Source organism: Cynocephalus volans, chromosome 10 (assembly GCF_027409185.1).
Source record: "Cynocephalus volans isolate mCynVol1 chromosome 10, mCynVol1.pri, whole genome shotgun sequence".
Taxonomy (NCBI): Eukaryota; Metazoa; Chordata; class Mammalia; order Dermoptera; family Cynocephalidae; genus Cynocephalus; species Cynocephalus volans.
In genome coordinates, this window is record NC_084469.1 from 89,990,535 (window position 1) to 90,134,713 (window position 144,179).

The 144,179-nt window shown below is 38.3% G+C and overlaps 2 protein-coding genes across 2 annotated transcripts; both read right to left on the reverse strand.

The window, feature by feature from the left end:
• Positions 1–6,662: 6,662 nt before the first annotated feature.
• On the reverse strand, positions 6,663–61,762 carry LOC134389071 (organic anion transporter 7-like). The gene is made up of 10 exons (XM_063112506.1): positions 61,361–61,762; positions 60,579–60,682; positions 40,377–40,531; positions 40,107–40,275; positions 38,668–38,791; positions 16,507–16,622; positions 9,782–9,996; positions 8,251–8,359; positions 7,609–7,812; positions 6,663–6,723 (listed from the first exon to the last, which is right to left on the reverse strand). Exons 1-10 carry the CDS (start codon positions 61,760–61,762, stop codon positions 6,663–6,665), a joined length of 1,659 nt encoding a protein of 552 aa, XP_062968576.1.
• A 7,556-nt stretch (positions 61,763–69,318) lies between these two features.
• Positions 69,319–70,228, reverse strand: LOC134389371 (olfactory receptor 4C11-like). Its single transcript, XM_063112918.1, is given in 2 exon segments — positions 69,319–69,531; positions 69,533–70,228. Coding segments are annotated over 2 exon segments (909 nt in total).
• Positions 70,229–144,179: the final 73,951 nt, after the last annotated feature.

Consider the following 144,179-nt stretch of genomic DNA (forward strand, 5'->3'; position numbering starts at 1 on the left):
TTATTTGAGTCTTCTCTCTTCTTTTTTTTGTTAGCCATGCTAATGGTTTGTCAATTTTATTTATCTTTTCAAAAAACCAACTTTTTGATTCGTTGATCTTTTGAATTGTTTTTTGGGTTTCAATTTCATTCAGTTCTGCTCTGATCTTAATGATTTCTTTCCGTCTGCTCACTTTAGGATTGGATTGTTCTTGTTTTTCTAGTTCTTTAAGGTGAAGTGTTAGGTTGTTCACTTGCCATCTTTCCATTCTTCTGAAGTGAGCATTTAATGCAATAAATTTTCCCCTCAATACTGCTTTTGCAGTATCCCACAGGTTTTGGTATGATGTATCATTGTTTTCATTAGTTTCAATAAACTCTTTGATTTCCTGCTTGATTTCTTCTTGGACCCATATGTCATTAAGTAGAATGCTGTTTAATTTCCATGTGTTTGTATAGTTTCCAGAGTTTTGTTTGTTATTAATTTCTAGTTTTAATCCATTGTGGTCTGAGAAGATACATGGGATAATTCCAATTTTTTTGAATTTATTGAGACTTGATTTGTGACCTAATATGTGATCTATCCTGGAGAATGATCCATGTGCTGATGAGAAGAATGAATATTCTGAGGTTGTTGGGTGGAATGTTCTGTAGATATCTGCCAATTCCAATTGGTCTAGAGTCTTGTTTAGATCTTGTGTTTCTCTACTGATTCTTTGCCTAGATGATCTGTCTAATATTGACAGTGGAGTGTTCAGGTCCCCTGCTATTGTGGTATTAGTGTCTATTTCCTTCTTTAGGTCTAATAGAGTTTGTTTTATAAATCTGGCTGCTCCAACATTGGGTGCGTACATATTTATGATTGTTATGTCTTCTTGATGGATCAGTCCTTTTATCATTAAGTAGTGTCCCTCATTGTCTCTTTTTATGGTTTTTAGTTTAAAGTCTATTTTGTCAGATATAAGAATAGCCACTCCAGCTCGTTTTTCTTTTCTGTTTGCATGGTAAATCTTTTTCCATCCTTTCACTCTTAGTCTGTGTGAATCTTTATGGGTGAGGTGGGTCTCCTGTAGGCAGCATATAGTTGGGTCCTGCTTTTTGATCCAGTCAGCTAGTCTGTGTCTTTTAATTGCGGAATTTAAGCCTTTAACATTAAGAGTTGTTATTGTAAGGTGTTGATTTATTCCTAGCATTTTATTGGTTGGTTGGTTGTCTTAGGTGTCTTTTGTTCCTTGCTTTCTGATTTACTGTTTGGTTTCTTTGTTTGTTGGTTCCTTAGGTTGTAGATAGTGTTTTTCTTAGCTTGTTTTCTCTTCATGAATGCCATTTTTATTGTACTAGTGGGTTTAGATTTTTCTTAGGTTTTTATGGCAGTGGTAGTTATTTTTCAGGAACCAAACCCAGTACTCCCTTGAGGATTTCTTGTAAGGGTGGTCTTGTGGTAGTGAACTCCTGCAGTTTTTGTTTGTCTGAGAAATATACTATTTGCCCCTCATTTTGGAAGGATAGCCTTGCAGGGTAGAGTATTCTTGGCCTGCAATCTTTGTCTTTTAGTATTTTGAAAATATCATCCCATTCCTTTCTAGCTTTTAGGGTTTGTGATGAAAAGTCTGATGTTAACCTGATTGGGGCTCCCTTATAGGTGATTTGATGCTTCTCTCTTGCAGCTTTTAAGATTCTCTCTTTGTCTCTGAGTTTTGCCAATTTGACTATGACATGTCTTGGAGAAGGCCTTTTTGGGTTGAATACGTTTGGAGATCGTTGAGCTTCCTGGATCTGAAGATCTGTGATTTTTCCTATACCTGGGAAGTTTTCTGCCACTATTTTGTTGAATATGTTTTCAATGGAATCTCCATTTTCCTCCCCTTCTGGAATACCCATGACTCGGATATTTGAGCGCTTGAGGTTGTCTGATATCTCTCTCAGATTTTCTTCCATGTCCTTGATTCTTTTTTCTTTCTTTTTGTCTGCTTGTGTTATTTCAAACAGCCCATCTTCAAGTTCAGAGGTTCTCTCTTCAACTTCGACAAGCCTGCTGGTTAAACTCTCCGTTGTGTTTTTTATTTCGCTGAATAACTTCTTCAGTTCAGCAAGTTCTGCTACATTTTTTTTCAGGACATTGATTTCCTTGTATATTTCCTCTTTCAGATCCTGTATACTTTTCCTCATTTCATCATGATGTCTAGCTGAGTTTTCTTGTATCTCATTCAGTTTCCTTAGAATTATCACTCGAAATTCCTTGTCAGTTATTTCAAGGGCTTCTTGTTCTATAGGATCTAGAGTATGAGATTTATTAACTTTTGGTGGTGTACTTTCTTGATTTTTTGTATTTCTGGTGTCTTTTTTTTGGTGTTTATTCATTGTGGCAGGGGGTTTCACAGTCCACTGGTTTGAGACTAATGACTAACTAGGATGTTGCTGTGGTTGCCAATTTGGTATGGCTCCCGCCGTGACTGCTCAGTTGGCCTCTAGTGTCTTGTGTGTGTGGTTGCCTCGGGTCTTGGGCTTCTCCGGGGATCCACCTTTCTGGTCAGCTTGTACTCTGCTGGGCTGGTGGATCACGTACCACAGGGTGTGTGATCTCTGTTGAGCTTTCACTTTCTGTACAGGACTTCTCCCCGTTCCGTGTGCTCTGGCCCAGGCTGTTAGATCATGCAGTGGCGACCCCACCGGGTGTGTGGTTTCTGTCGAGTCTCCGCCTCCCTGGCCGCACGTCTCCCCCCTCTGTGCACACTGTGCTGGGCTGGGGTGTGTCTTCTGCACCCCTTGTCTATCAGCTGGGCTTTCAAGACCCTGCTCAGTACCGCCTCGCCCAGGAAGTCTACCAGGTTTCTGCTAGGCACAGACGACCGGTCTCTCTGGGTGCCTTTGTAGCACTGTGTAGATCTTTCTCGGGTCTTGTTCACCTTTGTATCCCCCCGGTATAAACCGAGTCTAGTGCCCTCCTGCAGCCTGCTCTCCGGCAGGTTCAAGCGGACCTGGGAACTCTCCTACCACACTATTCCCAACCAGAAATTGGTTAGGCTTTTTTCCAAACTGGTGGTCGCAGAGATGGTATCTGCCTCCCAGTAACAGGAAGTTTACCGGGGCCGGAGTCCAGGGTGTGGTGGAGTGACAGTCGGCCCGCCCACTTCCTAGCCCTCCCAACACTGGTTGGGACGCCCCACACCCCCAGCCCCGCCAGAGACCCGCGGAGGGAGTGGGAGAGGAGGCCGGCCCGCAGGGTCCAGAAAGCCCCACGCCAGGCCAAGCAAATGGGCTCAGTGATGGCCGAGCAGGGCGGAGCTGCCCGCACCTGGGAAAATGGAGGCAGCACCGGGGCAGTGAGTGGCCTGGTGGTGCAGGCGAGAGCCGCGTGGGCATCCACCCCCCGAACAGAGCTGTGCCAGGGATCACTCACAGTGCTGTGCCAGGTCGGGCGCTCGCTCTGTCTCTGGTTTGTTGCCTTCCGTGTTCTCGGCGCTTCCGCCTTGGGCTGTTCAGTCGCGGCGCCGCTCGGGCGCTCCCAGGAATCTTCTTTAATGCCGGCCTGAAACCTCGAATCCTGAATAGGGCAGCTGGCCGCCTTCAGTGCGGCCCCAGCCTCCGGGATCCTGGCTGCATCCACAGCAGCTCTGGCGCTGTGTTCCCTGTTTCAAGACTCGCTTTTGCAGCTAAGAATCAGTTCTTTTCCTGCTCCACACTTCAAAGCTGTTGCCTGTAAATGAGGCAGCCTCTCCTGCCGGGGGCAAAGTGGCGTTGAGCCCCCTCGGCCGGCCAGCAGCAGCAGTCCTCCCTTAAGAGATGGTCAGAGGAAGGACCACAAGCTTCCCGGCTGCCTGAGGCCCAGTGGCCACCTTTTCCACCTCAGCTACTCCGCGCCAGCCGCCGCAGCCGCCGCCATCTTATGTGGTTTTTAGTTTAAAGTCTATTTTGTCAGATATAAGAATAGCTACTCCAGCTCGTTTTTCTATTCTGTTTGCATGGTAAATCTTTTTCCATCCTTTCACTCTTAGTCTATGTGAATCTTTATGGGTGAGGTGGGTCTCTTGTAGGCAGCATATAGTTGGGTCCTCCTTTTTGATCCAGTCAGCCAGTCTGTTTCTCTTGATTGGGGAATTTAAGCCTTTTACATTAAGAGTTGTTATTGAAAGGTGTTGATTTATTCCTAGCATTTTATTGGTTGTCTTAGGTGTCTTTTGTTCCTTGCTTTCTGATTTACTGTTTGGTTTCTGTGTTTGTTGGTTTGTTTTCTCTTCATGAATGCCATTTTTATTATGCTAGTGGGTTTAGATTTTTCTTAGGTTTTTATGGCAGTGGTAGTTATTTTTCAGGAACCAAACCCAGTACTCCCTTGAGGATTTCTTGTAAGGGTGGTCGTGTGGTAGTGAACTCTCGCAGTTTTTGTTTGTCTGAGAAATATACTATTTGCCCTTCATTTTGGAAGGATAGCCTTGCAGGGTAGAGTATTCTTGGCCTGCAATCTTTGTCTTTTAGTATTTTGAATATATCATCCCATTCCTTTCTAGCTTTTAGGGTTTGTGATGAAAAGTCTGATGTTAGCCTGATTGGGGCTCCCTTATAGGTGATTTGACGCTTCTCTCTTGCAGCTTTTAAGATTCTCTCTTTGTCTCTGAGTTTTGCCAATTTGACTATAACATGTCTTGGAGAAGGCCTTTTTGGGTTGAATACGTTTGGAGATCGTTGAGCTTCCTGGATCTGAAGATCTGTGATTTTTCCTATACCTGGGGAGTTTTCTGTCACTATTTTGTTGAATATGTTTTCAATGCAATCTCCATTTTCCTCCCTTCTGGAATACCCATGACTCGGATATTTGAGCGCTTAATGTTGTCTGATATCTCTCTCAGATTTTCTTCAATGTCTTTGATTCTTTTTTCTTTCTTTTTGTCTGCTTGTGTTATTTCAAACAGCCCATCTTCAAGTTCAGAGGTTCTCTCTTCAACTTCCACAAGCCTGTTGGTTAAACTCTCCATTGTGTTTTTTATTTCGCTGAATAACTTCTTCAGTTCAGCAAGTTCTGCTACATTTTTTTTCAGGACACTGATTTCCTTGTACATTTCCTCTTTCAGGTCCTGTATACTTTTCCTCGTTTCATCATGATGTCTAGCTGAGTTTTCTTGTATCTCATTCAGTTTCCTTAGAATTATCACTCGAAATTCTTTGTCAGTCATTTCAAGGGCTTCTTGTTCTATAGGATCTAGAGTTTGAGATTTATTAACTTTTGGTGGTGTACTTTCTTGATTTTTGTATTTCTGGTATCTTTTTTTTGATGTTTATTCATTGTGGCAGGGAGTTTCACAGTCCACCGGTTTGAGACTATTGACTAACTAAGATGTTGCTGTGGTTGCCTATTTGGTATGGCTACCTCCGTGACTGCTCAGTTGGCCTCTAGTGCCTTGTGTGTATGGTTGCCTCACGTCTTGGGCCTCTCCGAGGAGCCACCTCTCTGGTCAGCTTGGACTCTGCTGGGCTGCTGGATCATGTACCACAGGGTGTGTGATCTCTGCTGAGCTTTCACTTCCCACGCAGGACTTCTCCCTGTTCCGTGCGCTCTGGCCCAGGCTGTTGGGTCATGCAGTGGCGACCCCACAGGGTGTGTGGTTTCTGTCGAGTCTCCGCCTCCCTGGCCAGACATCTCCCACTCTGTGCGCACTGGGCTGGGCTGGGACGTATCTTCTGCAACCCTCATCTATCAGCTGGACCTTCAAGCCCCTGCTCAGCACCACCTCACCCAGGAAGTCTACCAGGTTTCTGCTAGGCTGGGTGCCTTTGTAGCACTGTGTAGATCTTTCTCAGGACTTATCACCTTCCTCCTTGTATCGTGGTTATTTGTGTACTTGTCTTATCTCCCACACCAGAGCATGAGCTCCTCAGGGGAGGAGCCCACAGCACACGGTTCACCTTTGTATCCCCCCGGCACGGACCGAGTCTGGTGCCCGCCTGCAGTCAGCTCTCTGGCAGGTTCAAGCAGACTTGGGAACTCTCCGACCACACTATTCCTAACCAATAATTGGTTAGGTGTTTTTCCGAACTGGTGGCCGCAGAGATGGTATCTGCCTCCCAGTAACAGGACGTTTACCGGGGGCCGGAGTCCAGGGTGTGGCCTAGTGACAGTGGGCCCCACCCATACTTCCTTGCCCTCCCAACACTGGCTGGGGACGCCCCATGCCACCAGCCCTGCCAGAGAACCAGAGGGAGTGGGAGGGGAGGCCAGTCCGCAGGCCCCGGGAAGCCCCGCGCTGGGGCACACAAGTGGGAAGGCTCAGTGAGGAGCCGAGCCTGGTGAGGAGGACAGGCTTGGCTGAGTCAGGCCGGAGCTGCCAACACCTGAGAAAATGGAGGCAGCCCCAGGGCAGTGAGTGGCCCGGTGATGCAGGTGGAAGCCAGGTGAGCATCCGCCCCCCGAGCAGGGCTGGGTCGGGGGTCACTCACAGGTCTGTGCCAGGTCGGGTGCAGGAATCAATGTTTTTAAACCTATTTTATCTCCCCTTCCAAAACATAGTAGGTATCTACAATTATACAAATATTCTGTCATGATTCCTTTTAAAGTATTATGATTTTCTTCAAATTTCTTATTAAGATTAATCATAGGGGTTTTACATGCAGTGATTAAGTACCACAATTGTACATGGGATCCGTTTTTTCTAGATTGCTCTTTGATTAGCAATCAGCTCCTAGAATTCCTTAAAACTGTGTCACTTTGATGAAAGTGTCTTCCTGCTTTGCTTTTCTTGAGCTTTTCTTCCTGGGACAAAAACAATGAAAACCACAAACAAATAAACACAAACAAGAAAGGATATGGAGAAAGCAGATAACTCCCCCATTCTTTAGAGCAAGATGATTCTTTGCCCACCAGCTCTGGTAAAAACCATGACCCCTGCCCAAGGATTTGAGTAAATCTTCTGAAGTAAAGATCACCCCCCCAGGCAGGATCTGGGAAGGCCGTTTTGATAGTTTACAGTCACCCTTGGACACCATGGCATTGCACAAAGGGATCTTTGGAAAAGACAAGGGAAGTACACAAAAGTTTTTAAAAAACCTCCTCCAATTCTTCGTTTACCACTCTCTCTTCTCTTTTATCAACTCTTTCATTTCCAGTGAAAACCAGATGGTCTGAATCTCAACATAGCAAGACATCTTCCCCTGAGATATATTGTCAGTTGTTGGAGAGGCTCTAGTCCTGAACATATTCTTCCCCAGGTTGTTCAGTGACCAGAGAAGTCCTCGGACCTACTGGCAGTCACAGACAGCTTCACTCGCTGGGCTGTGGGATATCAAGGTCTGCGGGGTGAGAATCTGGTGTTTGCATGTTTGTGAACTACATTAAGGGATATGTAATTCACACTAAGGCAGGGAGGGCAGAAAAGACCTCATTTTGGCCACTTAATCACTATGTCTACTGGTACAGGCTGGGCAGAACTGGTCTATATGATCTAGAGAGCCTCAAGAGATGTCTGAGGTCACTGTGGGAAGGGATGAGGCTGTACCTAAACCAAAGGCACTGACCACATGGAAATAGCCTAGGTCTAAGCCTGCCAGGGTGACAGTGGCCCTGAATGGTGCTTTGTCTTCCTCACCGCAGTCCTATAACACACAATTCCCCTAAGGAACTGCTAGGGGATTTACTCACTCATTTTCCACATCCTGGAAAGTGTCAGGCAGAGGCTGATTCCTGGTCTCAGGAAGGAGGAGGACAACAAGGCCAGCCAGGATGGAGAAGGCGCCATAGATGATCCAGGGCAGGTGTGGAGAGTACACCGTGAGCATCATCAAGAGGGGAGCCAGGGCTGCCCCAGTATTACCAGCAATGCCAGTGATTCCTGAAGCTCGTGACCTCGGAGTACAAATAGCAACACAAAAATTATTTGGTAAAAATGAACACACATATTTTGTGATTTGCTGTTTTACTTTGATTATAGAGACACCACAAGAGAGTGTTTAGATACATGCAGATTGACAACATACTCAAGCATTGAAATAAGCTCTCTTATTTGAAAACAATATTTTTCAAGTGTACAAGTGCATTAAAATGCATTTTTATTATTTTACTGAAAATAATGTATCCACCCTTTAAGTGATTCATGAGTATATGACATGACATATTAAAGGCAAAAAGTCAGCTTTAAATAAGTTTAGTCTAATTTTTGTTATTGTTCATATTATCACGATTAATGTTTCTGATAACTAGCCAGTCTCGATTTTGTTCCCTCTATAAGTTTCAATTAGTGGAAAGGTCTCTTGACCCTAATAGAGCTTCCATGGCATTTTGTACCTGATTGCAGTGGGGATTAGTTCATTTTCATGGGTGATAGAACTGATGACTGCTGCACTAGAAACTCCTACTCCAAAAGTTGACAAAGCTACACGCAGGGTCTGCATTTCTGGAGAGAGAAAGACCAGTGAGAGATAAAGGAAATTGGAGCTGAAGGAATAACAATCCTCCAAATTACGAGTGGAAAAGATCCTACTGGAGATGTTTGAGGTGTAAAATAGTATTGTGGAGAAACTGTACAGAGGCAGAGACTATGCAGTAGCTGATAGCTGGGAAATATGACATATCTACACACATCGTGACTTAAATAGTGAATAAAAGAATCAGAGCTAGTGCTTTTATTGTCTGTACATATCAGAGATTTGCCAAAGATGGAGAGGGAAATGTGATTCCAGCAGGAGTTTTCTTTCATTTATTCTGCCAGTGACTCCTCTGTGATTCATGTAGAATGTAAGACTGTCATATGGGAAATTACTGAGAAGTAAGACTCATCTGTGCCCTGGAGGAGTCTAAAACCTGAGTGCAAACACAATAATTAGATGGGGCTAGTATTGTAGAAGATGTAATAAAAAGAGGGGGCTTTTATGTTAATGGATAAGCTTGAGAATAGCTTGACCGAGAATAATGTTGAAGAACCAAGAATACGGCCCTTTATTAGGGAAAAAAAGTTTAACTTTGTAAATCTCTGAAAGGAAATTTCAGAGTCAGTTTTCTAACCAATTAAAAGAAAACATCTCATCAGAGCTTTAGAACATTGGAGGGGCTCTGTTGCAAGGCAGAAAACTGACATCCCTGCTGACATTGAAGAGGAGTGGAGCTCACCAACCTGGGATCCTGTTCAATACATTACTACACTGGGAGTTAGGTGAAGCATGGTGACCACCTGGGTTTCCTTCTTCATTGCATATAATCATTTAATTTATTAAAATTGATTGTAAGAGAGAGTCTTAACTTCTTAATGCCTTGTTCCTACTGTATGCTCCTTCTCTCTTGAAGGCAAAATACTCTTATTTCCTTAATGTCAAGGTGACTCTTCTAAACCGTGGTTTCCATAATGGTGACCTAACATGAGGCACATGAGTAGATACTTAGAGATCAGAGAATTCACTGTCACTGAAGCTGTGGTAATAAGAAAGAACCCAGATCAAGGAAGTGACAATATTGTTTCCTCATATGTGATACAATGACATATAATGGACACAATAGTTCCATACAAAATTACAAGTTTGATTGGCTGAAGGGGCAGTGATCGACTGCTGTCCTTGATAATCTGTCAGGTATAAATAGCACAAGTTTCCAGATACTTCTTGGATATGATGAAAACAGCCATATGTTTGCACCAACTTTTACTAACTTTTGACTCTTCCAAGGAATTTAATGGCAAAATCTGTCCTAAACCTCTGTTTGCTTTGGGGGAATCATTAAAACTCCTTTTTCTCTTTTCTTCAGGCTTCAGGCAGGTATGACCAGTACAATAACTTAGGAAAGGGAAAAAGTCATTTTTTTCTTCCACCTGTGATTTTTGTCTCACCTTGAGGCACAAATGTGATGGTCAGAATGCAGATTCCCAACAGGAACATGAAAAGCATTTGGCTTACTCGACGGCCCACGTGATTCAGTGCCCAAAATGCAACGAAGTGGGTTAGGAGAGTAACTACTCCATAGAGACCCTGGAACAGGAAAATATTGGTCCCCAAGTGCTGGAGGTGGAGGTTAAGGCCAAAAAAGGGTATAAAGATTGCAAATCTGTGGTGAACAAAGAAGAAAGAAACGTGTCATGGGGTTTAAAGCTTATGTCCTACAAATGATGATAATATCTGTACAGGCAGCTAGTGATTGGTGTTAAAGTATAAAGGCACAGCTTGTTTGGTAGAATATTTTCTAGCATGGTGATGATTTGAAAATTATCATAAAATATTGTATGATGATGGAAGTCATAATTGTTATGACGTTTTTTGATTGGCAGGAAGTGTTGTGCAGAATACATGGTGGGGCCTTCTACAGTAGTAAAGCTCTTTGATATTTTGATTTGCATGCTGGTTACATATTTACATATTTACAAATCTTCATTGAACAGCATACATTTTTTATTGCATATATTTAAGGTGTATAAAATTGTGTTTCGATGTACTTAGACTATAGTTAATCATATTGTATTGTAGAGAGTAGATTTTAGATGATCTTAAAAGAATAACTAAGTCAGATGATGGATGTTTGTTTATTTTTTTGAGGCTAAACCACTTTTATATTATTTTTTAAATTTTTATTATTTATTATTAGCAATTCATTTCTACAAATCATGATTTTTCTTTATGCCATTTACCCAACCCATCACTCCCCAAACCCCTTCCCTCCCCACCATCTCTAGTATCCTTAGGTTTGTTCTCTCCTTCTGAAAGTTCAATGTATTGTGGTGGTCTTTTCTTTTTCTTTCTTTTCTTTTCTTTTCTCTTCCCTCCCTCCATACCTCCTTCCCTTCCTTCCTTCATTCCTTCCTTCCTTCCCTCCCTCCCCTCCCTCCCTCCATTCCTTCCTTCCTTCTTTTCTTCCTTCCTTCCTTCCTCAGCACCCAGTTATATGTGAGAACATGCAGTATTTCTCTTTCCTTCTGGTTTATTATACTTAACATAATTTTCTCTAGACTCATCCATGTTGCAGCAAATTTCATTCTTTTTTATAACTGAGTAGTATTCCTTTGTGTATATATACCACATTTTCCTTATCCAGTCATCCATCAACAGACACTTAAGTTGATTCCATATTTTGGCTATTGTAAATAGAGCTGTGATGAACATGGGAGTGCAGGTATCCCTTCAACGTGATGATTTCCATTCCTCTGGATATATACCCAGAAGTGGGATTGCTGGATCATATGGAAGATCTATCTGTAGTTGTTTGAGAAACCTCCATACTGTTTTCCATGATGGCTGTGCTAATTTACAGTCCCACTAACAGTGTAGAAGAGTTCCCCTTTCCCCACATCTTCACCCACATTTGGTTAATTTGGTCTTTTTAATAATGGCCAGTCTAAATGGGGTGAGATGATATCTCAATGTGGTTTTGATTTGCATTATTCTGATGACTAGTGATGCTGAGCATTTTTTCATGTTCCTGTTGGCCATTTGTATGTCTTCCTTTGAAAAGTGTCCATTCATCTCCTTTGCCCATTTTTTAGTTGGATTATTTGATTTTTTACTGTATAGTTGATAGAGTTCTTTATACATTCTGGATATTAATCCCAAGTCAGATGTATAATTTGCAAATATTTTCTCCCATTCTGTAGGTTGTCTTTCTGGTCTGTTGATTGTTTCCTTTGCTGTGCAGAAGCTTTTTAGTTTGATGTAATCCCATTTGTTTATTTTTCTTTTGTTGCTTGTGCTTTTGGGGTCTTTTTCATAAAGTCTTTGCCCAGTCCTACTTCCTGGAGTGTTTGCCCTATGTTTTCCTTTTGTAATTTTATGATTTCAGGTCTTATATTTAAGTCTTTAATCCATTTTGAGTTGATTTTGGTAATGGTGAGAGGTACTGGTTCAGTTTCATTCTTCTGCATATGGATGCCCAATTTTTCCAAGCACCATTTATTGAAGAGGCAGTCTTTTCTCCAATGTATATTCTTGTTTCCTTTGTCAAAGATCAGTTGGATGTACATATGTGGGTTGATTCCTGGGATTTCTATTCTGTTCCATTGATCCAAGTGTCTGTTTTTATGCCAGTACCATGCTGTTTTGGTCAGTAGAGCTTTGTAATATAATTTGAAGTTGGGTAGTGTTATGCTTCCAGTTTGATTTTTACTATTATTATTATTTTTTATTTTTATTTTTTGCTCAGTATTGCTTTGTCTATTCAGGGTCTTTTATTGTTCCTTATGAATGTTATGATTACTTTTTCTATTTCTGTGAAGAATGTCATTGGTATTTTGATGGGGATGGCATTGAATCTGTAGATTGCTTTGGGTGGAATGGACATTTTCAGAATGTTAATTCTTCCCATCCAAGAGATGGTATGTCTCTCCACCATTTTGTGTCCTCTTTAAATTCTTTTAGTAGGGTTTCGTAGTTCTCATTGTAGAGATCTTTCACGTCCTTCGTTATATTGATTCCTAGGTATTTTTTTTCTTTAGCAATTATTGTAAATTGGCTTCCTTTCTTGATTTCATTTTCTGCTAGTTCATTACTGGAGTATAAAAATGTTACTGATTTCTGGGTGTTGATTTTGTGTCCTACAACATTACTGAAATTGTTAATCATCTGTAAGAGTTTTTTGGCAAAATCTATATGTTTTCCTGTATATAAGATCATGTCATCTGCAAACAAGGATAGTTCAACTTCATCCTTTCCAATCTGGATGCCCTTTATTTCTTTCTCTTGCCTGATTGCTCTGGCTAGTACTTCTAATACTATGTTAAATATGAGTGATGAGAGTGGGCATCCTTGTCTTGTTCCTGTGCTTGTTCATTCAGGATGATATTGGTGATTGGTTTGTCATAAATTGCTTTTGATGTGTTAAGATAATTTCCTTCTATACTTAATCTGCTGAGAGTCTTCATCATGAAGGGATGTTGAATTTTGTGTAATGCTTTTTCTGCATCTATCAAGATAATCATACAGTTTTTGTTCTTAGTTTTGTTGATGTGGTATATCACATTTATAGACTTGCATATGTTGAATCAACCTTGCATCCCTGGGATTAATCCCACTTGATCATGGTGTATAATTTTTTTGATATGTTGTTGTAATATATTTGCTAATATTTTGTTGAGGATTTTTGCATCTATGTTCATCAAGGATATTGGCCTGTAATTTCCTTTTTCTGTTGTATCTTTATCTGCTTTTGGTATTAGGTTGAAGCTGGCCTCATAGAATGAGTTTGGGAGAATGGCTTCTGTTTCAATTTTTTTGAAGAGTTTGAAGAGAATTGATACTAATTCTTCTTTAAAGGTTTCATAGAATTCAGCTGTAATGCCACCTGGTCCTGGGCTTTTCTTTTTTGGAAGATTGCTGACTACTACTTCAATCTTGTTGCTTGTTTTTGGTCTGTTCAGGTTCTCTATTTCTTCTTGGTTCAGTCTTGGCAGTTTGTATGTGTCCAGAAATTTATCCATTTCCTCCAGGTTTTCATATATGTTGGTGTTCAGTTGTTCATAATAATTTCTAATGATTCTTCATATTTCTGTGGTATTGGTTGTAATGTCTTCCTTTTCACTTCTGATTTTTGTTATTAGGGTCTTCTCTCTTCTCCTTTTTTTTTCTGTTAACCTAGCTAATGGTTTTCTATTTTATTTATCTTCTCAAAAAACCAACTTTTTCTTTCATTGGTCTTTTGTGTCGTTTTGGGGCATCTCTATTTCATTTAGTTCTGCCCTGATCTTAATTATTTCTTTCCATCTACTACTTTTAGGATTGGATTGTTTTTGTTTTTCTAGTTCTTTCAGGCACAGTGTTAGGTTGTTTTGAAGTCTTTGCATTCTTTTGATGTAAACATTTATTGCAATAAATTTCCCTCTTTTACTGCTCTTGCAGTATCCCACAGGTTTGGGTATGATGTATCCTTATTTTCATTAGTTTCATGTAATTTTTTTGATTTTCTCCTTAATTTCTTCTTGGGCCAACAGGTCATTTGGGAGTCTGTTGTTTAGTTTCCATGCACTTGTGTAGTTTCCAGAATTTTGCTTGTTATTACTTTCCAGTTTTAATTCATTGAAGTCTGAAAAAATACTTGGAATAGTTTCAATTTTTTAAAATTTGCTGAGACTTCATTTGTGACCTAACATGTGGTCTATCCTGGAGAATGTTCCAGGTGCTGATGACAAAAATATGTATCCTATAGTTGTTGGATGAAATGTTCTCTAGATGTCTGCTAGGTCCAGTTGGCCTAAAGTATAGTTTAAAGCCTGTGCTTCTTTGCTGGTTTGTTGCCTAGAAGATCTGCCCAATGCTGAGAGACGGGTGTTCTGTTCACCCACTATTATCACACTAGGGTTTATCTCTTTTTTTAGGTCTAAGAGTGTTTGCTATACATATCTGGGTGCTCCAGTGTTGGTTGCATACATATTTATGGCTGTTATGTCTTCTAGCTGGACAGATCCCTTTATCCTTATATAATGGCCTTCTCTGTCTCTTTTTGTAGTTTTTAGTTAACGTCTATTTTATCTGATATAAGAATAGATACTCCTGCTCATTTTTGGTTTCCATTTGCATGGTATATCTTTATCCATCTCTTCATTTTTAGTTTGTGTGTGTCTTTATAGTTGAGATTGGTCTCTTGACAACAGCATATACTTGGGTGTAGCTTCTTAATCCAATCATTTAGTTTGTGTCTTTTGAATTGGGAGTTTAATCCATTTTCATTTAGGGTTGTTATTGATAAGTATTTCTTTACTCCTGTCATTATATTGCTTTTTATTCAGGTGTTTTAAATATCATTTGTTCCTTTCTTCTCCTATTATTTTTCATCTTCAATGTTAGTTGGATTTTTGAGGTGATGTGATTCAGCCTCTTTCTCTTTCTCATTAGCATTTTGGTTTTAATGGTGGGTTTTGCTCTTTCTTGTAAATCAGTGATAGTGATTATCATTTTTCAGATTCTGGATGTAGGAATCCTTTGAGAATTTCTTGCAGGGCTGGTCATGTGGTAGTGAACTCCTATAATTTTTATTTGTCTGGGAAATACACTATTTTGCCCTCATTTCTGAAGAAGAGCCTTGCTGGATATAGTATTCTTGGCTGGCGATTCTTTTCTTTTAGTATTTTGAATATATCATTTCACTTTCTTCTGACCTGTAGGGTTTTGGTTGAGAAGTCTGCTGTTAGTCTGATGGGGGCTCCCTTATAGGTGACTTGGCTTTTTTTTTTGGCTGCTTTTAGAATTCTTTCGTTGTCTTTGTGTTTTGCTAGTTTGACTATAATGTGTCTTGGAGAGGATCTTTTTGTATTGAATCTGTTTGGTGACCTTTGGGCTTCCTGGATCTGAAGGTCTGCATTTCTCCCTACACCTGGAAAGTTTTCTGTTATTACTTCCTTGAATAGGTTTCCAATGCCTTTTCCTTTCTCCTCCCCTTCTGAAATACCCATGATTGGGATGTTTGTGCACTTGAGGTTGTCTGCTAGCTCTCTTAAATTTTCTTCATTAAAAATTTCCCCCTTTTTGTTGTCTGCCTGGAGTATTTCAAAAAGACAATCTTCAAGGTCTGAAATTCTTCTGCTTGCTCTAGCCTGCTGCTCAAGGTTTCTTTTCTTTTTTTAATTTCATTGAGTGAATCCTTCATTTCTTGGAGTTCTGTTACTTCTTTTCTAAGGTATTAATCTCTTTGTAAATTTCCTCCTTCATTTCCTGGATTTTTTTCTTTGTTCCATTGTGTTCTTTAATTGATTTTTCTCTTATCTCTTTGAGTTTTCTTAAGATCAGTGCTCAGAATTCCTTTTCAGACATCTCAAGGGTTTCCTGTTCTATGCGGTCTGGTACTTGAGAATTTCTATATTCCTTTGGTGGTGTCATATCTTCTTGTTTATTTGCAGTTCTCATATTTTTTCTGTTGATGTTTGGTCATCTCGTAGGACACTTGTTTCTTCTATTATTCTGGAGTGAGCTATGAGAGGAAAGACTTCCTCTTCTATTTGTAGGCTCTGCTGATGACTTGTCTTGTATCAATGCAGTTGAGTGTGTGGTGGGCTGCCTTGGCTCCTCTTCAGTTGGTGGGTGGGCCTCTCTTGGGCTTGGGTGGACATGGGTGAGCATGTGGCTGCATCAGGGCACAGCCTGTGGGGCTGGTGCTTACCTTGGTACCCGCTCGGTCAGTGGGTGGGCCCCTCCAGGGCTTGGGTGGGTGTGGGCAGGCCTGTGGCTGTGTCAGGGTCTAGTGCACAGGGGCAGCACTCACCTGGGTGCCCCTGATGGATTTTAATTTGAGCAGCATAAATTTGTGCAGTTTACTCTTTTAAATTCCCTCTCCCCCCAAATATGGAAAAAGCAAATGAAGAAACCTAAATTAAAATCTGTACGTAATTAAAGTTCCCATGGTCAGTCTCCAGTGATGCTTCTGGTAGGCATAAAAAGTACAAAGCTCCTTATTGTATAATTAGATCCATGTCAGTCTTTTCATAACACTTTGCCTACCTCCAAACGGATCACTGATCTTTATGGATTTCTCATCTTTTATCTCTACATATTTCCCGAGCACGTCATACGCTTTGAAATAACAAATAGATTAATATCTTCACTATTTTATGTTTATGTTTTCCATGCACTATGCGAAGCCTACCTCACAAAGGACAGGATACAGATCATTTTACACAGGTTGGGTGTGCAGAACAAGTCACACAGAGAAGGTTTTTTCTGTGCTGCCTTCAGCTCCTCCTTCATGGTGGATCTCAAAACCTTCAACAACAACAGCAATAAACTGTTCAATTATCACAAAATGGTAGGGGTGGAGGAGAGCACTGGGCACCCACAGAGAACAAGATTGATGACTTCCTTTTCTGCAGAGTGGAAAACATAAACATTAAATATGCATTGACTGGTATAAAAATGGTATGAAAAGTTAATTGGGGAGCTAATGAAGCTTCAGGGTTATTATGCTGAAACAAGGACATTTTGAACATGAACCTTGACAGGGCTGCAGGGCATCAAAAAGAGTGTGCAGGTTAGATATTCAGATTAGTGTGGGAAGCAAATGGAGAGTTCCTTGGATTATGGTTCAAAGCTCCATTTATGGCAGATGGGCACAAAAGGCCTGGCCACTGAGCTTAGTTTTCAGCTGGCTACCCTTAGAAAAACTGTCTCAAGAAAAAGAAAATTTTCCTGACAGCCTTTATTTTGGTTCTTCTCTCAGCCTCTTTGAGGGAAATCCTGGCATGTTGTACCTGCATAAGTGAAATACCTAGAATTCTACCTGAGGATGAAGTCAAGGGAGATCTTGGTGTAGCATGATGTATACCCAGACTTGATTATAACCTGGAGTTCTATGATGGCTCTGCACTTGCTAGATATAGACCTTAAGGAAGGTAACTGAACATATCTAAGCCTCAATTTCCTTTTTATTAAAAATAAGAATTAGGAGAAATAGAAGAATCAAGAGTAGAAGAAAAAAATAACACTTCTCTCACAAGGATTTCATAGGCCATAAATGAGGTAACAGATGTGCATATCAAATTATATCTAGTGCACCTTGGGTGCTTACTCATTTATTAATTATTCAAATAATATTAACTTCATTATAATCCCACCTCTACAAATAAACAGTACGATTAAGCCCACTGGAAAAAATTCCATAATGAAGGGAATTCAGAGAAATGAAAGCCCACCATAACTGAGAAAAATTACATGATCAAGTATGTCCTTTCCGTGTGTAGCCCCAGCCTGAGCAGCAAAATATTGGGTTTGTGCTTTTGTTAGGCAGGAGTCATGGTGGTGTCCCCTGCATCCAACATGTAAATCCATGACCATGGGCCATCATTATAGGGGATATTGTGAGAATAGGCTCCAAGAATTCCTTAAACCTGAGCCAGATGAGAACTATATTGTCTGCAAGACCTGACTTCAATTCATCTGTCTTCAGAGTAAAAGTTCAAGATATGATGAGGTTATTTTGTACCAGTTGCTTATTTTTGGTGAACAAGTATAAATGTGAGTGAAGTTTCCATAATTATTTAGGCAGGGGATGCCAGATCACTTATAGGAACGTAGGAAGCTTCTACTTGGTGGAATCCTTACTCAGGGAGCTTGCTGGATCTTTATTTTTTAAATGTAGTTTCTCAGTGATTTTCACCTTCTTTGCTAGTAAAACAAAACAAACAAACAAACAAAAAACTATTTGTGGGTTATAACACTACTCGATGGTAAAAAGCATGAAAAAGCCTCCTGTTGAAGTCTTTCCCAGTGTTGTCCCAGAGTCAGTTTGTACAGGTTCACAAAAGTCCTTTGTTAAATTTCTAGATAATTTATGAGGCATTTGCCATCATGTTGGTAGCTTGAAATCGACTGTGGTGGAATTATTCACACCATGAAACTGACAATTGCCACAAATGTGGGATCTGTGGCTTTTTTCCTCCTGAAATGTTGGGTGTTAAACCTTCACCAGCATGCCACTGACCTTGCCTCCTCCAGTCACTTGGATTGCTCTCTACTGCAAATTTCATTATATCCCTGGCCTCTAAATCTGGTTAGTTCCACCTTAACCTCTAAAACCCATTTCAGATATAACTACCTCCAAGGTGCACTTGGTGCCTCTATTGCTGCAGCAAAGCTTAGGTCTCCCTCCTTGGTATTCATATCCAACCCTTGCCGCACTTCACAGAGTCTGAATCAAGTCCACTCACTTGTTGAGGGTGGTTGACCTTTATAAAGAGAGAAGCTGTTGACTTTTTTTGCCCTGCCTGTCACAGCATCTGTTATCAAGTAGTTATAAAACAAATTTGGAAGAGAGAGAGGAAGGAAGGGAATAAATAAAGAAGGAGAGTGAAAGGACCCGATGGAGGGTGGAATGCATTTAGCAACTGAAAGATCTGAAATTTCAGAACTAATACAGGAATAAAACATATCTATCCAGAGAGATTTGGGAAGATGTTTGTGAACGAGACCAGAGACAGAAGAACTTGATGTTTATTGTGTCTAAAATCACGATTATTTATGATATTCAGAAAAATGTGTTAATGTAGCATACTTAAGAAAACTCTGAAATTTGGTGGATGGAATGTAAACCTACAGAGGATTCAGTAGAGAAATGTGTGTTGATCTTGCACAGTTTCCTCATCACTCATGACCATACACATATGTGTGCCATTATTGACTTTCTAAGGATTGAGGGACAATGGAGCACTTTTGTTATGGTTTGACTGGGTGATGGAGTTTGGATGTATTGTCCTCCCAGAACTCGTGGAAATCTGATCCCCAGTGTGACAGTTTGTCACAGGGGAGGATCCCTCATGAATGGATTAGTGCTCTCCCTAGGTGGGCAGAGTAATGAATGAGTTCGTGCTCTATTAGTTCCCATGAGAGCTGGTTGTTTAAAAGACCCTGGCACCATCTCTCTCTTGCTTGCTTCCTCTTGCCATGTGATTCGCTTGTACCACTGCTGGCTGCTGGTTTCTGTCATGAGTAGAAGCAGCCTGAGGCCCACACAAGATGCAGCTGTCCCAGAATCGTAAGCCAAATAGACCTCTGTTCCTTATTACCCAGTCTCAGATATTCTGTTATAACAGCACAAAATGGACTAGCACACTGGGGAATGCACCTTTTGAGTAGGGTGCTACCAAGGAAATATGTGGAGAATGTAACTCATACTGGGCCACTGGAAATGAGTCTTTTGGGTTTTTACTGGGCTGAAACACTTAAGAGTATAGAGATGAAGATTGAAAAGGGTTTGACAAGTCACGATGAAATGGGAGAAAGAAATTTGGCAAAGCAGAGGTGAGGATAGAACAGGAGAAAATTTGAAATGTCCAGAGATTAGAGCAGAAGGAAGTTAGATAAGACCATTATTGAATCAAAAAGTAAGAGATATTAGAATGCAATGAGCAAGAAAGAAGGAGATTTATTATACAATAAAGAAGAGACTGGTTTAAGGCTGGGAAAAGGGATTGCCAGGGGATAACTGGAATAAATCATCAAGTATACAAATCGGACCTAGAAGTGCACCAAGAAGAAGTCATCCTAGAAATACTGGAGGTTGGGGAGGGGACACTGTTTTCCTAATCTTCATATTTCCATTAGGAAGGGTTTTGAAAAATGTGTGCTCCCACCCTTTCTACATGCCCTCAGCTGTCCATGAGGGATCAGGTATTTGACTGGTGTATTAGTCCATTTTGTGTTGCTATAACAGGATACCTGGAACTAGGTAACTTATAAAGAAAACAAAATTTATTGCCTACAGTTTTTGAGGCCAGGAAGTCCAAAGTCCATCTGGTGGTGGCAACAGTGACCCAGAGGGTCTCACATTGCAAGATGGTGGAAACAGAGAGAGCAGAGGGACAGACTCTGTTCTCTCTTCTTTTAAAGCCCTCAGAACCACACCCCTGACCACCATTTTTAATCCATTCATTACGGCATGGTCCTATAGTCCAATCACCTCTTCAAGGCTCCACCTTTCAATTACCATTTTAGGATTTACCACCCTCTTAATAATCATAGTGGGGGCTAAATTTCTAATGCATAAAACTTGGGGAACACAGTTCAAGTTCCAATGAGTTCTGGGGGGACATAATTCAATCCACTACAATTGCTGAATATGAGAGAATGCGATGGATATGCTCTAGTGCCCAGAATGTCTTAAAAAAAAATTTTTTTTTTTACTTTTTAAAAAAAATGACCAGTAAGGGGATCTTAACCCTTGACGTGTTGTCATCAGCACCACACTGTCCCGAGTGAGCCACAGGCCGGCCCTCAGAATGCCTTTAGACAGAGATCAAATTCAGGTGTGCTCTCTGGGCCACATCCTATAGGTTCAAGCCAGGATCTGCACCTGTGGGAAAAACTGACTAGTGAGTAAGTTTAATGGTGGAAGAAAGTGTTAGAAAACCCATTGCTGCTAGGTATTTGAAGTTATGTCCTCTATTCCAGTTTTTATGGTAGTTAAAAATATAAAAACTTTGAACTCCATTTTTCTGAGCACTTGAGCTGTCCTTCAGTTGTTGTGTGTGATTTGTGCAGAGGGGGTGTGTGTTATGTACTGGGCTTTCAGATTCTCATGTCTGGAGGGATCAATGGATTGATTGTGATCCAGCCTAAAGTTAGAAGCATTGCCTAGAGCAGGTGTGTTGGGCAATTCGTTAGATGGAGGTTAAAACAGAACTAAGACCACACATTTCTGAATAATGTTTATGAAATACAATGATGAAATTAAGGCAACACTGGGTACTCATTCATGCCTAGAATCCATTTCCTAAACCATGTTTCAATTGCTTCTTTTGTTCAATGCTCCCTTCCTTCCCCTAGATACTAAGGGGACTGTCAGCTGCCATTCCCCTTGACAATAAATTGTTCTTTCTTTGCTTCCAGCTTGTAAAGCTTCATTTTGTGATCTGCCTCTCCCTGGCTGCTGTAAGATTTAAGCTCTCAATCTCTGGTTTGTGCCAAACTAGAAGGCAAAATGCTGGGAGTGGACTTGGAATTATAGATAGTTCCTGAGAAGTTAATTGGTCCAAAATTATTTCAGATAAGTAGGCATATGTCGCTGCAGCCTGGGAGTGCCATAGAGCACCACCTCAATTTCAAGGATTTTTCTTAAAGAATAAAATAAAATAAAAGCCCACACCAGCGGTACCCCATCATCCCAAGGTACCTTAGTGCCATTGTCTCTGTGCGATGGCTTCATCTCTAAGGAAATTTTTATTTCTTCCTGCCATCCCCAATGGAATCTAAACTCTCAGGAACACTTTGTTTCTTCTTATTGGGAGTCTTTTAAAGAGTCTGTGCTTTCTTTTGGGACTATAAGAACTTTCATCACATGTGCCATTGAGCATGCCTCTAAAAAATTTATTTTATAGATTTTATTATATATATATATATTTTACTGCAACGTAGTTGATTGTACATATCTGTGGGGAACAGTGTTGACTATCAATACTTGTGTGCAATATGTCATCCTCAAATCAGGACAACTAGTATATTCAACATTATGGATGTAATTGATTTTCGTGGTCCTTTACCAATTCCTCATTTACCCCCACTCCCCCTCACCCTTTCCCACCTCTGGAAACCTTAGTTCTGTTCTCTTCTTTTGAAAGTTCAGTGTATTATTGTGAGTGTTGTATCTTTCCTTCTTTCTTTTTAAAATTTTTTGTTTATTTTTTAGCTCCCACTTATGAGTGAGAACATGTGGTATTTCTTTTTCTTTGCCTAGATTATTTCATTTATAATTTTCTCTAAGTTCACCCATGTTGCTGAGAATGGCAGGATTTCATTCTCTTTTATGGTACAGTAGTATTCCATTGTATAAATATATTATGTTTTCCTTATCCGGTTGTCTTATGATGGACTTATAGGTTGGTTCCAACTGTTTGCTATTGTAAATAGAGCTGCAATAAACATGGGAGTGTACATATCCCTTCTAGATGATGATTTCCATTCCTTTGGGTATATACTCAGCAGTGGGATTGCTGGATCATATGGCAGTTCTATCTGTAATTGTTTGAGGACCCTCCATACCATTTTCCATAATGCCTGCACCAATTTACAGTCCCATCGATGGTGTAGAGGGGGTTCCCCTCTCTCCACATCCTCACCAGCATTTGTTATTCTGTCTTTTTGATAATAGCCAGTCTAAGTAGGGAGAGATGATATCTCAGTGTGGTTTTGATTTGGATTTTCCGAATGCTGAGTGATGTTGAGCATTTTTTTCATTGTCTAATGGCCCTTTGTATGTCTTCCTTTGAGAAATGCCTATTCATCTCCATTGCCCATATTTTAATCAAGTTATTTAATTTTTTTACTGTTAAGTTGTTTGAGTTCCTTGTATGTTTTGGATAGTAGTCCCTTGTCAGATGCATAGTTGCAAATATTTTTTCCCACTCTGTAGGCTGACTTTTCTCTTTGTTTTTTTCTTTTTCTGTGCAGAAGCTTTTAAATTTGATATAATCACATTTGTTTATTTTTTCTTTTGTTGCCCGTTATTTTGGGGTCATATTCACAAAGACTTTGCCCAATCCTACTTCCTGAAGTGTTTCCTATGTTTTCCTTTAGTTGTTTTATACTTTCAGGACTTATATGTAAGTCTTTAATACATTTTGAGTTGATTTTGTATGTGGCAATAGGTACAGATCTACTTTCATTCTTCTGCATGTGAATGTCTGGTTTTCCCAGCACCGTTTATTGAAGATAAACGTCTTTTCTCCAATGTCTGTTCTTGGTTCCTTTGTCAGAGATCACTTGGCTGAAAGTATGTGGGCTGACTTCTAGGTTCTCTTTTCTGTTCCCTTAGTTTGAGTGTCTGTTTTTATGCCAGTACCATGCTGTTTTGGTTAGTATAGCATTATAGTATAATTTGAAGTCTGGTAGTGTTATACCTCTGGTTTTTGTTGTTGTTGTTGCAGTTCAGGATTGCTTTGGCTATTTGTGGTCTTTCGTTATTCCATACCAATGATAGGATTACTTTTTCTATTTCTATGAATAAAGCCATTGGCATATTGATGGAGATTGCATTGAATCTGTAGATCACTTTGGGTAGTATGGACATTTTCACAATGTTAATTTTTCCAATCCAGGAGCATGTAATATCTTTCCATTTTTTGTGTGTCTTCTTTAATTTCTCTCAGCAGTGATTTAGTTCTCTTTGTAGAGATCTTTCACCTCCTTGGTTAAATTGATTCCTAGATATTTTAGTTTTTTGGTGACTATTGTAAATGGGAAGATGGCGGCGGCTGCAGCGGCTGCGGCGGCTGGCGCGGAGTAGCTGAGGTGGAAAAGGTGGCCACTGGGCCTCAGGCAGCCGGGAAACTTGTGGACCTTCCTCTGGCCATCTCTTAAGGGAGGACTGCTGCTGCTGGCCGGTCGTGGGGGCTCAACGCCACTTTGCCCCCGGCAGGAGAGGCTGCCTCATTTACCGGCAACAGCTTTGAAGTGTGGAGCAGGAAAAGAACTGATTCTTAGCTGCAAAAGCGAGTCTTGAAACAGGGAACACGGCGCCAGGGCTGCTGTGGATGCAGCCAGGATCCCGGAGGCTGGGGCCGCGCTGAAGGCGGCCAGCTGCCCTATTCAGGATTCGAGGGTTCAGGCCGGCATTAAAGAAGATTCCTGGGAGCGCCCGAGCGGCGCCGCGACTGAACAGCCCCGAGGCGGCAGCGCCGAGAACACGGAAGGCAACAAACCAGAGACAGAGCGAGCGCCCGACCTGGCACAGCACTGTGAGTGATCCCTGGCACAGCTCTGTTCGGGGGGTGGATGCCCACGCGGCTCCCGCCTGCACCACCAGGCCACTCACTGCCCCGGTGCTGCCTCCATTTTCCCAGGTGCGGGCAGCTCCGCCCTGCTCGGCCATCACTGAGCCCATTTGCTTGGCCTGGCGCGGGGCTTTCCGGACCCTGCGGGCCGGCCTCCTCTCCCACTCCCTCCCCGGTTCTCTGGCGGGGCTGGGGGTGTGGGGCGTCCCGACCAGTGTTGGGAGGGCTAGGAAGTACGGGCGGGCCAACTGTCACTCCACCACACCCTGGACTCCGCCCCGGTAAACTTCCTGTTAATGGGAGGCAGATACCATCTCTGCGACCACCAGTTTGGAAAAAAGCCTAACGAATTTCTGGTTGGGAATAGTGTGGTAGGAGAGTTCCCAGGTCCGCTTGAACCTGCCGGAGAGCAGGCTGCAGGCGGGCACTAGACTCGGTTTATACCGGGGGGATACAAAGGTGAACAAGACCCAAGAAAGATCTACACAGTGCTACAAAGGCACCCAGAGAGACCGGTCGTCTGTGCCTAGCAGAAACCTGGTAGACTTCCTGGGCGAGGCGGTGCTGAGCAGGGTCTTGAAGGCCCAGCTGATAGACGAGGGGTGCAGAAGACACACCCCAGCCCAGCACAGTGTGCACAGAGGGGGGAGACGTGCGGCCAGGGAGGCGGAGACTCGACAGAAACCACACACCCGGTGGGGTCGCCACTGCACGATCTAACAGCCTGGGCCAGAGCACACGGAACGGGGAGAAGTCCTGTACAGAAAGTGAAAGCTCAACAGAGATCACACACCCTGTGGTACGTGATCCACCAGCCCAGCAGAGTACAAGCTGACCAGAAAGGTGGATCCCTGGAGAAGCCCAAGACCCGAGGCAACCACACACACAAGACACTAGAGGCCAACTGAGCAGTCATGGCAGGAGCCATACCAAATTGGCAACCACAGCAACATCCTAGTTAGTCATTAGTCTCAAACCGGTGGACTGTGAAACCCCCTGCCACAATGAATAAACACCAAAAAAAAGACACCAGAAATACAAAAAATCAAGAAAGTACACCACCAAAAGTTAATAAATCTCATACTCTAGATCCTATAGAACAAGAAGCCCTTGAAATAACTGACAAGGAATTTCAAGTGATAATTCTAAGGAAACTGAATGAGATACAAGAAAACTCAGCTAGACATCATGATGAAATGAGGAAAAGTATACAGGATCTGAAAGAGGAAATGTACAAGGAAATCAATGTCCTGAAAAAAATGTAGCAGAACTTGCTAAACTGAAGAAGTTATTCAGCGAAATAAAAAACACAACGGAGAGTTTAACCAGCAGGCTTGTCGAAGTTGAAGAGAGAACCTCTGAACTTGAAGATGGGCTGTTTGAAATAACACAAGCAGACAAAAAGAAAGAAAAAAGAATCAAGGACATGGAAGAAAATCTGAGAGAGATATCAGACAACCTCAAGCGCTCAAATATCCGAGTCATGGGTATTCCAGAAGGGGAGGAAAATGGAGATTCCGTTGAAAACATATTCAACAAAATAGTGGCAGAAAACTTCCCAGGTATAGGAAAAATCACAGATCTTCAGATCCAGGAAGCTCAGCGATCTCCAAACGTATTCAACCCAAAAAGGCCTTCTCCAAGACATGTCACAGTCAAATTGGCAAAACTCAGAGACAAAGAGAGAATCTTAAAAGCTGCAAGAGAGAAGCATCAAATCACCTATAAGGGAGCCCCAATCAGGTTAACATCAGACTTTTCATCACAAACCCTAAAAGCTAGAAAGGAATGGGATGATATTTTCAAAATACTAAAAGACAAAGATTGCCAGCCAAGAATACTCTACCCTGCAAGGCTATCCTTCCGAAATGAGGGGCAAATAGTATATTTCTCAGACAAACAAAAACTGCGGGAGTTCACTACCACACGACCACCCTTACAAGAAATCCTCAAGGGAGTACTGGGTTTGGTTCCTGAAAAATAACTACCACTGCCATAAAAACCTAAGAAAAATCTAAACCCGCTAGTACAATAAAAATGGCATTCATGAAGAGAAAACAAGCTAACAAAAACACTATCTACAACCTAAGGAACCAACAAACAAAGAAACCAAACAGTAAATCAGAAAGCAAGGAACAAAAGACACCTAAGACAACCAAACAACCAATAAAATGCTAGGAATAAATCAACACCTTTCAATAACAACTCTTAATGTTAAAGGCTTAAATTCCCCAATTAAAAGACACAGACTGGCTGACTGGATCAAAAAGCAGGACCCAACTATATGCTGCCTACAAGAGACCCACCTCACCCATAAAGATTCACACAGACTAAGAGTGAAAGGATGGAAAAAGATTTACCATGCAAACAGAAAAGAAAAACGAGCTGAAGTGGCTATCCTTATATCTGACAAAATAGACTTTAAACTAAAAACCATAAAAAGAGACAATGAGGGACACTACTTAATGATAAAAGGACTGATCCATCAAGAAGACATAACAATCATAAATATGTACGCACCCAATGTTGGAGCAGCCAGATTTATAAAACAAACTCTATTAGACCTAAAGAAGGAAATAGACACTAATACCATAATAGCAGGGGACCTGAACACTCCACTGTCAATATTAGACAGATCATCTAGGCAAAGAATCAGTAGAGAAACACAAGATCTAAACAAGACTCTATACCAATTGGAATTGGCAGATATCTACAGAACATTCCACCCAACAACCTCAGAATATTCATTCTTCTCATCAGCACATGGATCATTCTCCAGGATAGATCACATATTAGGTCACTAATCAAGTCTCAATAAATTCAAAAAAATTGGAATTATCCCATGTATCTTCTCAGACCACAATGGATTAAAACTAGAAATTAATAATAAACAAAACTCTGGAAACTATACAAACACATGGAAATTAAACAGCATTCTACTTAATGACATATGGGTCCAAGAAGAAATCAAGCAGGAAATCAAAAAGTTTATTGAAACTAATGAAAACAATGATACATCATACCAAAACCTGTGGGATACTGAAAAAGCAGTATTGAGGGGAAAATTTATTGCATTAAATGCTCACTTCAGAAGAATGGAAAGATGGCAAGTGAACAACCTAACACTTCACCTTAAAGAACTAGAAAAACAAGAACAATCCAATCCTAAAGTTAGCAGACGGAAAGAAATCATTAAGATCAGAGCAGAACTGAATGAAATTGAAAACCAAAAAACAATTCAAAAGATCAACGAATCAAAAAGTTGGTTTTTTGAAAAGATAAATAAAATTGACAAACCATTAGCATGGCTAACAAAAAAAAGAAGAGAGAAGACTCAAATAACAAAAATTAGAAATGAGAAAGGCGATATTACAACTGATTCATCTGAAATACAAGGAATCATTCGAGACTACTATAAACAACTATACGCCAACAAATTTGAAAATCTGGAGGAAATGGATAAATTTCTGGACACACACAAGCTCCCAAAACTGAACCGTGAAGACGTAGAAAATTTGAACAGACCAATAACAATAAAGGAGATTGAAGCTGTTATCAGAAGGCTCCCAACAAAGAAAAGCCCAGGACCAGATGGATTCACAGCAGAATTTTACCAAACATTCAAAGAGGAATTGACACCGATTCTTTACAAACTATTCCAAAAGATTGAAACGGACGCAAATCTCCCAAACTCATTCTATGAAGCAAACATCATCCTGATACCAAAACCAGGTAAAGATATAACCAAAAAAGAAAACTACAGGCCGATATCCTTGATGAATATAGATGCCAAAATCCTCACTAAAATACTAGGAAACAGAATACAGCAACACATACGAAAAATTATTCATCACGATCAAGTGGGATTCATCCCAGGGACGCAAGGTTGGTTCAACATACGCAAATCAATAAATGTGATACACCATATTAATAAACTCAAACACAAGGACCATATGATCATCTCTATAGATGCTGAAAAAGCATTTGATAAAGTTCAGCACTCATTCATGACAAAGACCCTCTATAAGTTAGGTATAGAGGGAAAGTATCTCAACATAATTAAAGCCATATATGCCAAACCCACTGCCAATATCATCCTGAATGGGGAAAAGCTGAAAGCTTTTCCTTTAAGAACAGGCACTAGACAAGGATGCCCACTCTCACCACTCCTATTCAACATAGTGTTGGAAGTACTAGCCAGAGCAATCAGAGAAGAGAAGGAAATAAAGGGCATCCAGATTGGAAAAGATGAAGTCAAACTGTCCCTGTTTGCAGATGACATGATCCTATATATCGAACAGCCTAAAACCTTTACAAAAAAACTGTTGGAATTGATAAATGATTTCAGCACAGTAGCAGGATACAAAATCAACACACAAAAATCAGTAGCATTTCTTTTCTCCAATAGTGAACATGCAGAAGGAGAAATCAAGAAAGCCTGCCCATTTACAATAGCCACCAAAAAAATAAAATACTTAGGAATTGAGTTAACCAAGGAGGTGAAAAATCTCTATAATGAGAACTACAAACCACTGCTGAGAGAAATTAGAGAGGATACAAGAAGATGGAAAGATATTCCATGCTCTTGGATTGGAAGAATCAACATAGTGAAAATGTCCATACTACCCAAAGTGATATACAAATTCAATGCAATCCCCATCAAAATTCCAAAGACATTTTTCTCAGAAATGGAAAAAACTATTCAGACATTTATATGGAACAATAAAAGACCACGAATAGCCAAAGCAATGCTCAGCAAAAAAAATAAAGCTGGAGGCATAACACTACCTGACTTTAAGCTATACTACAAAGCTATAATAACCAAAACAGTATGGTACTGGCATAAAAACAGACACACTGACCAATGGAATAGAATAGAGAATCCAGAAATCAACCCACACACTTACTGCCATCTGATCTTTGACAAAGGCACCAAGCCTATTCACTGGGGAAGGGACTGCCTCTTCAGCAAGTGGTGCTGGGATAACTGGATATCGATATGCAGGAGAATGAAACTAGATCCATACCTCTCACCGTATACTAAAATCAACTCAAAATGGATTAAGGATTTAAATATACACCCTGAGACAATAAAACTTCTTAAAGAAAACATAGGGGAAACACTTCAGGAAATAGGCCTGGGCACAGACTTCATGAATACGACCCCAAAAGCACGGGCAACCAAAGGAAAAATAAACAAATGGGATTATATCAAACTAAAAAGCTTCTGCACAGCAAAAGAAACAATTAAAAGAGTTAAAAGACAACCAACAGAGTGGGAGAAAATATTTGCAAAATATACATCTGACAAAGGATTAATATCCAGAATATATAAGGAACTCAAACAACTTTACAAGAAGAAAACAAGCAACCCAATTAAAAAATGGGCAAAAGAGCTAAGTAGGCATTTCTCTAAGGAAGATATACAAATGGCCAACCGACATATGAAAAAATGCTCAACATCACTCAGCATCCGGGAAATGCAAATCAAAACCACATTGAGATACCATCTAACCCCAGTTAGGATGGCTAAAATCCAAAAGACTATGAACGATAAATGCTGGCGAGGCTGCGGAGAAAAAGGAACTCTCATACATTGTTGGTGGGACTGCAAAATGGTGCAGCCTCTATGGAAAATGGTATGGAGGTTCCTTAAACAATTGCAAATAGATCTACCATACGACCCAGCCATCCCACTGTTGGGAATATACCCAGAGGAATGGAAATCATCAAGTCGAAGGTATACCTGTTCCCCAATGTTCATCGCAGCACTCTTTACAATAGCCAAGAGTTGGAACCAGCCCAAATGCCCATCATCAGATGAGTGGATACGGAAAATGTGGTACATCTACACAATGGAATACTACTCAGCTATAAAAATGAATGAAATACTGCCATTTGCAACAACATGGATGGACCTTGAGAGAATTATATTAAGTGAAACAAGTCAGGCACAGAAAGAGAAATACCACATGTTCTCACTTATTGGAGGGAGCTAAAAATTAATATATAAATTCACACACACACATACACACACACACACACAAACGGGGGGGGGAAGAAGATATAACAACCACAATTATTTGAAGTTGATACAACAAGCAAACAGAAAGGACATTGTTGGGGGGGAGGGGGGAGGGAGAAGGGAGGGAGGTTTTGGTGATGGGGAGCAATAATCAGCTACAATGTATATCGACATAATAAAATTAAAAAAAAAAATTAAAAAAAAAAAATAAAAATAAATATACACCCTGAGACAATAAAACTTCTTAAAGAAAACATAGGAGAAACACTTCAGGAAATAGGACTGGGCACAGACTTCATGAATACGACCCCAAAAGCATGGGCAACCAAAGGAAAAATAAACAAATGGGATTATATCAAACTAAAAAGCTTCTGCACAGCAAAAGAAACAATTAACAGAGTTAAAAGACAACCAACAGAGTGGGAGAAAATATTTGCAAAATATACATCTGACAAAGGATTAATATCCAGAATATATAAGGAACTCAAACAACTTTACAAGAAGAAAACAAGCAACCCAATTAAAAAATGGGCAAAAGAGCTAAGTAGGCATTTCTCTAAGGAAGATATCCAAATGGCCAACAGACATATGAAAAAATGCTCAACATCACTCGGCATCCGGGAAATGCAAATCAAAACCACATTGAGATACCATCTAACCCCAGTTAGGATGGCTAAAATCCAAAAGACTATGAACGATAAATGCTGGCGAGGCTGCGGAGAAAAAGGAACTCTCATACATTGTTGGTGGGACTGCAAAATGGTGCAGCCTCTATGGAAAATGGTATGGAGGTTCCTTAAACAATTGCAAATAGATCTACCATACGACCCAGCCATCCCACTGTTGGGAATATACCCAGAGGAATGGAAATCATCAAGTTGAAGGTATACCTGTTCCCCAATGTTCATCGCAGCACTCTTTACAATAGCCAAGAGTTGGAACCAGCCCAAATGCCGCCCATCATCAGATGAGTGGATACAGAAAATGTGGTACATCTACACAATGGAATACTACTCAGCTATAAAAACGAATGAAATACTGCCATTTGCAACAACATGGATGGACCTTGAGAGAATTATATTAAGTGAAACAAGTCAGGCACAGAAAGAGAAATACCACATGTTCTCACTTATTGGAGGGAGCTAAAAATTAATATATAAATTCACACACACACATACACACACACACACACAAACCGGGGGGGGGGGAAGAAGATATAACAACCACAATTATTTGAAGTTGATACAACAAGCAAACAGAAAGGACATTGTGGGGGGGAGGGGGGGAGGGAGAAGGGAGGGAGGTTTTGGTGATGGGGAGCAATAATCAGCTACAATGTATATCGACAAAATAAAATTGATAAAAAAAAAAAAAGTAAATGGGCTAGCTTTCTTGATTTCTTTTTCTGCTAGTCCATTGTTGGAGTTTTAAAAACACTACTAGTTTTTGTGTGTTGATTTTGTGTCCTGAAACTTTACTGAAATCTTTTATCAACTCTAAGTGTTTTTTTGTAGAGAGTCTTTAGGATTTTCTATATATATAGGATTATGTCTTCTGCAAACAGGGACAGTTTGACTTTGTCTTTTCCAATCTGGATGCACTTTATTTCTTTCGCTTGCTTGATTGCTCTGGCTAGCACTTCCAACACTATGTTAAATAGGAGTGGTGAGAGTGGGCATCCTTGTCTAGTTCCTGTTTTAAAGGAAAATCTTTCAGCTTTTCCCCATTCAGGATCATATTGGCAGTGGATTTGTCATATATGGCTCTTTCTGTGTTGAGATAATTTCCTTCAATACCTAATTTGCTGAGAGTCTTTACCATGAAGGGATGTTGAATTTTGTTGAATGCTTTTTCTGTGTCTGTTGAGATAATAACACAGTTCTTGTCCTTCATTGTGTTGAAGTGGTGTGTCACATCTATTCATTTGCATATGTTGAGCCATCCTTGAGTCACTGGGATGAATCCCACTAAATCGTGGTATAATTTTTTTGATATGTTGCTGTATTCTATTTGCTAATATTTTATTAAGGATTTTGCATCCATATTCATCAAAGACATTGACCTACGATTTTCTTTTCTTTCTTTTTTTTTTTTAATCTTTATCTCGTTTTATTATCAGGATGATGGTGGCCTCATAGAATGAGTTTGGGAGAATGGCCTCTGTTTCAATTTTTTGGAATAGTTTGAAGAGAATTAGTATTAATTCCTCTTTAAAAGTCTAGTAGAATTCAGCACTGAAGTCATTCAGTTCTGGGCTTTTGTTGTTGTTGTTGGCAGACTAATGATTAATGCTTCAATCTCATTGTTTGTTATTGGTCTGTTCAGGTTTTCTGTTTCTTTTTGGTTCAGTCTTGGTAGTTGGTATGTGACCAGAAATTTATCCATTTCCCTCAGGTTTTCAAATTTGTTGGCATATAGTTTTTTACAATAGTCTCTAATGATTCCTTATATTTATGTGGTATCAGTTGTAATGTTTCCTTTTTCAGTGCTGATTTTTGTTATTTTGGTCTTCTCTCTTCTTTTTTAAGTTAGCCTAGCTAATGGCTTTTCTATTTTGTTTTTCTTCTCAAAAAATCAACTTTTTATTTCATCGATCTTCTGTATTTGGGGGGATCTCTATTTCTTTTAGTTCTCCTCTGATCTTAACTATTTCTGTCCATCTACTAATTTTGATATGGGATTTTTCTTATTTTTCTAGTTCTTTGAGCTGTAGCATTAGCTTGTTTATTTGAAATCTTTCTATTCCTCTGATGTAAGCATTTATTGCAATAAACTTTCCTCTTATTACTGCTTTTGCAGCATCCCACTGGTTTTGGTATGATGTGTCTTTATTTTCATTAATTTTGAGAAATATTTTTAGTTCCTATTTTTCTTCTTGGATCACTAGGTTGTTCAGGAGCATGTTTTTAAATTTCTATGTATGTTTATAGTTTCCAGAGTTTTGCTTGTTATTGATTTCTCTCTTAATCTGTTGTAGTCTGAAACGATACTTGAAATTATTTCAATTTTTAAAAATTTTTTGAGACTTGATTTGTGACCTCACACATGGCCTATCCTGGCAAATGTTCCATGTACTGATGAGAAGAATGTAAATTCTGTGGTTGTTGGATGAAGTGTTCTGTAGACATAATATGCAAAGTCCAATTGGTTTAAAGCGTGATTTAAATCCTGTGTTTCTCTATTGACTAGTTGTCTAGATGATCTGTCCAATATTGACAGAAGGGTGCTCAGGTCCCCAACTATTATCATATTTTGGTCTATATCTTCTTTCCTTAGATCTAATAGTGTCTGCTTTGTATATCTGAGTGCTCTGATGTTGGATGCATATATATTTATGATTTTTATGTCTTCTCATTGAATAGATCCTTTATGATTATATAGTGGCCCTCTTTGTCTCTTTCTATAGCTTTTGGTTTAAAGTTTATTTTATTTGACATAATAATAGCTACTCCTGCTCATTTTTGGTTCCCATTTGCATGGTATATCTTTTCTCATCCCTTCAGTCTTAGTCTGTATGTGACTTTATAAATGAGATGAGTCTCTTCTATAGTTGCATCTAGCTTTTTAACCCAGTCAGCCAGTCTGTGTCTTCTGAGTGGGGAATTTAATCCATTTGCATTTAGTGTTGTTATTGAAAGATTTTGTCTTACTTCTGGCATTTAAATGATTCTCATTTAGATGTTTTAAGTATTTTGTTCTTGTTTATTTTTGATTATACATATTTATGGGGTACAGAGTTGACTATCAGTATTTGTGTATAGTATGTGGTGATAAAATCAATATTATTAGCATGGTCATCATTACAAATCATAATTATTCTCTGTGTCCCTTACTCAATTACTCCATAACCTGCCTCCCCTCCCCATTTCCCAGCTTTAATAACTATAGATCTATTCTCTCCTGAAAGTTCAACATTTTATTGTGGTCTTCCCTTTTTTCTTTCCTCCTTTCTTAGCTCTCACTTATGAAGACACACAGTACTTCTTTCTTTTTTTTTTGTCTTTTTCATGACCAGCACTCAGCCAGTGAGTGCACCGGCCATACCTATAGAGGATCCGAACCCGCGGCGGGAGCGTCGCCGTGCTCCCAGCACTGCACTCTCCCGAGTGCGCCACGGGCTTGGCCCAGTATTTCTTTTTTTTTAAAGTATCTTTTATTTCTTTCTTTCCCTTTTATTGTTTGTCTTCTGTGTTTATTGGTTTCTCAAGGTGGTAAGATACAGTTTCTTTCTCCTTCTCATTTGCATTTTTGTCCTACCAGTGTGTTTTGTTCTTTATTGTGTATTCATGGCAGTGATTATCATTTTTTGGATGCCAGATGCAGGTCTCCCTTGAGGATCTATTGTATGACTGGTTGCTGTGGGGAAACTAGGATAATTTAGTCAGGCTCCCTCAGCTCAGGTCTGGTTCAGGGTCAAGCAGCACAATTCTTGTAAACAAGTTGTGTGTGGGTAGAGTTAGTGCACATGTGCACCAATGCATCTTTTTAGTTTTATTGCTATTATGTATTCTTGAGTTTGTGAAGCAGAGCTGGCCGGCAGAGTTCACATCTAAAAATAGAGCATGTTTACTCTGCTGGCAGCTGCTCAGTTTTTCTTTGGACTTTGCTAGTAGCAGTTGAGTTTCTCTTTGTACTGACTAGCTCCTAGGCATGTGTGTGCCGAATAAAGACTATTTCTACTTCAGCCAAGGCTCCAAGGACCTTTTTGCCAGTTACCTAGCTCATAGACCTGCATGGGAAGGGTTTGTGAATGGGCTCGAGGGGTCTGTGAGCTCTAGACCTAGCCCTAGCTCTACAGTTGCATAGTGGTGAACAATTGTAGTTTTTGTTTGTCTGGGAAACATACTATTTCTTTTTCATTTCTGAAGGATAGCCTTGCTGGATATAGTATTCTTGGCTGGCAGGTTTTTTTCTTTTCATATTTTGAATATATCATCCCATTCTCTTCTTGCCTGTAGAGTTTCTGTTGAGAAGTCTGCTGCTGGTCTGATGGAGACTCCCTTATAGGTGACTTGATGCTTTTCTCTTGCTGTTTTTAGGATTCTCTCTTTGTCTTTGAGTTTTTCCTGTTTGACTATAATGTGTCTTGGAGAGCACTTTTTGGATTTAATCTGTTCGGGGATCTCTGAACCTCCTGAATCTGAAGGTTTGTGTCTCTCCCTATACCTGGGAAGATTTTCACTACTATTTCATTGAATATGTTCTCAATGTCTTTTCCTTTCTCTTCCCCTTCGGAAACACCCATGATTAGGATGTTTATGTGCTTAAGATTGTCTGCTATCTCTCTTAGATTTTCTTCATTTTTAAAAAATTCTTTTTTCTTTTTCTCTTTTGGTCTGCCTCAGTTATTTTGAAGAGGCTGTCTTCAAGATCATAAATCCTTTCTTTTGCTTGCTCTAGCCTGCTGTTTAATCTCCCAGGTGTGTTAGCTCGTTGAATGACTCCTTCAGTTCCGTAAGTTCTGCCACATTGCTTTTTAAAGTATTAATCTCTTTGTAAATTTCCTCTTTCATATCCTGGATAGTTGTGCTCAGTTTATCATGTCATCTAACTGCATCTTCTTGTATCTCATTGAGTTTCCTTAAGATTTTTTACCCAGAATTCCTTTTCATTTTCAGTCATTTCAAGCGTTTCCTTCTGTATGGGGTCTGGTAGTTAAGAGTCATTGTATTCCTTTGGCAGATTCATATTTTCTTGTTTTAGTTTTTTTGTTTGTTTTTTGTTGTTTTTTTGTTTTTATGTTTCTTGTATCTCTACATTAATGTCTGGTCACCTGGTAGTGCAGTTGCTTCTTCCATTGCACCTCTTCCCTGGCCTCAATGCAGTCAAGTGGTCAGTAGTATTTCTGCTCAGTGGCAGTGACTGCTGTGGCTGCTGCTGTGGTGGAAGGCCATCCTTGCAGTGGTAGCGGTTGCCCCAGTGGTGGCAGGCTGCTTGCACAACAATGGTGGCTGCCTGGCAGCACAAGTGATGGCAACAACTGCAGCAGTTGTGGATGCAGCAGCCACCTGCTTGGCTGTGGTGTCCACAGCAGCAGCCCATGCAGCTACAGTGTCCTCAGCAGCAGGGGGGTTACCTCATGGTCATCAGCCATGTTGGTGGCTGCAACTGACTCCCTGGAATCTGTAGTGTCCTTGGTGGCAGCAGGGTTACCTCATGGGGGTGGCAATAGTGCTGGTGGCTGCAACTGCCTCCCTCATGTCTGTGGTGTCCCCAATGGCAGTGGGGTTGCTTCATGAGGGCAGCAGTTATGCTGGCAGGTGCAATTGCCTCCCACGTCTGTGGTATCCACAAGGGCAGCAGAGTTACCTGTGGGGGTGGCAGCAGTGCTGGCAGCTGCAACTGCCTCCTTTGCATCTGCAATATCCTTGACAGCATCAGGGTCGCCTCTTGGCAGTGGCAGCAGTGCCAATGGATGCAACTGCCTCCATCACATCTGTGGTGTCCTTGGAGACAGAAGGGTTACCTCATGTTGGTATCAATGTCACCATCAGCTGCCACTGCTTCCCTCACATCTGCAGTGTCTTTGGCAGCAGTGGGGTTACCCCATGGGAGCAGCAGCAGCAGCACCAGTGGCTACAGCTGTCTTTCATGTCTGCAGTGTCCTTGGCAGCAGCAGGGTTAACTTGCATTGGCAGCAATGGCAGCAGTGGTTGCAGCCACCTCTCTCACATCTGTAGAGTCTGCTGCTGCTGCAATTGAGCACCCACAGGACTGCTGCTTTGCAGGGAGTTGCTTTGCAATGGGTTATGGTTCTGGGACTGGACAATGGCCCCAATGACTGCAGCAGCAGTGGGGGTGGACCCGTTTTAATCTTCTTCTGTGAGAGGAATGTGCCCTGGGCACCTCTAGTGCACCATCTTCCCAGAAGGCCCACAATTTTTTTCTTTGCAAGATGTTAGAGAAATTTCTGGAATGTTTCAAGCTATGCTTGGTTTCAGGAAGCATATAAGAGCAGGCCATCTCTGGAACCAGGCTGACCCAATGAGAGCTTTAAAAATATTTTATTCCTTCTCTTTTACTGGCTATATTCTAATCCTCTCTTTTTCCAGTTAAAAAAGGGTAAATGTTTTTCCTTGTCTCCATTAGCATTCTCTATATTCCCTTATCATTACAAACAAAAAAGTAAAAATAGAACTACCATATGGTCCAGCAATCCCACTTCTGGATATATATCCAAAATAATGGAAAACAGGATCTAGAAGAGATATTTGCACACCCACATTTATTGCAGTATTATTCACAATAGCCAAGAGTTGGGGGGGACGCTAAGTGTCCATTAACAGATGAATGAATAAGGAAAATGTGGTATATACATACAATGGAATATTATTCAGCCATAAAAAGAAGAAAATCCTCCCATATGTTGCAACAAGGGTGAAGCTTGAGGACATTACGCTAAGTGAAAGAAGCCAGGCACAAGGGATAAATACTACATGATTTTATTTATTGAAGTATCTAAAATAGCCAAACTCAGAAAATCACAGAGTAGAATGGTTATTGCTAGGTGCTAGTCGAAAAAAAAATGGGAAATTGTAGTTCAATCAATGTAGTTTCAGTGATACAGGCTGAAAAAAAATTCTGGAAATCCACTATACAACAACACGCTTATAGTCAACAATATGGTGTCATATACTTAAAAATTCGTTAGGAGAGTAGACATCATTTTCACTGATTTTGGCCACATCTATTACTTTTTCTATTTTAAAACATCTATTAGTTTTTTCTCTTATTAATATGAAAGCTTTTTGAAGCCTGGGACCCTGACTTATACTGGCATTCATGATCAAGCACCATGCCTAGCACATCATAATTTTTAAATACATAGTTTATATATGTGCATGCTATAATAAATGGTTTACTTTCTGACCCACAGTAATATCTGCTTTCCATGTCTAGTATGGGGGGAAAAAAAGAGAGAAAGAATTCTCTGTGGCATTTCTGTTTAGTCATGCTCTTGGAACTTGCAATAAGTAGAATATAAGCTCCACAAAGCAGGAATTTGAACTGTTGAGGTCACTGTCATATTTCCAGGGATAGAACAGAGCTTCTCACATGTAGGCACTCAGAGAATATACCAATAATGAAGGGTGTGTTACTGAATGAACAAATAAGTGAACTTTCTTATGTTCTATTCTGTGGTCACTAACCTTTCCTTCTACTGGCCTTACACCCTGAAAAAAAAGACCCAAACAATATTAACCAGGAAGGAATGGATCAGGTTTTGTTACTTTTCCTGACAGAATGAGACCAACATACAATGTTTACAATTGCTAATACCGAGTGCTTTCTGCCTCTGTTGAGTAAAGTATCTGTGTCCTGTCCTTTCAGCATCAACATATTTTCTTTAAATGTCAATCCAAACAATGTCAACACCCACCGAGAACCAGGACAATGAAGTCCAGGAAGAAGACCCATAATCAGACCTGTGTTCCCACCCTTTATTTACCTCATGGACATCAACTGGTGTATATGTCAGATTATGTTTTTCTACATCCCATCAACAGCTCACTTTCCTGCTCACCTCCATGGTTAGCGTGTCTTCAGAATTCTTTACTCCATTCCTGTGTGCAGCTTTTCTAAGTTCCTTTAAGCCCTTGTTGGGTTCGTTGTTGATAATCAGCCACCGAGCAGACTCTGCCAGCCACCTGATCAAGGAAGGGGAGAAATGTGCAGTTGACTCCCATCTGCTTATTTTTCATGTGACATTTATACTGAGATGCTTTTTCTCTCCCATCTAACATCCACCACTTGTTTGGTTATACCAGGAAATATAAACTTACGCTGTCAAACCATTACTAAGTCATTATGAGAATGAGTCTCCCATGCTGTATACCTTCTCTGCAGGCAATGCAGACTAAAGTTCATACTACATCCTCTTATTTAGGGAAGGTTTGTTGCTTTGCCTCCCACGGATTTGTCACCCCTATTTCCCCGGATGATGGAGCCGCCAAAGATTACTCAAAGCCCATCTCTTCTGAGCAGTGAGAAGCCCCAGAAAGGGGTCAATCTCCCAGAACTTCCTCAAGCACGAGGCATTTCTTCCATTTGGGAAATGAACCACGAATTGGGGTTCTCTTCCTGCATTTATTCTCCAGACCAAGAAGTTACAGGAAGAGACATAGGTGGGGTTTTGCTAAGTATAGTTTAACAATAGAAGCTGGTATGGTTCAGTAAAAACAAGTCAGATGACATTCTGTTAGGCAATTAAGTGATCCACTAACAAAGGCTTGATTTAGCAAACATTCCTTTCCCTCTAGCAGCTTTTTAGTAACTTTACATTTCAATTAGTAACTTGTCTGTCTTTGAACCAGCAGCCTTGCTGTGTTACAATTCTTATCTTGCAACAGAGACTCAATAGCCTGGGGAAAATTTCCTGTCCTTTGCAAGGTCAGTATTTGAAACTGCAAGGCTTTGGAAAACCAGGCCCTGTGAAGTACATTTGCTTTATGAATCCTCTACAAAGGCTGGTGGTTTTAGCAAGTAAAAATGTAGTGTGCCTAATTAAATTTGAATTCAAATAAATGGTGAGTAATTCTTTAGTAAACTATTCCCCATGCAATATTTTGAACATATTTATACTAAAAATTGTTTGTTATATATTTAAAATTTGAATTTAATTGGACATATTGTTTATTATCCAATTAGTGAATAAAAATACAGAACTTTCAGATAAATAGAAATTTTCCATACATAATAAATAATCATTGATGTAACTACAGCCCATGCAATATTTGGAATATTGTGTAAAAGATATTTGTTGTTTATCTGAAATTCGAATTTGACATTGTGTGCTTGATATCTTACAACCCTATCTGCTATGCTTCTCAAATTGCACAGAGGTCACAGATTAGTAGAACACATGTTTAAGTGCTGACCAAGGGCCCAACAGAATTAACATATTTTAATTCTATGTACCTTGCATCTCAGGATGCTCTAAGACAAAGGAAAATAGCAAGATACCTTGAGAGCAGAAAGATGGCAAATAATGGTACAGAAACTGCCAGCTGGAGAGTGTGCCAGTCACGAATGGCAAAAGCCAATCCTCCCAGGATTATCTGCGCAATAGAAGACATACCAGTTGTAAGTGTTGCTACCATGGCTTGAAATCGGGGTACTGTCCATTCCATGGCTGAAAGAAAACACAAACAGAATTTTTACTTCTACACAGATGGAATTTCAAGGCCAAAGTCAAGGCTCATTAAATGTCCAAGATCCAAAGTGCTGACTTACTGAGAGTAATACTATTTGCCATGATGGTCCGAACAGAAATCCCAGCCAAGAAGCGTAGTGAGCAATAGATGAGAAAGGTAGGAGCAAAGGCTGCACAGGTGTCAGCAGTGGCGAGCTGAAGGTAACACCATCTGAGCATCAACCTCCTCCCAAACCTGAGAAATAGGAACAGATTTGGTAATGGGAACAATAACAACTTGTAAAATTTAGCAAAAAGAAAGCATGCATTGAAATTTAGGGGATGTTTTATTTGTTTGTTTGTTTGTTTATTGCAGGTTTCAATAATAGGTTTTTAAAATTAATTTTATTTATTTATTACAAATATTCATGAGATACAAAGCTGATTTCCCCCCCTCCTGCCCATGATGTGGGGGCCAGATTCATACTGGGGGCATATCCATTACCAGAAATTACTTTTGTACCTTTTGTCCCCTCCCAGTTATCCCCCAACATCTCTCCCCTTCTCCCCTCCTCTCCAATTCATAGCCCTAGGAATGTTCCCTCCCTCTGTTGGATCATGGCACTACTGTGGTCTTTCTTTCCTTCCTTCCTTTCTCTCTTAGCTCCCACATATGAGTGAGCACATGTGGTATTTTTCCCTCTGTGCTTTACTTATTTCACTCAGCATGAGTTTCTCTAGGTTCATCCATGTTGTTGCAAATGGGAGTATTTCATTCTTTTTTATGGTAGAGCAGTATTCCATGGTGTATATATACCACAGTTTCCTTATCCAATCATCTACTGATGGACATTTAGGTTGGTTCCATATCTTGGCTATTGTAAACAGAGCTGTGATGAACATGTGAGTGCAGGTTTCCCTTCAACATGATGATTTCCATTCTTCTGGTTATATACCCAGAAGTGGGATTGCTGAATCACATGGAAGATCTATCTGTAGTTGTCTGAGAAACCTCCATATTGTTTTTCAAAGTGTTTGTACTAATTTACAGTCCCACCAACAGTGTAGGAGTGTTCCCTTCTCTCCACGCCCTAGCCAGCATTTGTTATTCACTGTCTTTTTGATTATAGCCAGTCTAACTGGAGTGAGGTGGTATCTCAGTGTGGTATATCAAACTAACAGCAGACTTCTCAACTGAAACCATGAGGGGATGTTTTAAAAAATGAAACTTTGGACTCAAAACATTCAAGCATCAATAGCAGATCTCAGAAGAAAACTTTCCTTTTAGTAAACATAATGGGTTTATCAAGATTCCTCTCCTGTTACAAGTAGATCTTTGTCACCAATTGAAACCCTATAAGACAGGCTGCAATACTGGAAAATTTAACACATCATAAATGCCCCTTGTACTAACACATGCATTTAGCATGGAGAAGGGTCTGTATAGTGACTAGAACACAAGGGTTCTGCTATGGACTGAATTGTGTCCTCTCCCCAAAATTTATATGTTGAACTTTAACCCACGATGAGATGGTGTTTGGAGATGGTAATTAGGTTTACATGAGGTCATGAGGGTAGGGCCATCATGATGGGATTACTGCCCATATAGAAAGAGACTCCAGAGAACTTGCTTTCTCTCTTTCTCTTGCCTCTGCAGGGAGAAAGTGCTTGACTGTAAGCCAGGAAGAGAGTCTTCACAATTAATGGAATTGGCCGGTCCCTTGATCTTGGACTTCCCTGCCTCCACAACTGTGAGAAAGTAAGTTTCTCTTGTTGAAGCTACCAGGATGGCATTTTGTTATGGCAGCCTAAGTTAATTAACACAGAATATAGATCTGTACTTCAGACTGTAGGACCACACAAGCCATGGCTAAACTGATGTGAAAGCAAGGATCACCCACGGAGTGGTACATCAGCGGTTGCTGATGGGTTTCATAAGAGCCCCCCTCTGCTGAGTCTTGGTTCATGGGCCTTGCATAATGTATTTCTCTTGAGGGAGGGTGAGTAGGTGGGCAAAACTCACGCTGTGTTTCCTGTCCTCTCACAGAACAGTCATCAACACAAAAGACCGACTTCTGACTTCTATGACCAAATGTGTGGGGATTTCTCCAGTGGACACCAGCTGGAGGTACTCTAATTCAATTCAGTTCTGACACTATATTCCTAGAGGTAGCACCAGATTCCACAGTTTGAGGGTTCGGTCCCCAAGACGGTCCCCTTATCCTTCAGATGCCAGTCACAAGTCCAGGCCTCTGGAAATTCTGATCAAACAAGTATAAATCAGAGTTCCCCAAACCCCCTTCTTGGGTTCAATTAGTTTCCTTCAGTGGCTCACAGAACTCAGGGAAACATGTACTTGCATTTAGTAGTTTACTATAAAGGATATTACAAAGGATACAAATGAAGAGATGCATAGGGCCAGGTATGGGGGAAGGGACACAGGGTTTCCATGCACCCTCCTGCTATGCCACCCTCCAGGAACCTCCATGTATTCAGCTATCCAGAAGCTCCCTAAGCCCTGTGCTCTCAGGTCTTTTATGGAGACTTCCTTGGATATGCATACTGAAGCATGGACAATCATGTACAAATGTGATTGGACAAAAAGGGTGTGATATAATACTAACAGGCTGGGTGGGGAAACCCAGCACCACCTGTTTATTAAGGTACTTGTTGACCTCTCTGTGCAGCATTACTTAATCTGGGCATGGGGGAGGACCTCAGGTGGAATGGGAGTCCCATGACCTACAATCAGACAAGGTGGGTCAGAGAATTACTTTATGGCCAGTTCCGACGAAGAAAGATGGGTGCTTTATGGCTGGCTTCAGGGCTGGTTTCTATGACCTGTCTTGGAAAAGCAGATTCTAGTTTCTGTGTCTTACCACAGGGAGACAAATGAGTAGGTGAAAGAAGGGCAGGAGAAGGTCAGAGAGTAGCATGAGCCAGGAACCATGGTTGAAAATCAATATATAAAGATAATGTCACACTTCTAAACAGGATTGTCAACCCGAGTAACAAATAGAAAGAGGCTGTCCAAAAGAAAATGGCATGTAGTTTTCTTTTTTTGTTGTGTCTTTGTCTGATTTTGGTATCTGGGTGATGCTGGCCTCATAGAATGAGTTTGGGAGAATGGCCTCTGTTTCAATTTTTTGGAATAGTTTGAAGAGAATTGGTATTAAATCCTTTTTACAGGTTTGGGAGAATTCAACAGTAAAGCAATATAGTCCTGGGCTTTTCTTTGTTGGGAGACTTCTGATTACTGCTTCAATTTCATTGCTTTTTTTGGTGTGCTCCAGTTTTCTATGTCTTCTTTGTTCAGTCTTGGTAATTTGTATGTGTCCAGAAATTTATCCATTTCCTCCAGGTTTTCAAATTTGTTGGCATATAGTTGTTTATAATAGTCTTGAGTGATTCTTTGTATTTCTGTAGAATCATTTGTAATGTCTCCTTTTACATTTCCATTTTTTATTTGGGTCTCTCTCTCTCTCTCTCTTTCTCTCTCTCTCTCCCTCTCCCTGTTAGCCTAGCTAATTGTCTATTTTGCTTATCTTCTTAAAAAACCAACTTTTTTTTCAGTGGTCTTTTGTATTTTTTTTGGGGGGGTCTCTATTTTATTTAGTTTGCTTTAATTCTTTTAGTCCACTAATTTAGGGATTGGATTGTTCTCTTATTTCTAGTTCTTTGAGGTGTAGCATTACATTATTTCAAAACTACAGGCCAATATCTCTGATGAACACAGATGCAAAAATCCCTAACAAAATATTAGCAATCAGAATATATCAACACATCAAAAATGTACACACCATGATCAAGTGGGATTCATCCCAGGGATGCAAGGATAATTTGACTTACATAAGTCAATAAATGTGATACACCACATGATGGAGTTTGGATGTGTTGTCCCCTCCAAAACTCACATCTAAGTTTGATCCCCAATGTGGCAGTATTGGAAACTGATTGAATCATGGGGGTGGATCCCTATAAATAGATTAATGCTCTCTCCCTGGGAGGAGGAGAGGATAAATGAGTGAGCTCTCGCTCTATTAGTTCCCACGAGATCTGGTTGTTTAAAAAGATCCTGTCACCTCCTCTCTCTCTCGCTTCCTCTTGCCGTGTGATCTGCTTATACCCACCAGCTGCCTGCCACTTTCTGCCAAGAGTAAAAGCAGCCTGAGGTCCATGCCAGATGCAGCTGTCCCAGAATCGTAAGCCAGATAAACCTCTGTTCTTTATAAATTACCCAGATTCAGGTATTTCCGTTACAGCAACACAAATGCACTAATACACCACATCAACAAAATTAAGGACAAAAAAACCATATGATTATCTCAATAGACAAAAAACGCATTCAGCAGAATTCAACATCCCTTCATGATAAAGACTCTCAGTAAATTAAGTATAGAAGAAAAGTTTCTCAAAACAATAAAAGCCTTATATTACAAAATCACTGACAATATCATCCTGAAGAACAGGAACAAGACAAAGATGCTCACCACTCCTATTTAACAGAGTGTTGGAAGTACTAGCCAGAGCAATCAGGCAAGAGAAAGAAATAAAGGGTATCCACATTACAAAAGATGAAATCAAACTGTCCCCATTTGCAGATGACATGATCCTATATATAGGGAAAAAAAAGTTCTACCAAAAACTCTTAGAGTTGATAAACAATTTCAGCAAAGTTGCAAGATACAAAATCAACATGCAAAACTTGGGAGTGTTTTTATACTCCAATAATGAACTGGCAGAAGAAAATCAAGAAAGCAAGGCCATTTACAATAGTCACCAAAAAAAAAAAAAAAAAAAAAACCCAAAAAAACAAAAAAACATAAACAACTTAGGAATGAATTTAACCAAGGAGGTGAGAGATATCTACAAAGAGAACTACAAATCATTGCTGAAAGAAATTAAAGAAAATGCAAAAAGATAGAAAGACATTCCATGCTCTTGGATTGGAAAAATTAACATTGTGAAAATGTCTATACTACCCAATGTGATCTACAGATTCAATGCAATCCCCATCAGAATACCTAGGACATTCTTCACAGAAATAGGAAAACAATCTTAACATTTACATTGAACAATCAAAGACCCCAAATAGCCAAAGCAATCCTCAGGAAAAAAAAAAAAAAAAAGGCCAGAGGCATAATACTACCTGACTTCAAATCAAACTACAAAGCTATACTAACCAAAACAACATTGTACCGGGAGAAAAAGAGACACTTGGACCAATGGAACAGAATAGGAAACCCGGGAATCAACCTTCATGCTGTAGCCAACTGATCTTTGACAAAGGCAACAAGAATATGCATTGTGGGGAGACTGCTTCCTCAGTAAATGGTGCTGGGAGAACTGGACATCCATGTGTTGAAGAATGAAACTAGCTCTGTACCTCTTGCCATATACCAAATGCAAAATGTATTAAAGACTTAAATATAAGATCTCAAACTATAAAACTCCTAAAAGAAAACATAGAGAAACCCTTCAGGAAATAGAACTGGGCAAAGTGTTTATGAATAAGACCCCAAAAGCATTGGCAACAAAAGAAACATAAACAAATAAGATTATATCAAACTAAAAAGCTTCTGCACAGTGATAGAAACAGTTAGCAGAATGAAAAGACAATTTAAAAATGGAAGAAAATATTTGCAAATTATGCATCTGATGAGGGATTAATGTACAGAATACACCAGGAATTTGAAAAATTTAACAGTAAAAAAAAAAAAGTAACCCAGTAGGTGTTTCTCAAAGGAAGTTACACAAATGGCCAACAGACAATGAAAAAAAATGTTCATCATCACTAAGCATCAGGAAAATGCAAATCAGTACCCCACAAATATATATAATCAATATGTTTCAGTGAAAAAACTGCCAAAAAAAAAAAAAAAAACTTACACCAGGAAAAATAAATAAATAAATAAATAAATAAAAATAAAACCAGAGGCATAAAAAAAACCCCCAAACACATTGAGATATCATCTCTCACCAGTTAGACTGGAGATTATCAAATTACGGAAAATAACAAATGCTGTCAAGGATGTGGAGAAAGGGGATCCCTCCTTCATTGTTGGTGGGACTGTAAATTGGTGCAGGCATTATGGAAAACGGGATGGAGATTTTTCAAACTACAGATTGAACTGCCATAGGATCCAGCAATCCTCTTGCTTGGGAATATACCCAAAAGAATGGAAATCATCATGTCAAAGGGATATCTGCACTCCCATGTTTATCACAGCTCTATTTACAATAGTTAACAGTTGGAACCAACCTAAATGTCCATCGATGGATGAATGGGTAAGGAAAATGTGGTATATATACACAGTAGAATACGACTCAGCCATCAAAAAAAATGAAATTCTGCCATTCACAGCAACATGGATGAGCTTGGAGAAAATTATGCAAAGTGAAATAAGCCAGGCATAGAAAGATAAATACTGCATGTCTTGACTTGTAAGTGGGGGCTAAAAAAAAAAAAAAAGCCAGATAAAAAAAGAACGTAACAAAGATACAACAATCACAATAACTCCTTGAACTTTCAAATGGAGAGACCAGAACTGAGACCACGTGAGCAGCGAAAGGGGGAGGAGGGATAGTGAGAAATTGGTAAAGGGCCACAAAAAATAAGTACATTGTGTAATGTTGACTCTACTAATTATCCTGATTTGAGCATCACATATTGCACACAGGTATGGATATTCAACACTTAACCCCAAAGATATGTGCAACCAATTATGTCTCAATAAAATAAATTAATTAATTCATTTAGTGTACAATAAATATTATTTTATTTTTGAAAATAAATAAAATAAAATGGCATTTCCTTGGGAATAGGCCATTGCAACAGTAATACATGTGCCATAGTAAACTATGTGCATATTCAGGGAGGTAAAGGAAAATAAGGGGTTTTAAAGGACAGAATGCCTACATAATTGTTTAGGGATAGTTATCCTTGGCTACAAGTGTCAATAAGAAGGGTGACACCAGTCTGATGTTGGACAGGCAGTTGCTGAGCAGATCTCCTTGCAGAAGTAGTTTTTATTAAAGATGCAATGGCCTCTGTGCAAGGTTGTGGCTTTGCAGAGTTTTTTGTGGTAGTTCTTGGAATCAAGAATACATGCATGAATTTCCGATCAACATGGTGGAATAGACGGACCCCAGTGTCACCCTCTCCCACAATCAACCAATTTACATCTATTAGAAAGGAACAACTGTCATGCTGAGGCCGCAAGAGCTCAGGGGAAGAGGAGAGGAGACCTACAGAGGTCATGAAGGCAGGAAAAGACATGATGAGAAAGAGAAAGGATTGCTTTGACCATTTCAAGCCCCAACCACTTCAAGACTGGCCCTGGCGAGCACACAGAGCAAGAGTTGGCTGTGCCCTTTATATGAAGTTGCTTAGAGGGTACAGGGGAAAAGAGGGTCTTGGTGACTCCCAAGCCAGCAAGACCACTAACAGGGTACCCATGGACCCAAATAGGAGCAAGGGGCCACAAACAACTGAAAAAAGGAGCTACTCAGAGGCCAGTGAGTCATTGCAAGGGACCAGTGCATGACCTGCCCAATGGGAAGTGTTTGGAGTGTGTGATGTGGGGGAGACAGGCCCACTGGGGGAACATTGGGGCACAGCATGGACAGCTGATCTGCCCTCCAATCAGCACAGGACCACTCAGTGGAGACTGGTCAGGAATATAGAACTGCAGGGGGTGTAGTTTGCTGAAAAGACTCAAGCCCAGAGTTTCCACACAACCTAGGTGTACCAGACCTCATAAGACCCAGAAGTGCTTGCAAGATCAAAAATTAAAACCTGAGCTGCATGAAAAGTCTTCCTCAGAGAATCAACAGCAAAGCAGCAACTTAGCTCAACCACAGGGCTCAAGTGCTGGTTCCCACAGGAAGTTGCCTCATATTAGAAGTAAGCAAAGGACAACAAATTAGTTCCAGTGCAGAGTTTAAGTGGTGGGAAGAGCAAATAATCCAACACAGAACTGAAAGAAAACACAGAAAACCCATAGATCAGGGACAAAGTTCTGATATTAACCAGTAAAGATCTAACACTACCAAAGAACACCTACAAAACCTGAAACAGCTGGAAGCCCCCTGGGCTCCACAGCCAGGGAAGCAGGGAGATGAGGGCCTCAGCCACACCCCCTGACATCAGCATCCAGTCCAGTGACAACTACTAAGCCACCACCAGAAGCAACCTAGGCTCCCAAGCTGGGGCAGTGGGGTTCCATGTCATGTCCTCGTGAAGTCTGCATCCAGCCAAGTCATGACCAAGCCACCACCAGAAAGAAGCCCCTTGGGCTCCCTGGCCAGAATGAGGGGTGTGCCATGGGTCTTGACCACATATCCCCTTTCCTCCTCCCACCCTATCCACCCCCCCAACTGCTCCACAACCCCACCTTAGAAAGTAAAAATATAATAATAGTAAAAAAATTTTTTTAAAAGAACACATGCATGAGAACTCTCCCCTTTATGGTTTTTCTGCAGCTCTATTTGTCAGGGTTTTGTTGGTTTTTTTTTTTAACACAAGCAACTCCATTTTGATTCTAAAAACTTTCACAGAATGCAAGAGAGCCACAGCCGAGACAAAGGAACTTATAGATAGTCTGAAGAAGAATTAGATAAGATGAGTATGGAGAAACAGAGAAGGGGAAGGTTAAAAAAAAAAAAGGAAAAGGAATTCTCTGTTTTATAGATTTCTAGGAAAGGGGTCCTTTCTGTAGACAACTTGGACAAAATGGCCTGTGCCATTTTTGTGTGACCAATAGTACATACCACTGGACAAACATTGGGACTGGGGAAATCATCTGCAATCTTTGCTACTCTCCCAGCATATTTACATTATAATACAACTGTTAAATGTTTTATATTCTAATGTTTATACAACATAAACCTAATTTCTAAATTTGTATTTCAATTCAGAATAGTTTTTATTTTTTATTTTTTATTTATTTTTTTTTTTAAGATGACCGGTAAGGGGATCTTAACCCTTGACTTGGTGTTGTCAGCACCACACTCAGCAAGTGAGCGAACCGGCCATCCGTATATGGGATCCGAACCTGGGGCCTTGGTGTTATCAGCACCACACTCTCCCGAGTGAGCCACGGGCCGGCCCCAGAATAGTTTTTAAATGGATACATTTTATGTCTAGATTATGACTCAATAAAGTTGACTTAAAATATGAAAAAAAAAATCTATATTTTTTCAAAAGTGCTATGATTAATGAAACAATGAAGTGGCATTATCGAAAAGCCAAGTCAGTCAAAACAAATGAACAAAAAAAGCATATATATATATATATATATATATATATACATATATATATATACATATATATATGTAATAAAGATCATATACACTCTCACAGAAGAAGGTCACATATAAAGTTGTTAAATGCAGTGATGTTTGGAGTGGCAAGCCATTGATGGCAATCTGGTCGTCCATCCTTATAAAAGTTATTAGGAATATTGTAATGGACCTCCACTGTGGAGCAATTAGAAAAATAAAGTAGAAGTACACATAGGAATGTGTATGTATCTCAAAAACATAGTGGATGGGTGTATAAAAGAATGAGATAACATATTTATAAGAAATGTAAATTAAAATATATGTAAAACAAGCAATGTCACCTATTTTGTAAAAACACATGAATTTAAAGAAGTGTAGTTAGTATATTATAATGATCCCTATAACTGGACATAGGAAATGGGATCAGCACATAAAGAAAAAGGGAAACAGATATATACTTGCATATATGAAGGGGATTCACGGCTAAATTAATGAGGACACTGTCTCACAAAATGAAAAGTATGATAATTGAGTTGTCCATGCTTGATATACAAAAGAAGAGTAATTTTGTGTCATGCAAAATGTTTATTGTTTAATAAATTATTAATTACTGTATTTGGCTAGACACTTGCCATTGCTTGTCTTTTTTTCTGGATGTAGAGGAAAACTATATTTCCCAGTGTTATATTTAAGTTAGGTTCATGTACCTGTATTCTGAACATGGACTGCAGAGAGACATGCCATAGACCACTTCCAGACGTGTTCATATAAGATCTATTTTGATCCTACCCATTCTCTCTGACAACACGGCTAGAAACAAATTTGCAAATTTAAAGTCATACAATGGATGGAGTTGTTTCTCTGGGCCACTGTCTAGAAGGGTGACCAGATGGCCACCACTCCCGCACAAAGTATGACATCAGTGAGAATTACTGTTTTATTATGATTCTGGGATTCTTACTTCATTCAACCCTATACCTTGACAAACACAGTAATGCCATTATTTTAATGATGTTTGATGAAGATAACTAAAGAAGCTTTACGTGTATTTGGGTTTTTTTGTTTGTTTTTTGCTTGTATGTTTCCCAGATTTATTTGAAAAATATTTATTTCAAAAGAAAATGTGATATAGGAGACTTCCAGTCAAAATGGCGGAATAGACAATTCCCAGCGTCACTCTCTCCCACAAATCAACCAATCTACGACTATAAAAAAGCAACAATAGCCAAGCTGGGGTTGCTGGAGCTCAGGGGAAGAGGAGGAGAGACCTACAGAGTTCATGAAGGTGGGAGAAGCCACGATGAGAGAAAGGAAAAACCACTCTGACCGTTTCAAATCCCAGCCGCTTCCGGGCTAGAGCTGTTGAGTGCACGGAACAGGAGCTGGCAGAAGCTGCAGCTGTGCCCTTCGGATGAAGCTGTTTGGAGGTGGCAGGGGAGAAGGCCTTGGTGGCCCCTAGGCCAGCAAGACCACTAATAGGGTTCCTGTGGACCCACTCAGGAGTGAGGATCCAGAACAACTGAAAAAAGGAGCCACTCAGAGACCGGTGAGTCATCGCAAGGGACCATGGCCCATCCCATGGGAAGTGTTTGGAGCACAGGTGGTGGGAGAGACGGGCCCACTGGGGGAACTCTGAAGCACAGCAAGGACAGCTGATCTGCCCCCTAATCAGTGCAGGACCACTCAGAGGAGACTGGTCAGGAATATAGAATTGCATGGGGTGCAGTTTGATGAAAAGACTCAGGCCCAGATCAGAGTTTCTACACAAGGTATACCAGATCTCATGAGAGCCAGAAGTTCCTATAAAGTCAACCATTAAAACCCGAGCTGCACAAAAATCCTTCCCTAGGGAATCAGCAGCAAAGCAGCAATTTAGCTCAACCATAGAGTTCAATTGCTGGTCCTCACAGGAATTTCCCCCATTTTGGAAGTAAGCAAAGGACAAAAAATTAGTTCTGGCCCAGCCTGGGGTCCTGAGGTATGGATCTAGGGACCAGACACCCCTCCCACAAACAGGAACACCACCAGCACCAAGGAGCATGCCAAAAACATCACCTCCATGTGGATAGCCCACCACAGCCACCACAATAACCATGGCTGCCATGAAAGTGGCTAGATGCCACAACCACCATGCAGATGGTCTGCCAGCCACTGGAGTGCACTGACACAAGGAGAGTCACCAGCAGAGACCAAAGAAAAGAAGAGGATGTCTCTCTCCACAATGCCCATTCCAGAGTGACAGAAGAAGCATCTGCTCTATAATATTGGGGGACCTTAACACACCTCCCAGCATTGGACAGATCATCTAGGTTACAAATCAACAGAGTAACCAGGACTCTTTCAGAAGGAGAGAAAATATCTAGGGTAATTAGAGGGGGAAGAGGGAGGGAGTGGGAGGGGGGAAAGATTGGGCAAGGGGCATAAAAAACAAGTATGATTTGTAACTATATATATGCTAGTAGTATTGATTTGATCAACATATGTCAATGTTGAACCCCCGAAATATATATAATCAATTATGATTCAATAAAAAAAATTTTTTTTAAAGATTTTAACTGAAAAAAAATCAATGGCAAATTTTACTAGACGGCTGAGTAGAGTTGTCTGGTGCCCATCTCCACCCCCCAACAAAAAGAGACCAAAACAATAAACAAACAACTATTTTGGCCACAATGATTGAAGTATGCTGCAGCGTACCAGGGAAGTGAAGAAATACTTGAGGAGTGCAGAATGGGAAAAGCACCACCAAGAGCAGAACAAGACATACAGCCTCTGCCTCACCACAGGGACTAGCTTAGAGTAAGGTGGAGAGTAGGTGAGCTGGAAAAATCCCAGCTGTTTCCAATGCCACCAAAAATGCCAGCTATCCCTGCCACAGGAGAGTCCCCCAGTCCACACAGATCACAAACCTACTTAGAGGCAGCTAGGAGTGTGAAGCTACATGACCTAATAGTAGAAGCCCAGGTAGAGAAATCCTCTTGCCCGACCTAAGCAGCTTACTGTGCAAAGCCATCTTGAAACCAGTCTCACAGCTAAAGTGTGTCCTATTGGGGACCCAGTGAAAGCTAACTCTCTCCACCCTTAGTACCTACCTGAATTCTACCACATTCACATGGCCACTGGTAGGACCAAAATCCCGGTTGCCTGGGCCTAGGCCAAACAGAAAGACCAAGACCTCAGCATCTGAACCAATATGGCATCCCTTTCCCCTCAGGCAAGCAGGTATACCTGCTCAGTGGGGAAGCCACCAATATGCGGAGTCCACCACATTTGTGTGTAACCACCCTACACAACCCATGGGCCCACTGAGCGCACAGGTGCCCATGCCAGAGAATATCAAGCCTGGCAGTAGTTCTATCCCCCCCTGTAGCCCTCCACAAAGCCACCAAGGTCTGATGCACCAGCATATACCTGCTCCATGACAGACTACAGATTGGCCAAGGGCTCCACAGAGTCCACCAAGCTTCTACAGAGCTACCAGGCCCTGCTGGTATACACTTGCTCCCTGACCAACTGTGGACCAGGCAGGGATTAGCTTTGCTATGGCAGGCCTCTACAGAGCTGCAAGACCTGGCTGCACCTTTGCAGGTTTGCTTCAGACCCAACAGCTGATCCAACAGCCCTCTATAGAACTTCCAGACCCTGCTGCACCAGTGTTCACCTGCTCCCTGACTGGCAGCACATTGGGCAGCAGCTTTTTCTCCCCACAGCAGGCCTTGATGGATCCACTGGGCCCAGCTGCATCTTTGCAAGCTTGCTCAAGGCTCAACAGCTGAATGGGATGATATATTCAAAGTGCTGAACGAAAAAACTGCCAACCAAGAATACTTTGTCCAGCTAGGTTATCCTTTAGAAACAAGGGAGAAATATAGACTTACCCAGACAAGCAGAAGCTGAGCAGATTTAACACTACTAGACCAGAATTACAAGAAATGTTTAAGGGAATGCAATGACTGGAAATGAAAAGATTATTATTATTATTATTATGAAGATGTTAATAAATACAAAACTCACCAGATATGATAAATTCATAACTTAAACTCAGAGGTAAATTCATAATTCAAACTCAGAATATTCCTGTGAAGTAATGGTGCTATGTAAATCCTTGCATCTGCTAGTATAAAGTTTAAAGTCAAATTGCTCAAAAAATAACAACAGCTACAACTAATGCATAAGGAATATTCAATCATCACACACGTAAATTAAAGCCATAAAAATATAAATTGGGGGATGGAGAGTCTAGAGTATTTTTATGTGATCAAAGTTAACTTGCTGTCAGTTCATGACAGCTTATTATAACTAAAAGACTCTTTACATTAGGCCCAAGGTAACTACAAAAAAAGAAATTACAGTAGACATACAAATAAGAAAGAAAAAGAAAATAAAGCTTAGTATCACAGAAAATACTAATGCACAGAGGTAAATAACAAGAGAAAAAGAAAAAAGTAAGGATCTACAAAAAACCAGAAAACAATTAACAAAATAGCAGGAGTAAGTTCTCACATATCAGTAGTAACCTTGAAGGTAAATGGATTAAACTCTCCAGTTAAAAGACAAAGAGTGGCTGAATAGATAAAAAACAAAACCCAACAATATGCTACCTTCAGGAGACTCACCTACTAAAAATAAGAATAGGCTGAAAGAGAAGAGCTAGAAAAAGATATTCCATGCAGATGGAAACAAAAAGTGAGAGGAAGTAGCCATAATTATGTCAGACAAAACAAATTTTAAATAAAAAATCTGTAAAGAAAGACAAAGAAGGGTGCCACCCAACTCCATCCCTGGCCCGGACAAGTGCACGTCAATCAGAAAGGCACCCAGCCAGAGAGGCCCAAGATCCATGGAGAGTACACGCCCTGTGGTGCCAGCACAGAACCCAGCATGTAGGCCTAACCGCCACCACCCAACTCCATCCTCAGCCTGGCCTACTGCACACTGACCAGAGAGCTGCCTCCCCGAAGAGGCCCAAGACCTGAGGTGACCATGCACTGAGGCACTAGTGAGCAACCAAGCAGACACTGAGGCAGCCATACCAAATTGGCAGCCCCAGCAGCATCCTAGCCAGACAATAGTGTCAAACCAGTGGACCAAGAAATCCCCTGCCACAATGATTAAACATCAAAGGAAAGATACCAGAAATATGAAAAATCAAGAAAGTACACCACCAAAGGGTAATAACTCTCAAGCTCTAGATCCTAGAACAAGAAGCCCTTGAAATGTCTGACAAGGAATTTCAAGTGATAATTCTAAGGAAACTAAATGAGATACAAGAAAACTCAGCTAGACAACACGATGAAATGAGGAAAAGTATACAGGACCTGAAAGAAGAAATGTACAAGGAAATCAATGCCATGGAAAAGAATGTAGCAGAGCTTGCCCAGCTGAAGAATTCATTCAACAAAATAAAAAACACAACAGAGAGTTTAACCAGCAGGCTTGCAGAAGCAGAAGAGAGAACTTCTGACCTTGAAGATGGGCTGTTTGAAACAACACAGGCAGACAAAAAAAAAAAAAGAAAAGAAAAGAAAAAGAAAAAAGAATTTAAAACATTGAAGAAAATCTGAGAGAGATATCAGACAACCTTAAGTGCTCAAATATCCAAGTCATGGGTATTCCAGAAGGGGAGGAAAAAGGAGATTGCATTGAAAACATATTCAACAAAATAGTAGCAGAAAACTTCCCAGGTATCGGAAAAATCACAGATCTTCAGATCCAGAAAGCTCAACGATCCCCAAACGTGTTCAACCCAAAAAGGTCTTTTCCAAGACATGTTATAGTCAAATTGGCAAAACTCAAAGACAAAGAGAGAATCTTAAAAGCTGCAAGAGAGAAGCGTCAAATCACCTATAAGGGAGCCCCAATCAGACTAACATCAGACTTTTCATCACAAACCCTAAAAGCTAGAAAGGAATGGGATGATATTTTCAAAATACTAAAAGACAAAGATTGCCAGCCAAGAATATTCTACCCTGCAAAACTATCCTTCTGAAATGAAGGGCAAATAGTATATTTCTCTGACAAACAAAAACTGCAGGAGTTCACTACCACATGACCACCCTTACAAGAAATTCCCAAGGGAGTACAGGGTTTGATACCTGAAAAATAACTACCACTGCCATAAAAACTCAAGAAAAATCAAAACCCACTAGTAAAATAAAAATGCCAACAATGAAGAGGAAAAAAAAAAGTTTATCTACAACCCAAGGAACCAACAAATACAAAAAACAAACAGTAAATCAGAAAGAAAGGAACAAAAGACACTTAAGACATCCAAACAAAAATCAATAAAATGCTAGGAGTAAATCAACACTTTTCAATAACAATTCTTAATGTAAAAGGATTAAATTCCCCAATCAAAAGACACAGACTGGCTGACTGGGTTAAAACGAGGGACCTAACTATATGCTGCCTTCAAGAGACCCACCTCACCTATAAAGACTCACATAGACTAACAGTGAAAGGACAGAAAAAGATTTACCATGCAAACAGAAATGAAAAACGAGCTGGAGTAACTATTCTTATATCTGATAAAATAGACTTTAAACTAAAAACCATAAAAAGAGATAATGAGGGCCACTACATAATGATAAAAGGATTCATCCATCAAGAAGACATAACAATCATAAATATATATGCACCCAATGTCAGAGCAGCCAGATTTACAAAGCAAACTCTATTAGACCTAAAGAAGGAAATAGACACTAATACCATAATAGCAGGGGACCTAAACACCCCACTATCAATATTGGACAGATCATCAAGGCAAAGAATCAGCAGAGAAACACAAGATCTAAACAACATTCTAGACCAATTGGACTTGGCAGATATCTACAGAACATTCCATCCAACAACCTCAGAATATTCATTCTTCTCATCAGTACATGGATCATTCTCCAGGATAGATCACATGTTAGGTTACAAATCAAGTCTCAACAAATTCAAAAAAATTGGAATTATCCCATGTATTTTTTCAGACCACAATGGATTAAAATTAGAAATCAATAACAAATGAAATTCTGGGAACTATACAAACACATGGAAATTAAACAGCATTCTACTTAATGACATATGGGTCCAAGAAGAAATCAAACAGGAAATCAAAAAATCTATGGAAACTAATGAAAACTGATACATCATACCAAATCCTGTGGGATACTGCAAAAGCAGTCCTAAGGGGGAAATTTATTGTATTAAATGTTACTTCAGAAGAATGGAAAGATGGCAAGTGAGAACCTAACACTTCACCTTAAAGAACTGCAAAAACAAGAACAATCCAAACCCAAAGTTAGCAGATGGAAAGAAATCATTAAGATCAGAGCAGAACTTAATGAAATTGAAACCCCCCAAAATGATACAAATGATCAATGAATCAAAAAGTTGGTTTTCTGAAAAGATAAATAAAATTGACAAACCATTAGCATGGCTAACTAGAAAAAAAAGAGAGAAGATCCAAATAACAAAAATTAGAAATGAAAAAGGTGATATTACAACTGATACATCTGAAATACAAGGAATCATTTGAGACTACTATACCCAACTATATGTCAACAAATTTGAAAATCTGGAGGAAATGGATAAATTTTTAGACACACACATACTACCAAAACTGAGCCAAGAAGATGTAGAAAATCTGAAAAGACCAATAACAATAAGAGATTGAAACTATTATCAGAAGGCTCCCAACAAAGGAAAGCCCAGGACCAGATGGATTCACAGCAGAATTCTACCAAATATTCAAAGAGGAATTGACACCAATTCTCTACAAACTATTCCAAAAGATTGAAACAGAGGCAATTCTCCCAAACTCATTCTACGAAGCAAACATCACCCTGATACCAAAACCAGGTAAAGATACAACTAAAAAAGAAAACTACAGGCCAATATCCTTGATGAATATAGATGCAAAAATCCTCAATAAAATACTAGCTAATAGAATACAGCAACACATACACAAAATTATACACCATGATCAAGTAGGATTTATCCCAGGGATGCAAGGTTGGTTCAACATACGCAAATCAATAAATGTGATGCACCATATTAATAAACTCAAACACAAGGACCATATGATCATCTCTAAAGATGCTGAAAAAGCATTTGACAAAATTCAACACTCATTCATGATAAAGACCCTCTATAAGTTAGGTATAGATGGAAATTATCTCAACATAATTAAAGCCATATATGATAAACCCACTGCCGATATCATCCTGAATGGGGAAAAGCTGAAAGCTTTTCCTTTAAGAACAGGAACTAGACAAGGATGCCCACTCTCACCACTCCTATTCAACATAGTGTTGGAAGTACTAGCCAGAGCAGTCAGAGAAGAGAAGGAAATAAAGGGCCTCCAGATTGGAAAAGATGAAGTCAAACTGTCCCTGTTTGCAGATGACATGATCCTATATATCGAACAGCCTAAAGCCTCTACAAAAAAACTCTTGGAGTTGATTAATCATTTCAGCAAAGTAGCAGGATACAAAATCAACACACAAAAGTCAGTAGCATTTCTATTCTCCGATAGTGTACATGCAGAAAGAGAAATCAAGAAAGCTTGCCCATTTAGAATATCCACCAAAAAAATAAAATACTTAGGAATAGAGTTAACCAAGGATGTGAAAAAATCTCTATTATGAGAATGACAAAGCACTGCTGAGAGAAATTAAAGAGGACCCAAGAAGATGGAAAGCTATCCCATGCTCTTGGATTGGAAGAATCAACATTGTGAAAATGTCCATACTACCCAAAGTGATACACAAATTCAATGCAATCCCCATCAAAATTCCAAAGACATTTTTCTCAGAAATGGAAAAAACTATGCAGACATTTATATGGAATAACATGAGACCATGCATAGCCAAAGCTATTCTGAGCAAAAAAATAAATAAAGCTGGAGGCATAACACTACCTGACTTCAAACTATACTGCAAAGCTATATTAACCAAAACAGCATGGTAATGGCACAAAAAATAGACACTCCAACCATGGAACAGAATAGAGAACCCAGAAATCACTCCACATCCTTACAGCAAACTGATCTTTGACAAAAGCAGCAAGAACATACATTGGGAAAAGAACTGCTTCTTCAGTAAATGGTGCTGGGAAATCTGGACATCCATATGTAGAAGAATGAAACTAGATCTGTACCTCTCGCCATACACCAAAATCACTTCAAAATGAATTCATGGCTTAAGTACAAAACATGAAACTATAAAAGTCCTAAAAGAAAGCATAGGTGAAACACTTTAGGAAGTAGGACTGGGAAAAGATTTTATCAATAAGACCCCAAAAGCATAGGCAACAAAAGAAAAAATAAATAAATGGGTTATATCAAATTAAAAGCTTCTGCCCAGCAAAGGAAACATTTAACAGAGCATAAAGACAACCTACAAAATGGGCGAAAATATTTGGAAAGCATGCATCGGACAAAAGTTTAATATCCAGAATATACAAAGAACTCAAACAACTCAACAATAAGAAAACAAGTAACGCAATTAAAAATTGGGCAAAGGAGCTGAATAGGCATTTCTCAAAGGAAGATATACAAGTGGCCAATATACATGAGAAAAAAATGCTCAATATCACTAATCATCAGGGAAATGTATATCAAAACCACACTGAGATATCATCTTACCCCAGTTAGACTGGCTATTATCAAAAATATAGAGAATAACAAATGCTGGTGAGGATGTGGAGAAAGAGGAACCCTCCTGCGCTGTTGGTGGGACTGTAAATTGGTTCAGCCATTATGAAAAGTAGTATGGAGGTTCCTCAGACAACTACAGGTATAACTGCCATATGATCCAGCAATCCAACTGCTGGGTATGTACCCAGAGGAATGGAATTCATCAAGTCAAAGGGATACCTGTACTCCCATGTTTATTGCATCTCTATTTACAGTAGCCAAGAGTTTGAAACAACCCAAATGTCCATTGACAGATGACTGGATAAGGAAAATATGGTATATATACTCAATGAAATACTACTATTCCATATAAAAGAATGAAATTCTACTATTTGCAGCAACATGGATGAACTTACAGAAAATTATGTTAAGTGAAATAAGCCAGGCAGAGAAAGAGAAATACCATATGTCCTCACTTATAAGTGGGAGCCAAAAGAAAGAAAGAGAGAGAGGGAGGGAGGGAGGAAGGAAGGAAGAATGAATCGCAATAATACAGTGAACTTTCAAAAAAAGAAGAGAGCTGTAGTTATTAGAAGTGGAAAGGGCGAGTGGAGGGAGGTTAGTAAGAAATTAGTTAATGGTCACAAAGACTGATTAGGTTTTGTAAACCTGAGTATTCTAATTATCTTGATATGATCAACATGTTTTGTACACACTATTGATATTCAGATCTGTACCCTACAAATACATATGTTTCAATAAATAAATAATTTTAAATATTCTTTTTTCTATGGGGTCTGGTATTTGAGAATTACTGTATTCTTTTGGTGGTGTCATATTTTCTTGGATTTTCATATTTCTGGTATCTCCATGTTAATGTCTGGTCATCTGGTAGAGCAGGTGCTTCTTCTATTACTTTGGGATGGGCTTTGAGGAGAGAGACTTCCTCTTCTTTTTCCAGTCTCCCCTGGTGACTCTCCTTGTGTCAATGTGGTCAAATGGCTGGCAGGCCACCTGCATGGTGCCTGTCACTGCTACTGTGGTGGCAATATGCTTTTGTGGTAGCCCTGGCTGTGGCAGTGGCTGTGGTGGGCCACTAATGTGGAAGTTGTGTTTCTGGTGTGCTCCTGCCTTCTGCCAGGTGGGGGGCACTGCCTGTGGCTCCTGCCTAGGACCTCCTGCATGCTCCTGCCTTCTCTGGAAATGTCATTTGTTTTGTACACAGCACTCAGTGCTGGAAAAAAATAGCCTTCACCATACAGACTATAATTCTCCATTTGTGTTTCTAGATTCCTGGGGACTAAAGCATCCCCAGGACAGTGTAATTTGCATAAATGACTCATAAGCTGATATAAATACCCACTAGCAGAGAGAGCTGTGTACCAGAGACACTAACCTGTCTGTTAAGTAGCCATATAGGATGCATCCCAGCACCATTCCAGCCATGAATAGGAATTTAGATACTGAATTCAGTGACTGAGATTCACATACTAGGTCCCACTAGAAAAAAAACAAAAAACTTCACAGCAGCTTATAATCGCTCAGTGTAACCAGATCAAAGCTCCTTCACATGACCTGCAAGGTTCATCATGTCAGGCTCCTATCTTCATCTCCACCTTCCCTTTTCTTCATCACCTAACCCGTATAACTTAGGTCTCAGCATAAACATAATTTTCTTTGGGAAGCCTCCCCTAAGTCTGTAGATTATAGTAATGTCCAATTTTACAAGTGGTTCTCAAACTTGGCCACACAGTACAATAATTTGAAGACCTTTAGAAATTTACTGAATCTTGAATATCACTGCAGACCTTCTCACATGACTGCCCTGGGGGTACAGTTTAGGCATTGAGATTTTAATCAGTCTCTCCAATGTTCCTAATTTGCAACCTCAGGCTGAGCATTACTGACTTAGCATAACATTTATAACAAAATACACGAATTACTTAAACTTTAGTCTTCTCAAGAATGAAAGCACTACGTTAGCAGGATCATCTTTTTTAATTCGTTAGACTCACTAAATATGTAGTTATCTGGCATTTAATCAGGAAGCAATTAATATTTGCCGAAAGAATAAAGAAAAAGCACCTACATTGTGTCTAAAGGCTTGAAACATGTTTATTTGTGTTATGTCCAGATATCCTGGTCTGGTACTCATAAGAGGAAAATCGGGTCTCTTACCTCAGTTGTGATGGTGGAAAGGAAGGAGCTTTGGCTGTACACCCAGCCATCCACACAGGGCTCTGTGTCCAGCTCACTCACATTGAAGAAGGTCCCATTCAGGTGAAGGAGCTGCCACTGGGGATGAATGAAGCGGCGACACTTCTCTGGGCTCAAATTTGAGTCCAACGGGATGGAGATTCTCAGGAGGGCATCTTGACTAAGGATCCCAGTGTCATTACCAGAGACAGTGTCATTGTCGAGGATGTGGACCCAGCAGCGATGACCAGGGACAGCTGCAGTGAAGTTCTCCAATACAATATGAGGGTACGCTAGGGCGAGGGCAATTACAATTAAAACCATCTGAAGGATCTGGAATCTTCCCAGGCCTCCTACTTGATCCAGGAGTTCCTGAAAGGCCATTGAGCCTGAACAGATTATTCCCAATAGGAGGCACAATGACTGTCCCTAGATAAGTTCAAAGGGAAAAATGGTTTCCTTTCGCTGTCTGTGTTGATCCTGACCCCACTTTCTACTCAATGGGCCCCACCTCAGCAGTGCAGCAGGGTCATGGAACATGATTGCACAAGTTATTTGGGGATCAGGTAGTTAGCTGTTTCCATGAAAGTGAAAAAGAAATATTTGCTGAGACAGCTCCGATAGTCTGCAACAAAATCTGTTTAAAGTTCCTTTTTGTGAGAAGTCATGTTGTGAGAGCATTGGACTTTGATTTGCACGTTCTCTGTAAATGAAATAAAATAGATCTGCTATATGATTTGCAGTCCTCTCTAGAATATGTAGTCTCTGAGAGTCAAAAGTGAGGTTTTAAAAAAAGGTTTTCTGTGGAAAGTACTGAAAGTAAGTGCTTTGCTTGTTTAGTATTGAATTTTCATTTAAGGAGTTATTGAAAACAACCTTGAGTTAAATTAAAGCAAGAGAAGTATGGTACAATCCTTCCCTTTTGTTAATTGACTTTCTGCTTCAGCTCAAATCATACCAGAAACTCATTTTGAAAATAAGTTACTTGAAATGAAGAAATGAGGGTAGTCACGGAGAGCAGAGGCGTAAGCCAGAGGTCAGCTCCTACAGAGGTTTATTTTTCTAGGCTGTGGATTCATTCAGACAGCATTTGTGAGGAACTCTTTCATGCTACTTCCAGGAATAAAGCAAGTGAAAGACACGGTCTTCAGGGGTCTTATAGTGTACTGAGTAAGGAATGGGAACATAAATAATTACACTCAGATATTAGTATACATATACATGCTATAGAAGACTTGAAGAGAAAATATGGGACAAAACTTCGCTATTTTATGGCTGAATAGAAAATAATGTCACTTTTGATTAATACTACATATTACATTAAATTTTCTTTTGAAGTCTTAATTGAGGTATAATTCACCAACCACAAATTCATCAATTTAAACTAAAATTCAGTGGCATTTAGTCCTTTGCAGAGTTGTGCATCCATCACCATGGAACATTTTCATCACCACAAAAGCAGCCCGTACCCATCACCCGTCGCTCCCACCTTCCGCTCCACCACTAGCCCTGGGCACCTACTAGTCTACTTTCTGTCTCTCTGGATTTGCATATTGTGGACATTTTATATAAATCAAATCATAAAATACACGTCCCTAGTATCTGGCTTCTTTCATTTAAAATAATGTTTTCAAGGTTTATCCATGTCGTAGCACATATCAGTCTTTTATTCCTTTTTATGGCTAAGTAATATTTCACTGTATGGATACAATACATACTTTTTTTAGCCACTCATCAGTTGATAGACATTTGGATTGCTTCCACTTTGAGCTATTATGAATAATGTTACTGTTAATTTTTATATACACACTTATGGTAGCATAAGTTTTCAGTTCTCTTGGATGCATACGTAAGAGAGAAATTGCTCAGACATATGCTAGGCCCTCGTATAACATTCTGTGGAACTGCCATGATGTTTTCCATAGAAGCTCCGTATTTTTCTTTGCTATCAGCAATACACAAAAGTTTCCATTTCTCCACAATCCCACCACTTATTATCTCTGTGTTTTATTATAGCCATTCTAGTGTTTGTACCGGTATCTTACTGTGTTTTGATGTGCATTTACTCAGAATTAATGATGTTGAGCATCATTTAATGTCCTTTTTTGTCATTTGTATATTATGCTTATATAAAAGCATATAAGCATATTAAAATCATTTGCTCGTTTCAAAAAATTGGGTTATTTATTATTGAGATGTAAGGTAGATCATGTATTCTTACTACATGCTCCTTGGCAGAGATATGATTTGCAAACATGTTTACCCATTCTGTGGATTGTCGTTTCATTTTCCTTTTTTTAAAAAAATTTTTTTTATTTATTATTTTTATTTTTTTATTATTTTTATTTATTTTTTATTTTTAAATTTTATTTTGTCGATATACATTGTGGCTGATTATTGCTCCCCATCACCAAAACCTCCCTCCCTTCTCCCTCCCTCCTCCCCCCCAACAATGTCCTTTCTGTTTGCTTGTCGTATCAACTTCAAGTAATTGTGGTTGTTATATCTTCTTCCCCCCCCCTGGGTTTTTTTTTTTTTTTTTTTTTTTTTTTTTTTTTGTGTGTGTGTGTGTGTGTGTGTGTGTGTGTGAATTTATATATTAATTTGTCGTTTCATTTTCCTAATGGTGTCCTTTGAAACATAATTTCTTTGGCTCAAACAATAAAAATTCATTTTCTCACAGTTCTGGTGGCTGAAAGTCTAAAATCGAGTTGTCAGTAGAGTTCTCTGACAACTTCTTTTTTGTTTTCCAGCTTTATTGATGTATAATTGACTAACAAAATTGTACAAATTTAAAGTGTGATGATTTACAACATGATGATTTGATATTCATATGAGTATATATTGTGAAATGATTACCACAGTCTACTTAGTTAACACATATATTACCTCACCCAGTTAGTATTTTGTTGTTGTTGTGAGGACATTTAAGGCCTACTCACTTAGCAAATTTCAAGTATGCAATAACGCATTAACTATAGCCACCATGCTATACATTAGATCACCAGAACTTACTTATAACCAAAAGTTCCTATCATTTTATCAACATCCCCATTTTCCCCACCCCAAACCCCCTGATAACCACCCTTCTACTCTCTGTTTCTATGAGTTTGATTTTTTTAGTTTCTACCTAGAAATATGATCATGCAGTACTTTTCTTTCTGTGTCTGGCTTATTTCACTTAGCATAATGTCCTTCAGGTTCATCCATATTGTCACAAATGGCAAGATTTCCTTCTTTTTAAGACTGAATAGTATTCCATTATATGTGTACGTGTGTGTATGTGTAAATTTTTTTCTTTATTCATTTATTTGATAATGGATACTTTGTTTCTATATCTTGGCTATTGTGAATAACACTACAATAAACACGGAAATGCAGGTATCTCTTTGAGAGAGTGATTTTATTTTCTTATGACATATGCCCAGAAGTGGGATTGCTAGATCATACGGTCGTTCTATTTTTAATTTTTTGAGGAGCTTTTATTTTGTTTTTCAGATAGCTGTATCAATTTACATTTCCACCAACAATATATAAGGGTTCCCTTTTCTCTACATCCTCACAAACTTGTTATCTTTGTTTGTGTGTTGGTTTGTTTTTAACCATCCTAACAGGTGTGAAGTGATATATCATTGTGGTTTTGATTTGCATTTCCCTGATGATTAGTGGTGCTGAACACCTTATTATAAACCTGTTGATCATTTGTATGTTTTCATTGGGAAAATGTTTATTCAGTGCATTTGCCAATTTTTAATTGGTTTGGGGTGTGTGCACGTGCGTGTGTGTGTGTGTGTGTGTATGTGTGTGCTATCCAGTTGTATGTGTTCCTTATATTTTTTGGACATTAACCCCTTATTAGATATATGGTGTGCAATTTTTTTCCATTTCTTGGATTACATTTTATTTTGTTGATTATTTCCTTTGTTGTGTAGAACTTTTAGTTTTATACAGTTCTACTGCTTATTGTTGCCTGTGTTTTTGGTGTCCTATCAAAAAAATCATTGCCCAGACCGATGTTATGGAGCTTTCCCCCTTATATTTTCTTCCAGGAGATTTTATGGCTTCAGATGTTATGTTTAAGTCTTTAATCCATTTTGAGTTGATTTTTATGTCAGGTGTCCTATAAGGGTGCAATTTTGGTTTTTGCATGTGGATTTCCAGATTTCCCAACACCACTTATTGAATAGACTGTCCTTTCTGCATTTTGTATTCTAGGCACCCTTGGCAAAGATTAGTTGACTGGATATGTGTGGTTTTATTTCTGGGTTTTCTATTCTGTTCCATTGTTCTTCATGTTTGTTTTTTTTTTTGCCAGAACTATACTGTTTTTATTACTATGGCTTTATAACATATTATGAAATCTGGAAGTGTGGTGCCTTCAGTCTGTTTTTTATTCTCAAGATTTCTTTGGCTATTAGAGGACTTTTGTATAATCTCATTTTTTATTTTTTCTTTGTTGCCTGTGCTTTAGAAGTCTTATTCATGAAATCTTTGCCCAGCCCTATGTCCTGAAGTCCTTCCCCTGTGTTTTCTTCTAGAAATTTTATAGTTTCAGATCTCACATTTAAGTCTTTAATCCATTTTGAGTTGATTTTGGTAAATGGTGAGACATAGGAGGTCTGGTTTCATTCTTCTGCATGTGGGTCTCTAATTTTCTCAGCACTGTTTATTGAAAAGACTGTTCTTCCCCCCAATGTATGTTCTTGGCTCCTTTGTCGAAAATCAGTTGGCTGTTGGTACATGGATTGCTTTCTGGGTTCTCTATTCTGTTCCATTGGCCTATGTGCCTGATTTGTGCTAGTAGCATGCTGTTTTGATTACTATTGCTTTGCAGTATATTTTGAAGTTGGGGAGTGTGATGCCCCCAGCTTTATTCTTTTTGCTCAGGATTTCTGTAACTATTCAGGGTCTTTTGTTGTTCCATATAAATTTTTGAATTGTTTTTTCTATTTCTGTGAAGTATGGCATGGTAATTTGATGGGGATTGCATTGAATGTATAGATTGCTTTGGGCAGTATAGTCATTTTGACAATATTGATTGTTCCAATCCACGAGCATGAAATGTCTTTCTACTTTTCTGTGTATTCTTTAATTTCTTTAATCATTGTTTTATACTTTTCCTTGTAGAGATTTTTCACCTCCTTGGTTAAGTGTATTCTAGGCATTTTGTTGGTGGTGTTATTGCTATTGTAAATGGGAATTCTCTCTTTGATTTCTTTTTCTGCTAGCTCATTTTTGGTGTATATAAATGCTAGTGATTTTTCTATGTTGATTTTGTGTCCTGCAACTTTACTAAATTTGTTTATCAGGCCTAGGTATTTTTTGATAAGTCTTTAGCTTTCTCTATAAAATCATGTTACTTGCAAAAAGGGACAATTTGACTTCCTCCTTTCCAATTTGTATGCCCTGTATTTATTAATCTTGCCTAATTGCTCTGGCTAGGATTTTCAATATTATGCTGAACAAAAGTGATGAAAGTGGGCATCCTTATCTTGTCCCAGGTCTCAGGGGGAAAGCTGAAAGCATATCCATTCAGGATGATCTTAGCTTTGGATTTGTCATAAACAGCCTTTATTGCATTAAGATACATTCCTTCTATACTTAATTTGTTGAAAGTTTTTATCATGAAGAGATGTTGAATTTTATGAAATGTGTTTTCTGCTTCTATTAAGATGATAATAAGTTTTTTCTTTCATTTTGTCTATATGATGTATTATACTTATTAATTAGTGTGTGTTAAACCATTCTTCCATCTCTGGGATAAATCCCACTTGATCATGATGTATAATTTTTGTGCTGTTGGATTCTGTTTGCTAGTATTATTGTGGATTTTTGCCTATGTGTTCATCAGGGGTATTGATCTGTAGTTTTTTGTTATTGTTGTGTCCTTGTCTAGTTTTGGTATCAGGGTAGTGCTGGCTTTGCAATATGAGTTTAGAAAAAATCTGTTCACTTCAACTTTTTAAAATACTTTAAGAAGTATTGGTATTAGCTCTTTAAATGTTTAGTAGAATTCAGCAGTAAAGCCCTGGTCATGGGCTTTTCTTTGCTAGGAAACTTTTAAAAACTGAGCAATCCCATTACCTGTTTTTGGTCTGTTTAGGCTTTATTTCTTCTTGGTTCAGTCTCATTAGGTAATATGCATTAAGGAATTTGTCCATCTCCTCTAGGTTTTCAAGTTTATTGGCATATAGTTGATCATAACATTCTCTAATGCCCCGTTGTATTTTGGTGGTATCACTTGTGATGTCTCCTTTTGATTTTCTGATTTTACTTATTTGGGTCTTTTCTCTTTATTTCATGGTTAGTCTAACTAATGGTTTGTCAACTTTGTTTTCCTTCTCAAAAAAAACCCCCACTTTTCCTTTGATTGATCTTTCATATTGTATTTTTAGTCTTTATTTCATTTATTTCTGCTCTGAATTTTATTATCACTTTTCTTCTACTTATTTTGGCTTTAGTTTTTTCTTGTTTTTCTAGTTTTTGAGGTGTGTTTTTAGGTTTTCTTTTTATTTGAAATCTTTCTCTTTTTTGATGTAGGCATTTTTTGCCATAAACTTTCCTCTTAATACTACATTTTCTGTATCCCACAGCTTTTGGTATGTTGGGTTTCTGTTTTCATTTGTTTCAAGAAATATTTTGATATCTTTCTTAATCCCTTCTTTGACCCATTGATTATTCAGGAGCATGTTGCTTAATTTCCATGTATTTGTGCAGTTTTGCAAGTTTCTCTTGTTGATTGATTTCTTTTAAAAAATCAACAAAATTATTGATTTCTAGTTTTATTCCATTATGGTCATAAAAAATATTTGACATGACTTTGATTTTTTTGACCTTGTTGATACTAGTGTTGTGGTCCAGTATGTGATGAATCCTGGAGAATGTTTTATGTGCTGATGAAAACAATGTGCATTCTGCAGCTGTTGGATGAAATGTTCTATAAATGTCCATTAAGTCCATATGGTCTATGAAGCTGTTTATAGCTGATATTTCAGGGCTAAGATGACAGACTAGAGAAGCCCAGCATGCAGTCCCCCAACAGAAGGGGTCTAGAACAAGGAATGGACAGTTAGGATCAGTGCAGGAAGAATTCTCCCTTGTGGTGAGAAGAATATGCTCAGCCATGAGCACTTCTCCATGATAACCCTATTGGTCCTACCCCAGCCCACTCTCACCACAGCCATGGTCGCACACACCACTGTCTAGCCCCAGGGCTGAGGTCCATCTCCCCATACAGGAGTTCATCCTTCTCTCCACAGTGGCCACCAGTACACCCTGCTGCATGGCTTTATGACACCTATTGCCACACACACAGCTGCTAGAGCTGCACACTGGGTGGACCTGGCCTTGACCACTGTATGGCACCTGGCAATAGGTACCAGAGTTGTACACTGCCCAGCTGAAGCCTCCAGAACCCTGCCCTGCATGGCTTCCACTGCAGGAACATTTAGCCACCCAGCAACATCCTCTGGAGTATCACCCCACGTGGTTTCTGCCACAGGAGCCCCCTGCTGCCCAGCCACAGTCTCTAGAAATCCCACCTTATGTGGCTTATACCATGGGAGCCTAGAGCCACCTGGCCACAGCATCTGGAGTCCCACACCATATGGCCAAAGACACTTTCAGCTGCAGTGACACCCATCAATGCCCCCCAGACTACTGAGTCTACCCAGAACACTGAGTCTACCTGGATCCACTGAGTCTACTTGGAACTATTGAGACTATAGAGTCTACCCAAAATCAAAACCACAAACATTGCACCCAATACGAAATATAATACACATCTACAGGAGGAATTTTCTTTCCTCAAAAGCCACTCCAGAGTGGCTTTTGAGGAAAGAACCCTCATATATCTATATGAGGGTATATCTAATATATGAGGGTATATGAGATATAACCCTCATGTATTAGAACCCTCATATATCATTTATCAACTAAAGTCATCCTTTGTTACACCATAATTTTTTCACAGCATTTTTCACTTCTGCATTCCTCAGTGTATAGAGCAGAGGGTTGAGTAAAGGTGTCCCAATTGTATAAAACACAGCCACCATCTTGTCTATTGGAAAGGTGGTTGGTGGGCATGTGTATATAAATATACATGGACCAAAAAATATGACAACCACAATAATGTGGGAGGTGCATGTAGAAATGGGCTTTTCACCTTCCTTCTGTGCTGTGGTTTCTCAGAGAGTATAAAATGACAATATAGGAGATAAGCAGGATTATGAAACTCACCATGCATATGGCCCCGCTATTAGACACAACTAGCAAATTTATCACATAAGTGTCCATGCAAGCAAGTTTCAACAAGGGCTGCAAATCACAGAAATAGTGATCAATCTCATTTGGGCCACAGAATGGCAATCTCAAAGCCAGGAGAATCTGTGCTGAAGAATGGATACAAGACCCCACCCAGGTCAGAATCACCAGCACACCACAGACACGCCGGCTCATGATGGCTGTGTATCGCAGGGGCTTACAAATGGCTACATAGCGATCAAAGGCCATAAGGATGAGCACAAACATCTCCATGCACCCAAAAAAGTGGGTTGCAAAGACCTGAGTCATGCACTCATTGTAGGAAATGGTCTTCTTCTGAGAAAGGGCATCCACAATCAATCTAGGTACTGTGGTTGTAGAGAAGCAAGCATCAGCAAAGGACAAGTAGAACAGGAAAAAGTACATGGGACTCCCAAGGGTCTGGCTTGTTTTAATAGTCACCACAATGAGAAAGTTCCCCAACAAAGTTGCAAGGTAAAGAATCAAGAAAATCACAAATATTGCTTTCTGCTTTCCATCATCGTGGGTCAATCCAAGTAGAATGAATTCAGTTCCTCTGTTATTCATCACTGTGTTAGAGGCTGTAGATAGGATGCAGGTGATATATGTTTAATCTGCAGAGAGAACAAGAAATGCCATCTTGGGAAGATTAGTGGGCTGACCTCTGAACTCCTTGTTCTGTTGCATGCTCTGTTACAATCTTTGCAAATCTGCAGATGCCTGGGCCTCTCCAAGATTTATCTGTTGATTCAGAAACTCACCAGATCAGGCCAAAGCTTTCATATTTGGGGAATTAAAAATAAATGCCCTTCAAAAATTTTGATTTCTATCAAGATTCAGAACTGCAGAACTTGTTCTTTCCTTGGAAAAGTGACTTAACCACTTTGAAATTTAGACTTTATTTATGAGAAATAAAAGGCAAATACTTACCCTACCTTATTCTGAATTTTCGAAAGAATTAGAAAAGATTATATACACACGTATGTACACACACTTTCACACATGCATTTTATGTATTACGCATCCTATCTCTATGCTTTGCAACCTGTAAAACACTATTCCAATATAACTAATCATTGAAATTCTTGGAGAATTCTTCCTGAGAAAATCTTCTCAGTTCAGTTTCTTCATTTTTGTATCCATTATCTCTGGCCCCTTAGTAACTTGGGTGAACTATGCTTTACAAAAAATCTATTTTAACAATCTTTTGCCTATGCCTTTGTGTCAAGAGGCCAGCTTACTGATCGGCATGATGTAAACAATGTCTGGATAATACCATGGGTTTGGCATAATTGAAGGAAACTACCCTTTACCCTCTTTACCGCACTCTTAAATGTATCCCATAAGAATATTGAGCTTCTCTACCTATGAATATGATCTGTTATAAGATTCCTAATATTCCTGTTTGTGGAGGATACCAACATTAATAAAGCAAATGTATTTTGCAGGGCCTAACTTTTTAGAATTGCACATAGAAATGTTAAGCTTGGGAAAAGCAGAAAACTTTCCCAGGACTAAAGTCTCTGTTGTAGATAAAAAAAAATTGTAACACAGCAAAAATGCCTGCTCTAAGGGCAGACGTCCTTGGTGCAGCTAAACCTAGTGATGGGAAAGTCTTCAGTTATTTCCTCAAGTTTCTTAGGGAACTGAGTGTTGCCATAATGATTATCTCATTGTTCTTTTTGTAACCACCTGTGTTCCTTTTCTGTAATTTTCTTGCCTGGGCAATAAAAACTCAGAGAAAATCTCATTCTGGGTTATTTCCCAGGAATTCATTCTCTCTTAAAGAAGTCGTCTCCTGGAATTTACCCCTTCTGGGCCTCTCACTGCTCTAGAGAAATGGGCTTTGAGTAATCCTCTGCATCTCTGTCACCCTGGGAGAGGTGACACCGATTATCTAAGTAGTGTTTTTTTCATCATATATGCTCCTCTTTACATTTTTGTCCTTAATTCCTCTGGATACTTTTTCTAATAACATTATTTGAAAAAAAAAATTCATAATTCCAATGTACAACTTTATGATTTTTCTATCTTAAATCCTTGTTGTAGCATATGTAGTTTGCATAATTAAATCATCATATAAAAATACCATTTTATAATCTGATTTTGACTTAGGATTGTTGTAACTACTATTTTCATGTTGTCATATTTTCTTTAGTTTAATTATCAATTAAATGCCGTGGTAATGTATAAATTTTTATAAGATATTTATTTGACCATTTTTCCATTGATTCATTTATGTTGCTTCCAATTTTCACTCTTATAACAATGCTACAAACAACTTTAAATAATTTCCCAAGTGTAATATCATTACCCAAATGCTAGATATTATCATTGTTATTGATAAGTATGAACATTTATTTTTCATATGGCAGTTTTACCTGTAGTTGTTTGAGGAACCTTCATACCATTTTCCATAATGGCTGCACCATTTTACAGTCCCCCCAACAACAGTGTAGGTGGGTTCCCCTTTCTCCACATTCTCACCAGCATTTGTTATTCTCTGTCTTTCTGATAATAGCCAGCCTAAATGGAGTGAGATGATATCTCAGTGTGGTTTTGATTTGCATTTCCTGGATGTTCAGTGATGTTGAGCATTTTTTCATGTGTCTGTTGGCCATTCGTATATCTTCCTTTGAGAAATGCCTGTTCAGCTCCTTTGCCCATTTTTAAATCTAGTTACTTGGTTTTTTGCTGTTAAGTTGTTTGAGTTCCTTGTATATTCTGGATATTAATCCTTTGTCAAATGCATATTTTGCAAATATTTTCTCCCACTCTGTTGGTTGTCTTTTCACTCTCTTGTTTCTTTTGTTGTGCAGAAGCTTTTTAGTTTGATATAATCCCATTTGTTTATTTTTCCTTTGGTTGCCTGTGTTTTGGGGGTCATATTTGTAAAGTCTATGCCCAGTCCTACTTCCTGAAGTGTTTCCCCTATGTTTTCTTTCAGGAGTTTTATAGCTTTGGGATGTATATTTAATTCTTTAATCCATTTTGAGTTGATTTGGGTATATGGAAAAGAGGTACAGGTCTAGTTTCATTCTTCTACATATGGATGTCCAATTTTCCCAGCATCATTTATTGAAGAGGCAGTCTTTTCCCGGTGCATGTTCTTGGTGCCTTTCCCAAAGATCAGATGACTGTAGGTACATGGGCTGATTGCTGGGTCCTTTATTCTGCTCCATTGTTTTGTGTGTCTGTTTTTATGCTAGTACTGCACTGTTTTGGTTACTATAGATTTGTAGTATAATTTGAATTCAGGTAATGTTATGCCTCCAGCTTTCTGTGTGTTGTTCAAGGTTGCTTTGGCTATTTGGTGTCTTTTTTTGTTCCATATGAATATTAGGATTGCCATATGACCCAGCTGTCCAACTGCTGGGTATATACCCAAAGGAAATCATCATATCAAAGAGACACATGTACTCCCATGTTTATTGCAGCTCTATTTACAATAGCCAAGAGTTGGAACGAGCTTACATGCCTATCATCATACAAGTGGATAAGGAAAATGTGGTATATTTACACTATGGAGTACTACTCAGCTATAAAAAAAATGGCATTTGCAGCAACATGGGTGAACACAGAGAAAATTATGTTAAGTGAAATAAGCCAGGCACAGAAGTACCACATGTTCTCACTTACATGTGGGAGCTAATAAAAATAAATACATAAACAAACAAACAAATTTTAAAAGATACAACAATCACAATAATTCCTTGAACTTGTTAAGAGAAGAGAACACAAGTGAGGTTGCCAGGGTGGGAAACGAGGAGAGGGAGGGAGGAAGGGAGGAACTGGTAAAGGGCCATGAAAATTGACTACATTGTATAATGGTAAATTTAAAAAACAATAAAAAAACATTTTCAATATTTTGTTCTCCTTTATTAAATATATATTTGTTATAGAATAATTAATAATTATAATCAAATATTCAAAATAAACAAAAGAATAGAAGAAAAATTAAAGTCTCTGTCTAAATTATATGAATCTATATCCTACTCTCCAGATATATGTACTTTTAATTTCTTGTATTTACTTACAGAGATATTAATAAGTATATTTGCAATGTGTTTATTTCTATATATATTTTTTACATTCAAGTATAGCCAATGTTTCAATGTTGATAATTTTTCAGAAAAGTGGAGGAACATGGGTAAAAAAAGTTATCTTGTGATTTTGTCTTATCGTCTTACTAAGTTAATAGGAATGAAACTACATTTTATTATATTCATATAAACTTTATCAGCCAAATTTTATATTTTTCATACTGTTTTTTCGAAAATATCACCCTTTTGATTATCTTTAATCTTCTGTCAGCTCGTCTTTTGGAATCTTGACATTTTAGTAGAATGGATATTAGTCTAGCAAAATAATAATTATATCTCTTAGTTAAGAATTATGATTTTTCTTTTTCTCTGCATGTTATTTCTTTTTCTGTGACTTTTTTCAATTGTACGTAGTCCAGTCTGTCAATTTTCCCATTTTAATTTTGTCTATTATTTTAAAATATTAACAAATTATAATATTTCTTCTCTACTCTTCCATGATTTCATAATTATCTTTCTCTTCAAATATTGAATCAAAATGTGGAATTATTTTGAGAAATTGAAAAAATGCTCCCCATTCTTAACAATTTATTCTTTTTTTATGAATGCTTTATTTTAAAGTTCGATATTATACAATGCAATCATTTCTCATGTCCGTTTACCAATTCCTTCCCATCTCTGGAAACCTCAGTTCTGTTCTCTTCTTTTGAAGGTTCAACATATTATTGTGATTGTTGTATCTTTCTGGTTTTAAAGTAAATGTGATAAGATCATTAAATATGTAAGGCAATGTGTGATATTAGAAGAGTAGACACCATCTATAAAAAGAAGAGTACAAATCCCTAAAAAGTAGATTGGTCAGTGAGAAGTTCAAAATTATGAAAAGAGATGAACTATAATTGAAGAAAGTCAGGTTTCCAAACAGGTTCTTTGAGATGCAAACAGAACCAGAGGCGAGAGGTGTGATAGCACAGAGGTCAGCATGCTACTTCAGCTCAGACCCCACCCCACTGCCCGTTAGTGGTCTGACATTTAACAAGTCCCTTGATATTCACATATTAAACATAAATAATAAAATAGTCTACTTTTAGGGTTGCATGAAGGTTGGATAATTCAGTACGTGCAAAGCACAAACACAATGTGGCTATGCACTACGTGTATTCCACTGGTTACTTTCATTATGGGTATTCGTACTGGCTTTCCAAGAGGTATTTTCTATTTTTCAAAAATAGTAATCCAAATAGTTCATTTACCCATACTACAGCTACACAACTCTTTTAAAACATCAAGTTATTTTGCTGAGTAGCTGAAATTATATCTGTACTGCGTATCATCCTAGTTATCTCATGGTGATAAGAAGCCAGAAATGACAGTTCCAGATATCTTTAATAAATGTAAAAAATAAAATTAATAAAAAGTGGACAACATCTTGAATATAAGGGGCCTATGGTGAGAGAAAAATACAAGTAAAATAGGGTTTGGGTTGTGAAAAGGTTGGAATCCAGAGATACAAAAATCAGAAAAGTGAGGACATTTGGGATGAGGGAAATGAAGTCAAGTTTTAGTGGAAATGAGAAGAAAAATGCTATATCTGGCAAATAGATCAACATGAAACCTCAAGTTAGCCAAACTTCAAATCATAGCAGAAAAACTCGGAAAAGTAAATAGTCCTCTTAGCTGAAGACCATGAAAACCAGTTTTTAAAGTTTGGATATGTTTTCATTGCCAAAGTATAAAATTTGGAAGCATAAAACACGAATGCAGCTTTCATTACGATTTATTTGTCACCTAACAATAAATCACTCAGAGTCATTTAATGGAATTTAGCCATCTCTGTTTTGTTTTGTTTTTACTAAATTCAGTATAATGGGGCTTTGAACTTATCTGTAATAAAGCGCCTACCTCATTTAAGATGCCAGAGTCCCACTGAAGACGTCTGTCTCTCTGTTCCCTGCAGCAGAAACTTAGCGGAGAGCATACAAGTGGATTCACTGTGGCCCCAACAAAATAAAGACCGGCCCTGCAGGCATCTCAAACAGGATTCATCAGTGGCTTCAGACTTGCTAATTCTTTTCTTCAAGAAGGATCAGAAGGTCTCATTCTCCATTTCTCCCTGTGGGAGACAGAAAAAGGTGTGGAATAAAAAATTTAAACATCTTTCCTCAGCTCTAACAGGAGCATGTTTATATTCCCAAAACAGAAAACATGATTACTTTTGCACAGTATTTAGTACTCATTAAATTCTACATGAAATGTCTCACAATTTAGTAGAACAAAAAAAAAATCTCACTTTGGGTGAGATACCTATGTGAGTTTTCATCGTGAGAATTACTAGCTCATGCAGGCCAGAAATTCAGGCTGAGATTTCATAAATGTCACTATTACAAAGGGCCAATCCTAGGTTACTTTAAGCAAATCCTCACAGGCCTTTGTTGAGATGCCTACTCTATATCTATAAACAAAAAGGAAGGGCTGAAAAGCAGGTATCACTTCTTTTCCTCACTTTTTCCGTTTTGTCCCTCTTCCATCTTTATTTTGTCACTTCCTATCATTTGAAAAGGAAAGGTAGGCACTTTATAAACATGACTCATAAATATAATAAAATGATTAATATGATTTCCAAATGCAGTGATCGAGACACTCATCATGGCCTTCAAAGCTCCCTGCCTCAGTGCCATTACTTGCTTTCCACTTGTCCTCTCAGGGCTTCTGCTCATTCATTCTCCACCATGCCTAACCCTTTCTGTCTCTCATGAATACACCTAGACAGTCTCATTGCCTGAATTTTCCAGATGTCACAGTGGCTGAATAACTCTTCTGCTCTAACCTCCACTCTCCATTTCTACCTGTGCACACCCAGTTCAAATATCATCTCCTCAACAGAGCCTTCCCAGATTTCCCCAGTCAAATAACTTTCTTGCTAATTGATTGCCACTGTTAAAGTGTGTGTATGTTTATTGAATCACGTAATCCCTAACTAGATCTTTCTCTCATTTTTGCTCGAACATGTTTTGTTCATTTGATTTTACAATACCTTGTAAGGCAAACTTGCATGGTTCTGCTTTGTACACTTCAGGCTAAGCTTGGAGATAGTTTAGCAGAGAGCGGTCAGAGAGGATCTAGCACCGGAACCCAAGCCCTCATGCTCCACAGCAATCTCTCTCTAACCCTCCACCCCACATGTCCACACAAAGCATCAGTCTCCAAACATCCAGGCGGAGCCAACATAAAGCCAAGAAACCATAACAGGTGAGGAAGGAAACCACTGACATACTCAGGACGTTTCTGACTATCAAATGGATGCAATCTTCAGGATGGGTCAAAGACATCAGCATTTAAAAAGTATATTTGAAAAATAACAGGGAGGAGGAGATGCAAAGGTTAGGATGATGTCAGAGCCAAAAGGGGAAAAAAATAAGTTTCACTGTGAACAAAAGTTAGAGAAGAAAGAAGAATCAGGAGATGAGACATAGAAAAACTCAAAGTATGGGGCCGCCCCATCGCGCACTCGGGAGAGTGCAGCTCTTGGGAGCGCAGCGGCGCTCCCGCCACGGGTTCGATCCTATGTAGGGATGGCCGGTGTGCTCACTGGCTGAGCGCGGTGCGGGCGACACCACGCCAAGGGTTGCGATCCCCTTACCGGGCTGGAAAAAAACCACGATAGGGACAAAGAGTAGCTTCTCCTAGGATTTCACTAAAGAGTTTTGTTTCTGTCTCTTCTACTCCCCGTATTACCTCTAACCCCAACCTCACAAAGAAGACGCAATAAGCAAGGTGGTATCAAGTCAAAGACAGCCGACATTCCTATCATCAGTATCAATGCATACCGATTGCATATCATCAGTATGCACCCCTATCCTCTTCCAGCCTTAAGCTTTGCAAATAAGAAGTCTGCAGGTATTGAATACTATGTCTCCACCCCCTTCAGTGTGTCTTCTTTTTTGATCAGAATTGGGCCTGAGACATTGCTGCATAAAGAGAAGCCAGCGTAAACTGGGGAACCCCGCAACACTGGAATCTTTTCATCACTGATGGAAATACATTCCTCAAACTTCAGGTTTCTCAGGAGACAGAATAAGATGATGATGACAGCAATTGCACTAAAACCTGGTCCCACATGGGAGGCAAGTGAAGGGTAATAGTTCAGTTGGGCTCAAAAACTTACCTTTTTTCTTCTAAAAAAAAAAAAAGAAAAGAAAAGAAAGAAAAGGAGAGATGACATCCAATAGGGTACTCACAATTTTCTCTTTTTCAACTCTGATTTACGTGGAAGCTGACTCATGTGAAGTGTGTCTGCAACATGCAAATTGTACTTTAAATTTACCCACTCTTGCTTTCTGTTACAGAAGCTATGGGGAAAGGAGATGCTCCACCAACAGCCAACCCTTCCCAGAAGGCCTGATTTAGACTCTACCAAAGGGTCTGAAATATCAGCAGGATGTTTCTTACTTCTGCTTCTAGAACTTTCTTGAACAAAAAGAAAATATCCCCACTAGTCTGTGTAGAAATATCTCTAAAGTCAGTTCTATTACCCCAAAATATTCCCTGGCAGTATACGTGAACTAAACATTTATTTTCCTCCACCCGATATTTATAGAGATTTCCTAAAATTTCACAAATGCCCAGCCTCCGGAGGGACAAAGACTTTCCACAAACCCTGAAGAACTTGTTGAATGAACTACTTAACACAGTGAATCCAGGACCATGGCAAACCATGGGGCCAATTAATCCCAGACAAGGTTGACAACAGGCAGATTCTGTCTTCAGAGCTCACCTCTCCTAAGGGACACCTCACATTTTGGTTACCAAGTGTTCCAACTAAGCTCAGATTCAAAGTCACATTGAGCTGTAGATTGCTAAAAGTTACCAAAGGTTTTCTCCATTAAGCCAAGTCTTTTTTGACTGGCAGGCAAAGCTCTGAGCCCAGGTAAAGGTTCAGATCAATATTATATAATTGAATTTCAGCTCCACCATTTGTGGTTCTGGGACTTTAAGCAATTTTCTTAACTTCTCCTAGTTTTCTATTCCTGAAAATGTTATTTTCTGAACAAGGTGATTTTCTAGGCAGACATTGCCTATATGGTATTATATCACCAGGGCACCAAGGAAATCTTAAATATAGATATGTTTTTCTCACTTACTTGTGTCTGATATATAAAATTTCTCCTAAACATTTTTATCAATTATGTAAGAATAGCATTCTGAATGAAAACTTCACAAAAATGTAATCTCTAAATCAGAAAGGATTTATTTCAGTTTATTATATTCTTTACTCTCAAGAAAGGCCAGACAAATTTCACTCTTTAAGAGATGTTGTCGTGTCGATGAAAGAATTTAAAGTGTTTAGGACAGGAATTAGAAAAAGTATGATTCTAAATCTACTCGTCATGCATGAGGTATGTGACTTCTCTGGATCTCCACTGCTATGGATCATAGCCTGCAATCTTTTTACTGTATAATTTTTCTGAGCCTTATTGTGAATTACTTGAGTGCTCAGTGTTGTTTTTTTTTCCTCTGAAGGGTAAGGGGATTGCAACCCTCAGCAGGGTATGGTCCTCACGGCGCAACCCTCAGCACGGTATGGTCCTTATGGCGCTCAGCCAGTGAGTGCACGGGCCATTCGTATACAGGATTCGAACCCATGGCCTCAGTGTTACTAGCGCCACACTCTCCCAAATGAGCCACAGGGCTGGCCATAGTGCTCAGTTTCTGTTTTTGTTTTTGTTTGTTTTTTCTGACCGGTAAGGGGATCGCAACCCTCACCACGGTATGGTCCTCACTGTGCTCAGCTCACCGAACCCCCAGCCTCAGTGTTACTAGTGCCGTACTCTCTCTTGAATGAGCCATGGGGCTGGCCCGAGTGCTCATTTTTTTTTCCTTCTTTTTCGTGACCGGTAAGGGGATTGCAACCCTTGGCTTGGTGTCATCTGCACTGCGCTCAGCCAGCAAGCACACTGGCCATCCCTATGTAGGATCCGAACCTGCGGCGGGAGCGCGGCACTCTCCCGAGGGAGCCACGGGGTCGGTCCCGTGCTCAGTTTTTAAACACATGTTACTTCCTCTAGAAAACCAGCTTGAGGGCCAGCCGTGGCTCAGTCGAGAGAGTGCGGCACTGGGAGAGCAGCAGCACTGGGAGCGCCGAGGTCGGGGGTTCAGATCCTATATAGTGATGGGTGATGGCGGTGCGCTCACTGGCTGAGTGCGGTGCAGATGACACCAAGCTGAGGATTGTGATCCCCCTACCGGTCACAACTCCCCCCAAAACAAACAAAGAAACAAAACAAAACAAAAAAACAAAAAAAAAAAAGAAAAGAAAACCAGGTTGAGGGAGATTTTCAGGAAGATGGCAGAGTAGAGGTGCCCATGAAGCATTCCTCCCACAGAAAAAGATTAAAAGGGGGCACTCTGCCACCACTGCCACAATCACCAGAGCCATTGTCTACTACACAGATACCACATCTATGAAGGATGCCCTTAGAGCCACCAACAGGTTACCCCACTGCACTGCAGACACTATAGCTGCTCAGGCCACTGCTGTGGATACCACAGCCAATTGGGCAACTGCCGCAACCACCATTTCTACAGTTGCTAGCACCAATACTACAAGGCAGGCACCACCATCATGTGAGCAGCCTGCCACCACTGGAGCCACTGCTGCCACTTAGGCAGCCCACAAAAGTCATGCCCACAACCACTGCCATCACAAGGGAAGTCTACTATTACAGCAGCAGCCACAGCAGCCACTAGTGCTGTGCAGGTGGACTGCCAAGAACTCAACGGCATTGACCCTACGAGGGTCACAAGTAAAGTCCAGGGAAGGAGAGTAATAAAGCAGTAGAAGAAGCAAGATGACCAGACAACAACATAGAAATACTACAAATACCAAAAAAAAAAAAAAAAAAAAAAAAATGATAGAAAGTATGAGTCCACTAAGGAATACAATAACTCTGAAGTATCAGATCCCTTAGAGTAGGAAATCTGTAATAAGACCAAGAAGGAATTCCATGTAAAAATCCTAAGCAAACTCAGTATAAGAAGATTTGAGAAGGTACAGTTAGACCACACAGTGAACTGAGTTCCCGGCCAGGCCTCATCATTTCCAGGCAGAACCCGGCCCTTGGGGGGAGCCCCCCCCCCCCCGCAGCCTCCCCCCGCGAAGCCGGCGTTGCCAGGGAAGCCAGCGTTGCCAGGGAACGCTGTGTCCTGCCATGGAATTCCGAGCGTTTGGATGGGGACTAGTCCCGTGAAGACCTACATCGGAGGACATTTGGCTGGGTTGTCCGACGGCGCTGGACACTTCCTTCGGAGCTGACAGGGTCGTTCTCTAAACCCGCAGCGATGTCGTCCTGGCTTGGGGGCCTCGGCGCTGGCTTGGGCCAGTCTCTGGGTCGAGTGTGGGGTGGCCTGGCTTCCGTCACTGGCCAGATTTCAAATCTGACAAAGAACATGCTGAGGGAGGCCACGGAGGAAGTGGAAGGTAAGAGCTGGATCCAGGGGAGGGAGGGCTTTCCTGGGACCCTGGGAACATCTGTCAGCAGACGGGGACAGGTCGCAGACGAGTCCCACCCCGTCCCTTTTTATTACCACTCCTCCTTTAGACTCTTCCCGGTTGATTTTCTGTGATGAATGACCACGGGGGTCTGCGGGAGGAGTCTGATTCTTGTCCTTTGGACTACTCTGGAGATCTCAGAGTCAAACTGCTCCAAGGCGGAGTAGACTTTAGTTTTTTTTGGTTCATTCACACCCACCACTTATTCTGCCCTCATTTTGGGGGTGGATCTGAATTTTGACCATCTTCATTTTGTCACAGTTATAAGAATTGTATATGATAAGTCGTCACTTTTTTTTGTTTTCTTCTATTTTTGTAACAATAGAAATAACTGATAATTAAAACATTTGGTAACTCTTGCCCTTTCTGTCTTGCGTGTATTATTTGTTAGTGAGACATAGCTGTTTTTCCATTCAGTTATATTTTTACTTACTGTGATAACACATTGTACAGTTCCAGCTGCTTTTAAAAATTACCATTCTAAACAGATTAGGTTATACTTTGTCTTCTTCAGGGTAGCAATTAGACAGCCAGAGTTTCAAACAAAAGGTGTAAACAACCAGAGAAGCAACCCTACCTGTGATTTTCAAAACAAGGGTGTTTTGTCAGTATAATTTATTGCGTGCTGCTTGTATTTTCTTTTGACTTATACTATAGTTCAGAGAAGTTATTTTTATAATATTAGAGTGCTGTGAGTAATGAAAAAACACTAATACCTAGAAAAAAATAACTCTGTAGATAATAATTTTCTGACAGCATCAATGGTGCTATTTTGGCACTACTGGGCTCTGACACTACTTTTAAATGCAAATGTATAAAACCAGACCGAGCTCATTATTATTTTTAGTAAGTTATATCTATGTTGCTTTAAATAGGCGTTCTTTTAGTGTATTTTCATTTTTTGTTTACAGGTCATTAATTATTTGATATTAGAAGCAGAAGTTAGAAATAAGGCCTTAACTCCCAGTTGAATAAGTTTCATCTAAAATTACAGGGTAAGTCAACAGAGAAAGAGTGTCAGTTTTCAAAACTTAATGAGCACTTCAAGGGAGGAAAGGTAGACATCCTAAGGTATAGGACAGAGGCAAAATAATGACTTGTATGATAATGAACAACATTAACGGCAATGGAAAGTTGTGATGAAAATCAAGTGGTATACGTCTGAATTTGCTCTCATATCTGCCTACTATTCTGTTTAAACCCAGTGAAATATATTTTCCTTAAAATGCTTGTTTATGCTTCATGTGTTGATCAGATATTCAGTATATGCTATTTCTTTTGTAACAGAATTACCTTTTTTTATGAGAACGGAAATGGAAGCCATTCATGCAGTCTTAATATCAGAGGCAAGTATAATTAAAGACTGATTAAACTTAGATTTTTCCTTCCTTTTTTTCTTTTCTTTTCTTTCATTCTTTCTTTTTTTGTGTGGTTGGCCAATAAGGGGATCCAAACCCTTGACCTTGGTGTTATCAACACCTTGCTCTAAACAACTGAGCTAACTGGGCAGCCCAGATTTTCCTTTTTGGAAGCTGTGAGAGTTATTCAAACTTTATTTCAGTCCTGTCATTTTTAATGCACTCCCTTCCACTTTTTATCTCTTCTTCTTTATCTCTGTTTTTGTGAGCTTTTATCAGCCGCCTTGAGATGAAGAATATATTTACATGTTACTGCAGTTTGCTGTTCTTTAATATTCCCATCTCTATTTCTATTTGCTGGAAGTAGGAAAACTGCCAAATGTAGAAGTGACTGTTACAAAAATCTATCATTATCAAGGATTTACTGTGTTCTAAGAGTGTGTTTAATTGCAGTAGTACATTTATTTAAGTATAATATGAAGACTGTAATTCTGTTTAATTTACAGCTTTTTAATTCCCAAACATTAAAATAACAATAATATTTGGATACAAAGTAGTTAAGAATATAGGTATAGCAAATTAATTTTACCATTTTATTCATTATTGGTCAAGTGTCTAGTCGTGACTGGTTCACATTGTACTTAATAGGGATGAGAAAAGCTTGGAAAAGAGTTCAAAGGAAAGCCATACAGAAAATGAAAGGCTTTAAAAGTAGTTTCCAGGGCCAGCCCCCTGGCTCACCCGGGTGAGTGCGGCACTGGGAGCACCAAGGCTGCGGGTTGAGATCCTATATAGGGATGGCTGGTGCACTCACTGGCTGAGCGTGGTGCAGACAACATCGTGCAGAGGGTTGTGATCCCCTTGCGATCCTCTTACTGGTAAAAAAAAAAAAAAAGAAGTAGGTTCTATTGTAAAGGACTAAAGAAACTCAACTATTAACCTTGAGATAAGAACAGTGAGGGAACACTTCATAATTGTGTTTCAGCAAAAGATATTCTTAGAGGACTGTGGTAAGCATGTTTTCCTCTTAACTAAGCCCATAAAAAGAGAACATAGAATTTAGATATAAGAAAATATTTACTGACTAGCATTGTTGAACTCTGGTCTAGATTTTCCAGGTGGGATTGTGGAATTTGAAAGTAGAGGGACCTCTCAGGAAGAACTACAGTGGTATTCTGCTTCAGTACAAGATGGCAGTTTGGTGGCACTTAGAGAGCTTAGCCAATGCCTTAGTAATTACCTCACGAGTAAAGTAGGTGTGTTCCAGTGACAAACAGTTTCTTTGTACAGCCAAGATAGGAAATCATTCCCACAGTTCCTAAAGAAATCCTGAGAAAGCACTCATTGGCACAGATCCACCCAGAAAAATTAAAGGGCAGAGGTGTGTGTAGTAGCATTAGCTTTGGTTAATTCACCAGTGTCCATTTTGATCAAAAAATAAATAAGGTTAACCTGCTCAGTGAATGTCTGCTCCGTATTGAGCTTGAGAAGGGACATAGAAGTCTTCTGTCCTTCTGTTGATCTCAGTTCTTTTAATGCCTCTCATAGTGTTATCATTGGACTATTCTAGTGTTTAGAAATATTTGTTTTTGATAAAACACCTCCAAATGCAAGCTAAATTTCTCATTTGGTGTTTATTTGAAGTACCATAAGCTACTCAAATACTAGAGGAAAAGAGACAATTGGACTTCCCAAGGGCTTATTTTCTAAGATAATTTTGATTATACATAATTCTCACCTTATGTGCTCACTTCATACCCTAACCCCATATGTGACTGTACAGTATATCTGTTCAAGACTTACTGCTGTAAGAGGATAAGGTGTAGATATGGCTGAATATTTTATTTAGGAAGTTTTCATATAGACAGAGGGCAGCGTTTTTTCAGAGGTTTTCCAAAGGAAATTAGATTTGCTTATAGATGTTAATATGTGTAGCTGACTGAATTAGTTAGGATTCTTTAGTTCCAAGTAACAGTAACCAGTGTCAGCTAACTTAACCTTCTGTATACAAAGAAAGACAGTCATCACATTTACTGTCTTGGTCCAGTAGACTATTTTAATCTTTTTATATTAAGTCATTTTACAAACAACTTACAGAAGTATGAATAAGGTAATGGTGAAAAACTTTATTAGAAATTTTAATAATAATTTAAATATAGCAAATCCAAACTTTTATTTCATATTTTTCTGGTTTTAAAACATATACACACAAAATAGGCAGTGTTCTTTGAATTCAGTTAACTGCTTATTAACTCTTTTTTTGTGTTTTTTAAAATTAAATTTTTTATCGAAACATATTGATGGCACATGTTAACTCTTAAGCATACATGAGAATGTTTCTATCTATCTTGTAAATACTTGTTCCAGATTTTAATTACTCCCCTAGTAGACTTTAGGTTATCATTACTTCTAATTCTTTTTTTTTGACCAGTAAGGGAATCACAACCCTTGGTATGGTGTGGTCTGCACCACCCTCAGCCAGTGAGTGCACTGGCCATCCCTATATTGGATCCAAACCCGTGGCCTCAGCGCTACCAACACCGCACTCTCCTGAGTGAACCATGGGGCTGCCCCCCTTTTTAAAATTTTTTGTTTTGTTTTGATCATTCTAATTCTTGACTTGGGTCATTAAAACTGAAAGTTTTGAAAACTTTAATGGCTCATGTTTTTAAAAAAAATTTAATCATAATTGATTATACATATTTTGGGGATTCTGTGTTGATCAAATCAATATTACTAGTATGTGTATTGTTACAAATTGTACTTAATCTTTAGGTCTCTTGTCCAGTCTCTCCCTATCCCCCCTCCCTCCTCCCTCCCACCACTGATAACCCTAGATTTCTTCTCTCCCTCTGAAAGGATAATGGTTACTCAGTTGATTTGCTGCTTAGATGATCTACCTAATGCTGACAGGTGTGTTCAGGTCCCCTACTATTATCATAGAGCAGATGCTTCTTCTGTCATTCTGGAATGGGCTTTGTGGAGAGAGGCATCCTCTTCTTTTTTTTTTGGTCTCTGCTGGTGACTCTCCTTCTGTCAATGCATTCCAGTGGCTGGTGGACCGTGTGTGGTGGTTATGGCATCTAGCCACTTTCGTGGCAACCTTGGTAGCTGTGGTGGGCCACCCACATGGAGGTGATGTTTTTGGCGTGTTCCTTGGCACTGGCGGTGTGCCTGGTAGTGGACAGGGGTCTGGTCTCTGGCTCCATACCCCAGGCCCCCTGATGGCCCCAAGGCACTGGTGGTGTTCCTGGGCCAGAACTAATATTTTGTCCTTTGCTTACTTCTAAAATGGGTGAACTTCCTGTGGGAACCAGTACTTGAGCTGTGTTGTTGCACTAAATTGCTACTTTGCTGCTGTTTCCCTAGGGAAGGCTTTTTTTGCAGCTCAGGTTTTAATGGTTGACCTTATAGGTACTTCTGGCTCTCCAGAGACCCAGTGCACCTGGATTGTGTAGAAACTCTGATCTGGGCCTGAATCTTGTCATCAAACTGAACCGCATGCAATTCTGCATTCCTGACCAGTCTCCTCTGAGTGGTCCTGTGCTGACTGGGGGTCTGCTTGGCTGTCCTTGCTGTATCCCAGTTTTCTCCTGGTGGGCTTATCCCCCCCACCCACACTTCATGTGTGATGGGTCCTGCACAGGTCCCATGCAATGACTTACTGGCCTCTTAAGGGCTCCCCTTTTTCAGCTGTTCTGGCTCCTTGCTCCTGTGTGGGTTTACGGGAACCCTATTAGCAGTCTTGCTGTCCTGGGGGCCACCAATGCCCTCTTCTCCTCTGCCACCTCCAAGCAACTCCATCTGAAGGGCACAGCTGTGGCTTCTACTGGCTCCTGCGCCATGTGCTCAGCAGTTCCAGCCTTTAAGGCTGCCATGGCCCAAAATCCTCCAAGCAGTTTTTTCTTTCTCTCTTTGTGGTTTCTCCCCCTTCATGAACTCCATAGGTCTCTCCTCCTCTTCCCCTGAGCTCCAGTGGCCCCAGCTTGGCTGTTGTTGCATTTTTATAGTTGTAGATTGGTTGATTTGTGGGAGAGAGAACTCATGATTTTGTTGATCAGACAATGGCTGTCAACTTTGCTCCATAATTACAAAGTATTTTTATTCTTATATTTATAAATACCAATTAGAATGAATTATTTTCATTTCTGTGTCATCTGTTTCCTCCTAGTCATCTTTGTATACACACTGGCCTTCAGCATTTGTCCATGAATGAACTGAATCAAGTAAATGTTGGAGTACAAATGTTATATTTAATGAAAGAATACTGTTTCATATTCATTTAGCAAAATGGGATGGTTCAGGTCCTTGTCATAAAGTATTGCAGAATAAAATACTTTCTTTTTGAATGGCTAATGTGAAAATCATATTTTCTTTTTGTTCTTAGAGATATATTGTTCATTCATCAGTTCTTGAGTTTGAGAAAATTTCATTTTGATATTGCCATCTAAAGACTTGTTTGAGATTTTGCCTCTATAGTCAGTTTCACCATTAGATTCTGGAGTGATGCTTTCTGTCTCTTTGTATTCATCTTCAGAGTTGTCTAGTGATTGTGAAATGTTTTCCTCTGTCATTTTATTTTTCTTTGTCAAAAAACGAAAAATTCTGAATGTTCAATGAAAGCCAAAAAAAAAAACAAAAACAAAAAAAAACCTCCAAAGATATCTCCAAACTGCTGTTTACTTTCATAAAGATGATGTCATACTTAGGGCAATGCAAACAGAAAACTGGTTATTTCACTATTACATGATTCTTCTAGGTGATTCCCTAAGTTTTCCATTTTCTTATTATTTTAGTCTTTTTCAGCATAGTTGGGAATAGTTGATAAATAATGATAAAATAAATCGTAGGATAATAAAATAGCAAAATATTTCAGGTTCCAGAAAAAACAAGATCATTACAATCCCATGGATTATTCTTAGATTTATGAAAGGATCCAATGTACCATTATGGTAATTGCACGGTGGAATGAATTTTATTCTGTTTTAAAAAGTAGACAAATTTTTTGTTTGTTGGAAGACCTTTAAGAAAGAGTAATAGTCATTAATATCAATTCTTACAAATAGGACTTCTTTAAAAAGAAATTACGGTTGGTACTAGTGGACCATGATAGTTTACCAAGCATTAAGCAGGATGAAATATTTTAAGAATATTAGTGTGTCTGGACTCCAAGAGCAGAAACGTAGGCACACTTTAGAAAGGGGCTGCAACTAGAAATGGAGGCCATCAGGAGTCTTTTTTTTCTCATTTATATTCTTCTCTGCTCTTCGTCGTGTGTATTTATTCTTTTTTCCTTTCACCCCAGCCTCCTCTGCTACGTATTCCATGTGATAGAAAATATGACCCCAGACAACTCTTAATATATTACAGGTTCAGCCAGATAAGGAGAATCTCTCCTTTATGTGTTTTCTCAACCTTTCTGACTCTCATATGGCTGGGGAGATGAGGGCAGACAACCAAGTCGGTATTGATCAAATTCAAAGTTCTAGTTATTTGCCACAGTTAAATAACTTCAGGGGTTTTTTTTGTGTTAAAAAGCCTCAAGTGGACTTTTATAACCAGGTTTTGACTTCAGTGTATTGTGTTATTCATTTCTGTATGTTTTTCATGTTAACAGCTCTCAGAAAATCATGCAAAAGCAGCCAGTAGAATAGAAGGTAATTAGTTGTGTGACCATTGGTCCTGTTTCTAGCTACTACTTCTTCAAGATAAATGAGGTCTGTGTTAGATTTCTGGGGCTAGAGTCCCAAACTAAGATTTGTGGATGTTGTAATTATTCCTTTGATTTACTCCATTCGTTTTCTCTGGGAATTCATGAAATATTCCTAGACCGTAGTTTTCATGGCTGCTGACATCAGAAGTTCCTAGAATCTAAGAAAAAAACAGAAGACATCTCAAAAGTGAAAAATTCATCATCTTCTGGCAGCTTTCTTGCCCACCGTCAGTCTCCTTTTTCTCAGTCATGATTGTTAAACTGTGTAGATATATTAGTAGAATGCTTAGTAAATTATCTGTAATAACTTTTAAATTCTTTTTTGCAGAGAGTTTTAATGTCTATTTCTCTTGTCCCATTATATTCTTATTATGTTCATATTATGTTCATGACAAGGAGCAGTAATGGGTTAAGATAATAGTTATGTAATTTTTTTCATGTTTTCCAACATCTTAAAACAAAAGACTATGTATAATGTCTAGAGACACTGAATTATATTTAGACTATTTTGTATACTTTTAACAGTAGTTTTTCAAACAATCCCAGTAGTGATTTTCAAATTGGATTGTTCAGAGGTGCCTCAGGGCGTCTGGGGAACAAGGCAGGTAGGTGATGTGAGGCTTTAGCCTCCTACCTGTAATTCAGCCAGAAATCTTTTAAAAAAAATATGTCTTAAAAAAGTTCTGCTGCTTGGGGAGAAAACAGAAGCTCAAACAGATAATCTGTCCATTCATTTACTAGACATGTATTATATGCTAGACATTGGGTATATAAAGATGAGAGAAACATCAATCAGTGGCTTTTCTTAGAAGAAAATCAAACTGAGCAAAATGTTAATTTTCCCCCTTTGGTTTAGAATTAGGCATATTCTGTATAAACATGCTTATGCACTTGTGTAATTTGAAAGAATATTTTAAAGGCCATAATTCTGTCTGAGACCTTTTATATTTTTACATCATTTTTATATGAAGCAATATTTTTTTCATAATTCCATGCACATAACTTACCATCCTTTTGTTGAAAATCCTTTTTTCTTTGCTTTCTAGAATGAAAGACTGAAAAAACTTTGTACTGATCAGCAAGAGAAGCATGAAGCCTTAGAGCTTCAAATAAAGCAGCAATCTACAAATTACCAACATCAACTACAACAGAAAGAGGCAAAGATTTTTACAGTTACCTCGTATTCACTTTACTGTAATGTATTTAGGAAGGTTTTTAAGAGTTATAATATAAATCAAGCTATCTTGATCCATAAAAATATTGAAAGGATGTTGAATTTAATAATTCCCTACTCATTTTGATAACACCATTTTAACAAGAACTTTCTAAGCTTTTCTACTAAGTTTATATTATGTAAACTGACCTCTGTGGACTTTAATTTCTACTTTCCAAAAGAAGGAAAGTTTTTATGTAAAATGTCTTCAGGCATCTGTTGCTTGTAATTTCTGATTTTATGAAACTTTAATTTATCATATTTTCTTAAGTTGTTTTAAATCAGTGTGGTTATTCCTAATGACTTTTTAAAATGCTTTTGATTGCAAGTGTTATTATTTGTAGTACTGGCATGTACTTGATTTTTCATGGAAAAAGAATATGAAATATAATTATACTGTTTTATAAATATTTTTGTTTTTTTTTTAGTTTGATTGAAATGTGTGTTTTGAAATTGGCTTATCTTTTCTTTGCACTGCTGGTAATAGATATTGCCTGATATAGCCACTGTTATCCCGAATCCTTAAAATGTAGACTGCGTCCCCATGTGTCATGCTGTTATTGAATTCTCTTTAGTGTTTAGTACATAAGTGGAGTCCAATAAATACTTATACTTGTATTGAATTTAACCATTTTATTATCCAGATCATTTGGGTGTTTTTCAGTTTGTTGATTTAAATGTTCATGTCTACCATAACTTCATATTTAGGTGTTTTAAATTTAGATATATTGATTTCTAGTACTTTCAGTGACATGCTAAGGTTAAAACTAAAAGTATCCCACATTAAAGATAAATATAAAATTTAAAATAGAGCTTAATTTTTTAATCTAGTGGGAATTTTATAATTTCATAATACAATAAAGATAAATTATTTCAAAAATAAAATGAATACAGAAAAGCAAAGTTACAAGTTCAAATTAAAATTAGAAGCCCACTTACTGCCAAATTGCTTTAAAACTCTTTAAACCTTACTCATTGATGTTTGTACTTATGGACTGGTAGCAGACATTCATGGCATCAATCCATGGACCACACTTTGAGTAGCACTGCCTTATAGACATTATGATAGAATAGTAGTTCCTACCCAGGGCTTTACAGCTGAACCATTAGTGACACTTAAAAATACACATGCTTATGCCCACCAGGAGATGCAGATTTAGTGTACTGGGAAGGGGCCCTGGTACTGGTAATTTTCAGAAGCTCCATAGATGATTATGATGCTTACCCCAAAGTTGAAATCACTGCTGTGGGAAATTTTGGCTTTTTATTTTCTACTTAACTTTTGATATTAGAGAACACATTAAGCATTCAAGTTTGCAAATGTGTCTTTGTGATTAGAGCTTGCACTGTGTAACTCTACAACTTGATATAAATGTCTGCTGTATAAGGACAACTTTTTGTGTTATAGATACATCTAAAAAATTGTGTATTTCAGTACTTTTTACTAGAATGAAAGCTAATATGTGACTGTATAAAACTGCTCTTTTCTGAATCTATTTGCTGCCCTCATTGTGATGTTCATATTTCCCCAAAATGCAATTTATTTCATATCATTTTGGGGAAGATGAATGAAATTTGTGTACTACTCTACATCTCCCTTAGGGAAGGGTCTCTAATATGAAAAACCTGTTTGTTATGACACATGACATAAATGTGTTTGGTTTTTGTTTGTCTAATTGCTTAACTTTACTCATGTAGAAATACTGTAACTTGTTGGCGGTTTTTTCAGTATCAGTTTCCTTAGTTGTGGCAGAGTGTCTTTTGGACTAGTTTGAGTTCTTCATAAAAGGCTTCTGACAGTTCTCTCTAGATTACTCACTGTGTTTTTAGTAATCTTTCATTCCGAATGGATGTGGCATTACGGTAGATTCTGTGTTCATAATTTCTTTGAGGCTGTGACTTGGTATCCAATACATAAACTGACACAGGTTTCATTTTCTTATCATTTTAAGGTTTGATAATCACAAACAGAACCCTAAGAAATCACCTATAATACCCCATACATAGACGAGAGCAAACCCACGTTTAACTGAGAAATTCATTGCTTTAGTTAACATGTGAGTGAAATTCTGATCTTATACCATTTGAAACATTATCTGTGATTTCACCCTGGTGATCATGTTTGTTTTTTAAATAACCATGTTATGGATAGGATGTTATAGAAGATGTGGGTTCAGTTAACAGAGTCCCATTATTTGATTATCTTAAACAAATTATTGTACCTTTTGATATTATTAATTTATAAAAGGGTTAATATGGTTATTTTAAAGTACTTTCTCTAAAACATGGATTATAAATATATAGGTCGAAATCAGCCAGCATAAAGCAAGACAGATTGCGCTACAGGATCAGTTGCTGCAACTGCAGTCAGCCACTCAGTCAGTACATTCAGGAGCTGGTGGTATACCAGCAACCCCTGCATCTTCTTCATTCGGTTGTGGGATCGGTCATCATGCCTCAGCTTTCCATGATGATAACACAGACTTTGGAGATGTTATTTCATTACAACAAGAAATAAACAGATTGTCAAATGAAGTTTCAAGACTCGAGTCTGAAGTTGGCCATTGGAGGCATATTGCTCAGGTAGCTAAAATTTTCATGAGTTTTTGAAAATAGTGAGTAAAAATACTGATGTTATATGAATAGACATATAGAGAGCTCTTGGTATTAGAAAGTACTGTGGGCTAGGAAATAGAAAATCTGTACTCTAATTCTGCCAATGGCTTTCTTTCTAAGTGATTTTAGTCAGGTGGTCTTTCTCTTTCAGCCTTAGTTTTCCCTTCTGAACAATATTTGGAAAAAAATTTCCAAAAAGAATTTAAAGAAATAGACACATTAAAAAAATAAAATAAAAAGTTTCAAGTCCAGGACTCAAAAGAGATAAAAATTGAATTGCTGTTGATTGAACCAGCACCTTTGCCACTGGAATCCCTGAAGGCTTCTCTGGTGGAAACATCAGGAGTCTGAAGCACCGTGTTTGATCCTGCTCGCTTAGACAATGTCTTAGGTTTCTCTTAGCTCTAGGTATGTGTAAAGTGAAATCTGATAATTGGACTATAAAATAAGTTAGACTATTTTGTGTTGTTTCTCATGCATTAGAAATTAAATCCTTGCTATTTCGGGCTGTAAACTTTCTCCCAAGGAACACTATTTTTCTTACATATTAGAGTTAATGGAGTTTGTCAGTAGACATGAGACCTGGAATAAACTGGAGCACTGTTCACTTGGATTTAATTTCATCAGTGTAGAAAAAACCAAAGTATTTAAACAGACTATTTTTCTATCTTTTTGTGAATTTAATCTAGTTATGTAAAGGAGAAATCATCCTAATTAAAATGATCTCTTTCCCAAGTTGCTAGACAGTCCCAGTACCCAAAATAAACCTTAGAAAGGCTGATTTGTTTGTCCATCTTATCTCCAAAAAGTAGTAGTTCTTAAACTTTGTATCTGTAAGAATATCCTGGGGAACTTGATATTGTAGATTTTCAGGCCTGTCTTCAGAGATTTTGATTTAGTAGCCTTGGAAACCACATTCAAAGAAATAAATACCCCAGGTGATTCTGATGTTCTGAGGAACACATTTTAAGAAACACTGCTTAGGTAAGATTTCAAAGGGAAGTGATGGGTTTTTGTTATGTTCACTTTAGCATAACTTAAATGTTTTACTGTATGACAGATCTGTGCTGAAATATAATGGTGAAAAAAATTGGGATATTTCAGGACTTAATTTTCTAGCAAGGCATAATAAAAATTATTTGTATTACACTTTACAAGATGCTTCCATATTTATTATACAATATATATTATGTTATCCTGATAACTATGTGACAAATTTATTACCTCTATTTTGGAAATAAGGAAACTAACAGTTAAAGTAATACACCCATTTTCACAGTGATTAAGTTATGATTCAAAAATATCTTTTGACTCCGAAACCTGTGTTCTTTCCATTATACTATGTTCCTTCTTTCAGCCCTAGAGGAGCTTTTAGTTTATTAACATGCTATATAGGAAATGTTAGTGAACGTAAATGACCAACATACAGCTTTGAATGAGAAGAATCCAAAAGTTCTTTAATTTACTTGTCATACCAAAAATTATTCTGTCTTGGAGTAGAGATCTTCTGGGTAACATCATTTAAAAAAGGTTTATACTTGGATCATTATTAGCATTAATATTAGGTAATTTCCATTTTAGAAATTTCCTTTTAAAAAGCTGCTCAATTATCCTCACATTTGCATTTTGTTAAGCTAAATAAAATATTCTATGATTTTTTCTTCTTAACATTAGCTATTTTATAAAACCATTGTCTCTCCAATCAGTTAACAAATTCTCAAATATGATACCTTTTATTTATTGTGTATTGCTATTGTACTAGGTTCTTTAAAAGGTGCTTGGCATTCATTAATCATAATCTGTCTGAGAAATGCCCCTTTTTTGAAAAGAATCTGTTAATAAAGTTAGTTTGCAACTTCCTATTTAAAAAAAATCAGTGTAATTATTTTCTAATTCTCTTTTTCTGATCTAGACTTCTAAAGCACAAGAAACACATAGCTCTGATCAAAGAGAAATCTTCAAACTGCAAAATATCATTAAGGTGAGTCAGATTGCTGATTTCCAGGTGCTATTATACATCTAAAATCTTATTAATAGCATAAGCATATTGTGTTAGTCTGTTTTGTATTGCTATAACAGAATACTTGTAACTGGGTCATTTATAAAGAAAATGAAATTTATTGCTTACAGTTTCTGAGGCTGGGAAGTCCAAAGTCCATCTGATGGTGGCGACAGTGACCCAGGGGTCTCACATTGCAAGATGGTGGAAGCAGAGAGAGCAGAGAGAAAGACAGACTCTCCTCTTCTTTTTAAAGCCCTCAGAACCACACCCCTGGCCACCATTTCTAATCCATTCCCTCCAGCGTGGTCCTACAATCCAATTACCACCTCAAGGCTCCACCTTTCTATTACCATAATAGGATTTCCCACCCTCTTAACAGTCACAGTGTGGGCTAAGTTTCTAATACGTAAAACTTGGGGGACACAATTCAAGCTTCAGAGAGATTTGGGGGGATGTAATTCAATCCAGTACATTCCACCTCTCGCTCCCCCAAACTCATGTACTTTTCACATACAAATACATTCATTTCATCCACAAAGTCTTAACTTGTTTCAACTCAAAAGTCCAAAGTTCAAAGTCCCATCTGTGAAATTCAAAACGAATTATCTACAATGGTGGGACAAACAAAGGGTACATATTCCCATACCAAAAGGAAGAAATAGGCCAAAAGAAAGGTGTGACAGGTCCCAAACAAGTCCGCAACCCAGCAGGGCAGGCATTAAATCTTATAGCTGGTGAATCATATACCTTGATTCCATGTTCAGTGTCCTCTGCATGCTGGTGTGCAGGTTGTGTCCCCAAGTCCTCAGGCAGCTCTGCCCCTATGGCTTTCCTGGTTGCAGACCACACTTCAGCTCTACCAGGCTGGGGTTTCACTTTGGTAGGTCCACAGGTCTGGGGCCTCCATGGCGATCCCGCTCTCCTGGCTCCAGTAGGCATGGAGCTTTTGGGGTTTTTCTGCTGCAACTCTGACCCCACATTTCCACTTAGCATTGCTCTAGCAGACTCACTGCAGTGAATCTACTCCTATGACAGATCTCTTCCTGGGGCACCCAGACTTTTCTGCACATCCTCTGAAATTGGGGTGGAGACTTCCAAACCTCCACAGCTCTAGCATTCTGCAAACGTGCAGACCTAACACCATGTAGATGCCACCAAGGCTTCCAGCATGTATCTTCTAAACCTGCAGGTCCAGCTACACCTGGGGCCAATTTAGTGATGGCTGCGGCAGCCACAGCAGCCAAATCAGCCAGGGTGCTGGTGCTGGAAGCAGCTTCCTGAGATGGCCCTGGGCAGTGAGCCTCTGGAGTGTGCCTCAGACCTGTTAGTAAAAGTCTCAGTTATGAAATTATATTTGTTTATTTTTTAATATTTTGTATCCTCTTTATTTTTTATGACAAGTAAGGTATATAAAAATCTCTTTCGAAAATCTTTTTTTGTGTGTGTATTTGTGTGTGGCTGGCCACAGGGATACAAAATCATTTGTTAGTTAGTTTATATTTCATAAGTCTGTACACTCAACTGTATCTCATAAAACTATATTAAAACAGAATTCCAAGGCTGTTGAAGTTTCAAGATTTAAGATTAAAGGCTATTGACAACATAAAATGCTAATATTGTTCATTGTAAATAATTATTTTTACTTTATTGTTAAAATACTTTGTTGCTACTTTGTGTCAATTATTATATTTCTTTTAAGGTAATTCTTAGTTACATATATTTATTGTGTCAATGAATTGTTTTCAGTGTCTAAATTATTGTCAGATACAGAATTTTTAGTTTTTGCTTTTATTATTATTATTATTTTTAAAAAAATTTTTATTGAGTCAAAATTGATTATACATTTTTTGGGGGTTCAATATTGAGATATGTTGATGAAATCAATATTATTATATATTGTTATATATTATATATTGTTACAAATCGTAATTATTCTTTATGCCTCTTGTCCAATCTTTCCCCATACTCCTCTTCCTCCCCCTTCCCCCTCTAATTACCCTAGATTTCTTCTCTCCTTCTGAAAGAATAATGGTTACTTTGTTGATTTGTTGCCTAGATGATCTGTCCAGTGCTGACAGGTGTGATCAGGTCCCCCAATATTATCATAGTACAGATGCTTCCTCTGTCACTCAGGAATGGGCTTTGTGGAGAGAGACATCCTCCTCCTTTCTTTATGTCTGCTGGTGACTCACCTTGTGTCAGTGCACTCCAGGGGCTGGCGGACCATCTGTGTGGTGGTTGTGGTGTCCAGCTGCTTTTGCAGTAGCCATGGTTATTTTAGTGGCTGTGGTGGGCCACCCACATGGAGGTGATGTTTTTGGCATGCTCCTTTGTGCTGGCAGTGTGCCTGGTTGTGGGGAGTGTCTGGTCCCCATCTTCATGCCTTGGGTCCGCGCCTCCATGTCTCAGGTCACTGGGTGGGCCCCGAGGCACTGGCACAGTGTGCCTGGTTTTGGGAGGGGGGCCCAGTCCCCTTATCCATGCCTCGGGTCCCCGGGCAGTCCCTGAGGTGCTGGCACAGTGTGCCTGGTTGTGGGAGGGGGTCCGGTCCCCAGCTCCATATGCCGGGTCCCTGGGTGGGCCCCAAGATGCTGGCACTGTATGCCTGGGGATGGGCGGGGGTTCCGGTCCTCTTCTCCATGCCTCTGGTACCTGAGTGCGCCCCGAGGTGCTGTTGGCATGCCTGGATGTGGGAGTGGGGTCCTGTTCCTGGCTCGAAGCCTCGGGTTCCCAGGTGAGCCCCAAGGTGCTGGCTGTGTGAGTGGGTGTGAGTGGAGGTCCTGTCCCTGTCTCCATGCCTCATGTCCCCAGGCAGGCCCCAATGCACTGGTGGTGTGCCTGGGCCGGAACTATTATTTTGTCCTTTGCTTACTTCTAAAATGGGGGAACTTCCTGTGGGAACCAGTACTTGAACTCTGTGGTTGAGCTGAATTGCTGCTTTGCTGCTGTTTCCCTAGGGAAGGCTTTTTGTGCAGCTCAGGGATTAATGGTTGACCTTAAAGGTACTTCCAGCTCTCCAGAGACCTGGTGCACCTGGGTTGTGTAGAAACTCTGACCTGGGCCTGAGTTTTTTCATCAAACTGCACCCCCTGCAATTCTGCATTCCCAACCAGTCTCCTCTGAGTGGTCCTGCACTGATTGGGGGGCTGATTGGTTGTCCTTCCTGTGTCCCAGTGTTCTCCTGGTGAGCCTGTCTTCCCCACCACCCATGCTTCAAACACTTCCCATGGGATGGGCCGTGCACTGGTCCCTCGCGATGACTCACTGGCCTCTGAATGGCTCCCATTTTTCAGCTGTTCTAGCTCCTCACTCCTGTGTGGGTCCACAGGAACCCTATTAATGGTCCTGCTGTCCTGGGGGCCACCAAGGCCCTCTTTCCGCCTGCAGCCTCCAAGTAACTCCATCTGAAGGGCACAGCTGTGGCTTCTGCTGGCTCCTGCTCCATGCACTTGGCAGCTTGAGCATTAAAGCAGCGATGACCTGAAATTCTCAGAGCAGTTTTTTCTTTCTCTCATTGTGGTTTCTCCCACATTCATGAACTCCATAGGTCTCTCCTCCTCTTCCCCTGAGCTCCAGTTGCCCCAGCTTGGCTGATGTTACATTTTTATAGTTCTAAATTGGTTGAATTGTGGGAGAGAGTGATGCTGGGGACTATCTATTCTGCCATCTTGACTGGTACTTACTGCTTTTATTATTATTACAACACTTGTTTAGGTGGATTCCAAAGTCTGACCTGTGCTTGAATGTTCATTGTGCTATTTACCATCTGTGTTACTTTGGGCAAGTTACTTAACCTTTCCAGCCTTCTGTTTTATCATCAGTAAAGTAGATGTCATCAAAATACCTACCTTGTAGGATTGTTTGAGGTTTATATTATATTATATTATATATTTATTTATTTATTTGAGGTTTAAATAAAAAGCTGTTAGCCCAGTGCTGGCACATAAATAAGTGCACAGGATTAAGAATACCTATATTTATTTTCTCAGGAAGTAGAAGCTAATTTATAGATTAGGATTCTTGGTCAGCAGCAAAAACTATCTCTAGCCAAGTAAAGGAAAAGAGGATTTACTGGAAGGACCTGGTGTAGTCCATCCATAGGACTGAAGGAAGAGATGAGCATTCTGGCCACAGGAAGGACAGGAGTAGGGACAGTGTCAGGAATCTAGGTAGTGGGATACAGCAGACAGACTCTTGAAGGGGCAGCTATCATAAAGCTTCCTGTCCAACCGATTTCTCTCTTTCGAGGACTCAGCTCAAGATCTAGGTTCCTGGGCCGGCCCTGTGGCGCACTCAGGAGAGTGCAGTGCTTGGGAGCGCAGCGACGCTCCCGCCGCGGGTTCGGATCCCATATAGGACTGGCCAGTGCACTCACTGGCTGAGTGCCGGTCACGAAAAAGACAAAAAAAAAAAAAAAAAAAGATCTAGGTTCCTGGGAGAGACACTGGTCTTCTCAACTTGGGTAGCAAGGCACATTGGTTGACAATTTGGAATTCCCATCAAGACTGGTAGATAGAAAGGCTGAGTGAGAGGATGGGGATAGTAAGATAATAGATACAGATTGGCCAGAGGGTTGATAGCTGGCATTGGTGGAATATGTCATTAGGAAAAGATATTTTTGCTTATCTTTTGTTACAGTGTTTTCTTGCTGGTGTTCCCTCTTTAAAAGTAGAAAAACTGTTTTTAAGGCCTAAGAAGGGAAAGGGTGTAGTCTTTCAGAATTGTTCTAATTTGGGGCCTGTGTTTAAATTTTTTTCAGCCTCGACATATTCAGAGAATTATTTTTAATAAAATGGACTTTTGGATAACAGTAAAATAAATAGCTTAGGTAAATTTATTGATCATAAACATGGTTAACTTTGTTTTTATTTTTTAAGGAACTTAAAGAGAAACGAAGTTAGGAAATTGATGACCATCAACATGAAATGTCAGTACTGCAGAATGTACATCAACAGAAATTGACACAAATGCATCATCAGTATCGAGAGGAATTAAGCCACTACGAAGAACGAATTGAAGAACTCAAAAACCTGTTACAAGAAGGTTATTAGTTGTATTAATTTAACATTTTAGATGACATACTTAAATGACAATTCTAGCACTCTGAGACCAGGACACTGCTAGAAATTTGCACTAAATTCTAAAGAATGAGTAAATGACTAGCTCTGCTTCTCTGCCAGATATTTGCTATGGCACCACTACTTTCAAGATTTTGCAAAAATGGAAAGACCCTTTTGCATTTGTGGTAAATAGTTATAATTCATAGATTTGGTTTTGCATTGTTTGGTGGTCATATTTTACTTTCTTTCAAAGTCAGGTATGTAGGTTTTTTAGTATTTGATTCAAATCCTATGTTTCCCCAACTTTTTATTTATTTGAACATGCTTAATTTAGTATAGTAATTTAATTTTTCTTTTTAAGCTTTTCAAGTTCTGAACTCGTAAATCTTAGTTGTAAATAGCAAGCTATTTACTTCTTGATTCTTAACATTTGATATTGTTGACTTTATATTCTAAGTGGCTCAGGAGTTACAGGAACTGATCACTCTAAAATCTATGAGATGCAAAAAAAATGATCCAAGTTCTACAAACTGAAAAAATGGAATCTACAAAAAAAATTGAAGAACTTGAGGCTAAAATAAAAGACATAAATGAAAAATTATCCTCTGCAGAAAATGACAGGGATGTTTTAAGGAGAGAACAAGAACAACTAAACGTGGAAAAGAGACAAATGATTTCAGAATGTGAAAGTTTGAAACTGGATTGCAGTACATTGCAATCTTATGCTATGAAGCAAAGTGATTGTGTGACAGAAAAGGAAAGAATTCTTCCACAGAGTACATCAGTGGAAGAAGTGGTCACACTACAACAAGCACCGCCTGGTATAAAATGTGTGGAGCTTATTTCAGACTGGTATTTCATTGCACACTAGTTGTTTTTAAACACTTGAATAAATGAATACTTCTTGGAAATGGAGTATTCATGGAAACAACTTTGAGTAATTTGAGAATTGCTTGGTTTGGATTCAGTGCCATTATTAATAATAGATCACAGACAGGAATTTTCTACTAAAAATGGTTAAGTATTGGCTTGGTGTTTTTCAACCTACTTTCATTATCCTTTTATTTACATGTAACTCATTGATTTAGGAGGCCATGCAGATATCTGAGAAAAGTTTATGTACATTGACTTTTTTGGGAGGAGGTAAAGGTCTGTTTCTTGTAATCTATATTGAATACTTCCTGTAACTCATCAGGGCCCAAACCCTCCAGTTAAGGAATGCAGTCTTTCTTCTTCAAAATCTGTTGGTATCTTTTGAAATGATCTCCTATATTGAGCAAAGGTCTGAGTAATAAAACCATAGATCTTCTGCCATTTTCCATGCTAAAGATGATATTTATAGTATTGGATGAAATACACCAGTATGCATTCATGGCAGGAAAACATAATGGGAACTCTTCCGCTGAAAAGATGCATTTCATTTTGCACTTTGTCCTTCTCTCACACTATCAACTCTCACTTTTTGAACTCACGCATTTCTGCTCTGGAGGTTTCCAGTCCTTGTGTGCCTGTGACCCCCCACATCTGTATCCCTCAACCAGTTGTTTATCATGAATTCCTGATCTGTATGGCCAGTTCTGTATATATCAGATGGATTTTCAAAGTAAAGTTAAGTTCAAAGTAAAGTCACCGTGTCCTTTTCCGCCTCCTCTTCCTTTCCCTACCTTAGTGATTGGTAGCATTTTCCAATCTCCCAAAACAGAAAGCTAGAAGTCATCACCTAGCAAGTCCCGTAAGTCATTTCCTTAGCTTTTCTCTGATTCAGTGATATTTTGGGATTGTATCCCATGGGAGCTCTAGGGTTTCTCACAGGTTCATCAGTCCTGGGAGCTGCCATGCAGGCAAAGTGCAGTGGGATTCTGGACTTCTTTCTCAGTTGGCTTCAATTGAAGTAGCCCTGCTCTTTTTTTAAAAAAAAATTATTTATCTATCATGTTGGGCGATCTATATGAGTTTATTTGCTTAAAAAACAAGCCTACTGCCCTAGACTCTCTCCTTTTTTCCATTTTTGTTGCCATGGAATTACTTCAGCCAATCATAATTGCTTTTTGCCTATGTTAACTATAGCAGATCTCTTAGTGGAGCAGGATAATATAGTGGTTGAGAAACTACTGGGTTGGAATACAGCTCTATCGCTAGCTAGCTGACCTGGGACAAGTTAGTTAACATCTTTTTGCCTTGGTTTTTTCACTGACAGTGTTGAGATAATAATAGTAACTTCCTTATAGTTGTTGTAGTAGTAATGAGGATTATGAGTTCGTTACTAGCTGCACATTCTCTTTAGAACAGTGTCTGGCCAATAGTGTGATAAAAGCGTTAGCGATTTTTATTCTCTGGTCTCCATGATTCCTTCTTCAGTCCATTTTTTTTCCATTCTGCAGCCAGAATAAGTTTTCAGAAATGAAAAGCAAGTTATTCCCTTGCCTTTACCTTTTTTTTATTTGGTTGCTGACTGGTTTGGGGATCTGAACCCCTTGACCTTGGTGTTACCAGCACTGTGTGACAACCAACTGAACTAACCAGCCAGTCCTTAACAGTTGTAGTCTCCCATGTGGGAAGATTTAGTTTTAATTCTTTAATTTATTTTTTGGGCCCATGGTCAGTATGAGAATCCAAACCCTTGACCTTGGTGTTCTCATACCGTGCTCTAACTAACTGAGCTAACTGGCCAGCCCCCATTCCCATGTTTTTAGTACTTTGTGGCTCCCTGTGAACTTCAGGATGAAGTCTAAACTTCTTCGTTGGACATGTAATGTCCATCATGATCTGGTCCCTGTCTGCCTCTTTTGTTTCCACTCTTCCCATTCTCCTCACATTCTGAGCTTTAGCCATATTGAACTTTCTATAGCTTCTGAAACCAATAGTATTTTCTCTTTGCTCTGTTGCCTTTGCTGGTTTCTCTGTGTGGACTGTTGCCATGTTTCTTTTAGAAAACTCTTACTATTTTGATTCAGTATGGGTATTACCTCAACTGGGAGGTACCTAGCACTGCCACTTCCCTGGCCCCATTGGCTCCCCCTAGTCTGGATTAGGTGTTTGCCTTTTTTTCTCTCATAGCACCTTGTACTCACTGTATCACACTGTATTGAAATCATAGATTCACTAGTTTTCCTTCCCCTCTGATTTGTAAGCTCTTTGAGAGCAAGGACTACATTTTTACATCTTGTGGTCTAGCACCTGGCCTCATGGTAAATGTTCAGTATTTCTTTGAATGAATGTCAAATGTGTTACCTCAGCTGAACTCATGGTACTGTCTTTGTGTTCCTCTTCCAGAATCTCTTCTATTTATGGATCTATCTATACTACCAGATTGAATGGTCTTTTTACCAATAGACATGTCTAAATCACTTTAGATAATTGATACTATTGTATTGTTGTGCTATAAATATATATTTATTGCTTTTAAGGTTTTTTTCCCTTCAGTCTTAGACCTTATGCTGTTTTCTGCTACCCAAACTAATTAACTCATTTTGAAATGTAGTTGTTAGTATTTTTATCAAGGTGATAACTTATGACTCATTCAGAATACAATCATAGTTCTTTCTTATACTTTTCCATAGAATTGGATTTTAACATTTTTTTTTTTTGAAGATGACCGGTAAGGGGATCTTAACCCTTGACTTGGTGTTGTCAGCACCATGCTCACCCAAGCGAGCTAACTGGCCATCCCTATATAGGGATCCAAACCCATGGCCTTGGTGTTATCAGCACCATACTCTCCCAGGTGAGCCACGGGCTGGCCCTTAACATGGTTTTTAGCTGGCATTTATATTATGATTTCTTTGGTATAATCAAAATAGAAATACAAAACAACAAAAACTTGGAACTGTTAGCACTTGTTAATTAAGCTTATAAATATACTTTGTTTTAATTGGGTTGCATTTCTTAGTTTAATATAGGAGGTCATAAGTTATTTTAAATTATTTTAATGTCAGGTTCATTTGTTGTTTTTACAGATGCTGGTGAAAATGAAATGAGACTGAATAGTTTAAACCAGGTAAACTCGTTTTAAGGGAGACAGTTTTTGACATTGGTGTACCAAGAAAAAGTATTTCGATTTATTATAGGTGCTTATTTTTTTCCCACAAATTCATGTGAATTTACCCTAAGAACTTTTATTTCAGTGATTTTATGTTTGCTGGTTAATAAATCACAAATTGACACAATTGAAAAAGTTTCATGATTGAAGAATACAGGTATATCTTTTTGAAGATTAATTTGACAAATGTTCTGTGTGTAGAGACAGTGGAAGCAGAGCCTATACCGAAGCGAGGAATGCATTTTGATTTTCCTTGTTGAATTCGAGGAGTTGTTTCTATTTTTAATAATTACAAGTTATTTTGTAAATAAGTAAAAATAAATATATGTATGTATTTTAATATAATAAACAGATCTATAAGAATGTCTAAAATGAGTGGCTTTTAAGATGGTTCAATGTTGAATTCTTCTAATTTTTATATATCACTAAAAAAATTAGAAACACAGTTTCATAGTTTGCCTGCTTTTTTTGTAAAATGGAAATTTCTTGTTATCAGAAAACACTGTTTTAATATTTTTGTAGGATAACAATCTCACTGAAGACAATGTGAACCTTAAACGGCTTGTCCAAGTTTTAGAAAAAGATAATTCATTACTGAGACAAGAAAAGGTGGGTGTTGTAAGAATTGGGGCAGAATTAAAATGGTGTGTGTATTATAGTTTACAGCTAATGGCCAGTTTATATCAAAACTGAGAGTCCTCTGGATAAAGCTGATCTCATTGATGCTTGTCAGGCCAGGTTGAAATACCTGGACAAGGTTAAGAGTATGAGAGACTGGCCAGAGTTTATGTTTAGAGATAAGCCAGTAGGCACACAGATGTGAGCAGAAAAGATAGGTGCAGGCCCTATTTTGGTTTCTGATGAAGGCCTGGCAGCAGCAGCATACACGGGTGGGTCGAGAGGTCTGGAGGGCCATACTGTAATAACTGTAGCTACTGCTTATGTGCTCCAGAATGTGTCCATTGTGGTGGGCAGGATTTCTTTGTGGTGAACGGTTAAGAGGGACAGTTTCAGTGGTAGAAGTAGGGTCTTGTATATGTTGGTAGCAAGGATGGAATTCTTGGGATTACAATTGTGTATGGGGAGAGGTATTCTTAGGTCTGTACCACGTGATAGTAATTCCTTGGCTAAGGCAGATGCTTAAATATGGGACGTTTGTAAGCTGGTGTTAAATTAAAGGCCAATGTCTGGATTCAATTTAAATTTTTAATTTTTTAAAGTAATACATGTTTACTGATATATGTATTCAATAATACTCGTACAAACTGAAAAACTTCAGACAGTACGAGTGGAGTATCCTTTGCTTGGCCTTTCCCAGAGGTGATCACTTTTACCGCTTTCTGTTATATCTTTTCAGACTATATCTATGCATGTATGATTTTATATATAAAGAGATTTTAAAAAATATGTGTCAGCATACTAAAAATATTGTTCTTACATACCTTAACATTATATTTTCAACATCTTTCTACATTAGTACATAGGCAGTGTTTCTCAAAGAGGGTGCCATTGGCATTTAAGTGAGAAGATTCTTAGTTGTGTGCACTGTCCCGTTCATTGTAGGATCTTTGCCCCCACTTTTTATATATCCACTAAATGCCAGTCACTTTTTTTTTTGCCAGTCACTTTTTAAATTACTATATTATAAATGAGGTTATTTCAAAAATTTCATAGAAAGATTCATATTATCTTTTAATTCTGTTCTCCAAATTTTTTGAAGTACCATCATATATTTTCTCTGTTCTGTTTCTGCTCCCACTGTATTCTGCGGTTTATCTGACTGGCCTAGGTATATTTTATAGTTTGCAGACTCTCTGCACATATTTGGTAGGGCCTGTAACATTTTCATGATATTCTTGGATTCTGTAGCTATTCTCAATAGCTGTTTCTCCTTTCTTTTGATGTTAAGTAGTCCATTCTAACTATTCCTTGAATTGTGTCTGCTGTGGGTCTGCTTACTGATAAGAAATACCAGAAGACACCAAGGTGGAGGGTTCAATCCCTGTACAAACCAGCCACCAAAAAAAAAAAAAAAAAAAAAAAGAATGCCAAAAGTACCTGCAAAGCTGTATGTCCTCTTAAGGTCTACCTGAAAAAAATGTGTGGTTCTCCTAATGGAGCAGATAACAGACAGTAGAAAGATGTGAGAGAATGCTGTTTTCATCTTCCAGTTATATTCAGAATAAACTTTTGAATCAGAAGGATGTGAGAACTGTGTGCATTGCTCTGAGACAGCTTTTATTGGTTTCTTTTATAAGGTATAAGGCTTTTTATTTGAAGGAATTTGAGACTCTAGATACCATAGAAGTTTGATTTTTAAAAAATCTCTGTCAATGGGCCGGCCCCCTGGATCACTCGGGAGAGTGCGGCGCTGGTAGTGCCGAGGCCGCGGATCCAATCTAGGGATGTCCAGTGCACTCACTGGCTGAGCGTGGTGCGGACCACACCGTGCCGAGGGTTGCGATCCCCTTACCTGTCAAAAAAGAAAATCTCTGTCAATGAGAGAAGGCTTTATAGCAATTTATAGTTTATCAACAAACCTTGTAATCAGAGGTTGAAATAATGTTGAAGCATAGAGAACTGTACCACTTCTGGAATTTTGGAGAAAAGCATTAAATAGCTAATGGACTATAAAATGTATATATAGATACATCTTTATGTCAGGTTTGAGAGAGGGGAACCTTGACTGTGCTCAGGTTAGAAGGTAAAGGAAGGAAGGAGGGCACTTTTTTGGATCAAGAAAAGGTTCCAGTTTCTGACAGAAGCAAGCAATAAGGGGGATTCCTTTAATGAGGGAAAAGAAGGCTTTTATTTTCTAATTAGAGACGATAAACTTTAGAGTGAATGAGTCTGGATTTTGTACATTTTTATTTAGTCTGTGGCTGTTGATGAGTGGGTGTTAGGGAATGAACATGAAGAGAGCTGGAAGACTTGGACATTTTGCAAAGTATGTATGTGGAGGGAGAAGAGCAGATAAAGGGAAGCAACGGTGGGCGTGGGATGGGAAAGACTCAGGTGCGGAAGGTTGTGTGTAAAGAAGCTGAAGCTGCAAGACACACACACTGGTTGCATCTTGTCTAGGGCTATAGAAATGTTTTATTTGAAGCTGCAAATAAAATTGCAAATTGAATAGTATTGTTGAATTTTATATTTCATTATTAAGGTATTAGGAATGTTTCTGATACAGAGAATTTAAGATAGATTCCAAGTTTTGTTTATTTAGATGTTTTTCATCTTTGGGTGTCTCTTCTTTGGTTCACAGTACATGTTGCTTTTTTCCCCTTTATCATTTAAGGAAGAACATCAGAAATCACTTTTAAAACTGAACAATGACCATGAAGTAATGAAAAGTACAGCTGCAAGAGATATGAGTTTGGATTCAGAATTAAATGACTTAAGACTTAGCTGGGAGGCAAAGGAACGAGAACTCGATCAGAGTATGAATGAAAAGGAAATACTGCTCTCCAAGTTAGGAGAATTGGACAAACAGAACCAGGAAGCTACAAAGGTAATGTTATATTAAAGACAGCGAGGTAGCACAGTTTGCTCAGCAGAGTGAACACTGGGTTAACATGTAAAAATCATGGGCATAATTTAATTTTGTGATTTAATTACTATTTTAGTTCACTGATGCTCTACTCATAGAAATTGCCAAATACTAAAGTACTTTTGGCTTTACAGAAAATGAAAAAATAGTAGAAACATCCAGGGGAAAGGAAGCAGAATATGAAGCATTACAGGAGACTAATATGAAGATTTCTATGATGCTGCGAGAGAAAGAGCTTGAGTGCCATTCAATGAAGGAGAAGGCTCTTGCTCGTGAGCAACTATTGAAAGAAAACGAACAGGTAGGTTCTGGTTGGAGTATTGTCGAGGGAAGTTGGGGGTGGAGGAGACTTCTTTGTTTCAGTTACTTTATTGATATCATCTTTGAAGAGGACAACGAATTTGTTCATTTAGAAATATTCAAGATACAGTCATGTGTTGCTAAGCGATGGGGATACATTCTGAGAAACATCATTAGGCAATTTCATTGTTGTGCGAATGTCAGAGAGTGTACTTACACAGACCTAGGTGGTACAGCCTACTGCACACCTAGGCTGAATGGTACAGCCTATTGCTTTGACTACTGTCGAATACGTGATCAGTCATTGACCAAAATGTTTTTATGGGATACATGACTATATTTTGATTTGAGGAATCTGGAAGTTTCTCCCTCAAATTATTACATATTTCCAAATATTTTTAGTAGTAGGTTAATTTTTTACAGTCTGCTAAGTAAGACAAAAGAGTACAGTAGCAATTTATACCCTTAGAAAACAGAAATTTATTACAAGAGAAATTTTAAAGTCACTTAAACACATTTTAGGCTTATTTCAGTAGCTGCTAGTAGTGAATAACATCTTAGGGGTTCTTATATGTAAAGGAAAGCCCTGTGAATTACTACATCTTTGAACATTATCTACAGTAAGAAATACGTTTTACATTGTGACATAGCAGCACATGTCCATGTGTGTGTGTTTGTGTGTGTGTGTGTGTGTGTGTGTGTGTGTGTGTGTGTAAAACTGAAAAGTTTCAAGAACCAGAAATTACCCTTACTACACGTGATACTCTATTTAAAGAAAAACCAAACACAGTGCTGGATGTTTGATTTTTATGAATCAATTAGTCATAACCTGGAATTTGCTAGGTATTAGCCAAGAGTAGCAGTTTTCACATAGTAAACTCAGTAAATACTGTAATCCCAGCACTGTCACACATGTGACTTTGGGTATGTTTTGACCTTATTGGTTTGTTTACTTAACCATAATATGGAGGGTCATAACAGTTATATGGAAAGTGTCAGTAGCTTTTCATATAATTAAATTTTCACATGCATTTCATTTTAATAAGAATTATTGAAGATCTCCTGTTACATCATACCGTGATAGGTGCTGTGTAGGGCTTGTTTGGTAGTGCCTTTCTACTTGGATTTCTATACCTTTAGTAGTAGAAATTTGGAAAAGTGTTGGTAGGCAGAACAATGGGATATTCAGCAAGTGCTTCTTGAGCATTTGCATGTTGCCAGGCACAAGATAAACTTCTTTTGTCAACTAAGTTCTCTCTTAGAGTCTTGGATTGAAGTTGTGAAAACTTCATTTCTTCTTCTTGGCCATATATCTGATTAAATAGGTACACTCATGGTCAATGGTGAGGTGTTCTTGTCCTTCAGAGATAACTTTTTAGCATTAATTGTACTGGTTTATAATTGGCATGAAAAAGACTCTTAGAGGGTACAGCTTCCTATTACTCACTAACCAAAATTAGGTACAGTGTCTTATGGTTGTAAGACTACAACAGAAGGAATGTAGAACAAGTCTTCTGTTGGATATATTTTTTTCTTTTGCGGTTTTGCATCTTGTACAATTTAGTTCTATTTCATTGACATTTACACATCTTAAGTGTGCAGATTTGATTCGGGCTCTTGTACCTTTTAGGAAGCTTCCCTAACTCAAGTATTACTAAAGTATTGTATTACTTGAGGGTAATTCATATAAACTAATTAATTTATTCCAATATTCTATGCGAGGGGTCTTCCAAAAGTTCATGGAAAGATTCATATTTTCTTTTAATTCTGTTTTGTCACAAAATGTTTCAAGTACGCTCATATAATTTTAGTACCTTTAATAGTACATTTTGAGTATAATAAATTACTTATTTTGGGGGGGAGAAGGGGATGTTCTCAGCAGGAGATCTTCAAATCTATGTAATTTCTCAAGCATTTGCTCTTTCTCTGTAATATGAAAAAGAAAACTAACTAAAAACTTTTTGGAAAACATTGGCCATCCTATTTAGGAGGGGATGTTGAAGTAAAAAGAATAGATGGTTTTATGTTTTGGTTTCAATGATTTATCCTGGGGAAACATTATATATTTTTAAAGAAATGAAAAGTTTACATAACAACTTAAAATAAAACTAAACTATAAGTAGATTCATTTGATATGCATATTTAAAACAGAGAAAAGACTTGGCTGTAAACAGCCTGACACTTTTCTCTGTTTGTTAGAATTCCAGCTATCATTTGAAATTCATGACTCTACTTTTGCAATGAAGAGTTATCTTTTTTCTGCTGTTGTTAATATATTGTACTTATATGGAATAAATTTTCATTATTGTCTAGCAAGATATCTTTCCAAAGTTGCTTTCATTAAGTTGTTGCTAAAATATTCTTTTAAAATAGACTGTACATATGAAGTGATTTCCTTTTTACCTTTTTCTAGCTACTGACACTTATTTTCTTGAACAACAGTTGTGGGTGCCTGATGAAGGGACATCCTTGTGTGCATACGCACCTGTGAGCGTGCACACACACACACACCCCACACACATACATTTTATTGGTGATTTGGAGGTTCATGAACACTTTGTTGTACGGGCAAATCTGAAGAGATTTCTGTCTTTTGAGTTCCTTCTGAAACATTTCTAGTAAACTTTTTCTTTTATAATAGATTATAGAAAAGTTGCAAAGATAGTGGAGAGAGTTCTATACCTCACACCCAGTTTTATTTATTGTTGACATCTTACTTTACTATAATACGTTTGTCACAGCTAATGAACCAATTTTGAGGTGTTACTACTAACATTTACACTTTATTCAAATTCCTTAATTTTTACCAATTGTCCTTTTCCTGTTCCAGGAGGCCATCCAGGATACCACATTATATTTAGAGGTCATGTCTCCTTAGGCTTCTATAGACTGACAGTTTCTCAGACTTTCCTTGTTTTTGATGACCTTGACATTGTTAACTACATTTTAAAATTAATTATTTATTGAAGAAAATGTCTTTTTTAAAGTGTATTTTTCTTTAAAGCTAAAGTTATTTCTTTCGAAAGGGCAAGACTGGGGAGTTAAATCAGCTTTTAAATGCAGTTAAGTCAATGCAGGAGAAGACAGTTATTTTTTTTATTTCAACAGGAGAGAGACCAAGTCATGTTGTCCCTGAAACAGAAACAAATGGAAAACAATACCCTTCAGAATGAGGTATACTTTCACTTAAAAGAAACAGTGTATCAAATAATAAGTTGAATAACTATTAAGTAAGAAACCTGGAAAGTTTTCAATTAAAATGAATTTATCTCTTAGGTGATTTTTCTTAGTCTTTCTCTGATATGCTATAGTAGGACTTTTATCTCCCAGGGTGCTTTATATTTTAGGTTTCAGAAATGAAAACCATGGCATATCTTGGATATAAGAAAAAATTTTTACCCATAAAATATGAAAAAAATGAGATACACCGAAAAAGTGGTCTGTCACAAAGAACCCAGTACTTTTGTATAGTTCCAGTTTCCAGGGAAGGAGATCGTACAAAGTAAAGCTTCTAGATGAATATTCAAGATGATTTCAGGAGAACTTTTCCTAGAATAAATATATCTTGCAATATGAGCAATTAGTATGCAATTAATACACTTCAACAATGGGAAAAAGATTTGATAACATAGTGGCTTGTAGTAGGGGAGGGGGGAAGGAACATTTTGTAGAAGAAAAATAAAGAAATGTCTTCTACCTAGGTTCAACATTTACATAACAAAGAATTACGGTTAAACCAGGAGCTAGAGAGATTGCATAATCATCTTTTAGAATCAGAAGATTCTTATACCCGTGAGGCTTTGGCTGCTGAAGACAGAGCGGCTAAACTAAAAAAGAAAGTCACAGAATTGGAGGAAAAGCTAGTTTCATCCACTAATGCAATGGAAAATGCAAGGTAACTTTTTCATTTTTTTTCATTAACTTTAAATGAAAACTTCTTGAGTGTCAGACTCAGTAAGCAGTTTTCATGTTAGCTCATTCTCACAAAATTCATTATCTCCTTTTTGCAGATAAAGATACAGGGTAAAGAGATTTAGTAAGCTGCCCAAAGTCAGGCACACAGAATTTATGTGTGAGTTTCGCACTCAAATCTGAGACTCTGAATCTGGCTCTCAAACTCTTAATCTTAACCATCGCCCTAGGCAATTGCCTATCATTTTAGGGATATAGTCTGTAATTCTGGCTGATTTAATTAGCTCTGTTCAGCTCCCAAAGAACTAATTTAATTTATGTGGGTTTATTTCTCATCACGTGGTCTAAGGTTGAACTAGGTGTAGATATTAGAGTAAAGGAAGTAGCAAGGTGAAGGACCTAGGTCAGTATGAAGAATTAGCTCTTGGTTTATTAGGACTTTTAATTGGCCAGGTCCCTGCTTGGACCCTGCTTATCTTTTTTAAAATTTTATTTTTCTCAATAAAATGTTGTAAAATGTTTTTTCTTTTCTTTTCTTTTTTTTTTTTTAATTACAAAAATGTTATATTTTCCACTTCAGGAGAATCATTCAAACCAAAAGAACATAAAGCAGAGTCTCACCCCCCCCAGTGATAATCGTTTCTTGTGCCCTTTTATGCTTTTATATTTGTTTATATATATATATATATTACTTATCTTTTTAAAAGCAAAATTGAGATCATACTATTCATACAGGTTTTGTAACCTGTTTCTATCACTTAATAATATATGAGTATCAGTACACATTAAGGCGTATGTTTCTGCAATATTATTTTATGATTAGCGATTACTTGGATTTGCCATAATTTCTTTAACCCAACCATTTATTATTGGATGTTTCAAGTGTTTCAGCTTTTCAAAATTACTAAGAGTGCTGTTGTGATATCCCAAGACATGTGTGTTTTGTGTTGATGACAGATTATTTTCTTAATGTAAATTTTGAGAAATGGAACTTCTGGATCAAGGGGCATTTAAAAACTTTTGAGATTGTACAGCAAAATTATTTTCCAGAAAAGATGTTTCCATTTATATTTCCATTTGTGGTATGTGCATCTTTTTATTTATCTTTTTACTATGTATGGTCTGATGGAGATATAAGAAGATAGTAGACACTATCTGTCCTCAAAGATATGATAGGCCAGTAGACACAATATTTCTTTTTTTTTTTTTTTGTCGTTTTTTCGTGACCGGCACTCAGCCAGTGAGTGCACTGGTCATTCTTATATAGGATCCGAACCCGCGGCGGGAGCGTCGCCGCGCTCCCAGCGCAGCACTCTACCGAGTGCGCCACGGGCTCGGCCCCAGACACAATATTTCTGAGGGTGAACCCCTTCTCCTCCCTTTGCATGGAGTGTTATTGTACCTTCAGATTCTCAAGGGAAACTCATTTAAAATGGGAATTAAAATGAGTGATCATTTTTGTGTGTGTTTCACTCAGGCAGACATGCCAGAACATCCTTAGATTATGTCCTTATGTATTGTAATCCTTGCAATTTTCAGGCCCTTATTTTCTCAAATTAAAATAGCTTTTAGTCTCTGCCCCTTTTATTTACACTTTGTAATAGTTTCCAGAATAGCCTTCCTTAAGGAGAGCTGTGATCTTGTTCCTCTTTTTTTTTAAAACCAGTTTTGACTCCCATGATTTGGTTCCATGCTACCTACTACCGTAGCCTTATTTCACGCTATCATCTGTATCCAGCTGGACTGTATTATTCAGTTTTCTCAGATCTACTATCTTCCTATTTCTTTTTCTTATACTTTTTCTTTTCATATTCTTTCTTCTGCTTGAAGAATGGACCTATCCCTGACAGTTTTTCTGTGAATCCATGTGTTCTTCAAATTCCATTTTCTTCATGAAGGGTACTTTATTTAGCACCCCCCTCCTCATGTGCAGAACAAACACTGGTGTGATGTTTTTCTTTTGAACTTGTATAACACTTTGAGTCTGCTAGATTACATATATTTTACTTTAGCGTACAGGTAATTGTTGACCTGTCTTATACTGTGTCCCACCCAATGAAATGCAAGGTCACTGGGGAGGAGGAATGATGCCATTCATTTTGTACCCTTCCCACGGCATATATTACACATAGTTTAATAGATTTTCAGTAAATATTTGTTGTATGAGTAACTCAGTCTACAAACCCTAACTTTACAATAGTGTGACCTGCTATTTCTTAACTTTGAATGCCGCCATAACTCATTTCAACCTTAAAATCACCCTTTGAGTAAATAGCTAACCAGCAAAGCTGAATCAATTCCAGGGACATTGAGAGCAGAGGTCTTCTTACTATTAATTTACTGCTCTTTCCACAAGAGGGTGCTATTGGGTAAAGTCTCTTCAAAGTGAGATGATTTTGAATAAAAATTTAACTAGATATTAAAAATCCGTGAAAGATTATTGCAGTATTTTGGATATAATCATTATACATTAAGGAAGTACGCCAATGACATAAGCCTAGATAGGTGCTATATAAATCTCCTAGGGATATTTGGATTATTATTTTGGGACAGGAGTAGGTATTATTGTATTTAATGTAGGTAGAAAGAAAGATGATAGTAAAAGATAATTAACTAATAATGAGAGCAGTTAGTTCATCGGTTGTATAGCCTTTGGAAATTGTGAGTTCACCATGATTGCAAGTGTCAAAACCAAGGGAGTGTCATAGAATCTCTTCTTTGTTAGGTTAGAAGCTGGATAAAATGACTTTGAAGATCCCTTACAACTTAAAATTCTGAGATAAATTACATCTTAGAAATTTAACCTACAGATATGAAAATTGCAGACTATTTATAAATTTTTCTTTGGCTGACATTTCTTGTTTAGCCTAATTCTTAGTCTTTAAAAGGACAGCCATTTGTTCAAAGTCACTTTTACAGGAAGGATCATTGAATTAATAAAAATAGGGAGAACAGAGGAACTATTCAAGTTTCTTTGAAATCTAACTTGAATTTAATGCAATAAAAGGTGGGGAAGGTCCAATTCATAGGGACAAAGTAGAATGGTGGTTGCCAGAGGAAGCGGGAGTTGTCATTTAATGAATATCAGGGCTGGCTGGTTTGCTCAGCTGGTTAGAGCACAACCTTGTAACACCAAGATCAAGGGTTCAGATCCCTCCACCAATCATCCGCCAAAAAAAAAAAATAATAATAATAATAAAAAAATGAGTATGGAGTTTCAATTTGGGAAGATGAAGAAAAGTTCTGGAGATGGATGGTGGTGGTGGTTGCACAACAGAGTCATGGTACTTAGTGCCACTGAGCCGTACCTGTAAAAATGGTTACAATGGGAAATTTTACTGTGCATGTTACCACAATAACAAAATGTGGGGAAGATGTTTCATCTTGTTAAAGTACCTAAATACTTTGAAATCTACCCTGAATTTAGTGCAATAAGACTTAGGGAAGGTGATTCTTCTGGTTAAAGTAATAGAAGCAGTTTGATTTTTATTCTTTTTGTTTGAAGCCATCAAGCCAGTGTGCAGGTAGAGTCGTTACAGGAGCAACTGAATGTTGTCTCCAAGCAAAGGGATGAAACTGCACTGCAGCTTTCGGAGTCCCAGGAACAAGTAAAGCAGTTTACTCTATCACTAGCCAACCTGCAGATGGTGCTCGAGCATTTACAACAAGGTAAGTTGCATGGTCAGTTTTTCAGTGAAGAAAAATTGTAGTTGTTGGTTATTTGCCCCTATTGGAGTGCCATTTTAGATTAAACATGGGGAAATCTTCAAAAGGTTCCCCACTTGTAGGGGCAAAAGGTAAGAAGCCATCATCAAATATTTAGACTCCTTTACAACTAAGACTGGAGAACATTAACTATATTCAGTAGTTATTAAAAATTTGATTTAGTATTATATTAGCAGTTAAGGTGAGAGGTGAAGTATAAAGGCAGCACATGGTAGGATGATCAAGTGATAAAGGGAGAATACAAAGGAAGAGAGAGGTACACACGTGGAAAAGGTGATTAGGTTTTAAGATATTGGTTGGAGGTCGAACCCACTTCAGAGTGTTAATCACTAGTAATTACCATCCTTTGATACATTTATTAACTTGTTATTAGCTATTCATCTATACTTGGAGGTGACTATATCTTCTAGTCCAAATGGGAAGTTCTTTTCTGGAGTCACAGTAACAGTGACCAGAGCCATTTTATCCTGAGAACCAAATGATGTTTTTTCACATTCTCTCATCCTCAGATTTATGGTAATGCTTTAGTTTCACCCATCCTTTTGTGTTTTCATACATTCAGTAACTGCTGACAGTGAATTAACTGCTAGGTGGGGGGTGGTTAGGGGATATGAGGATAAGGAAGTAACTTTAAATTTGTACCTGCGTGTCCCTTCAGGGTTATTCATGTGGTTGAAATTGTGAATTTTGAATATCAGGTTTCTAGATTTCTGTTATGTAATATAATTTCAAGAGCAGGCATGTATACAAACTAGTATGGTACTGAGGCCAGAGAGAAGAAAATTGCCAAAGGGGAAATACTTGAGTAGAGTTATGACAGGAGAGAAGAATCTGCAGGATAAACAACATGGAAAAGGGTTTATGCAGAGCAAACAATGATCTCATTACTTAACATTGTCACTAAGGCATATATAATTTTCTCATTGAGACATTTGAACTAATTTTGTTGAATTATTAAAATTTCAAGTGGTTTGAAATTCTAGTTTTACCACACAATTGCAAAATACTAATGTAACTTTCTTGGTCTTCAGAGGAGAAAGCTATGTATTCTGCTGAACTAGAGAAGCAAAAACAGCTTATGGCTGAGTGGAAGGAAAAGGCAGAAAATCTGGAAGGAAAAGTGGTGTCATTACAGGTAGGTCCAAATAGTTTTCTCTTGTAAATTTTATTATTCATGAAATAATTACTTTGTAGAATCTTTGTCTTGGAACTAATCTTCAAAGCTATTCATTTAGTAAATGATGTTCAAGTGGCTACTCTGTATCTGATCCTCTGCTGGGGCATAACAGTAAACTATATACTCAGGATTTCCCTCGGGTCACTGACTTATAGTATAGAGTAGACACACACAGCAAATGTGAGAAGATAGGATATTTTAATTTTTTAGCACATGTGGGTATTTTAGAGATCTCTAGGGGAAAAAACCAAATTAATCTGTGATTTTAACCGTATAATTTTCTCTTTTTAACAAAATATACTGGGTACTATATTTCACATGGATTAAAATCATATGTATGATCCCATTAGATCTTTTTCTCTCATAGGTCATCCTTTAAAATATTTTTTATTTATTATTCTATATTTCATACAAACAAAAATCATGAGGTATAAATAAAATGAATCACTAAGAAACAATACAACACGAAAGTGACCTGCTTTTCGATTTGGGAGATACTTTTCTAAGTCATAAGTAGATTTTAGCAAAAGCTAGTGAAAAATAATGAAATTCACCTACCTGGCATTAGTGGTGAATATGCAAGACAGGAACATTAATGTCCCAAGTAAGAGTAGATATATTTCCTACAAAGTTTTAAGACTTTTATTAAATATTAAGTGGCTGCAAAAAAAATTAGGTAGTATGTATAAAATATAGCAGCAATACAGCAAATACACACTCACCACCCCATGTAAGAAATAGAATGTCATCCTTTGAAGTCCTTATGCACCCCTCCACATCTCATCTCCTTCCTACCACCTTGTCAATAACTACTATTCTAATATTTTGTGTTTAAACCCCCCTTGTTTTTCTTTATGGTTTTATCACATAGGTTTTCATCTCCAAATGATGTTGTTTGGTTTTGCATATTTTTGAAGTCTTTATAAATGAAAGTTGAACTGTATGTAAATCAAATAATTCTTCTGATACTTGCTTCTTCAGCTGTTACTGTGTGTAGATGGTTCATTATTTTTACTGCAAGAATATATAATTTATTTACCCATTTTACTAATAAGGGACATTTCAGATGTCTTCTATACAAACAATGTGGTTATGTACTTCCTTGTTTATATCTCCTGGTGCACACATAGAAGAGTTTCTTTCAGGTGTGTATCTTGATTGAAATTGCTGAGTTACCAGACCTATAAGAGTACTTCAAAAAGTTCATGGAAAAATAGAATTAAAAGATAATATGAATCTTTCCATAAGCTTTTTGAAGTACCCTCATATATGGGCAGCCTCAGCTTTATTAGAAAGCAATTGTGGTAATTTACTTCCACCAGCAATGTGTAAGATTTCTTATTCTACATCCTTGCAAACATTTGGTGTTATCTGACATCATGTTTTTGCCAGTCTGATGGGTTGGAAGGTGTCTTTGTTTTGTGCTGCTATAACAGAATACCACAAACTGGGTAATTTATAATGAACAGGAATTTATTGGCTCACAATTCTAGAGGCTGAGAAGTCCAAGCTTCAGGGGCCAGTATCTCATGAAGGCCTTCCTGCCACCTCATCCCATGGTGGGAGGGCAAAGAGAGGCAAGAGAAAGAGCAAGAGGTAGCCAAACTCATCTTTATAAGGAATTCATTCCCATGATAAGGAACCTGCTTCCACAATAATGCCATTAATTCATTCATGATGGCAGTGCCCTCATGAACCAAATATCTGCCATTAGGCCCCACCTCCCAACACCACTGTATTAGGTATCTTTCCACGTTACTGTATTCCTGTCAGGAAAATGGCTATTTATAGTCTTACTTATATTTTGTTCTATATGTCTCCATCTCCCTTGAGGATGTGGTAGTATCCTCTGTATTGTGCCCTAAATGTTGAAATGATTGCTTTTACCAAGACGCAGTATTTATTGGGAAAACAATCTAGTTAGATTGAAGGCCAAAGCAACTACAGCATTATCTGGAAGGCAAATGGGCAACCCAGAGAAGACACACTGGGTAGCTTAATAGTTACCTGAAGCATCGGTATTGTAGAATTGGGCTCGACTAGTGGAGGTGAAAAGGCAGTGTTTGGAACCAACTCGTTGGCCTATGAGAACTCAATGCTGTATTTCATGTTTCTATAATATCTAAGGCCACCTCTTTAGACATCTCCCTGAGACGTTGCCAGTAGATGATAAAAAATTATGTGACTTATTGTAGTTGATTAATATTATGAGAGTCCTTGCAGTATTTAGTATTTGTTTAGGCACCCATTTAAACCCTTAGTAGTAAAACATTTTCAGATTTTTTTGATTATATCTGGTAAGGCTTAGGTGGCCTAGGTAGGTTCCTATTTGTATTAAAATTATAATTAATATTCCTTGTAAATGTATAGGAACTTTGGGCTCATTTTGTTGAATCGATATTAGTTATAGAAAAAGCTCTGTTTAATTAAGCTTGTACAGCTTGTGTTTGGAAGGGTAGGCAAGAGGCCAGTGTTCCACAGATAGGAAGGGTAGTAAAGAAACAGTTGGTTCTGTTATGTCTTTAAGTTATTCTTGCCATTTTCAGCTCTCCCTCCCAGTCTGTTTTCTCATATTACATAAGTGCTTAATATTGCTCTTATATCTCTAAACATAAATGTGATTTTATTTTCTCAAAGCTCCACTCTTGATTTGATAATATAAACATAACTTTGGCTTGCTTTTTTCAAAAGAATCACTGTATATTTTCTTTCATAGTTCATTAAGTCCTTTAAATGTTGATTGATGTTGTAGTACCACACTTTATTTTCAAAACAAAACTTGGCCAGACAGTAAAAATATGTGCCAGGAGAAACAATTTTGAAAAAGACAGATTGGCTTTTGTTGCAAGAAAGTATATAGACTTGAATGGTAGAGGTGAAATATTGTTTTATTTCTAAGCATCTGTAGACTAATGATTAGTTGATATGCAGTTTCAACTTTCAAACAATATTAGGAAATTTAACTTGTATGTATTGTTAGTGCCATGGTTATGAACTGAGGATGTTTACAGGTCTTGTATGAAAAGTGTGAAGATAGATGCCTTATCAGGCATTAAGTACTTAGTGAGAAACAACTGCTTGGCTTTGTGTTAGGTCCTGTGTCAGATATTAGACAGGATCCCTTTTTCAAGGAGCTTAGCTAAGGAAATGGCATCGAGCATAGATACACCATAGGTTAGTAATTTAAGACAGTGGTGCGGGATAGTGGTCATACAACAGTACATATTTATTTCCTTCAGAATCCTGTTAAGGGTCAGGTTGCATTCCATGGAGGAAAGGAACTTGAGTAGAACCTTGAAGCAGTAGTAGGATTTCACCTAGTAAGTGTAAGGACTGTATAAAACATCTTTCTCTCTGCCTGGGAAAGTAACAGTGAAAAGAAACCCTAAGATCCTATAGGAGAGCTGCCCGGTTAGCTCAGTTGGTTAGAGCAGGTGTTAGAACACCAGAGTCAAAGTTTGGATCCATATACAGGCCAGCCACCAAAAAGACAAAACAAACAAAAAAAGATTTTATGAGGACTATTATAATAAATGATGTTGGCTGGTAGAAGAATTAGTGCTATCCTTCCTTTTAGAAATTATCCTTTCAATATTTTATCTAAAAGCATTCTTCAGTATACAGTCAGCCTTTCTTTTCTTTGGGTTCCACATCTGTAGATTCAACCAACTGCAGATTGAAAGAAAAAAATTTTTTAATTGCTTCTCTATTGAACATGTGCAGAGCTTTTTCTTGTCCTTACTCCTTAAACAACATAGTATAACAACTATATTTACATAGTATTTGCATTGCATAAGCTATTATAAGTAATCTAGAGATGATTTAAAGTATACTGGAGGATGTGCATAGGTTATACTTAACAACTATGACATTTTATACTGGGGACATGAGCATCTGTGGATTTCGGTATCTACTGGAGGTCCTGGAACCAAACCCGGTCCCCCCATACCAGGGATAGCTATAGTTCCAAAAACTTATTTTACATGCCAATCTATATCGTATTGGTTTTTTCAAACTTTATATGCTAGTCTATGAAGCAGAGCGGGCAGTGTCTCATTATTCTGAATTGATCAGAGTTCACAATTTCTATGGAATTGCTATTAATGAGAAAATATTTACATTTGTCTAAACTTAGACTATAGCAGAACATTAAAAGATGTGTTATCTTGCCACATTTGTGGTCAAATATGACATTTTCCTTCTTTCACTTTTGTTCTCTGTCATCATCCTTGAGATAAATTCCTGCTTAAATGAAAAGGATTGGATAAATTGAAATAGAAAGCATAGATGGTTCTTGTTTTCACAACGATTATTCAAAAGGGTGGTGATATACTAATAACAAATTTTTAAAAAACTACAAAAAACAAAAGGGTGGTGAATTTTATGGTATTCAGAAAAAAGTAAGTTTTCATAAGCAACACCAGTTTAGTTCTAGCATTGAAAAATCTTTTGGTCTATTTGCCGGTTTATACCTGTATGTAAAAGGGCCCCCTAACTGATTTTTTTTTTTTTAAGATTTAGTTGCCACTTTAAAAACAGTCTTCTATGAGTTGACAGTGGAAAGTTTCCCTAGAATATTTTTTTTTTTTTGTCTTTTTGTGACCGGCCGCACCGCGCTCAGCCAGCAAGCGAACCGGCCATCCCTATATAGGATCCGAACCCGCGGCGGGAGCACTGCTGCGCTCCCAGCGCCGCACTCTCCTGAGTGCGCCACAGGGTTGGCCCTCTAGAATATTTGTTTTTAAGAACATCTAGAAGAATGTATAAAATGAGTCCCAGTAAAACCTCCTGTAATATGAAGCATAAAAATGTGTCTTAAAACCACAATTATAAAGGAAGCTTAAAGTGTTTTCCATGGAACTACCTTTCTGGTTGTGGATGGTAGAGCTTTTTATTTTAAATAAAGACATTCCATTTTCCAGGATGTGATTTATACAAGAAAACATATAATGTCCTATTGAACATAGGCCAAATACATTCCCAGACGCTTTGTTACCCAAACCTTTTGAGGGATTTCTTTACAGATGTTTTTGGCACAAGTGGTGATTTTAGAGGAAACATATAAGAGGTACCAGGTGCAGTTTTCTGAATTGCCATAAATGATTAAAAATTTATTTGTGATGATATAAACATTTGGGTGTACTAGACAGTGCCAAAATTTGAATTAAGAAAAATGTTTGTATCAGATGAATAATTAAGTCTTTTTCAACTTAATAGTTATATTTTTTAATGTGTTTCCTTAATATCTAAACTGAGCTATGTTTTAGAAATTGCAGTTATTTTTTAATAATTCTTCTAGGTATAAAGAAAGATAAATTATGTAGAGATGAGAACGTTTTGAGTTTATTTTATGTACTTTCCTTCATTTCTTTATGTATGGATGAGTAATTCAGAACATAAATTATATATTCTTTTTGTCCTGTGTTTTGTTCTTCCCATTCTCCCTTCCCAGGGAAAATTAATCATTATTTTGGTTATTTATCAAATATTCCTTGTTTAAATGCTGCATACTGAGCACTACAATAGGCACTGGAAATACAAAGACAGGGGACTAGAGTCCTACTTTCAAGAAGTTACAGGTAGTCAGGAAGGGGATAGGATATGGAATCAAATACAAACAACAAGTTGTTTCACAAGGCAAGAGCTATCCATTCTGCTTGGTGAAGGTGGCATGGAAGGGTAGAAAAGGCTAGTGAAGGGTATACTTGACCTCACTTGAATAATGACTAGGGACAGCTAAGCATGCGGAGAGTTGGGGAGAAGCATTCTAGACAAAGGGAGGAGTTCATATGAAACTGTGTGGCATAATCTGGAATCTGGCTGAAGATACGGTTGACTGGCAATGACCGAAGGGTGGTATGTGTGTGCACGTGCAGGTGTGAGTATGCGGTGGGGGAGGTGGTATGTCATGTTGGTGTGGACTGCTGAGAAGGTAGAGATGGAACTGTGTTGCTGTATAGAGAAATGAAACTGTTAAGTATGGATCACAAACACAAATTGTAAACTGGGGCCAAAATGATAATATAAAAGAGCAAACGAGACCTGTGGTGAATTGAAGAGTGTTTCTTATGGGGGCGGCAGATTCTCAGCTCCACCTAACTGTTGCTGTGCAGGAATGCAGGCCCAGAGTTGCCAAATCTTTAGATCTTCCAAGAGACACTGGGAATCTGGATTTTTATGTGAATTACCCCTATTTTTTAGTGTGACACCTGATTTAAGTTTTTGTAAAAGCCCTGTGTGGGCTGAACTAAACATCTTTAGGCTGAATGTCGTCCATGCTGACTTGCAGTAGAGAGCTTTCAGAAATGAGTTGAAGTTCAGGCTGCAGCTTAGAAAACCTTTTATCATTAGTGTGCTTTCTGTAGTGATTATATTCAGTTAGTGGAAACGTTATTACAGTGATTTTAATTTTCACTGAAAAATTCTACTCCTTTCTTTTGGGATGTGGCTGGTCTGTATAAAACTTTAAAAGTAAATATATAACTTTACTCATAATATTTACTTTCTTTAAGAAATTTTCTGTTTCAATATGGAAAAACATAGCACACATTATCTGAATTCATAATAAAGGGTTGAGGGAAGAGAATGGAGAAGGAAAATACATTTGATTCAGTTACATTTAATGTATTTATATAAAATCTCTTTCAAGTACACATAGTAACTCCAATTAACTGTACAAATAATTCAGTAGAACTCAACCTATTTCATTTTAATCACAGATTATGATCTAATGAAATTCAAATTGAGGTTATACTATATTAATGAAATTCTTTTTCTGTGAGTTCATTGCCAGCCAGGAATTACAGTTTTAAAGGTTATTTTTCACTCAGCAATTAATAATTATGATTATGGGACAAGAAAGCATTCACCAAGTGCTCTAGACCTTAAAATGCTGTGTCAGATATGGTTGAAAAGAATTGAGTTAAAAGACAAAGCAGATGCTAGTATATCTTAAGTTCAAATTGTAAATAGATATATCTTTTACCAATATTATTTGGTGTTAAAATAAAAGTGATCTTTTATAAGTTGAAATTCTGTGATAAAAAGAGCATTAATTTCCAGCTTTTGCTTTGGTTATATTTAATTAAATGGAAAGGCTTAATTTTCTTTTATTAAGTTTAATATTGTATCAGGTTTAAATTTATTTAGAAGGTAGCCAATGCAAATAAGACACCAGACCCAATTTATTTACCTACATTTATAAATCAGATTTCTAACATTTTTTTCTTCCTTTGATTGACTCCTTTGCCTTGGTTCTTAAAAATGGCAAATATGAAAATGGAAGGGAAAAACATCACAAAATATTAACATTAACCAAAGTGATATGTATGATTGGTACTGATGAGGGCCAGATTAAACAATGAACTCTTTAGTTATTTTAAGAAATGAGATGAATGAGTACTAATGCTTTACATAGCACTTTACTATTTTGAAAAGCACATTTAAAATTCTTTGAGATGATCATGCTTGCTTCATAAAATAGGCAACAAAACTTGGCCCCAGTCATAGGACCATGATTCATATCCAGGTCTTCTGACACTCAAGTTCTGCGCTCCATTAACTTTTTTCCCAGTCAGGTGACTGTTCAATAAACCTGATCTGGGTCTTGTCCATGGGAGCTTAGTCATGAAGTAACCAAATAACTTTGTAAGGGGATGACTAATTTTAAGATGTTCTTTGAATACAGCATTGTAGTGTACCATCATTAATCACAAATGAAATGTAAAACTATAGTGTGCTGATTTGTTGCAGTCAACTACATTTTATGTTCAATTTTTATTTTAAATCAAGTGATGAAGACCATGGCACCATCTCTAGGTATTTCAGAGGAGCGGCTCTAATATGTTGGGTTTTACTGTATCATACATTCAAAGTAACTCTTTTTCTCCAAACTAGACTAAATCTCAATTGCTTTGAAATGGTTAATTTTAAAGTGTCCTGCAGCCTTTTTTTATTTTTACTTCCAAGGAATTACTTTGGCATGTGAGATGATTTCACAGGAATATTGTATTTGGCTTAACACCCATTTCTAAATAACCATATTTTGCCTGCCCATAAGAATACAGTTCTGATTTCAAATTGTGGTTTGAATTAGTCATCAGTTTTTGTAGAGAAGTGTTCAGAATCTCTGATGGGTGGAGAATAAGGGTGTCTGGAGAAAAGAGGAGTCTGTAGGGACCTTTGAAGTGGGTGTTTGACTTTCTTTTCTTTTCCAAACCTTCTGTAGTTTATACCATCCTTCCAGCCCTTTCCCCTAAATTCTGAGTTTTTTTTCCCTAGGCTCAAATGTCAGAATACATTTAAACTACTACTTGAATTTGAAACAGCTCTTTGCATGCTACCTCACATTAGCTCAGGGACTAACTGGATATTCTGATAGTGAGTTTAAGAACTTATAACCATGTCACTTTGGCCTTGAGCATGTTTCAACTCTTCCTTCCTGAATATAGAAATTTTAATGAAAATTGTCCCAACCATAATCAGTTTTGATCAAGAAAAGATTTTTAATTTGAATTTTAAGACAGTTTGATTTCTTAATCAGTTTTTCATACAGCAAAGTTAAAAAATTTTAAACTTCTTTTACTAAAATCATCTTTATCAGAATCAACTCTTTACTTTTTGAATTTTACTCTGAAAATGTCTATTTATCATTCAGTTTTTTCTTTTTATTCTTTTTTTTCAATAAGAGACAGTATAGCGTAGTGTTATATCCTGGTTATGTTTTAGACTGTACAGTCCAAAAGAAATACTGTGAGCCACATGCAGTTTTAAATTTTTTAGTGGCCACAATAAAAACAGTAAAAAGATATGTGAAATTAATTTTTTAATATATTTTATATAAACCAATATATCCGAATTATCATTTTGACATGTAATGATTATAACAATTATCAATTTAGAGGAAAATAGATAGGAGAAGAGAAATCTCAGAAAAAGGGAAGGGGTGGGTAAGAAAGTTTGACCTTTGTTTCTCTGCTACCTTTCTATAACCTTGTGGCATGGTGAAGATGGAAGAGAAGACAATGCCCGTCTTTACTCTGGCTCCTACTTTAGCGTGTGAGTGAGATGGTTAAGTAAGAACAGTGACAAGATTAAGGTATTTGCTGTTCTTCCTCTGAGTAGTTGAGAGTTCTGTTTACATTAAGAATGTAGTGCTAGAAAAGGCCTAAATAGCACCATGTGCTCATAACTCATAATATACTTGTGCACCTTAAGAATCTAAAATGTTTTACTAACCCAGAGCTTAACAATAGTCCTGTTCATATGCTCTCTCTCTCTCTCTCTCTCTCTGTCTCCCTCATCCAAATTTAAATTCCTTCCTGGAAAGACAGGAAAGGAAAAGTTTGTAGTAGATTTTCCAAACACTAAACTTGCTTTTATAATATGGTTATGGCAACCATCTCTATTTTGGTAAAGTTAGCCTATTATATGAATGACATTTTACAATTTAGATTTTTGCTATTTAGAAAAACCACAAGCCATTGAAAACAGTTTAACTAGATATTTAATACATGCATTTAGTACTCTAAGTGAGAATTTTAGGCATTGTATGGAAGCATTGTACAGGACAGAATAAAAACATGAAGCAGACAGACCTGGCCTAATCTGGAAGGCTCAGAGAAAACTTTTGTGATTAAGTGAGTTGGGAACTGAGACATGAAGGGTGAGTAAGAGTTAATAGGCAATATTGATGGAAAAGAGCTTTTCAGGCACAAGAAACAACATTTGCAGAGGGAATTGAGAATCCAGAAATAAATCATACATTAATGTTCAGTTGATTTTTGACAAGGGTACCAAATGAATAATTTTCCACCATATAGTGCTGGAACAACCAGACATCCACAAGCAAAAGAATGAAGTTGGAACCCTACCTCACACCTTGCATAAAAATTAACTCAATTTGGGCTGTAGAACTAAATTTTAGAGTTAAAACTGTAAAACTCTTGAAAGAAAACATAGGAGTAAATCCTTGTGATGTTGATTAAGGTAATAGTTTCTTAGATATGACATCAAAAACACAAGCAACAAAAGAAAAAATAAATTGAACTTGATCAAAATCAAAAACTTTGGTCCTTCAAAAGATACCATCAAGAAAGTGAAATGACAGCCCTCAGAATGGGGAAAAAATGTTTTCAGCCATATATCTGATAAAGGAACTTGCATCCAGCTACTCCTAGGGAAATGCAGCATTAAATAAAGAGTAGGTTTGTGAAAAGAGGTCAAAGTCTAGTGTTTGGATGTGAATGTTTCTTGATTTGAAAAGTAGAACTCTGTTACAAAGTGATCACCTCCTTATTTCTTTCAGAATAAAAATTTGTAATCTAGCTTAAAATTAGTAAGCTTCTCTTACAGCTCAAACTGTCCATTTCTGAGATAAGGTGTAAACTCCATCTTTGAGTGAGCGTTCCTTACTCCAGGAATCCTTGGCTGTGACGTACGGTTGAATTTATGAACAAGGCATCTCTTGTTTTAATTCTAGACTTTGCTTTTAATACTGCTCAAATTCCAGCTATTCTACCAAGATTTTACAAATTTTGCTTCCTTATTAAATGAGAATTTTAAAATAAAATAGCCCAAGCATCTTTCTGAATCAGTCATATGCTATAGTAACTTCATTAGTATTTCAGAATCAATGATCTGAATTGTATTTTGCAATTTTCTTACCCCAGAATACTTTGCCCTATCAGCTACATCCTGAACCATGGTCTTAGTTGTGTTAAACATTCCTCTTAGCTCACCAAAAACTGAGTCCAAGCCAGGAAAATAGAAAAAGGAAAATCTAAAATTGTCTTTTCCATTTCCTACCATTAAATAAGTGGCTCTGGAAATGTTTCCTGCATGAAAGCAGTGGTGAAAATCTCTTCTTTGCTATTAAGTTACTAAAGAGGATGAAAACCTTTTTTGTTTTTTATATTTCCTATTAAAGAATTGATTACTTTATTGGTGTAAACCATGTCAATTAATGCGTACTCTGTTTTCTAGATGATTTCTGTATCAGAGAGCCTAGTTCCCTGTTCCAAAGAAGATATACAAATAATTGAATATTCCCAATTAGAAATGCATATATTCAAATTTCATAGATAAGATCTCATAAATCTCATTATATGTTCATCCAGACTGTTTTAATCAGTTAAAGGCTATCATTACTCACATATGTTAAAAAAGGTGAACTCCTACAAGCGATGCTGGATGATGTAAAGAAGAAATTGGCGAACTCAGTAAACAGTGAAGAAGGAAAAGTGGACAGGTGTGCTTTTCCCTTTTAACTTTTGTATATTTTTATGGAGATTGCTTTTATGGTAAAAACAACTTCTACTTGTAGATGTTTATATGCAATTAAATTTTTTAAGAGCCTTTTATTTTTCTTATGTAGTCAGGAGATATAGGTAATTTTAATGAGGGGTCAGTAGAATACGTTATATTCTTTTGTTTTTTAAAGTCAATTTTTTTCAACTGGTTTTCTTAAAACCGCATGGAAGAGTTAAAACATCACCCCAATATAAAGACTTAGAAAATAAAAAAGTTTATTTTTACTGTTCTTTTTTGTTCCCCGCTGTTATTAAATAAATGTATGTTGTTTAAATGTATTAGCTCTGGGCCAGCCTGTGGCTAACTTGGGAGAGCGTGGTGCTGACAACACTAAGTCAAGGGTTAAGATCCCCTTACTGGTCATCTTTAAAAAAAAAGTATTAGCTCTGAAACCTAGGTATACATGCAACAATATCTACTGTTTTTAAAATTTAGATATTAGCAAATTACTAATAAATGTGAATGGGAAAATGTAAGCATGATGGTTAAGCACAAGAACAATTGTCACCATTTAAATGTCTGCTTCAGGTGAACATCAGCCCAATCAGGCAGTGATAATTACTAATGAGGCACCACCTTAGTAAGTGTTGGGGTGAAAAAAGTGGATGGCTAATAAATGATGTTTTAAAAGGTTTACATTTTGGAGTTTCAAGATGGCGGTGGCTGTGGCGGTTGGCGCAGAGTAGCTGAGGTGGAAAAGGCGGCCACTGGGCCTCAGGCAGCCAGGAAACTTGTGGACCTTCCTCTTGCCATCTCTTAAGGGAGGACTGCAGCTGCTGGCCGGTCATGGGGGCGGACCGCCACTTTGCCCCTGGCAAGAGAGGCTGCCTCATTTACAGGCAACAGCTTTGAAGTGTGGAGCAGGAAAAGAACTGTTTCTTAGCTGCAAAAGCGAGTCTCGAAACAGGGAACACAGCGCCAGGGCTGCTGTGGATGCAGACAGTATCCCGGAGGCCGGGGCCGTGCTGAAGGTGGCCAGCAGCCCTATTCAGGATTCGAGGTTTCAGGCCGGCATTAAAGAAGATTCCTGGGAGTGCCTGAGCCACGCCGCAACTGAACAGCCCAAGGCAGCAGCGGCCGAGAACAGGGACGGCGACAAACCAGAGACAGAGAGTGAGCACCCGACCTGGCACAGCACTGTGAGTGACCCCTGGCCCAGTTCTGTTCGGGGGGCTGACACCCACCTGGCTCCCACGTGCATCACCAGGCCACTTACCGCCCCGGGGCTTCCTCCATTTTCCCAGGTGCTGGCAGCTCTGCACGGCTTGGCCGTCACTGAGCCTTCCCACTTGCTTGCCCCAGCACGGGGCTTTCCGGAGCCTGCGGGCCGGCCTCCCCTCCCACTCCCTCCGCAGTACTCTGGCGGGGCTGGTGGTGTGGGGTGTCCCCGGCCAGTGTCGGGAGGGCCGACTGTCACTCCACCACACCCTGGACTCCGGCCCCCGGTAAACTTCCTGTAACTGGGAGGCAGATACCAACTCTGCGGCCACCAGTTCGGAAAAAAGCCTAACGAATTTCTGGTTGGGAATAGTGTGGTAGGAGAGTTCGCAGGTCCACTTGAACCTGCCGGAGAGCTGGCTGCAGGTGGGCGCTAGATTCGGTCTATACCAGGGAGATACAAAGGTGAACAAGACTCGAGAAAGATCTACACAGTGCTACAAAGGCACCCAGAGCGACCGGTCGTCTGTGCCTAGCAGAAACCTGGTAGAATTCCTGGGCGAGGCGGTGCTGAGCAGGGTCTTGAAGGCCCAGCTGATAGAAGAGGGGCACAGAAGACAGGCCCCAGCCCAGCACAGTGCGCACAGAGTGGGGAGACATGCAACCTGGGAGGCGGAGACATGACAGAAACCACACACCCGGTGGGGTTGCCACTGCACGATCCAAAAGCCTGGGCCAGAGCACACGGAAAAGGGAGAAGTCCTGCACAGGAAGTGAAAGCTCAACAGAGATCACACACCCTGTGGTACGTGATCCACCAGCCCAGCAGAGTCCAAGCTGACCAGAAAGGTGGCTCCCCGGAGAAGCCCAAGACCCGAGGCTACCACACACACAAGGCACTAGAGGCCAACTGAGCAGTCACGGAGGGAGCCATACCAAATTGGCAACCACAGCAACATCTTAGTCAGTCAATAGTGTCAAACCTGTGGACTGTGAAACCCCCTGCCACAATGAATAAACATCAAAGAAAAGATACCAGAAATATGAAAAGTCAAGAAAGTACACCACCAAAAGATAATAAATCTCAAGCTCTAGATCCTATAGAACAAGAAGCCCTTGAAATGACTGACAAGGAATTTCGAGTGATAATTCTAAGGAAACTGAAGGAGATACAAGAAAACTCAGCTAGACATTGTGATGAAACGAGGAAAAGTATACAGGACCTGAAATAGGAAATGTACAAGGAAATCAATGCCCTGGAAAAAATTTAGCAGAACTTGCCGAACTTAAGAAGTTATTCAGTGAAATAAGAAACACAATGGAGAGTTTAAGCAACAGGCTTGTGGAAGTTGAAGAGAGAACCTCTGAACTTGAAGATGGGCTGTTTGAAATAACAGAAGCAGATTTTAAAAAAAAGAAAAAAGAATCAAAGACATTGAAGAAAATCTGAGAGAGATATCAGACAACCTTAAGCGCTCAAACATCCGAGTCATAGGTATTCCAGAAGGGGAGGAAAAAAGAGATTGCATTGAAAACATATTCAACAAAATAGTGGCAGAAAACTTCCCAGGTATAGGAACAATCACAGATCTTCAGATCCAGGAAGAGCAACGATCTCCAAACGTATTCAACCCAAAAAGGTCTTCTCCAATACATGTTATAGTCAAATTGGTAAAACTCAAAGACAAGGAGAGAATCCTAAAAGCTGCAAGAAAGAAGCGTCAAATCACCTATAAGGGAGCCCCAATCAGGCTAACATCAGATTTTTCATCACAAACCCTAAAAGCCAGAAAGGACTGGGATGATATATTCAAAATACTAAAAGAGAGAGATTGTCAGCCAAGAATACTCTACCCTGCAAGGCTATCCTTCCGAAATGAAGGGCAAATAGTATATTTCTCAGACAAACAAAAACTATGGGAGTTCACCACCACACAACCACCCTTACAAGAAATTCTCAAGGGAGTACTGGGTTTGGTTCCTGAAAAATAACTACTACTGCCATAAAAACCCAAGAAAAATCTAAACCCACTAGTATAATAAAAATAGCATTCATGAAGAGAAAACAAACAAACAAAAAGGCTATCTACAACCTAAAGAACCAAAAAACACAGAAAACAAACGGTAAATCAGAAAGCAAGGAACAAAAGACACCTAAGACAACCAAACAACCAATAAAATGCTAGGAATAAATCAACACCTTTCAATAACAACTCTTAATGTAAAAGGCTTAAATTCCCCAATCAAAAGACACAGACTGGCTGACTGGATCAAAAAGCAGGACCCAACTATATGCTGCCTACAAGAGACCCACCTCACCCATAAAGATTCACACAGACTAAGAGTGAAAGGATGGAAAAAGATTTACCATGCAAACAGAAAAGAAAAACGAGCTGGAGTAGCAATTCTTATATCTGACAAAATAGACTTTAAACTAAAAACCATAAAAAGAGACAATGAGGGACACTACTTAATGATAAAAGGACTGATCCATCAAGAAGACATAACAATCATAAATATGTACGCACCCAATGTTGGAGCAGCCAGATTTATAAAACAAACTCTATTAGACCTAAAGAAGGAAATAGACACTAATACCATAATAGCAGGGGACCTGAACACCCCACTGTCAATATTAGACAGATCATCTAGGCAAAGAATCAGTAGAGAAACACAAGATCTAAACAAGACTCTAGACCAATTGGAATTGGCAGATATCTACAGAACATTCCACCCAACAACCTCAGAATATTCATTCTTCTCATCAGCACATGGATCATTCTCCAGGATAGATCACATATTAGGTCACAAATCAAGTCTCAATAAATTCAAAAAAATTGCAATTATCCCATGTATCTTCTCAGACCACAATGGATTAAAACTAGAAATTAATAACAAACGAACCTCTGGAAACTATACAAACACATGGAAATTAAACAGCATTCTACTTAATGACAACTGGGTCCAAGAAGAAATCAAGCAGGAAATCAAAAAACTTATTGAAACAAATGAAAACAATGATACATCATACCAAAACCTGTGGGATACTGCAAAAGCAGTACTGAGGGGGAATTTTATTGCATTAAACGCTCACTTCAGAAGAATGGAAAGATGACAAGTGAACAACCTAACACTTCACCTTAAAGAACTAGAAAAACAAGAACAATCCAAACCTAAAGTTAGCAGACGGAAAGAAATCATTAAGATCAGAGCAGAACTGAATGAAATTGAAAACCAAAAAACAATTCAAAAGATCAATGAATCAAAAAGTTGGTTTTTTGAAAAGATAAATAAAATTGACAAACCATTAGCATGGCTAACAAAAAAAAGAAGAGAGAAGACTCAAATAACAAAAATTAGAAATGAAAAAGGCGATATTACAACTGATTCATCTGAAATACAAGGAATCATTCGAGACTACTATAAACAACTATACGCCAACAAATTTGAAAATCTGGAGGAAATGGATAAATTTCTGGACACACACAACCTCCCAAAACTGAACCCTGAAGACGTAGAAAATTTGAACAGACCAATAACAATAAAGGAGATTGAAGCTGTTATCAGAAGGCTCCCAACAAAGAAAAGCCCAGGACCAGATGGATTCACAGCAGAATTTTACCAAACATTCAAAGAGGCATTGACACCGATTCTTTACAAACTATTCCAAAAGATTGAAACGGACGCAAATCTCCCAAACTCATTCTATGAAGCAAACATCATCCTGATACCAAAACCAGGTAAAGATATAACCAAAAAAGAAAACTACAGGCAGATATCCTTGATGAATATAGATGCAAAAATCCTCACTAAAATACAAGCAAACAGAATACAGCAACACATACGTAAAATTATTCATCATTATCAAATGGGATTCATCCCAGGGATGCAAGGTTGGTTCAACATACGCAAATCAATAAATGTGATACACCATATTAATAAACTCAAACACAAGGACCATATGATCATCTCTATAGATGCTGAAAAAGCATTTGATAAAGTTCAGCACTCATTCATGACAAAGACCCTCTATAAGTTAGGTATAGATGGAAAGTGTCTCAACATAATTAAAGCCATATGTGACAAACCCACTGCCAATATCATCCTGAATGGGGAAAAGGTGAAAGCTTTTCCTTTAAGAACAGGAACTAGACAAGGATGCCCACTCTCACCACTCCTATTCATCATAGTGTTGGAAGTATTAGCCAGAGCAATCAGAGAAGAGAAGGAAATAAAGGGCATCCAGATTGGAAAAGATGAAGTCAAACTGTCCCTGTTTGCAGTTGACATGATCCTATATATCGAACAGCCTAAAACCTCTGCAAAAAAAAACTCTTGGAATTGATAAATGATTTCAGCACAGTAGCAGGATATAAAATCAACACACAAAAATCAGTAGCATTTCTTTTCTCCAATAGTTAACATGCAGAACGAGAAATCAGGAAAGCCTGCCCATTTACAATACCAACCAAAAAAATAAAATACTTAGGAATTGAGTTAACCAAGGAGGTGAAAAATCTCTATAATGAGAAATACAAACCGCTGCTGAGAGAAATTAGAGAGGATACAAGAAGATGGAAAGATATCCCATGCTCTTGGATTGGAAGAATCAACATAGTGAAAATGTCCATACTACCCAAAGTGATATACAAATTCAATGGAATCCCCATCAAAATTCCAGAGACATTTTTCTCAGAAATGGAAAAAACTATCCAGACATTTATATGGAACAATAAAAGACCACGCATAGCCAAAGCATTGCTGAGCAAAAAAAATAAAGCTGGAAGAATAACACTACTTGACTTTAAGCTATACTACAAAGCTATAATAACCAAAACAGTATGGTACTGGCATAAAAACAGACACACGGACCAATGGAGTAGAATAGAGAATCCAGAAATCAACCCACACACTTACTGCCATCTGATCTTTGCCAAAGGCACCAAGCCTATTCACTGGCGAAGGGACTGCCTCTTCAGCAAATGGTGCTGGGATAACTGGATATCCATATGCAGGAGAATGAAACTAGATCCATACCTCTCACCGTATACTAAAATCAACTCAAAATGGATTAAGGATTTAAATATACACCCTGAAACAATAAAACTTCTTAAAGAAAACATAGGAGAAACACTTCAGGAAATAGGACTGGACACAGACTTCATGAATATGACCCCAAAAGCACGGGCAACCAAAGGAAAAATAAACAAATGGGATTATATCAAACTAAAAAGCTTCTGCACAGCAAAAGAAACAATTAACAGAGTTAAAAGACAACCAACAGAGTGGGAGAAAATATTTGCAAAATATACATCTGACAAAGGATTAATATCCAGAATATATAAGGAACTCCAACAACTTTACAAGAAGAAAACAAGCAACCCAATTAAAAAATGGGCAAAAGAGCTAAGTAGGCATTTCTCTAAGGAAGATATCCAAATGGCCAACAGACATATTAAAAAATGCTCAACATCACTCAGCATCCGGGAAATGCAAATCAAAACCACACTGAGATACCATCTAACCCCAGTTAGGATGGCTAAAATCCAAAAGACTATGAACGATAAATGCTGGCGAGGCTGCGGAGAAAAAGGAACTCTCATACATTGTTGGTGGGACTGCAAAATGGTGCAGCCTCTATGGAAAATGGTATGGAGGTTCCTCAAACAATTGCAGATAGATCTACCATACGACCCAGCTATCCCACTGTTGGGAATATACCCAGAGGAATGGAAATCATCAAGTTGAAGGTATACCTGTTCCCCAATGTTTATCGCAACCCTCTTTACAATAGCCAAGAGTTGGAACCAGCCCAAATGCCCATCATCAGATGAGTGGAACGGAAAATGTGGTACATCTACGCAATGGAATACTACTCAGCTATAAAAAGGAATGAAATACTGCCATTTGCAGCAACATGGATCGAACTTGAGAGAATTATATTAAGTGAAACAAGTCAGGCACAGAAAGAGAAATACCACATGTTCTCACTTATTGGTGGGAGCTAAAAATTAATATATAAATTCACACACACACACACACACACACACACACACACACACACACACACACACACACACACACACACACACACACACACACAAACCGGGGGGGCAGGGAAGAAGATATAACAACCACAATTATTTGCAGTTGATACGACAAGCGAAAAGAAAGGACATTGTTGGGGGGGAGGGGGGGAGGGAGAAGGGAGGGAGGTTTTGGTGATGGGGAGCAATAATGAGCCACAATGTATATCGACAAAATAAAATTTTAAAAAAAAAGAGAGGTATGATGATAGGCTATTGTTTAACATCAAGCTAAATACAGAAACCCAGTATACTGCCATAGGCCCAAATAAACAGTTTCAGGGGTCAAACCAAAGACTACCCCAGCACCCCCGGGTACCCAACCAGAGTCCTCAGTCCCCACTGCAGGATCAGAGGCTGCAGCACCAAAGGAAATAGCTCAGCCCCCTGAGCCTAAGACTCAAAAACAACCTGGGTTATTCCACTTAATTTCTGAAACCTTGAAGGTCTTAAATAGTAGCAATCCCAATGCTACCCGCTCCTGCTGGCTTTGTTATAATGTTGCTCCCCCATATTATGAAGGAATAGCCTTCAGAAATGAAATTAATACTACAACTGATGTCTCCAACTGTCGTTGGCAGCAACGACAGGTCAAACTCACTCTGTCAGCTGTTACAGGGCAAGGAACATGTGTGGGAAAAATACCTTCCTCACACAGCCAGCTGTGCAACCAGACTCTTAACGTGACCCAGTGGTCTAGTGACACATATCTGTGGCCCGCTCCAGAAGGATCGTGGGCCTGCGCTACTGGGGTCACGCCCTGTGTTAACTTACAGGTTCTAAAAGAGACCTGGGATTTCTGTGTCTTGGTTCAGTTGTTGCCTCGGCTCGTTTATAATCCCTATGAAGAACTATTACCATATTTGGATGAAAATAATGGGAACTACTGAAGCAAAAGGGAGCCCCTAAGTATCGTGCTCTCTGTCCTCTTAGGCTTAGGATTTGGAGCAGCTGGGGAAGCTACAGGAGCTTCAGCTCTGGTTATGCAACATCAGAATTACCAAAGTTTGCAGGCAGCCATAGATGCTGATATTAAAGAAATAGAAAATTCAATTACTAAATTACAGGAGTCCCTCACCTCTCTTCCTGAGGTGGTCCTACAAAATAGAAGGGGACTAGACCTCTTGTTCCTTCAGCAAGGGGGGCTCTATGCTGCACTGAAAGAAGAATGTTATTTTTACATTGATCACTCAGGGGTAATTAAAGACTCCATGGCCAAAATCAGGGAAGGCCTAGCCAAAAGAAAAAGAGAAAAAGAAAAAAATCAGGGCTGGTTTGAGTCATGGTTCACCTCCTCCCCCTGGCTCGTGACCCTCGTGTTGACCCTTTTAGGACCACTAATTATTTTAATATTGCTTCTGACATTCGGTCCCTACATTTTAAATCGCTTACTAACTTTTGTTAGGGAACGCATTAACACTGTTCAGATTATAATGTTAAGACAACAATATCAGACATTAAACCAACAGGAATCAGTATTTCATGATTGAAATATGCACAAGAAAAAGGGGGGAATGTAGAGAAAAATATAACTTGAACATACGCAATTTGCTTCTGTACTAATGCTTGCTAAAAATGAGAAATCATAACTAATGCCATTTTAAGTAAGGCAGCTTCTAAGGGGTTATGTAGAGGCCAAGCATAGTCAAGGCGGACCCAGGCATGCTAGATTCCAGAAAGGGAGGAACCACCACCCGGTTTCAGGGACCAGCTCCTTATCTAGAGGCCGCCTGGCCTGACCACAAGAAAGATAAATGATTGGGAAATATTCTGTTCCTTATCAGTGTGCCAGCCCACTAAAGACCACCAATAAATCTAAAGGTCACCTCAGATAACCCATAAGCAGTATACAACTCATCCTGTTGCAAAAGTTTGTCTAAAAATCTGTATAAAAAGCGCCTGTGTTAAGGGCTCAGAGCTGCTCCTGTCCAGGAGACTGAGCGACCCCAGCATGCTGGAATAAACTCCTCTTGCTTGATTGCAACAGTCTCTGTCTCATGGTCTTTGTGAGGTGAGCCATCCCAACGTGTGGGATTTGTGCATGGTGCACAGGTCTTACAGGTTTACTAATCAAACAAAATTATATTTGTCTTTGCTAGAGGCTTTTAATTAAAAACCCAGAGAAAACCAGAAAAACCTTTCTCTATGTATAATTTTTAGGCAAATTAGGCCAATTTAACATTGATAATAAAGAAACAAATAGGTAAAAAGGAGGTAATTTAAAAAGGGCTATAGATGTGGGGATATGGCTATGGGTGGAGGGGCTAGAGAAAAAAATAATTTTTATTTAAGAAAGCATCTGGTACAGTGTATTTTTGTCCTAGAGTAAAATGACTGGCTATTTAGAAAGTAGGAAGTATAGGACAAAACCAGAATGTCTGAGTAAGTCTTGATAATGGTTTAGGTAGATAAGTTTGTTAAAAGGGTTTTACATTAAAAAATTAACTGGATTTAAAAACAAATCATATGTGAGTTTTTCTAAAAATTAATGTCAAAAGTATTCTAATACAGGGTTAGAACTTGCTCTCCTGTGAAGGAACAACCAGATTTTCTAAAAGACACTTGATTGCTCTTAATACAAAATTGTAAAAAGTTTTTCTTTGTCTTTTAGATAACTGGCCTAGAGAGCTCATTTCATGTTTTATCATGATAAGTTCTTGTGCTCTCTGCCTTTAAAACCCTTTGTCACTTTGTTTTTACTTTTTGTAATAATTTGTGATTTTATTCAACTAAGTGTTTTAAGCTTTTTTGTTATTTAACACAGCTTTCCAACACTAAATTCTGAAAGTTTAAAATAAGTTTAAGGAATTCCAAGGGCCCTGGAGCTTCTCAAAGGATATATAAAAGATATATCAGAGCTAATTGGCTTATTTAATAAATTAGACTATATGGGAAAGCATTGTCAGTACTAAAGGTGTTACGGATATGTGTTCCAAAATCTTGTAAGGTTCTTAAATATCTGTGTCTTGATATAAATGCTACCGGTCATAATCTTGGTTTAATTATAATCTTAAAATGTTATGTCTTCAAATATTTCATGAAAAACTCTATAGTTACAGTTTCCAACAAATTTTGAGTTCATAGCTTTACACTGAAGTTCCAAAGTTCTAATGAAGAAACTGATGGGTTTGTGAAATTGTTCACAAAAGTCAAAACAACAAAGGTAATTGGTAGACTAATTAAAAGGAATTATAGTTTTTTACAATTTCTTTATTTTGAAACACTGATGATTCTCTTAATGTTTTGTTTTCTAGATCTAAGAAAATCTTTTAAGGTATAACAGCTTGCTAAAGTATATGTTTAGGAACAAAAATTAAAACACTTACCTTTCTCTTTACTTGATCCCTCCAAGATTAAAAAAAAAAAAACTATTCACAAGTTGTTTTACGGCAATACAGTTATTTGCCTAAGTTCAATAAGAATCTGTTTTTTTTGTAACAGGACACAATTGGAAACACTGGTTATTTTACCAAGGCTTAGACTGGAATATCATACCTTCAGACATGACCAGACTGCCTTAAGGAATTAAGGTTGACCCTTTTATGGATCCAATAAAAACCCCCTTGGAGAGACTGGCCTGATACCTTGTCTACATAATTCCAAGGTTCCTGGTCTTCCAGTAAGTAAAGAATGTAACTTTCTGACAGGCCAGAACCTTGATATTTTGGACGTCCAGAAGAGAGGAATTCACCCAACTCAGACAGGTAATCAGAGAGTAAGTCAAATCCTTGGCTTGGCATTTAAAGGTCTAATCTGAGATTCCTTATGAATGTCTCAGCAAAGCCAACTCAAAAAAAAAAAAAAAAAAGAGCTTATATGATAAGCCATTACTCTTGCTGCACTTTATGCAAATAATCTGGCCAAAAACTAAACTTATTTTGCAAATAAATTAGTCTTGTCATAGATACCTTTGATAAATTTCAAAAACTTGGAGAAAAAATTATTTTTCAAAGGAAACACTAACACACCTGTTATCCGATTCTAGCCCTGTGTTTGTAATCTCTTTGTAAAGCTTAAATCTTCCAGGCTACAGTTCCACATCAAGACGGTGATAACCCAAGGATTCCAACCCAACCTTTCCCGAGAGGAACTAAGTCCCTATAAATCACTAGATCAGCCAATGAGAGATTTTATTCCTCCTAAATGCAGGCAGGGACTATGCCCATGGTTTGCAGGAAGTAGTTTCAGAAGAAAGAGACCTCTGGCCCCTTTTACCTTAAGAATAAGGAGGATAAAATTTCTCAGTGGAGAATGAAACAATAAGGCTAGGCCTGTGAACCAAACTGTTAGGTCTCTGAATCTGACTGAAATCACCAAAGACAAAATATGCCCATGGGGATGAAAGCCTAAACTTATGCTTGGTGGTGTGCAAAACCAAGGACTATATATAAAAACTAATGATTATGAGCTTGAAAATTCTATAACCCTCCTCCAAACGTCCTTGTCTTCCTTTTCTGAGGTAGTCCTACAAAACTGTAGAGGACTTGACCTCCTCTTTCTACAACAAGGGGGACTCTGTTTAACATTAAGGGAAGAATGCTGTGTATATACGGATCATACCGGAGTTGTTAAAGACTCCATGAAAAAATTAAGGGAACGCATTAAACAATGGGAGCAAGAACAGGAATAATTCTCTAACTGGTTTGAATCCTGGTTTAACTTTTCTCCATGGCTAACAACTTTAATTTGCAGCCTTATGGGACTATTAATAATCCTCCTCTTGCTAGTTACCTCAGGACTGTGCCTTTTCAACAAACTCCTTAACTTGATCCCATCATGCATACAAGAGGTCAAGTTACTGGTTCTTCGTTCCCAGTATGACCAAATTCCACTAGAAGATTTGGAACACTTAAGTTGGTTATCAGATCTTGGCCCTTAAGCAAAGATTCGCTTTTAAGAAACCTCCTTAAAACCAGTGGGGAAGGAAGTAATGCCCTCTTTCTAAGAGCAGGACTGACGCCACTTAAGATAGCCCCTCCATTGTGTGAAAGTTAGGCGGGAAAGTGGGGATGGGATGGGAGGAGCTCTGCTAACTGCAAAATTAGCTCATGTACTGTTGGCTTGCTTGCATTGGCTAATACCTCTTGGCATGGTGATCAGACAACGTTGCTGCACTTGCAGCTTTAAAAACCGAGAAAAAGACGGTTTGGGGCCACACCTTGAATTGGCTGGTACAGTCCTGGCCACTGGAAATAAAAATCTTTTTCCCTTTTTCTATATCAGTCTCCAAGGGTGATTTTCTCCCGACACATATAACAATGGGACTTAAGTTTCCTTTTGTACAGTATGTTCATATTCCCCTTTGTTATGCAATGCTCCATGGTTATATTATCCAACTTTTCAATTTTATGCCAGCTGGTGAATATGGAACTACTCACTATGATTTTAATTTGCTTGTCTAAGATTAATAATAAAGTTGGACATATTTTTATAGTTATTGGCTATTTGAGTTTCCCTTTCTGTGAAATTCCTAGTATATTTTCCCATATTTCTATTGGGCTATGTATCTTTTCCCTATTGATTCATTAGCGTTTTTACATCAATCATTTTCAGTTATATATGATGCAAATATCTTCTTGCAGTTGGGGTATATCTTTTCATTCTTTTTATGATGCCTTCAATGAACAACGTCCTTGAAATTAATTTATCTGTGTTTTAATTTATGGTTTATTCTTACTGTATTATAATTTAAAAAATCCTTATCTTGAAATTATAAAATATTTTCTGTATTTTCTTTTAGTTTTTGGTTTGTTTTCTATATTTTCTTCTAACTGAATTTTGAGTATAACTGGAAATATGGATTTCTTTTCATTTTTTTCTATATCATAACCAATCAATTATTCAAGCATACTTCACTGATTTGGCCATCTTTTCTTAGCTGATCTGTATTTCTCTTTTGTTGTATATTGGATTCCCATATATGCATGTATTATTACTTCCTCACCTTTAAATTAGATCCTAAAGCAAACCTGAGCATAAAAAGTAAAGCCAGAGACATTACACTTCCTGACTTCAAACTACATTACAAATCTATAGTAACAAAAACAGCATGGTGCTAGCATAAAAACAGACAAATAGACCAATGGAGCAGAATAGAGAACCCAGAAATCAACCCACATACTTACAGCCAACTAATCTTCAACAAGGACACCAAGAAGATACAATGGGAAAAAGACTGCCTGTTCAATAAATGGTGCTAGGAAAACTGGATATCAATATGTAGAAGAATACTTGACCTGTAATTTGTAACTCTCATCATATACCAAAACCAACTCAAAATGCATTGAAGACTTAAACATAAGACCTGAAACTTTAAAACTCCTAGAAGAAAACATAGGAGAAACACTCCAGGATTTAGGACCAGGCAAAAACTTTATGAATAACACCCCCAAAGCACAGGCAACAAAAGAAAAAATAAACAAAGGGGATTATATCAAACCAAAAGCTTCTGCACAGCAAAGCAAACAACAGTGTGAAAAGACAACCTACAGAATGGGAGAAAATATTTGCAAACTATGCATCTGACAAGTGATTAATAACCAGAATATACAAAGAGCTCAAAGAATTTTGCAGCCAAAAGACCAAATAATCAAATTTTAAAATGGACAAAGGAGCTGAATAAACATTTCTCAAAGGAAGACATACAAATGGCCAACAGGTACATGAAAAAATGCTCAACATCACTAAATACCAGGGAATTTCAAATCAAAACCACTTTGAGATATCACCTCACCCCAATCAGACTGACTATTATAAAAAAGACAGAGAATAACAAATGTGGAGAAAGAGGAACTCTTCTGCACTATTGGTGAGACTGTAAATTAGTACAGTCATTATGGAGAACAGTACGAAGATTCTGCAAACAACTACAGATGGAACTACCATATGATCCAGCAATCCCACTACCGGGGATATATCCAGAGGATTTGAAGTCATCAGGTCAAAGGGATACCTGCACTCCCATGTTTATTACACCTCTATCTACAATAGCCAGGTAATGGAACCAACCTAAATGTCCATCAATGGATGACTGGATAAGGAAATTATCATATATATACACAATGGAATACTACTCAGCCATAAAAAAGAATGAAATTCTACCATTTGCAGAAACATGGATGAGCCTGGAGAAAATTATCCTAAGTGAAACCCAGGTACAGAAAGAGAAATACTGCATCTTTTCATTCATAACCATAAATAAACAAATAAACACTAAAAAGAGACAGAAAGAAATAACAATTACAGTAATACATTGAACTTTTAGAAAGAGAGAAAAGAACCATGGTTACTAGAGGTGAAAAAGGGGAAAGGAGGGTGAAAGGGAGGGGGGCTAATGAGAAATTCGTTAACAGACACAAAGAATGATTGCGTATTGTAATGAATAAGTTTAATAAGCTTAATATACTGATCTAACCATCACACATTGTACACAGTTATCAAAAATCAATGTTGTACTCCACATGTATGTGTAATAGTCTCAAAATAAATAAATTAGATCCTGCTGGAACTCTGATAGATACATATTGGACTTCCTGACATTTCCTTTGTAGGTCTCTTAATATCTTACTTCCAACTTTAACCATATTAAAGCAATTTATTTTGTATTATATCCTATATAATTCAAGCATTTTTAGTCTTAGCTGGTCAGATTGTGTGTGTGTGTGTTTTTTGTGTGTGCATGCATGTGTGTTTTCTACTGTATTTCAATCATGATAACTTATTTCTTCATGTGTTTTGTATTTTTTTTTTATTGTGAAACCACGACCTTGATTCCTGCAGAAAATAACTAGCTTTACATTTACCAGGGACCTGGCCATGATTTGTAATGAACAGAGTAAAAGTACAGTTAGAGGAGTATATACCATATGTCTAACCTTTAAAAGTAATAAATTAAACTAAAACACTTTTCAATGGAATATATTCTATACACCTACCTTGATAAACATACAGTTGTAATGACAAAATAGAAACATATCTGAAAACCTATGGATTTCATAGGCCTATAAATTGTCAAAAATCAAAGAAGAAGAAATTTCATTATTGTTATGCATGTTCATGTGTTCTCTTGATGGGCTTGTGAAGTTTGGGTTAAGTTAGCAAATATTCATTTCTTAGTCTATGCTCCATAACATTTATTTTCCTTGCTTTCATTTTAAGAAAATCAGTAAATATGTTAAAATCAGGATTTTGCACATAATCCTTTCTAGTCATAGTAATAAGCTAAAACATTGAAATATAATTTAATTAGGATCAATGTCAGAAAAAAAATGAAGTAGACAACTTCAAGCTCCTACCCTCCACAGGACCATCAAAAAACAAGCAGAAATTATCAGGACAAACTTTATTAGAACACTGGAAATCAGTCAAAGGTTTACAGCAATGAAACACATGCTGAATCCCCCCAAACAAGAGGCGAATTAAAAGTGATAGAAACCAGATATGTCAGAATAATTGGTAATATGAGGGGCCTTCAAAAAGTTCGTGGAAATATTTCTGTTATCCTTCAATTCCATTTTTCCACGAACTGTTTGTAGTACCCTCATAGATTTGGTACAGTAATGGCTCCCAGGACTTTAGCCATTGACCATTTAAATTTGTATATTAAGGGTCTTTTTGACGATCTTGTAAAGAAAAATAATGTATTATTATTAAAAAGAGTTCACAAGTACTGTAAAGAAAATTATACTATTATTACAGATAAACCTTGATATATGCAGTTTGTAAAAAATAATTTACACATATACCTTTTATGTTCTTTGTCTTTTTTTTTGCTTTTGCTTTTTTTTAATAAAATAACTTCAGCACAAAAGAAGAGTGGTAGGAACACTTTGTGCACTTGCTATTGCCCCACCCCCTTCCCAGCTCAGTGGCAGTCCTGAAGACTTCTATCTATATTCCCAATGTAGGATCTAGGTCCCTGGTTCCAGAGGGAGCAGAGCAGACCTTATTCACAATTATTGCATATGACTGTGCTAACTTCTCTGGGGGAATACATGAGCAAGTTGTTCATTTCCAATTCATCTAACTTCAAATTCTCCTAGGCTGGAAAAGTGGCAGATATTGCTCATGAACATTGTATTATAGTCTAACAACCTGCAGCTGCGTGTGGCAAAAGATTAGGGTTGAAATATACAATAGGCCATCTAAAGCCAGGGGAAAAAATATGGGAAGAGAGTTACTCTGGGAAATTAGAGCACTAAAAGCACCCCTATGTATGAGGGAAATTTAGAAAGTCACATGGATGCCCAAGGCAAGATAAATGTTCAGAAGAGACCTGAGAAGTCCCTAAGATTTTCCCTTGGGCTGATTCCTGGGCTCAGCAAAAGCCTTGCTAAGTGTTGAGGAGGACCATAGCACAGAGCCAATATGAAAATACTGGGAGAGATGTTTTCTTTTTCTTTACTCTTCTGTTATCTCTCTCTGTCTCTCTTTCTGTCCTCTACATTTGAGAAATACTCTATGAAAACACTATCTGAATACAAGCTAAGGAACAGGGACATCAATAATAATACATAACAAGAAAAACAGTCTCTGCAAAAATAATCGGGAAAGTCACTAAACATTTGAATTAATATAACTTCCAACAACAACAGCAAAAAAAAAAAAAAAAAAAATCAGCAAACCCTGGAAAAAGTGAGAAACAGATTTCAAATTTACCATGATATACTTTTCAAATGATCCATTGAAAAGAACGAAATAAACGTACAGA

What these genes read in the sequence shown, in the direction of transcription:
- LOC134389071 (XM_063112506.1), bottom strand. Translation starts at nt 61,762, where the DNA reads ATGGCCTTTCAGGAACTCCTGGATCAAGTAGGAGGCCTGGGAAGATTC. An exon ending in GGCAAATAGTATTACTCTCA is followed by an intron (nt 40,276 to 40,376) that starts GTAAGTCAGCAC and finishes GTTTTCTTTCAG; the next exon opens with CCATGGAATGGACAGTACCC. An exon ending in CATCACATTTGTGCCTCAAG is followed by an intron (nt 8,360 to 9,781) that starts GTGAGACAAAAA and finishes TTCTCTCTCCAG; the next exon opens with AAATGCAGACCCTGCGTGTA.